At 38.3% G+C, this 125,022-nt stretch overlaps 11 protein-coding genes and 4 pseudogenes across 27 annotated transcripts; 12 read left to right on the forward strand and 3 right to left on the reverse strand.

The window, feature by feature from the left end:
* The first annotated feature begins 5,330 nt into the window (after positions 1-5,330).
* On the forward strand, positions 5,331-7,498 carry LOC121792537 (annotated as a pseudogene).
* A 1,897-nt stretch (positions 7,499-9,395) lies between these two features.
* On the forward strand, positions 9,396-13,286 carry LOC121754671 (probable beta-D-xylosidase 7). Its single transcript, XM_042149993.1, has 6 exons — positions 9,396-9,913; positions 10,898-11,200; positions 11,284-11,453; positions 11,536-11,633; positions 11,714-12,475; positions 12,593-13,286. Exons 1-6 carry the CDS (start codon positions 9,488-9,490, stop codon positions 13,162-13,164), a joined length of 2,331 nt encoding a protein of 776 aa, XP_042005927.1. The 5' UTR covers positions 9,396-9,487; the 3' UTR covers positions 13,165-13,286.
* Positions 13,287-13,393: 107 nt separating this feature from the next.
* Positions 13,394-18,859, forward strand: LOC121754658 (probable beta-D-xylosidase 7). 2 transcript variants are annotated; one of them, XM_042149985.1, is made up of 5 exons: positions 13,394-13,937; positions 14,681-14,986; positions 15,074-15,341; positions 16,595-17,353; positions 18,129-18,859. In XM_042149985.1, the coding sequence occupies exons 1-5, from the start codon at positions 13,512-13,514 to the stop codon at positions 18,719-18,721; spliced, it is 2,352 nt and encodes a 783-aa protein (XP_042005919.1). In that variant the 5' UTR covers positions 13,394-13,511; the 3' UTR covers positions 18,722-18,859. The 2 variants fall into 2 exon arrangements, with proteins under 2 accessions (XP_042005919.1, XP_042005921.1); XM_042149987.1 differs by lacking the exon at positions 13,394-13,937 and adding an exon at positions 14,256-14,341.
* Positions 18,860-19,554: 695 nt separating this feature from the next.
* LOC121754678 (probable beta-D-xylosidase 7) lies at positions 19,555-24,679 on the forward strand. Its single transcript, XM_042149999.1, has 6 exons — positions 19,555-19,974; positions 20,394-20,690; positions 22,071-22,240; positions 22,422-22,519; positions 23,062-23,826; positions 24,018-24,679. Exons 1-6 carry the CDS (start codon positions 19,579-19,581, stop codon positions 24,623-24,625), a joined length of 2,334 nt encoding a protein of 777 aa, XP_042005933.1. The 5' UTR covers positions 19,555-19,578; the 3' UTR covers positions 24,626-24,679.
* A 4,154-nt stretch (positions 24,680-28,833) lies between these two features.
* On the forward strand, positions 28,834-37,287 carry LOC121754686 (helicase sen1-like). Its single transcript, XM_042150005.1, has 8 exons — positions 28,834-28,993; positions 30,353-31,829; positions 32,658-32,840; positions 33,377-33,472; positions 33,592-33,757; positions 33,896-34,028; positions 34,112-35,878; positions 36,046-37,287. Exons 2-8 carry the CDS (start codon positions 30,509-30,511, stop codon positions 36,256-36,258), a joined length of 3,879 nt encoding a protein of 1,292 aa, XP_042005939.1. The 5' UTR covers positions 28,834-28,993; positions 30,353-30,508; the 3' UTR covers positions 36,259-37,287.
* Positions 37,288-37,696: 409 nt separating this feature from the next.
* LOC121754692 (phosphatidylinositol transfer protein 3-like) lies at positions 37,697-40,565 on the reverse strand. Of its 2 annotated transcripts, none has more exons than XM_042150011.1 (6): positions 40,423-40,565; positions 39,654-39,720; positions 39,398-39,574; positions 39,099-39,197; positions 38,420-38,662; positions 37,697-38,226 (listed from the first exon to the last, which is right to left on the reverse strand). In XM_042150011.1, the coding sequence occupies exons 2-6, from the start codon at positions 39,702-39,704 to the stop codon at positions 37,903-37,905; spliced, it is 894 nt and encodes a 297-aa protein (XP_042005945.1). In that variant the 5' UTR covers positions 39,705-39,720; positions 40,423-40,565; the 3' UTR covers positions 37,697-37,902. The 2 variants fall into 2 exon arrangements, with proteins under 2 accessions (XP_042005945.1, XP_042005950.1); XM_042150016.1 differs by having other exon boundaries at positions 39,654-39,708; positions 40,423-40,560.
* A 2,593-nt stretch (positions 40,566-43,158) lies between these two features.
* Positions 43,159-44,569, forward strand: LOC121801506 (FCS-Like Zinc finger 5-like). 3 transcript variants are annotated; one of them, XM_042201012.1, is made up of 3 exons: positions 43,159-43,639; positions 44,003-44,074; positions 44,182-44,569. In XM_042201012.1, the coding sequence occupies exons 1-3, from the start codon at positions 43,386-43,388 to the stop codon at positions 44,336-44,338; spliced, it is 483 nt and encodes a 160-aa protein (XP_042056946.1). In that variant the 5' UTR covers positions 43,159-43,385; the 3' UTR covers positions 44,339-44,569. The 3 variants fall into 3 exon arrangements, with proteins under 3 accessions (XP_042056946.1, XP_042056962.1, XP_042056954.1); XM_042201028.1 differs by having other exon boundaries at positions 44,003-44,070; XM_042201020.1 differs by lacking the exon at positions 44,003-44,074 and having other exon boundaries at positions 43,169-43,639.
* A 17,679-nt stretch (positions 44,570-62,248) lies between these two features.
* LOC121754703 (acetyl-CoA carboxylase 1-like) lies at positions 62,249-73,570 on the forward strand. Of its 2 annotated transcripts, none has more exons than XM_042150020.1 (32): positions 62,249-62,503; positions 63,178-63,562; positions 63,741-63,947; positions 64,044-64,202; positions 64,319-64,411; positions 64,495-64,590; positions 64,678-64,851; positions 65,043-65,136; positions 65,229-65,416; positions 65,496-65,546; positions 65,627-65,666; positions 65,801-65,925; positions 66,017-66,133; positions 66,225-66,299; positions 66,392-66,448; positions 66,546-66,650; positions 66,809-66,895; positions 66,976-67,167; positions 67,242-67,430; positions 67,688-67,798; positions 67,886-67,972; positions 68,069-68,245; positions 68,325-68,402; positions 68,498-68,620; positions 68,778-69,047; positions 69,132-69,457; positions 69,575-69,812; positions 69,899-70,242; positions 70,326-70,539; positions 70,625-70,801; positions 70,880-73,027; positions 73,112-73,570. In XM_042150020.1, exons 2-32 carry the CDS (start codon positions 63,188-63,190, stop codon positions 73,166-73,168), a joined length of 6,774 nt encoding a protein of 2,257 aa, XP_042005954.1. In that variant the 5' UTR covers positions 62,249-62,503; positions 63,178-63,187; the 3' UTR covers positions 73,169-73,570. The 2 variants fall into 2 exon arrangements, with proteins under 2 accessions (XP_042005954.1, XP_042005961.1); XM_042150027.1 differs by lacking the exon at positions 62,249-62,503 and adding an exon at positions 62,519-62,643.
* A 1,118-nt stretch (positions 73,571-74,688) lies between these two features.
* LOC121801539 lies at positions 74,689-76,974 on the forward strand. 2 transcript variants are annotated; one of them, XM_042201056.1, is made up of 5 exons: positions 74,689-74,865; positions 75,218-75,391; positions 75,516-75,566; positions 75,960-76,011; positions 76,586-76,974. In XM_042201056.1, the coding sequence occupies exons 2-5, from the start codon at positions 75,266-75,268 to the stop codon at positions 76,708-76,710; spliced, it is 354 nt and encodes a 117-aa protein (XP_042056990.1). In that variant the 5' UTR covers positions 74,689-74,865; positions 75,218-75,265; the 3' UTR covers positions 76,711-76,974. The 2 variants fall into 2 exon arrangements, with proteins under 2 accessions (XP_042056990.1, XP_042056982.1); XM_042201048.1 differs by having other exon boundaries at positions 74,709-74,865; positions 75,261-75,391.
* Positions 76,975-77,335: 361 nt separating this feature from the next.
* On the forward strand, positions 77,336-88,837 carry LOC121754720. 3 transcript variants are annotated; one of them, XM_042150036.1, is made up of 7 exons: positions 77,336-77,571; positions 77,916-78,048; positions 78,166-78,269; positions 86,402-86,573; positions 86,657-86,797; positions 86,879-87,882; positions 88,182-88,837. In XM_042150036.1, the coding sequence occupies exons 1-7, from the start codon at positions 77,522-77,524 to the stop codon at positions 88,273-88,275; spliced, it is 1,698 nt and encodes a 565-aa protein (XP_042005970.1). In that variant the 5' UTR covers positions 77,336-77,521; the 3' UTR covers positions 88,276-88,837. The 3 variants fall into 3 exon arrangements, with proteins under 3 accessions (XP_042005970.1, XP_042005972.1, XP_042005977.1); XM_042150038.1 differs by having other exon boundaries at positions 77,337-77,571; positions 88,300-88,836; XM_042150043.1 differs by lacking the exon at positions 88,182-88,837 and adding an exon at positions 88,123-88,159 and having other exon boundaries at positions 77,337-77,571.
* Positions 88,838-93,804: 4,967 nt separating this feature from the next.
* LOC121792544 lies at positions 93,805-94,514 on the forward strand (annotated as a pseudogene).
* Positions 94,515-95,273: 759 nt separating this feature from the next.
* LOC121754773 lies at positions 95,274-97,872 on the forward strand (annotated as a pseudogene).
* A 52-nt stretch (positions 97,873-97,924) lies between these two features.
* Positions 97,925-100,188, reverse strand: LOC121754732 (transcription factor TGA7-like). 9 transcript variants are annotated; one of them, XM_042150063.1, is made up of 7 exons: positions 100,062-100,188; positions 99,418-99,595; positions 99,283-99,342; positions 99,100-99,177; positions 98,687-99,016; positions 98,375-98,602; positions 97,925-98,276 (listed from the first exon to the last, which is right to left on the reverse strand). In XM_042150063.1, the coding sequence occupies exons 2-7, from the start codon at positions 99,574-99,576 to the stop codon at positions 98,121-98,123; spliced, it is 1,011 nt and encodes a 336-aa protein (XP_042005997.1). In that variant the 5' UTR covers positions 99,577-99,595; positions 100,062-100,188; the 3' UTR covers positions 97,925-98,120. The 9 variants fall into 9 exon arrangements, with proteins under 9 accessions (XP_042005997.1, XP_042006009.1, XP_042005981.1 ...); XM_042150075.1 differs by having other exon boundaries at positions 100,131-100,172; XM_042150047.1 differs by having other exon boundaries at positions 99,418-99,650; positions 100,062-100,161.
* Positions 100,189-112,103: 11,915 nt separating this feature from the next.
* Positions 112,104-113,708, forward strand: LOC121754783 (glutamic acid-rich protein-like). The gene is made up of 3 exons (XM_042150092.1): positions 112,104-112,451; positions 112,594-112,717; positions 113,123-113,708. The coding sequence occupies exons 2-3, from the start codon at positions 112,625-112,627 to the stop codon at positions 113,540-113,542; spliced, it is 513 nt and encodes a 170-aa protein (XP_042006026.1). The 5' UTR covers positions 112,104-112,451; positions 112,594-112,624; the 3' UTR covers positions 113,543-113,708.
* Positions 113,709-113,799: 91 nt separating this feature from the next.
* On the reverse strand, positions 113,800-117,835 carry LOC121754794 (annotated as a pseudogene).
* Between the last annotated feature and the right edge of the window lie 7,187 nt (positions 117,836-125,022).

Genomic DNA, 125,022 nt, shown 5'->3' on the forward strand with positions numbered 1-125,022 from the left:
AAAACCATACTAAGACTAAAATTAGAGTTTTAAAGTATATATTCAAGCCGAATACTGCACTAAATTATATTGGACATTATCAACATTTTTAAGGCCAATCCTTCTATGGAGTAGCATATAGTGATAGGATATATTATTATTATTATCATCATCAGCATCATCATCAATCATCATTATTATTTTATTTTATTTTATTTTTGGTAATCATGGTAAAATAGAATGATCCAAATACAATGCTACAAAATATAGAGTATATGTTTCACGTGCAAGAAAAAAAACATAGTAGTATTAAATAATTGTTATGTCCATTGGGATATGCATTATATATACATTCTTTTTATTTTTTTAAAAAAGGTAATTATTAATATTAGGACCTACAACAATAACATATCGAAAGGAAGATGCCAAGTGTATGTTACAATAAATCCGAAAAAAGTGGGCTACTAGTGCTAGTTGATGAGCCCTATGGACCAACATGGATTGTCGAATATCCCAAGCATGGTTACCAACATAATATAATATATGTTTCCCTATTTTGAAATATCTCATAAAAATGGTCTCAATAGATATAATCATCACCACTATAAAAAATGGTGAGATAGGAGAATTCATAACTATGAAGTTCTTTTTATGTATGTGTTTGATATACCATGTAATTTGGGGGTTGGATTTGTAAATAGAAACTTTAATTCAAATTGGTTTTTTTATAAGTAAAATATCTGAATTCAGAATCGGATTCCAAATCTATACTTTCCCAATTCCATACGAAAAGCAAATATATAGAAATCTAAATAGCCATAAAATTAAAAATGTCTAGGGAATCGAGCAGCTTTAAATCATTGGATCAGCTGTCCCACTTATCGAAGTGCCCGCAAAATTGCAATAAAGTTGCAATTATTACACATTATAAAAACATACTTTAAGTGCCTAAACTTATAGGATAAATGATGAGAATAAATAAGTTATTATTGTTGAAAAGTAAAATGTGGAAATAAAAGATTATTGCAGAAAGTAAAAGATGTGGAGAACTTTAAAGACTACATTGTGAATGACTTGAATTGAATTCTCTCAATGATTACACGACCTTTTATAAGCTCTAATTCTAGCTATACATAGAAAATATATTCTAATTATACCAATATCCTTTTATTTGATTTTCCATAATCTTTAATTGATTTCCTTCAATATTCATGCCATAATTTCATCAATTGTCTTCTTGTTCTCCAATCAATTAATTTTCTCATTCCAACACTCCCCCTCAAGTTGAGTATCGAGTTTTTCGACACTTAACTTGCACGATCTTTAGTTTGATAAATAGTTTATACTCGTATTTAAGAGTTCTTCAATTTCCATTGATAGTTTATGCTCGTATCATAGAGCTTATTCAATTCATCATTGATAATTTATACTCGTATCAAAGAGTTATTGAAAGTTTAGACTCGTTTCAAGGAGCTCTTCAATTTTTCTTCATTGAAAGTTTAGGCTCTTATCAAGGAACTATTCAATTTTTGTTGACGGTTTTAACTCGTGTCAAGGAGTCAATCTAGATAGTTTTAACTCGTGTCCGGGAGCTTGTCTAAACAGTTTTTACTCGTATTTAGGAGCTATCTTAGATAGTTTTAGCTCGTATCCAGGAGCCATCTTAGATAGTTTTAACTCATATCTAGGAGCCATTTTAGACAGTTTTGACTATTGTCGATGAGCTAATTATGACAGTTTTGACTCTTGTCGATGAGCTAATCTGACAGTTTTGACTATTGTCGAGGAGCTTATCTAGACAGTTTTTGCTCGTATCTAGGAGTCATCTTTACTCTTCTTCATTGATCTGGTTCTTCTTCATATTTTTGCAAAAGACATTTAGTCTTATTGCAATTCTTCAAGCATTTTGGAATATTATTCAATCTTCTTCAAATAAGAACTGATTTGCAATTCCTTAGAACTTGAGGAACGACACTCAGTCCGTTGAGCTTCTCCTAGGTTGTCCAAACCTTCCGAATTGCTCCAAATATTTTACTGATTAATTCCCCATCTTCATTGGTTGCTGCATCCCCCATAGTAATAACAAACGCAGCCACACCAATAGCCGCTAGGGTGTTGAGCTTCTCCTTCCACACCAATAGCCGCTAGGGTGTTGAGCTTCTCCTTTCACGGTTGTTCTCTTCCCCATCCAACTGATTATCCACCATCGTTGGTCCTCTTTTCGATAGCTATTTCCATAGTCTCAGCTTTCCGGTGACAGTCTCTCCCCCTGTGACGGATTCTACTTGAAGCGGACACATGCATGCTGTCAACGGATATTTGGTCTCTCAAAAGAGATTTGAGTTTCCCTTTTCCATAAATTTGGAGAGAGATTGTTCGGTCGGATACTTCCTCTCCCCCTCGACCGTACAAACCAGGGACTCCTCTATTTTCGGTTATGCGTCGCTGCTCCATTAGTGACCACCTGACCGCACAGTTTGTGGACAACTATTCTTGGCGGCGACATCTCTAGCCCAACTCAGCCTACTCGGCATTCTCAACGTCTTCGAGCGTGAGGTTTCACCCACAGACTCTTTCATCAAAGCGGGCATCTCTCTGGCCAACTCTTGGTCATTAGACTCCTTTTGGTTTCTGCTTGATCATTGCCTAGCTCTTCTAGGGAACTAATACTCTACAGTGACGGGCTGCTTTCTCTTTTCTTTTCATCAATCTTCTAGGCGCCCTTAAGCCAATTCCTCCGTCATTTGCTCCAAGGGTGTTTCTATTACGAGCTGTCTGGTTGGTCAGGTTCTCGCCCTCTTAGCCGGATGATTCCTCACTCTTTCTCGAGGATCAACGTTGGATTTTCCTGTGGTTGTTCTTCCAGCATCCTCATTCTCTTCATTCTCTCCTCCTCGTAGCGCCATCTTCTTTGTTTGTAGGTTTCTTGGCCGGATATTTGGATGGTTTTAACTATATATAACTGGACAAATTTTCGGGGCTGATTATGGCTGTGGTTGAAAGGGTTTTGGCTTGTTTTGGCTGGTTTTCGGAAAGGGACGATGATGAAGGCTTGTTTAGGGTTTTTTGGATTTTTTTTGTTTTTTTATATAGAGACAGTGATCGATCCATATGATCGAACCTGCTCTGATACCATGTTGAAAAGTAAAATGTGGAAATAAAAGATTATTACAGAAAGTATAAGACGGGGAGAACTTTAAAGACTACATTGTGAATGACTTGAATTGAATTCTCTCAATGATTACACTACCTTTTATAAGCTCTAATTCTAGCTATACATAAAAAATATATTTTAATTATACTAATATCCTTTTATTTAATTTTCCATAATCTTTAATTGATTTCCTTCAATATTCGTGCCCTAATTTCATCAATTGCCTTCTTGTTCTCCAATCAATTAATTTTCTCGTTCCAACAATTATCCTATTGTTGTAAATGATTGAGATTGAACACCTCTCTATATCTCAACTCACACAATCGAATACCACGTGTATTTTCCTTCAAGTGTCATAAATGTGTAGACATTTTCAATTAAAGGGTAGTCACATGGGGTGGTTGATTTGATGTATGATATATAGAATCCAAAATTAACACTTGTATCAATTTGAAATAAATACCAACTGAATTTCTTGACTCAACCGAAATTAGCTCTCATCGAATATTCCTATGAGGCTTCAGTCTAAATGATGAGTCACCTTTCGGATCCAACGAATTTATATTCTATATTTGAATCTAAATTATTGACTCGAACACATTTCTAAAGTTTGAATTTAACATATCCAATGTCTTTTCAAGAATATTTAATCGGTTAAATCTTCTTTGTGTAATTAAAGATTGAGCCAATTCACGGTTAATTTTGACAAAAACAAATGCTCGAGATAAGATGACGAGCAAAAGTTCAGCACAAAGAAAATAAAAATCACTCAGTTTCACCAACAGATTACAACAAATTAATAGAGAAAATAAGAACACAAAAAAAATAATTTGTTGTTAAATAATGACCCAATTATTTGATACTACTTTAAAATGAAGATGGAAAAAATCAATATTAATCATGAATTATAGTTTCATACTTGCATTGATTTGGGCCTCAGTTATCAGCATAAAGTATTTTGGCCCGACAAAATACCCACAAAAAAGTAAATTTTATATTAAGGTAAAAAAAGAATTTAAATTTAATTTTCTTTTCTACTTAATCAAACCAGACCAAACATAGTTAAATCAATGACAAAATCAGATATTTTATTTAATGCACGTGGGTTAAGAAAACATTTCAAATTTAACACTCAAATTTACCTCAGATTTGACAATCCTCGAAATGTTCTGTAGTACTCATGATACAAATTTTGGATATAATTACGTAGGCAATTATAATCCCTTGTCCACATTATCCCGTTATTAATAATCTCATGTTCACATTATTCGAAACTTGAACATCCACGTTGGTTGTGATCAATTGAGATTTTTTAGCCTAATTGAGAATTTGAGATACATTATCAGCCACTCATTTATTCACTCATTTTTAATAAATAAGTGGTCCAAAATTTGCCACATGGAAAATATTTTTAGATTAATTAATTATGAAATGGCAGAATGATAATTTCATGGTACATTTTATTCAGTAAATACTTTTTTTAATTTTTAATTTTTTTTAATTTTTTTTATTATTTTTTTGTCAACTACACACATATAATGTAACTATGTGTACAATCCATGTCAACTACATATACAATTCATGTCAACTACGCACATATAATGTCAAGTACATATACAATTCATGTCAACTATACACATATAATGTCAACTATAAGTTGTTGACATTTGATGTGCAGGCTATTGACGATAATACACCCGAGTTGACATAATCTACTTGCAGTTGACATTTCAAAAATGTTGTGAATGAGTGACTGAAAATGCATCTCAATTCTCAATGAAGCTAAAAAATCTCAACCTAACAGGACCCGATGTTTGAAATTTAATGCCCATCCAAAAACGCTTACTGATACAAATCATACTTTAATTAACTTCCCAAAACTCACAATTTAATGTGGATATTAACGTTTGAAATTTAATGCTAAGGTCAAGAAAACAAAATTTAAACGTGGTTTACACAAACATAGATATTCATTGATCCTCCAATAATTTTGGTATCAAATTTTTGTGTATAACAAATAGAAATCCGAAGAAAGCAATGCATCACCTCAAATCACAATATAAATATTCATTTCTCATCCAATAATATTCATCAAACCATACAAATATATTTTTAAAAATAAAATAAAATGAGACACATTATCCTCCATATGTTAGGTCTCCTAATTTGTACTATCACATGTTCAACCAGTTTATCGATGAATAAAGTCCCGCCATTTTCATGCGGGAGTGGGTCCTGCCCGTTCTGCGATGAGGGCTTGCCAGTGAGGGAGCGGGCCCGCGACTTGATCTCGCGGCTGACGTTGCACGAGAAACTCACGCAGCTCATCAACAAGGCCCCGGCCATCTCCCGCCTCGGCGTCCCCTACTACCAGCGGTGGTTGTGGGGTGTGGCCGTTGCCGAACCATGGGGTCGTCAAGAACGCTACCAGCTTCCCTCAGGTCATACTCACCGACTCCTCATTCGACGCCCATCTCTGGTATCGGATTGCAAAGGTTAGCTGCATTTCAAGATTTTTAATGTGACTTGGGACAAATTTATAAACAAATTTGAAGGTGATCGGAACAGAGGCAAGAGCCATGTACAACGAGGGGCCTAACGTTCTGGGCCCCAACCGTCAACATCTTCAGGGATCCGCGTTGGGGGAGGGGGGCTGGAGACCCCTTGCTCACTGAAAGACGACCACCTCCTAGTGTCCGCGTGTTGCAAGCACTTCACTGCTTATGATCTCGAAAGCTGGAAGGGATATGAACGCTTCACCTTCAATGCAAATGTGATAGTACTAATCATGTCATGTTCTTGATGTGTTTTGTGGGATTTATGGAGAGTTTTGGCGTTTTTTTAGGTGACGAAGCAGGATATGGCGGATACATACCGGCCCCCGTTTAAGGGCTGCATCAAGGAGGGGAAGGCGAGTGGGTTAATGTGCGCATATAATCTTGTGAATGGGGTCCCTAACTGCGTGGATTATGATCTGCTCACCAAGACTGCCCGCGGAGAGTGGGGATTTGACGGGTTGGTTGCGTTTTTGTTTTTGTTTTTGAAGTGGCTAACGTTGTTTGGGGGGTTCGGGTTTTTAGGTACATAACCTCGGATTGTGATGCGGTTTTGCTTCACTTTGATAAGCAACATTATGCTAAATCAGATGAAGAGGCTGTTGCTGATGCGCTCAAAGCTGGTTTGTGATGTAATGTGTGTTTTGATGTATTAAAAACACTAGTATACATTAATGTGATGTGTGTATGTGTTTGGGATGAATGTAGGATTGGATGTGAGTTGTGGTACATATTTGAGGAACCACATAAAATCTGCTATTTTGAAAGGGATAGTGTCTGAATCTGACATAGACATAGACATAGACATAGACAATGTGGTTTTGGTGAAGGGACTTAACCAAAAACACGAAACAGAGTATAAAGATCGCGAGGATTTGGTGCTTCCGGGGGAGCAGGAAAGCTTAATCATGAGCGTTGCCAAGGTGGCTAAGAAGCCCGTCGTGTTGGTGCTGCTATGTGGAGGGCCTGTTGATGTTTCGTTTGCGAAAAATGAGCCGAAAATAGGGAGCATTTTGTGGGCTGGGTATCCTGGTCAGGCTGGAGGGAGAGCAATTGCAGAGATCATATTTGGTGACTATAATCCAGGTAAGAAAAGAAGGAAGAATAAATACTTGACAATCAAATATGGCAGGCTAACATTATCCATTTCTAGATATTCGCAACGTTTAATAGTTAATTCATTTTTCTTGTTTAAGGAGGTAGGTTGACTATGACTTGGTATCCTCAAGAATTCGTGAAGATACCGATGATCGATATGAGAATGAGGGCCGATACCTATAGATTGTACAGGGGCAAAAAGGTGTTTGAATTCGGGCACGGCTTGAGCTACGTACACCACTTATTCTTACAAGATCGTTTTCGTGACCCAAAGAAAGTTTGATCTCAAGGCATCATCATCCGCTTCCAACTTAGGGTACGTATCGGTCCAAGAGCTGGGATCGAGGTGGTGTAAGAAGGCTAAGTTTTTGGTTATAGTTCGTGTTAAGAATAAAGGGAAGATGGCGGGTAAGCACCCGGCGTACTCAATATGGTGGTGGTGGTGGTGGTGGTGTTGGTAGCCCGATGAAACAATTGGTCGGGTTTCAGACGGTTAAGACCGATGTTAAGGAGAAAGTGTTGGTCAAGTTTTCGGTGAATCCGTGTGAGCATTTTAGTAGTGCTAATGAAGATGGGGAGATGGTGATTGAATCAGGAGATGCGAGTTTAGTCGTAGGAGATGAGGAGGAGCATCCAATTAGAATTAATATGTGACAAATTATAGATTGTCAATTCAATTGTGTTCAAGAGTTTTATGAAAATTGATGATGACTTTGGGAATAAAATGTATTAATGTGGATTGTATTTAAAATTGTGTAGAAATGGTTTAGTTGATATTTAAGTACCACATTTTGATATTTTTTCTATTAACTCCCACATTGGGCTGAGCCGGGTTGAATTTTTTACAAGCTTATTTCAAGGTGGGTTTGATCGGATGTGGGCTCCACTGAGTTGACTAGACTTATTTAGTATATAGTACACTTTTTTGTTCAAAAAATAATCTCATTTCCTTAATAAAGGAGAGAAGGACTATAATTAATTATAGGGTTAATAGCTATTTAAATTATGAGGTTTGTTCAAATTCCGGTTAATCTTATAATTTTTGCTAATTGAGACATTTCTTTATTTACAATAATAACTCTCTTCTCTTTTCTACTATATCCTCTTTCGTAATTTATTATCTACAATTTAACCCACTACATATATACCACACCTATGCCAAAATAGAAATTTCTCATTTGAACCGGCACAAATGGAGTAAAATTTTCTTTTAATCCTAACCTAAAGGACACATAATCTATTTAAAATTTTTATCTAATAAAGACACGTGACATAAAAAATATTAGTACTTCATTTCTTCTCATCTGTTTTTGCAATATAGGCTGATCGGCCCATATTATGCTATCTCGTTTTAAAAATAGTGTTGTTAAACTCCTAAGCCAATTGGGCCAAAGGGAAATTGAAGGCGGCCCACACGAGACCAAAATTTTTACACACAAAATAAAAGTGAATAAATGTTATAGAAAATTGAAATTATTACAATAGAACGATACGAAAACGACCTAAAGCTAATTTTCCATTTCACGTTAAGAAGTGAAAATAAAATAAAATTGAGTAACCTAAAATTAATAATGCGAAAATGACTTTTAAGCTAATGTTGAAATATACATAACGGAAAAGAATGTGCGCATAGACCTCTTACCTCTTTTTTCTTTCCTATAGTGTGACCACATTTTAGAAAAAATGCAATGAAAATTAGCAAAGAGAAGAAAATAAAACTAGCTTCATTTAATAGTAAAATGTACTGATAAATTAAGATTTTTACAAATGATATTGTAAATTTATAATCACTAAAGGAAGCTTTCGAAACTCTCACCACACACCCAGTCACCCACCCCCACCACCAAACAAAAGTAATAAATAGTTTAAAACAGATTTTTATTAGTGAAGTATATGAAAATCAATAATAAGAAAATATCTAAATTCAATCTTAAATAGGGGTGACCAACAACCACTTAGTATACATTTTTAATCTCTGGATATTACACTAATATGTGATCCGATCCATATTATTTAAAATATCATCAGACGTCCATGGATATTGATATAATATCATTAGCAGAACTTTTCCATTTCTAAGATTTTTTTAACAATACCCCGGACTATATGAGTTATTTATTTATAACCGTCACTTCGATTGCACTTGGTTCATTGATGTTTATTGTATTTTCTCAACGGAAGTCGTTAAAGTATATGATAAATAATTGCTTGTCACATCATATACTTAAACTTGAATATAAATGAATGAACCAAATTGACAATTTTCTCTCATGTTTAAAGAAAATGCAAAAGTTCTATCACCGATATTAAATCAATGTTCACAAACTTCTAGTTATATTTTTAAAGAACAAAAATCACAAATAATATTAATATAATATCCATGAACCAAAAACGCACTCTATGTTTTTAACCCCTCACACCTAACTAACCTCCTATTTTTCTTTAAATATAACAAAATACAAATACCAAGAAAGCAATACAGCACCTCAAATCACTACATAGATATTCATTTTTTAATTATAACCTATACAATAATAATTAGTGGGAGAGATACTTCAACCCAACGGTCCCAACTAGTTCAATTTTGTCCCAATATAAAGATAGTGCCCCTACCATCACATGTTACTATGTTACTACTATATGGCCTCATTTCTCCTCCAATAATTTTCATCAAAACCATACAAAAATTTTGAAAAAAAAAATGAGGCACATTATCCACATCTTAGTTCTTGTAATTTCTATCACATGTTCCACCACTTTGTCGATCGATGCTACACATCGATCCAAACTCCCGCCATTTTCATGCGGGATTTCGTCCACTCCACCATCTAGACCATACCCGTTCTGTGACGCGGCCTTGCCGGTCAGAGAGCGGGCCCGTGACCTGATCTCGCGGCTCACGTTGGACGAGAAGATCTCGCAACTTGTCAACAAGGCCGCGGCCATCCCCCGCCTCGGCGTCCCCTACTACCAGTGGTGGTCGGAGGCGCTGCATGGGGTGGCCGTCGCCACGGGAGTTGAGAACGGGGTCAAGTTCGACGGGATCATCGAGGCCGCCACCAGCTTCCCTCAGGTCATTCTCACGGCCTCCACCTTCGATGCCGATCTCTGGTATCGGATTGCAAAGGTTAGCTACATTTTCAAGATTTTTTTATTATTAATTTTTTTAAAAAAATGAGATGCGGGATCTTGGAAAGATTGAATTTTTAGATTAGTTTAAAGCTTGGGATAAGGATTTTTCAAATCATTGTACAAATCGATGAAGTTTTTTTTTTAATTTTAGCAAGATGGGATTCTTGATTTTTGCAGAAGTTGTTTGGGAATATTTTAAGTGCAGAAATAGAGGATTGGATGGATTTAGATTCGTTTTTTCTCATGTAATGCCAAATTAATCAGTGGGGGCATTAATTATTTGATTAAAGAATAGTCAAAGATTGGATTTTTGTGTGTGCACTACTGTTAGTCTGTTACCTTCCATCACTCCCTGCTTTAAGACTTTAATTAAAAAATAAGTGTTTTTTGGTGTGTGAGTGTGTGTGTTTTACATTTTAAACTTAGCACTAATTTATACAGGTTTTATGTAGAAGCGTCTAAATATAATGGTATAGTAATAGAGTTAAAATGGGAAATATTTCTGTAACAGAAATAGAAAGTGAAGGCCAAATCATACTAATAAAAATGATTTTTAGTTCAAACGAGTAATTATGTGTGTGTTTGCAGTATTCTTCAAATCTACGTTAATAAAGTCTTTCATTTAAACAGATGCAACAACCATGAAAAGACTAGTTGAACATACTGATGCAACAGATTTGGAACTAAAAAAAACGAAATATTAATTAGGTTAAATGAAAAATGCATTCTTGGTCCAGAAATCTAAGGCCAAATAAAAGTTGTAACAATGCTGATGATGATCTATTTTGAGCTAAAAAATAACACATTATGATTCTCAATTGAAATGTGGTATGTGTGTGTGTTTGCAGCAGTTTTAGTTCTATGCTAGTATTAAGGTTTTAATGTAAAAATTTTGCTAGTTTGATCAAGAAAACAAAGAAACAATTACAAACAAATGGTGTTGATAATAGAGTTAATGTTAGTGATAACAAATATGAAGGTGATCGGAACAGAGGCAAGAGCCATCTACAACGAGGGGCAGGCGATTGGCCTAACGTTCTGGTCGCCAAACATCAACATCTTCAGGGATCCACGATGGGGGAGGGGGCAGGAGACCCCCGGGGAGGACCCCTTGCTCACGGCCAAGTATGCCACGTCGTTTGTTAGAGGCCTCCAAGGCGACTCCTTTGAGGGCGGAGCCCTCAAAGACGGCCACCTCCAAGTCTCCGCGTGTTGCAAGCACTTCACTGCCTATGATCTCGACCGATGGGAGGGATATAATCGATTCACCTTCAATGCTCAAGTAATAGCACTATTTAATCTTGTTTGATCGTGTCATGTTCTTGATGTGTTTTTGGTATTTATTGGAAGTTTGGGTTTTTTTAGGTGACGAAACAGGATTTGGCGGATACGTACCAGCCCCCGTTCAAGGGCTGCATCGAGGAGGGGAAGGCGAGTGGGATAATGTGCGCGTATAATCTTGTGAACGGGGTCCCTAACTGCGCGGATTATAATCTGCTCACCAAGACTGCCCGCGGAGAGTGGGGATTTGAAGGGTTGGTTGTGTGTTTTTGTTTTTATTTTTGTTTTCGTGTGTTTTTGAACCGGCTAACGTTGTTTGGGGGTTTCGGTTTTTAGGTACATAACCTCGGATTGTGATGCGGTTTCGCTTCTCTTTCATCAACAACATTATGCAAAATCGGATGAAGAGGCGGTTGCTGATGTGCTCAAAGCTGGTTTGTGATGTGTATGTGTGTTTTGATCACTTGAAAAAGGCATACATTAATGTGATGTGTGTGTGTGTGTTTGGATGTAGGAATGGATGTGAATTGTGGTTCGTACTTGGGGAATTACACAAAATCTGCTGTTTTGAAGGGGACAGTGTCTGTATCTGACATAGATAGAGCTCTTGAGAATCTTTTCTCTGTGAGGATGAGGTTGGGTCTCTTCAACGGTCCCCCAAGCGGGACCTACGGTAAACTCGGGCACGCAGATGTCTGCTCGCCCGAGCACCAGGAGCTGGCACTTGAGGTAGCCAGGCAGGGGATAGTCCTTCTGAAGAACGAAGGAAACCTGTTGCCGCTACCCAAGGCCAAGAAGGGGTCTCTTGCGGTGATAGGCCCGAATGCGAATGTTTCCAAGGTACTTCTTGGGAACTACCATGGGCCGCCTTGCATGACCATCACTCCACTACAAGGGCTAATGAGTTATGTTGAGGATGTCAAGTTTGAACAAGGGTGTGACACCGTCAATTGTAGCTCTGTCGATGTGAAGAGGGCGGTCGAGCTTGCAAAATCAGTGGATCACGTGGTTTTGGTGATGGGACTTAACCAAGAACGCGAGAAGGAGGATCTTGATCGCGATGATTTGGTGCTTCCGGGGAAGCAGCAGAGCTTGATCATGAGCGTTGCCAAGGCGGCTAAGAAGCCTGTTGTGTTGGTGTTGTTATGTGGAGGGCCAGTTGATGTTTCGTTCGCGAAAAATGAGCCAAAAATAGGAAGCATTTTGTGGGCGGGCTATCCTGGTCAGTCTGGAGGGAGAGCAGTTGCAGAGATCATATTTGGTGACTATAATCCAGGTAACAAAAGACAAAAATAAAACTTGAAGCGTCAAATGCGACTAACGTTATCAATGTTGAGATATTCATATGTGAGTTATCTCGTATGTAAAAGTTAATTTATGTTTCTTGTTTTAGGAGGAAGGTTGACTATGACCTGGTATCCACAAGATTTCATCAAGATACCGATGACCGATATGAGAATGAGGGCTGACCCGTCGTCTGGCTACCCAGGGCGCACGTACAGATTCTACAAAGGTGAAAAGGTGTTTGAATTCGGGTACGGGCTGAGCTACACCACCTATTCTTACAAGTTCGTGTCCGTGAGCCAAAGCAAGTTAGATCTCAAGACATCATCATCCGCTTCCAACCTAGGGTATGTCGCAGTCCAAGAGTTGGGATCGGGGTCATGCGACATGGCTAGGGTTTCGGTTATCGTTAGTGTTGAGAATGAAGGGGAGATAGCGGGTAAGCACCCGGTCCTTTTGTTTCTGAGGAGTGCTCAAAGTGGCAGTGGTGGTCCGATGAAACAACTGGTCGGGTTTCAGACGGTTAGGACCGATGCTAAAGAGAAGGTGAGTGTCGAGTTTTCGGTGAGTCCGTGCGAGCATTTTAGTAGAGCCAATGAAGATGGGGAGATGGTGATTGAATCAGGAGATGGGAGTTTAGTTGTAGGAGATGAGGAATATCCCATTAACATAAGTATTTGACAAATTAAAGACTTGTCAATTGTGTTCAAGAGTTTTATGCGGCTTGATGATGAGTACTATCGGAATAAAATGTAATGTGTGGATGTTATTTTTAGTGTGAAATGCTCTACTTGATTTTTAAATACCACATTTTGAAATTTTTCAACAATGACCTCATACCATTTGATTTAAGTGCCCAATAATGCAATGATGTTAATTTCAAAAAATCAATCAAATAAGTACCAAAATCCCTTTCTCACTCACACACACACACACACACACACGCACACTTACTTTACTAATCTTCACAAACTTAGCCTCTCCTCAAAATTCACATTTCTCCCCAAAAAAAAAATCACAATCAAAACATGAGACATCTCATCCACTACATCATTCCTCTCACACTAGCAATCACAATCTCTCTCATACTAACATTCAACAATATCTCTCCCAAACCCCTCCCACCATTCTCATGCAGCCCCACCACCCCATCCACCGCCTCCCTCCCCTTCTGTGACGCCCGTCTCCCCGTCGAGAGGCGCGCCCGAGACCTAGTCGGGCGCCTCACCCTCGACGAGAAGATCGGCCAGCTCGTGAACAAGGCCGCGGCCATACCCCGGCTCGGCATCCCCTACTACGAGTGGTGGTCGGAGGCGCTGCATGGCGTCGCCATGGCGGCCGGAGTCGAGAACGGCTTCTCGTTCAACGGGACGATCCGGGCAGCCACCAGTTTCCCTCAAGTCATACTCACTTCAGCTACCTTTGATGCTCAACTTTGGTACAAAATAGCTAAGGTTAGTAATTTTTTGTTTTATTTTTTAATCTAAGGCTTGATTAATTAACATTAAATTTCTGGTTTGATTATATATATATGTAACGACAATGATCATGTGATGTGGAATCTTTTCTCTGAATATTTTGTCTAGTGGTAAGGCAATTATTTAGCTTATCTCGACATGATATATTTTGTACTGTAATAAAGGTATTTGTTTGTATATATAGTTTAGTCCAAAAGCAGGTGGTTGATTAGTCACTATCTGCATACTATAATGCGTAACTCTTAATTTGTTCAAATGACTTAAACATGATTGAAAAAGCAATTAATATGCTTTTCATAATCTCTATAGAAACAAACTAAAATCCTGCATACTAAATTTTCATATTCAATTTTATTCTTGCATCCACTACAAAAAACCAGGTGATGCAACTAAGTATGCTGATTTGTGTTCTATAACTTCTAAGTATACCACCAATGCTCACAATCATCTTATTCTTAGTGTTCCAACTAAAATTAGGAGACACAAATGGAAGCATCATAATAAAGCAAAAGATTTAGATAATTTGTCATCAACTAGGGATGCTTTCTTTTGCGTTCTAATGTGGTTATTTTTCAAAATTCTCTAACGCAAGTAATTGCGTCTCTATTTTTGTGTAATTAAAAAATAGGTGTTTTATTATAGTGATTAGTGTTAAATACTTAAATGTTCTTTTTTTTTAATAATCTTGACTATATAGAATTTTATGATGCAATTTGAAGGCAACCGGAGAAGAGGGCAGAGCAATATACAATGCAGGGGAGGCCACAGGCATGACAATGTGGTCACCAAACATCAACATCTTCCGCGACCCGAGGTGGGGCCGTGGCCAGGAGACCCCCGGAGAGGACCCCTTGGTCGCGAGCAGGTACGCTGTGGCGTTTGTCCGAGGGCTCCAAGGTGACGCCTTTGAAGGCGGCCGTCTCTCAAATGACGGCCGCCTTCTGCTCTCTGCTTGCTGCAAGCATCTCACTGCCTATGATTTGGATCATTGGAAGGGAATTCACCGTTTCACCTTCAATGCTCAAGTAATTAACTCTCTTTCACTACTTTTCAATTTAGGGTCAAATTTGTTTTCAACTTATAAATAAATTAATTTTTTTTGGTTTATGAAGGTTACAAAGCAAGATATGGCAGATACATTCCAGCCACCTTTCAAAAGCTGCATCCAAGAGGGGAAAGCCAGTGGGATAATGTGTGCTTACAATCTCGTCAATGGCGTCCCGAGCTGCGCTGATCGACATCTTCTGACCGAGACAGCTCGCAAAGAATGGGGTTTCGATGGCTATATAGTCTCAGATTGTGACGCGGTTTCGCTCATTCATGAGAAGCAGAACTATACAGACTCACATGAAGACGCCGTCGCCGCAGTTCTCAAAGCAGGTGAGTAGTTTATATATATCCCCTTTTTCATTGATATTTTCAGGTAATGTCCTTTTTGAAGAAAAATGTAAGTATTCTCTAGATTAGAAGGACAAAAAATGAAAAAATAAATTCTGGCAACTTATTTTAACCGTCTTTTTTCTTGATAATATTAGAAGCCAAAATTATAAGTTGCCTCTACTAGTAATTTAAAATATGAAAACTAATACAAGTAGAAGATTCATGCGGAAATTATAAGTTTAAGTGATTGGCAACTTTTTCAAACTTAAGTAGTCATTCAGTTCGCGCGATTTCATGAACCTTTGATTTTCGCATGAAAACTATTCTTTTTACAATTTAAGAGATACATTTACACAAATATTGACTCAAATCTCTATCTTTTTAAAATTAGTTAGCTATTTTTTATATATTTCATATGTTGAACTTAATTTGTCATTTTGATCCATCCCAATTTAGTAGTCTCAACTTTAATGATTGGGAAATGAGTTTTATGCTAATTCATTTCTCTCACATTCCAATACTATCAAACTAAAATGTTAGATTACAATTTCACCACTTTTTACACTCACACATGGAGTATAGTTATTATACTCACTCATTACACATTCCTTATACTTGTACCAATGGACTCCTAAGTTGAATCTACGAGAGTATTAAATAAGAAAAACAATCATTTATTAGTACCATTTAATTTCCATATATTATCATCCATTATTTATTGTGATCAACTTTTATTTTCCATCCTAACACATAATAGTAATACTAGTACTATAACTCAAAAAATTAGCATTTTTTTATATATTTTATATGTTCGACTTAAAAGTTTTAATTGTCATTTTGATCTATCTCAATTTAGTAGTCTCAACTTTAATGACTGGGAAATGAATTTTATATATGCTAATTTAGTAGTCTCAACTTTAATGATTGGGAAATGAATTTTATATATGCTAACTCATTTCTCTCACACTCCACTACTATCAAACTAAAATATACTCCTACTAAGTTAGATTACAATTTCACCACTTTTTTTCACTCACACACAATCCTTAAACTTGTACCAATGGACTCCTAAATGGACTCCTAATTGAGTTAAGCAAAACAATCATTTATCGCCATTTAATTTCCATATATTATCATGCATTATTTGTTGTGATAAACTTTTATTTTCCATCCTAACACATAGTACTATAACTTAAAAAAATAAAAAAATGATGATCACTTCACATGGTTTCTTCTTCCTTCAAAAAACACAGGAATGGATCTCAACTGCGGCTCCTACTTGTCCGACCACGCAAAATCAGCCGTCGAAAAGGGCAAGCTATCGGAATCCGACATCGACAGAGCCCTCCACAACCTCTTCTCCGTCCGAATGAGGCTCGGCCTCTTCGACGGAAACTCTAAAACCCAAGCCCACAGCAACCTCCGCCACAACGACGTCGTATGCACCTCCGACCACCAACAACTCGCTCTCACCGCCGCACGCGACGGCATCGTACTCCTCAAAAACTCCCAAAACCTCCTCCCCCTATCCACCTCTTCCACCAAAACCCTCGCCGTCATCGGCCCCAACGCAGACAACACCGAAACCCTAGTCGGAAACTACGCCGGCCCGCCCTGCAGCCCCATCACCCTACTCCAGGGCCTTAAAAGATACGCAAAGAAGACGGTGTTTCATCGCGGCTGTGATCCGGCCGGGTGCGACTACGATGGGGCGGAGGGAGTGGCGGGGTCGGCGGACTATGTGGTTGTGGTGGTGGGGCTGAGTCAGGGGGATGAGAGCGAGGAAATGGACCGGGAGGGTTTGGAGCTGCCGAGGGAGCAGGCGGTGCTGGTGGAGAGGGTGGCGGCGGTGGCGAGGAGTCCGGTTGTGGTGGTGGTGATGTGTGGTGGAGGGGTGGATGTTTCGTTTGCGAGAGATGATGAGAGGATTGGGGGGATTTTGTGGGCTGGGTATCCCGGTGAAGGAGGAGGGAGAGCGGTGGCAGAGATTATCTTTGGTCATCATAATCCGGGTATGTTTTCGTTTACCGACAGATTTGGGCCGTCGATGCTCCTAATTAACGATAGATTTTTAGGGTTTATCGAAGAAAAATTAGTGACGCAGTTACTTGTGTTGATTTTTTTTTTTAAATTAAGGCCGGAAAGAAAAGTGCCCTTAACGGCATCCACAATGCTGAACATGAAAACCCCCCAAAATCCACTAGAACCCAGTTTTCCACTATCACGTCAGCCTTTTAAATTCCAGCTCTAACCTGCAATAGTACTGGCACCAAAATCTGCCCCAAAATTTGCCATAACTTATTTCACTGTTTTTCATATTTTATAATTTTAATTATTGATTTAGAAAACAAAATTAAAATACTACAATGATAGAAGAAGAATACGATATTTAAAGATAGAATAATGTATTAAATTTATCATGTATAAAAAAAATCTGTCCGGCGTACTGCACTCTGAGAGGGCACATGCGCCCGGCGTCTCCCCTGCTCAACACATGCAATCGAGCGCAAAAATCAACCGGATTTGGGGCTCTATTACTAATGGCTTAAGTTGAGGACACAATTGTGCATTACACCTTAATCTTTTGTTTTTCTAGGACGCTTTTCCCTTAAATTTAGTTGGGAAAATAAGATTGAAAACATTTTTTAAGTATAGGTGACGTATTTAATTAGAAAGCCCTGATGGTATTGGGAAAATGAATATGTGATTTTGAGGGGGCTTCAGCCCACCCTTGTCCTTGATCCATGCTCCTCAACCTCCTATGTCACATGTCATGTTTCACTGCAGGAGGACGGCTCCCCATGACGTGGTATCCACAAGATTTTACTAAAATACCCATGTCTAATATGAGGATGAGGCCCGACCTCGAATCAGGCTACCCGGGGCGCACCTATAGATTCTACCAAGGTGAGAAAGTGTTTGAGTTCGGATATGGTCTTAGCTACTCGAACTATACATACAAGTTCGTCTCGGTTAGCCAAAGCAAGCTCAATTTGAAGACATCATCACCCACTGAGAATAATAGCAAGCTTGAGAAAAAACTAGGGTTTGTTAGGGTTTCGGATATCGGATTGGATTCTTGCCATAAGGCGGGGTTTTCGGCTCTAGTTAGTGTCGTAAATGAAGGGAGCATGGTCGGGAAGCATCCGGTGCTGCTTTTTTTTAGGCGGGATCAAGGTCGGTTTGATGCTCCGATCAAACAGTTGGTCGGGTTTCGGACAGTGAGGTTGGAGGGGAATGAGAGGGAAGATGTTGAGTTTGAAGTGGATCCATGTCAACATTTTGCTAGTGCTGATGAAGATGGAGTGATGGTGATTGAATTAGGGCTGCATTTCTTGGTTGTGGGAGATCAAGAGTTTTCTATTACTATAAATGTGTGATCAATTATCATGTGTTTGGATGTGAGATTGTTGAATAATTAATTGTAGTTTGAACGATAATTAATGGTGGTGATTAATGTAACTTGTTTGATTGCCATATTTGAAATATTAAATATGATGAAATTAGAAATGACTAAATTTTGTCAGTGACTTCATTTCAATTTAATTAATCAAAGATATGCGTTCAATTCATATTAAAAACTCATTTAATTGTAGTATTTTAGTGTTATTTTTGTGAGATAACTCTGTATATATTATAATGATCTTGTATTTTATACGTCACAGAATTAGATTTTGAAATTTGATATCAAAACTACTATTTACATATGGTTATCATTATTGTACGGCATACGGCATACCCCATTCATAAATACGTGAATTAATATTGGTATTGGAATTTAAATATTAGCACATGTGATGTTTTAATAATTAGTACGTATTTTTATCCTGACAAGTTAGAGATTCTAATTATATGGCCATCATATAATTTTATAAAGATTTTTTCAAATATTTAATTATATATTTTAAAGAAATCCTAGTCCACAAATAAACGAAATTGCCACATTTGACTATTAGTCACTTATTAATAATTAGTAATAAATAAAGTAATAAAATGATTTATGCTGGATACGTGACTTATAAAAATTTCTGTTTACTTATCATTGTTGTAACCTGAAAGCATAAGAAACTCTATCCATCGATAAAACTTTTTCCAAATATAAATAATTAAAGAACTTTTCATAATGCATAAATAAAATCATTTTCATTAGATTTAAAATTAAATATTTTCACTCAATAACTTTACTCCTTTAAATACCGACTTTATCTTCTTTCCCTCGAATCAATACTCACTCACAATGAAGCTCCATTTCTATTTCCTCGCCGCATTCCTCCTCCTCAGCCTCCCGCGCGGCGGCGATTCAGCTCCGCCGCCGTTCTCGTGCGATTCAGCCGATCCTAAAACCAAATCGTTCAAGTTCTGCCAGAAATCTCTTCCGATTGCGCAGCGAGCTCGCGACCTAGTTTCGCGGCTAACATTAGACGAGAAGATTTCGCAGCTGGTTGATTCGTCCGCCGCCATTCCGCGGCTCGGCATCCCCGCATACCAGTGGTGGTCCGAGGCGCTGCACGGCGTCTCCGGCTACGGCCGCGGCGTCACTTACGGCGGCGCAATCAGCGGGGCTACCAGCTTCCCCCAAGTTATCCTCGCCGCATCCACCTTCGATTCACGCCTTTGGTACCGCATTGGTCAGGTACGGTCAAAATTCATTAATCGAGTGTATAATAATTTTTTTTTGCGGATTATGTGGATAATATTAATTAATTTATATCTAATCCATTTATTTTGTTTTCCGAATTTAATATTTGTATGTAACTTTTTCGCCATTGCTCTCTGTTTTCTGTTGTCGGTAGTCGGTAGATAATCGCATTATACTATATTCCGTAATATTTTAATTCATTCAAATCATCGAAAACAATGACATTATAATAACGAGTAAATATATTACTCATAAATGTTAATCATTGCAAAAGCAATTACTCTTATGTTATAATGTCTCCCAAATTTAGTCAAATCAATCATAATATGAGATTTTGATGATTATGGTAGTATTATTATCTTAATTAACAAAATACGAGTAAATAAGATTAAATTATTGATTATATGGTGTAGGCAATTGGGAGAGAGGCGAGAGGAATGTACAATGAAGGGCAAGTGCAAGGGATGACATTCTGGACGCCAAACATAAACATATTTAGGGATCCACGGTGGGGGAGAGGCCAGGAGACACCTGGTGAAGATCCAACGGTCGTTGCAAAATACGCTGTGGCGCACGTTAGAGGTTTTCAGGGTGATAAATACGAAGGGGGGCAAAATGGTCATCTTCTGGCATCCGCTTGCTGTAAACACTTCACTGCCTATGATTTGGACAATTGGAAGAGTGTTGATCGCATGGAATTTGATGCCAAGGTAATTTCTCAATTCCAATTTTGTTTTATTTTGTATATATAATGTGCCAAACAAAAAATACACTACTTAGACAATGACTACATGTATCCATTTAGTACATTTAGTTAGTCACATTTTTTATTTTACATATGCATGTGCTATATTAAAATTCAAACACTTAGTATGCCGGAAATATTCGTTATGAGACCATTAGAAAAATGTCAAGTTATAATATGATTAGTTATTTTTTAAAGTTGTGAGATTAACCAAAATTTCATCATGATATTTTTATTGGCAATTTGGCCTTTCAAATTTAATAAAAAATGTGTATGGATATGATAATTTAACCCCAATTTTGACTCTAGTGTTTTTTGGACTCTGTAGTAACGTATCAATTCATCTACCTAGTCAGCATTTGTAGTACGCAAATTATGTTATTAAGAGATTATATATTACAAAAAATGTGACTATGTGAATGTGAGCATCTGTCAGATTATGCTTGTGAATGTATCGAATTCTTGATTTATTTTAAGTGAAGTTCTTCCTCTAGGAATTTTCTATTTAGATGCATTCCCAATAGGAGAATTAGAAAATAATGGGTGGTACATATGTCATAGGCCCTTTATTGAAGCTGTCTTCTTGTTTGGTTAATAAAGTTGTATGCTTTTGTTAGGAAGCGTGCTTGTCTTGATACATCAATAAAGTAAGAATATTAGTAGTAGTATGAAACACAGGTCTTAAGTCTCGGTTTTTCCAAGAAAATTTATTTCAATTTCTAATCAACATAATTTAATTTGGTGAACCATAGTCCACTAATCACGGTCTATGTTGATCATGTGACAAATCTTTTCTTACTAAAATTTTCTATGACCCACTATTCAAGATTAGTTAATGCGCTCGATGACGTAGGAGATGTGTCGCATAAATCGTGGAGTAAAATTTTGTTCTATCAAAATTGTAGGAAAAACTATAATTGCATATTTATAAGTATTTTATTGGTTTTTAGTAATAAAAAATGAATTTGAATTTAATTTTTTCCTGTTTTATTGTGAAACTATACAATTTGAAATATGTTGGATACGTGTCATGTTTAATTGTTTAGCTAGACTTAGATTTTGTTGGTTACATTTGCACAAAACCATCAAATATCTTTCTCAGTCAAGGAAAAATTTAAAGAATTGATTTGATCAGTATTCTTTTCATAAGAAACATACTATATTGATGGCCGTGACTTAGTTGATAGAATAAATCCACTATCATGAAAACTTGTTTTATTTTGTGTATATTGTGCTATTGTTTCTGTATTTTAAACCTCACAAATTTATCTAATTTGCTTGAATCCACTTATATTTTGCCATTGTGAATGAAATCAAGATTCATCAAATCAATATACCAATATAGGTGACACAACAAGATTTGGCAGACACGTATCAGCCACCTTTCAAAAGTTGTGTGCAAGAAGCCAAGGCCAGTGGAATAATGTGTGCTTACAACAGTGTCAATGGAGTTCCAAACTGTGCTGACCGTAACCTCCTCACCGAAACTGCCCGCGGGCAGTGGGGTTTCCATGGGTAAATTCGTCAATTCACAACCTTTATTTTACTTCATCTATTCTTAGTGTCGTTTGAGGGCTTGGTCCAAAGCGTCTAATATCATACTAATGTTGAGTTCAGATGTGTATCGACTTACAATTATTACTGAACTTTATTTATTTCGTGTCTTTAATTATATGCATACTTGGGTTTTTATCAGGTACATTGTGTCTGATTGTGATGCGGTTTCTACTATCTATGAAAAACACAAGTATGTACGTACACCTGAAGATGCTGTGGCACTTGCACTCAAAGCTGGTACGGTTGTACCCTTTTCCTTCATTTACTGTAGTTTTGATTCAAATTTAATCATATTAAATCGATTTAAGCTACTGAGAATTGCATATTTAATTTAGGTATGTATACTACATTGAACTTATATAGTTATATGGTTTGTGGGCCTTCTGTTTTTCACTTTTAACTTCAGTGAATGTTCATACCAGCTGTAACATTTCAAATAGAAATTTCACCTACTTGTGATTGTGACCATAATTACCAGAATCTTGCTTGGTGGCCCCCAAAAAAACATCCTATACAAAAAGTAAAAAACTGTCCATGTTACTCCATTTTTAGGGTAATGGTGAAATAGATGTGAGGGAATTTAATTGGTGGAATAGATATATCAAAACTTTACCCATAAATAGAGCTAGTATGATTATAATTTATAAACCATAATGCATTACTGATGCCTGATGATGTTCTGATCTTGATTCTAATAATGTGCTCTTGTTGTAAATTCCATTACACATTTTGTTTCCATTAATAATACTGAAATATGAGATCTAACTAAAAAACTGCAGGCATGGATGTGAACTGTGGCTTATACTTGAAGAAATACACCAAATCAGCAATTCAGCAGAAAAAAGTGGTTGAATCCCAAGTAAACCGAGCCCTCAACAACCTCTTCGAGATCCGGATGCGGCTAGGGTTGTTCGAGGGCACCCCGAGCCGCAGCCTGTACGGAAACATTGGCCGAGCCGATGTATGCAGCCAGGCTCACCAAGACCTAGCCCTTGAGGCCGCAAGAAACGGCATTGTTCTGTTGAAGAACAATGCCAACCTGCTGCCTCTGTCCAAGTTGAAAACAGGGTCCTTGGCTGTCGTGGGCCACAATGCGGCCAATGCCTACGTGTTGCGCGGGGACTACGACGGACCTCCCTGTCAGAATGTGGATGTTGTTACAGCCCTGAAAGGTTATGTACACAACACCCTGTTTGTACAGGGCTGCAGTAACGCCGAATGCGCCTCGGCCTCGACTAGCAGCGCAGTGGCTGCAGCCAAGGAGATGGACTACGTCGTTTTAGTGATGGGGTTGGACCAGAATCAGGAGAAGGAGGATCATGATCGCGTCGAGTTAGGCCTCCCGGGACAGCAGCAGAGCCTCATCACAGCTGTTGCTGCCGCTGCCAAGAAGCCCGTCGTCCTGGTGCTGATCTGTGGTGGACCTGTCGACGTTGGTTTTGCGAAAAACGACCCGAAAATCGGCAGCATTCTTTGGGCTGGCTATCCAGGAGAAGCTGGAGGGGTTGCATTGTCTCAGATCATATTTGGGGAGCACAATCCTGGTTAGAAATTATGCCTTTCTTGTCTCTAAGTTTTGTGATGCACTTAACTTGATCCCTTTTTCTGCACGAGATTTTATGCAATATTTCCGTTTATTGGAAATGTTTCAAGATATGTGTGTTTCCATGTACTTGGACACTCATCGAGAGGACTGATAAAATTTCTGGCTTCGTCTCTGACTTTGACTTTGCAGGTGGGAAGTTACCTATGACTTGGTACCCCAAGAATTTCGTTAACATACCAATGACGGACATGAGGATGAGGTCGGATCTAAAGTCGGGCTATCCAGGGCGCACTTACCGATTCTACAAAGGGCCAAAGGTGTTTGAGTTCGGGTACGGGCTAAGCTACACTACCTACTCCTACGAATTCAAGCAGTCGACTCCCAACACCATCAAGTTGAACCATCTCACGGGCGCTTTCCACGCCATGGATGAAAGTTTGAGTTCAAATTCAAGTTCGATCAGAGCCTTGTCCGTTTCCAAAATTGGAGCGGACAACTGTGAAATGCTCAAGTTCTCGGCTCGTGTAGGAGTCGAGAACATTGGGTCCATGGCAGGGAGGCACGCGGTTCTTCTCTTCGCTAGGCACGAAAGGACAGGCGAGGGAAGGCCTATCAAGCAGTTGGTGGGATTCGAGAGCGTGAGCTTAAATCCGAGACAGAGAGATGAAATCGAGTTCGTGTTGAATCCATGTGAGCATCTGACCACAGCCAAAATAGATGGTTCAATGGTGATAGAAGAAGGGTATAGGTATTTGGTGGTAGAAGATAAAGAATTCTCTATTAACATTGTGCTTTGAACAATAACTACATTATTATTTGTGTTATCAAATTTTGTTTTACTGATTTAAAAATTCTAATATTTTATAAAGAATATATATATATATATATATATATATATATATATATTAAATTGATGACTTAAGAACATGTGATTATTTTTTTGATCGAGAATCGACCTAACGTTCCAAAAATAAGAAATTAAAATTGAAATTATTAAAATCATAACTGTAAACTGAATTAGTATCAATATATCATGTATCAAAATTTAATAAGAATAGCGGGGAAATTTATTTGGGTAGAATTTCAAAATTATATTACTAGTATTTAACGTTATATAGTAATGTTAGTGAATTATGGAGTATTTAGCTTAATTACTGGACAAAGCTAATTTGATTTTATAATATATGGCACACTTAAATTTGCATTCATAATTTAAGGGCAAAATACATTCTTAGGTCCTTATACTTTAGTCAAAATGTTCATTAGGTCCTTATACAATTTTTTCATTTTAATAGGTCCTTATACTTTTCACAATATTTTTATCAGGCCCTCGTACAATTTTTCATTTTAGTAGGTCATTATACTTTATCATAACTTTCATTAGGTCCTTGTACAATCTTTTATTTTAGGGACTTTTTTACATTTATCTTGGATAATAATCTAAATTTAATTAAACTTAAAAAACTTTTCATATTCCATTATTTAACTTAGCATAGTCTATAAAGATAATATCATCTTGTTATCCAATAATCTCAATAAGTTGTAGAGAATAATAAAAAGGTTAACCTTGATGATTGAAGATTAAAATCAAAGTTTTTTTTAGAATAACTATCCGAATTTTCAATTGATTATTTATATTTATATTGAAAGATACGTTTCCCTGAATATTTATAATCATAAGATAAGTTAAATAATAAAACTAAAAGGTTCATTAAATTTAATTGAATATAAATTATTATCTAAGATAAAATTAAACGAATATCTTAAAATAAAAAAATTGTATAAGGACCTAATAAAAGTTATAATCAAAGTATAAGGACCTACAAAAACGACAAAATTGTACGAGGATGTGATGGAATTTATGAGAAAGGTATAAGGACCTATTAAAACGAAAAAATTGTAGGAGGACCCAATGAACATTTTGATTAAAGTATAAGGATCTAAGAATGTGTTTTGCCTAATTTAAGCGTTTACAACTTTTAACACATGCATATCTAGCAATTAATGGATAGCATGAATGAAGATTAAAGTATTATTAGGTAAAAAGAATATATATTATATGTACGGCAAATTTTTGCCGAAATTCCAAATAGTGACTGCACTCCATAAGCTTATAAATTTTGCAACCAAATTTTAAATTCGTAAGAAATATCAAATTTCGGTTAATGTTTATAATTTTAGGTACCAATAGCTATATAGGAGTACTACCATAATTCTTCTATTCATGATTGTTAATCATGATAATATTTTATTAATGAATATATTGATAATTATAAGTTGTCTAATTGGCTTATTCGTAACTGTTAATGCAGGCAAATGCACATAATGATAACATGTTTCCTAAATAAAAGAACCAATCCGCCAAACATTTGATAAAAAGAGTGAACTGCACCAAATATTCATAACTTTTTGAATAACTTTTTGACTCCTTATACCAGTGATCTCTAACAAAAATAAAATAGCTCCAGAAGACTCTAATGTTAAATATAATCACGAATCATATTTTTTCGAACCAAAACACCCCCAGGCCCTAAAAGGGCATTTTTGTCATTCCATTATATTTTTATTTTGAAAACTTTATTACCACTTTTTCTCAATGAATTTGTCACTCAATGAATTTCCTACATGATATAAGAATTTTTTTGTACAAATATTGACAAAACTTTAATCACGTATAAAGTACCAGAAATTATTAAGAAATCCATAAGAAGTTGCTAACAGAAATGTGATAGAATTCATAAGTCAGCGAATTTAGGGATTGCCAAAAATGCCCTTCAAGCTATTTGGGCATTTTCGTCCAAAAAGTGACTAAAAAACTTCATTCGTGATTATATTTAACGTTAGGGTCTTTCGGCGCTATATTTTTTGTTAAGGATCATTAGTGCAAGAAGTCAAAAAATTAGGAATATTTGGAGCAGTTCACTCTTAATACTAAATCTACTTTTTAGCACTGCTTTGTCATATTATGAATCTTGTAACATTTCATATATACCCATATAATACAGGATATTTCAAAAAGTTACTAGTATATAATTTCGATGCTATGCGATACAGGCATACAGCGATACCATGACGTATTAATGGAGTTCAAACCGTCTAGAAAATATTGCAAATGTGCTTATTATTTTGCTTTACTTAATCATGTTACAATCTTATTAATTATTTCAATGATATAGTTTAAATTCTAATCAAATTTAGTCGATTATATTTAAATAAGTTCTAATATAATTCACACATTTAAGAAATATTAAAATATTATTCATTTTGTGTTCAAAAAAACTGTCTCATTTTTCCTTTTTGGTTGGAGCCACCAAACTAGTCTTATTATTTTATTTTTTAATCGAAAACGCCCTTTGTGGACGGGAGGTTTAAGCAGACCTTCAACCCGTAAATAATATCAAAATAAAATGTTCTACCCACATGATTTTAGCCCAAAAGTGACTATGATCTAAACAATAACATGAAAAAGCCAAATAGAGGTCCCACAGGTCGAGATCCTCCATACTAGTCTTATTTATATTCGATGTATTTGCTTGTAAATTCTTAAACTTTAAGCAATTTTAGGTTTTCTATACCACTTTTAATATCCATTTGTAAATTATCAAATCATTGATCTGTTCCAATTTTGCAGTAAACAAGATTTTGGTGCTAACATGATTTAATATAAATTATAATTAAATAATTGAAATAATTTACTTTAGTATAATACAATAGTATTTTATTGCCTAAAATGTGATGTGATCTTAGTTAGAGCATCCGCAGCGGTGCTCTTCTGCAAGGACGGCGTCCGTGCCGCTGGCACGGCACACCCATGTCCGCCGTTGTGCTCTTGCCAACAGTACGGCTTTGCTCGATTCATCGAGCACGTCCGTGCCGCTGAGCAGGGCGACGTGGCGCGTTTCTATTGGTTGTTGGCATTTTTCATTTTTTTTAAATAAAAAATAATACCAAAAATTAAAAAAAATATTTTCGGATTCCCAAAAATATAGACCTTTTATTACCATTTTTTGTAAATTAAAAAAAATCCCAAAATCATCTATAAATACACACATTCATCATCCATTTGGGTGAAATTCGGCCACGAATAGTGGGTTCTTATAATTTTATGAATTTAATTATGTAATTTTTAATTTTTAGGATTTTAATTATATAATTTTTAATTTTTTGTAATTTGTAATAATATTCCGGGTATTTTTAATGCATTTTAATGTTGTGGAAATGTTTTTAGTAATTGAAGTATTTAAATTAAACAATGGAATGATGAGACCCTTGAGCATGTCCTTGCGGAAGAGCATGAATGTGAATGTTGTGCTATTGGGGAAGAGAGGGGGTAAAAAAGTAATAAAAGTCGGGCCCACATCCGTGCTCTTGCCAAAGAGCACGGATAAGAATACTCTTAATATCTGATAATATCATATAAATAAGTCATAAAATATGACAACGATGCTTAAATCTTGATTAGTTGCAAACTCGAAAATAAATCAATAATATAATAGTAGTAATTTGCAAGCTAATGTTAAAACTGATATTCAAAATAAAATTTTAACAAAATTTTAAAATTTAAAGACAAATTATCCTTTTTATTTTTTTGAAAACTTTATTACCACAGTTTCTCATTTTTTCACTCATATTTCTAGTATAATTTTTTTAACCAATCTCTTTATACTTGCATTAAAATATATGCCATCAACGTATAAAATTAATTTTCTTGGTCGGAATTAATCATCTTACTATAATTAATTTTTCAGAATGATTTGATATTACAAAACAAATAAATTATCCTCGGCAAAAAAAAGAAAATCCACCGAAATTCATGATTGACCCCGCTCTAGCAAAAAGCATGGAACATTACAATGTGAAATTACCGAAACACCCCTCCGCTTAATTCTCGATGAGCAATTGAATATCTGGCCACCGGCTTCACCTGTAGCCGGTAACTTCACCCTCATTGTTACCTATAAATAACCCTTGAAACCTTCTCTTTTTTTGCATTCTCTCACTGCAACCCCCTCTCTCTCTCTCGCCGCCTATAGATACAATTATACGTACAGAACCACTAATATATGTGTCACACATAAAAATCAGCAATTACAGTATTCAATCTTTGGTTATTATTATATCTATATTCTTCCCCTTTCTCTCTCTAGATTTGGTATCCTTGTGAGGTAAAATCTCCTCTCTCTGACTTTTTTTCCTCTCCCTCTTCCCTCAGCTGTTGAATTTTATGTTTGCGAGGAAAAATGATTATTAATTCGATTCAGAAGATTAGATTAATTAATTTGATTGGGAAATAGATCGCTGAATAATTTCATGAGTAATTTAATTCGTTTTTACTGTTGAGATTGGCTAATCCTGAGCTGTTTTCGATCTGGACAAGAGAGTTTTATTTTTAGTTGTGTGTGTGAATTAGGTGTTGTTTATTATTCAATTGCTGGTAAATTAGTTCTTAATCTGTTGTTTGTTTGTATTGGTGATTTGTGTTATGTTTAATTATCGCTATTCGCTTTTTTTAGTGCTTAGTTAGTTGGGAGGAGTGTGAATTTGAATGTTGAATGTCGGTTTGTGATTTGTTGTTGTTATAATGGGGAGGCTGGTACTGAATATTCTATGCATCAGTGGAACTGAAAGTAATTTAGGATTGTGCCGATAATTTTTGTTCTCCCCAATGTTTTGCCCTGTGTGTTTATGGAGGTGATAAATGGTTGTTAAATGTAAGAATGTGATTTGGTGGAGGTTATTTAATGTATAACGGGCTTAATAGAGACAGATTGTAACTAAATAATGTAGGATCTACTTTTTATTGTCAACTCTGGTTATTAGGTATCAATGTATGTAGTCTTGATTCCAGGGTGTTCATATTCTTGTTTAATCGCTTAATTTTAATTGCCTCAATCAGACGACAATCTGGCTGTTTTTATTTGATAATGATTGTGAAGAATCGGTTCCTAGGGGTGGTGGCCGTATCTCTATTGTTTCTCACTTTCTGTATCTAAACAGATCCCTTGTTTCTCTAGGTAAACTTGTTGTTTGATTCATGTTTTTTGTGTTCATATATTGTGGTATACTATGTACATTTACTGATTGATTCAAACACATTATTAACATTGGAATATGAGATGACTATGGGGAATATTTTATAAATATATTATGATCACCTTCCACTGTCCTTGCAAGTGCGCATGCACATATGCTTTAGGTGGCTGTTGGAAATCTCCTTCTTGACTGTATTATAGATAGTGATGCAATTAGGCTTTAACTTCTCTGTGGCCATGTGCCTGTCTTTCTGTATTATGTTTTTTAGTCTTGCTTCGTGCCAAGTTCTGCCTTTCTTTTTATTTTGTAAGTAAAACTAGCACAGTAACTGATGCAGCATTGTCTTGTGGGTTAGAAAACATTGTTTTAAATATGAATATTTCACACACCTTTTTTGTGTGTTCCCTATGATTCCTGTGCCCCTCATTTGTGGTATCAATGTGCATGGATGCACCTGTTCTTATACATTTTCTCTTCCATCTTTGGTGCAGAAGGTGCTTTTGTTGTTTATGTGGCCATTCACAAGGTCTGAATATATCTGCTGATTGCCACTTTATGAGCTTGCAGTGCTTGCTTTTGACTAGAAATAAAATTGCTAGTAGACATATTTGGACATATTTGTTTGGTTGTATGCAACTGCTTGCGAAATGGGCTCCAAAGGAAGGCTGCTATTTGATCTTAATGAACCACCTGCTGAAAATGAAGATGATAACAATAGTGTTGTTTGCTTCCAGCCTCAGAGGGCTATTCCTTCAATCACTGCACCAACTGACTTGTTTGTGGCATCTGCTGGTCTCCAAGGGATAGTAAATAACAATGCTTTCTCCCATGCTTCGTCTGTATCTGGTTTCCAGCCATTCGTCAGGTCCAAAGTTGTTAAGGGACCTGATGTTTTGGATGAAAAAAAGAGTTTCATGGACGTGCCTAGCAATATTGCATCTTCATCCAAATCGAGCAATGGCCAGGATACGAAGGATTCACCAATCATACGATCAGGTTTATTAGATGTTCAGGATGCAGAGAAGGAAGAAGGGGAATGGTCTGATGCAGAGGGCTCTGGCGATGCTTACAAAAGAAGTGTTCTTCGTGAAGACTCAACTGGTGCTGATGATAAACAGGCTTTGGACAAAAACACAGTCGAGATGATTGAGAACAATGTCCACGTTGCAGGTGCTGATAATTTATCTCCTAATCATGGTAATGTAAAAAATGAAAATGGTGGCCTATTGGAGAAGAATCCTGAAACAAATGATAAGAAAGGCCATGCATCCATGGAGGGTTCGGAAGAATCTGCTCCAGTGCCAAAACAAAGAGAAGTTAAAGGAATTGAAGCTAATCATGCATTGAAGTATGGAAATAGTATTGGAAAGCGTCCTAAGCTGGACCAGCAAAAAGAAGCAATGTTAGGGAAGAAGCGCAGCAGGCAGACCATGTTTCTCAATTTAGAAGATATTAAGCAAGCTGGTGTTTTGAAGTCCTCGACTCCTAGAAGGCAGATTCCTGCGCCAACTATAACTCGGACAATGAAAGAAACCCGTCCTACTTCGGGATCTGCTGAACGTGGGGATAAGCAAAGTCAGCTTGTAGTTAGAGATGCAAAACAATCTGAGTTGTTGAGCAATGAAGGAAATTCTTTTGTGGAGTCAAATGAGTGTAAATCTGAGAGTAATGGTGACCATAGTTCTGGCTCTAATGGTGTTCCTAGGAAATTCAACACTGCGACTGATGTTTCTTCAGAAGGACAAACACCAGTGCTTCGGAAGCTGCCTCCTGACACAAGGCAACATAAGAATTCACAGTTCACTGGTAGGAAACCAGCTATTAGCAGCCAGACTTCTGTTGATCCTAAATTAGCTGCGAAAAAGCTACCTAACAAGAAACAAACTACAACAAGCAACCAATATCAAGATTCCTCTGTGGAGCGCCTTCTGCGTGAGGTGACAAATGAATCATTTTGGCATCATCCAGGTATCTAAGTATAAACTTGTTATTGCACTACTTTTGCCTGATGTTAGTCATCTTTGTTTTGATGACCTACCCCTTATGTTAAGTATACTTTCTTCCATCATGTACAATTTAATTCATTCTAGTTGCTCTGATTGAGTTCGTAGTTAAGAGGATGGTATGTTTTAATTCATGATAGCTGTTCTGATTGAGTTCATAGTTAGCCTACCTTGTGCTACATTATTCCAGTATGATTATACATGTCGGTGATGAGAAATAACACGTTTTCTTGTTATGTGCACAATAAATCTGATTAAACATCCTGTGATTTTCTTGATGCTAATGGTGAAAACTTGGAAGCAACAACCTTGCTGCCTCCCTTCTTTGTGGCATGTAATATGTATACAACTGCAGTGATGCATTTGGTTGTCAATTAATGATTTATTCAGTGAGCCTCTTGACTGGCATTTGTTGATTTCTTTCAGCTTTTACTTCCTTCCATATTTTGACACCTTCTATTGAATTAGAAGTGTAATCTTTTGGATACTTTACTGTAAAATGTGACATAGGTCCTATAAACTGTGTACTTATTTGCTTTGTGACCATGGTGCAGTGTTAAAAGATTTCTTTTTTGTTTTCCATAGTTAGAGTGCCTAAAACTCTGCAAATTAGAAATTGGAACCAAAACTGGAACTGAAACCAAATAACTCCTTCGCTTTAGCCAGCAGTTTTGTGATTCTGGATCTCATGGCATCCGCTGCCCAGAATTATTGTTTTCTTATTACTGAATATAACATTATCTATGACATGTCATTTTTAGTTCACTTATACCTACATGTTTCTTTGAAACAGAGGAAGAGGAGCTGAAGCGTGTTCCTGGTAGCTTTGATTCAGTTGAAGACTATATCAGTGTATTTGAGCCCCTGCTTTTTGAAGAATGTCGAGCGCAACTTTATAGTACTTGGGAAGAGTCATTAGAAACAGTTTCAAATCATGTTAGGGTATGCATAAAAAGCATTGAACGGCGGGAAAGGGGTACTGTTCTAATACTTCGACTTTATCTCATACTTAATCTTAGTATAACATCTTGTTCTTCAATATTTAAGCTGCATGCAGAAGTTCTACATGCCCAGTATAAACCAGCAAGATGTTCTCTGTAGCTGTTGAAATCTAATTTGATATTGTTGTTGTCTGTTATGTTGCTTCGTGAAAACGACGTATGAGGAATCCAGAAAATGATGATTCTCAGTTAGTTATCTTCATGTGTTATAATGATTGAAGTTAATTCCTGCCAACCAGTAGATCCTTTTAATAGTTATAATACAACTTTACTGATGCACTTTAGTCATCCTGCTCTCTCTCTCTCTCTCTCTCTCTCCCCCCCTTTACTTTTTAAGTAATGTTTTTGGTTTCTCTTAATCTTTACTATGAAGCAAAGAGCAACTAATTTTCATATTTTTTACTTGTTTTAAATCACTGAACTCCTCTTGGCAGATCTTTAATACTAGCTCTATGAAATTTTGTTCCCTCCGGCTGCTGAAGTGTGTTCTTTTCTGTTTTTGGATTTCCAGGATGGTTTGATGTGATTTTGACTCCACCGCATGAATACAAATGGTCATTCAAGGAGGGAGAAGTTGCAGTTCTTTCATCCCCCAAGCCTGGAGCAGGTGAATATATGATGTTAATTTCTCATGTTTAATTCTCCCCTTCGTTTCAGATAAACATTAATTTTATGTCATTTATAAACTGAGCTATATCTCTAACATGCTCTCTGTGGGTGATCCAGTGCATATTAGGAGAAATAGTAGTTCCTTGGCCCTGGAAGACGAGGAGAAGCCAGAAGTTAGCGGCCGTGTGGCTGGGACAGTCAGGAGATATATACCTATCGATACCAGAGAGTATACTGGGGCAATTCTTCACTTCTATGTTGGAGATTTGTATGATTCTAACAGGTGGAACATCCCTGTCAACTTGTTCCATTTGTCTTTCGTTTTGGTTTGGCTAGGTTAGAGCAATTAGTGCATCTAGGCTTTATAATTTCTGGCTCATGAACTTAGTACTTACGAAATATTTTATTGTTTATATTTTAGCAAGATTGATGATGACCATATTCTGCGGAAGCTCCATCCCGGGGGTGTATGGTACCTGACTCTGCTTGGAACTCTCGCAACCACACAACGGGAATATGTTGCTCTGCATGCATTCCGTCGTCTTAATATGCAGGTCTTGTTCGAAACTAGTTTGTGCAGAGAATGGCATGCATGATTTAAACTGTTTAGCTTGATTATTGCTGATACCTCTTGCAGATGCAAAATGCTATTCTTCAGCCTAGTCCAGACCAGTTCCCAAAATATGAAGAACAGCCACCAGCTATGCCTGATTGCTTCACTCCAAACTTTGTTGAACACCTTCGCAGAACCTTTAATGGACCCCAGTTAGCTGCGATTCAATGGGCTGCAACGCATACAGCGGCTGGTACATCAAATGGCGTGATGAAGAAATCAGAACCATGGCCCTTTACTTTGGTCCAGGGTCCTCCTGGCACAGGTAAAACACATACTGTCTGGGGAATGCTTAATGTGATCCACCTTGTCCAGTACCAGCACTACTATATGGCATTGCTAAAGAAACTGGCGCCTGAAAGCTATAAGCAGGTTAATGAGAGCAACTCAGACAGTGTGGCCTCTGGTTCCATTGATGAAGTTCTGCAGAGCATGGACCAGAATCTATTTCGGACTCTTCCAAAACTTTGCCCAAAGCCAAGAATGCTCGTGTGTGCTCCCTCAAATGCAGCAACTGATGAGTTGCTTTCACGTGTGCTTGACCGTGGATTTATTGATGGCGAAATGAAGGTTTATCGCCCTGATGTTGCTCGAGTTGGTGTGGATTCTCAGACTAAAGCTGCTCAGGCAGTTTCTGTGGAACGAAGGACAGAACAACTTTTATCGAAAAGTCGTGACGAGGTCCATGGATGGATGCACAGTTTGAGGATTCGCGAAAACCAGTTAGCTCAGCAAATTGCTTACCTTCAAAGAGAACTTAATGTTGCTGCAATCACTGGACGTGCACAGGGATCTGTTGGTGTTGATCCTGATGTTCTTCTGGCAAGAGACCAAAACCGAGATGCATTACTTCAAAACCTTGCGGCAGCTGTAGAAAATAGAGATAAAACTCTGGTTGAGATGTCCCGACTTCTCATTGTGGAAGGTAGGTTTCGAGCTGGTAGCAACTTTAATTTGGAGGAAGCTCGAGCAAATCTGGAGGCAAGTTTTGCCAATGAAGCTGAAATTGTTTTCACTACTGTCTCGAGTAGTGGGCGCAAGTTGTTCTCTCGTCTAACTCATGGCTTCGACATGGTTGTTATTGATGAAGCAGCACAGGCTAGTGAAGTGGCAATCCTACCTCCACTTTCTCTTGGTGCAGCTCGGTGTGTTCTTGTGGGGGATCCACAGCAGCTTCCTGCCACTGTTATCAGTAAGGCTGCGGGAACCTTGTTGTACAGTAGAAGCCTGTTTGAGAGGTTTCAGCAAGCAGGCTGCCCAACAATGCTTTTATCTGTGCAATATAGAATGCATCCTCACATTAGGGATTTCCCTTCAAGACACTTTTACCAAGGACGTCTTACAGATAGTGAGAGTGTTATTAATTTGCCGGATGAAAAATATTACAAAGATCCGCTACTGAGGCCTTATGTCTTTTTTGATATCAGTTATGGGCGCGAATCTCATCGGGGGAGTTCCGTGTCTTATCAGAATACACAAGAAGCACAGTTTTGTGTTCGCTTATATGAGCACCTTCAGAAGGCTATAAAATCATTGGGAATTGGGAAAGTTTCTGTTGGTATAATTACTCCTTATAAGCTGCAGTTGAAATGCCTTCAAAGGGAGTTCAAGGATGTTTTGAATTCAGATGATGGGAAAGACATCTATATTAATACAGTGGATGCGTTCCAAGGCCAAGAACGTGATGTCATAATCATGTCTTGTGTGCGCGCATCAAGTCATGGAGTTGGGTTCGTTGCGGACATTCGTAGGATGAATGTTGCACTTACTCGAGCAAGAAGAGCTCTCTGGGTAAAATTCTTCTTTCTTTCCTTGTTTCGTCTTTTCTATTCTTCTTCATTCTTATAAGAGTTTCTACTCTAAAATTTATAAAAAAAAATAATAAAAAACCACCTCATGGCTAGTAGGGGGTTATGAAGACACCTATGTGAGTTTTAACATTGTTCCCATGCTCACAGGTAATGGGAAATGCAAATGCGCTGGTGCAGTCTGATGATTGGGCTGCACTAATTGATGATTCCAAAGCACGAAGCTGTTACTTAGACATGGATTCTCTGCCTAAAGAGTTTATCCCTGAGAATCCTACCTATGGCGCTTTTTCCTCCAAGCTCTCTGGTGGAAGGGGCTTGAGATCTGGGCCAAGATACAGATCATATGATTCACAAGTATAGTCCAGATCTGGCACACCATCGAAAGAAGATGAATTGTATTTAAAATTCCAAGGAATGGAGCCGAAGGGCGGGAGCAGATTTGTTGGATGACTGTGATTATTAACCTATTGACAAATCTCGAGATGCCTAACAACATGGCATACAAAAGAAGCAGAAAACTGCTGCTGTTATTGGAAAACATGATGTGAATATGGGTATGATCTTGAAAGTACCATTCAATAACCAACCCATCCTTGGCCTTGTGATTGCTTGGACTGTGGAAGATGATAAAAGCGGCAAGTTCCCTGGAGAGGAGCCCCAACTTGGGGGCACTGCAGGAAGATGGGCTTCAACGTCAAAAGCATATTTATGAAAACATGGCTACTTGTTGAAGGATCTTTGCATTTCGGTTAAATAACTTTGAGGTTGCAGTTTGCTTGGTCACCTCAAGATGTTTGCTTATGTGGGGGTGAGTGAAATCCCTTCCTCAGGTACTGATAAGATTTCATTATACCGAGGTGCAACATTTAGAATCGGAAATGCAATAATCTTCAATGATTTACTGAATTATTTGGATAGATTAGGATGGATGGGACATCATGTCTTACTATGAAACAGTTTCTCAAGGAGGATTCCTTATGGAGATTCTTGATTTTCTTCTCCGACAAGTTTTCCTTATCTAATGCGTTACACAGCTCAACATGTATTTAAGATGAAGGATCTCACGATTTCTTATGGCTGTACGACTATGGTTACCTTGAACAGAGCTGTCAGTAACTGACTACTCTTTGATGCACACTTCAGAAACTCTAGACATGGAAATGGAATATTATTTCCGGGATGGCTGGTGGCCGAATTTCGAGCGTTCGCTGAAGATATGAACCAGCTTAGTTTGCCACACTGCAAAAGGTGTTGTACAGAATGTAGATGCGCTAGAAAATTCTTTTAAAGATGAAAAAAGGATGTTAGTATATTATATATGCCTCCATTACTTCAGCAAAGCTTAACATTTCAAAAATTGAATTAATCCAAATGATTGATTTCTTTTTAGTTCACATTCTCTGTTTCCTTATAACATTTATTCTTGTCTTGTACATATAATATGTTATATACCATCTGTTGCTATTATGGAGTTGCTTCAGCATATCCGTCCATGGTCGACTTGGATGGCGCATCTCATCAGTACAGGTACCGGGTATTCTTTTTGTCATCAATTAAATTTCATATTCTGATTATGCAAAAACTGTCCACAATCTCTTGTCAGCTCTGAGCGAAGCTGCCCTCTCTGGCGTGATTATATCTGCAACGTCTTTGCTTCCAGGTACTCCCATGATTCGTTTATGAAGTGATTTAATGCTTGTTACGAGGGCGGTTTCTGGCTACATGTGCTCTACAGAATGGTTGTGTTTGTTGTTGATTAATCATTTTATGTAGCAAGAAAACTTGCAGGAATCTCATATTTTACAGCTCTCATATTTGCTAACATTAATTCAAGGTCAGATGCTGTTTATGATTGTACTATGTTATATAGTATCTTACATCATACATTCAAATTTTGTAGTGAGAAAAGTTGGTTGAATAGTTATAAACCCAAATTTGTATTGAGTTTTTAAAGGAAAAATATCCATTGTAGCTCAGCAATATTTGGCGCCCCTATCTTCATCGCTAGAAATCACGGCATTCTCTTTCTTTCATATCAAAGGCTTCGGGGTCCGAGTCTGAACTCGTAGAGCTCACCGCTGTAGAAACAGGTGGTGGTGATATCAAACTATGATGTGCTCCCCACACGAAGGGAAGCTTCTCGTCGTCCTTCCTCATCCTTGCTGCGTACTTGTTGATGTCAAAATCCTCCACGTCTCTCCCACCAAATGCGGACTCTACCATCCCCATGTCAAACAACTCGTCCATGACCTTGTTCGTGTTAGGATCATCGGAGTAAACGAACTTGACTTTGTTGGCCGTTTTAGGCTCTAGAAAGGGCTTTGCCATCTGAATGGTTGAAGCCACAAATTTGTTGATCTCAGTGTGTGCAGTAAAAACTTGAGAAAGTAATGGAAAATAGTAGAAGTACAAAAATAAGGTGAATTTGACATCATTTTTTACTTGTTTGTTCATGTTATATCTACCAAAGTAAGAAGAGCCATTTGTTAAGATTAGGCAGTTCTTAAATGTAGAGTCATACCTTCCAAAATGGCTCGAAAATCTTGGGGGCGTCGCATAAAATGGCAACGCCAAGCCTCTCGGGGTAATGGTTTTGCAATACATGCGCCGTATCCTTGGTAACTTTGAGTGATACATTGGACAAGCTGAAACCATGGAAATCAATCAACCACACCATCTGCTCTTGTTCCTCACCAAGATTCAGAATTGCATTCTCCATGCAATATACCAAGTACTTGATTTGTCCCTTTATTGAGTTCGTGTTCTGCACAAAAAAAACGAGAAATTTTAATCGTAATAGTAAATTTAAAGAACACGCCACAATGAACTTGAATTTGAGACTTTTGCCTACGTTAACCACTTTATTGTTAGGCCAACATTTGAGATCATTTCTCATACATTTTGAACTATCTAAACATATATAAGTAGACGACTATATGTAATACTCTATTATGGTCTTGTTCCAAACACAAATTATGAATCTTGAAAATATCTCTGTATGAGAAATGAAAGCAAAACAATTGAAAGTGGATGATGAGAATTTTCAATGATCCAGATTGGTTCTTAGTTCCTACACGGCATATGATCCGATACTTGTATATGTTTCACGGGTTTGGCCTCGCTTCGTTACACATCTCAACAACACAAAAGACGAGCTTGATGCATAATCGAACAGCCAGAAAGTGAGTTGAAGTTATAACCTTACAACGAGGCCTCATGACAAGAACCGGCCTCCCGTGTTTATCTTTGTAAGACGATCTGTAAATCTTTCCCGTCTCTGCTTCCACTGCAACGTCATCCTAATCAGACAACAACAGTATGAGACAAGCATAGATCCAAAATCTCAAACCAAACAGGTTAAATTTGAATGTATTCCATTTCTTCACAAAGGAGTTGAGACATCATTAGTAAACTCAAGATATACAGAGGAAAAACACTTAAAATCGATTGATGAATTATTTTCGTAGAACTATAAGTTCTTCGGTTGCAAAACAATTACCCAACGTATCTCTTCTGGCATGTATTCCAATCTCCACTTTAGAGATGCTTTGAGCATTTTGATGGCCTTTTTGGTATTCCAATTTCGTGCCCTCAGGTATCTTGCGATACATCCATCCGAGCAGTAGATGACTAGCTTCCCCGACAATGGCCCGATTGACTTCCTTACCTCGTTGATCTGGATGTAAACACAGTGTTAACCAATAACACTACACAGAAACACGACACGAATGTATATAGGCCGTATCAAGAAATACCTTCGCCTGCTGCGTTTCTCGAGATAAGGATTCATCTTCGCCAGCACTCATTATGCTTTCAAAGATGCTGAAAGGTTAGAATCAACAAAAACATGTAAAAGAAAGCTATGCGAAGTCTTAAATAGCAACTTCGTGTCGTGTGGCTATCCTATCGATAATCTTACGGTGCATAGACGAGCGCCCTGGCTAGGCCGGTAGGCCCCTACATGTTAAGCTTCTGAGTTAGTTAGATTAGGGGTTGGGGATCCTTACTACTCTAGGGCTCACCTACTAACATTTGCAATAAAATTGAATACACAAAGCAAATTCTTCTAACTCCCATTAATGGTTCAACCAATTTCATCCCATATCTATTATACTACATTTCTTAAGTCAAACTTCTTTTAGGGGAAATGCAAATTCTTTAAACTCATTAATAGCTCCAACAATTATCTTTCCCTGTCTATATTACTTGATCCATTTTATTCAAAGGGGGGATATTTGATCTTCCACTACATTTATGCATATTTTGGGGGCATTATGAACAAGAAACAAACATATCCCATCAAAAAATTGAATCCAAAAGTACCTATCATTCAGCTCAAGAAATTCCAAGAAATGTCTCAAACACAATCACAAAATCAAAGCAAGCCAAACCATGTAATCAAAGTTTAAGAAAGTCAAAGAGTCCAACAGGCAGAAGAAACACACACACACACAAACCCACATTCAAAGTTGAGCAAAAGTTGAAATTTATGAAAAATAAAAAGAGAGAGATAGAAGGAGGAACCTGTAAACTGGGTATAAAGAATGGAATTTTATGGTAAATGATTAAGATTTAGAAGGTGGGAATTTGCAGGATAAATGAAAAAATGTGAGGATTTGTTGTTCACAATTGATTATTAATGAAATTATGTGTAATAAACGCTAAGGGACGAGAATTCCAACTTATTGACCAGTTTGAATGTGTTAAACGATAACGAAGAATTCTAGTAGAAAATGTCAAAGAATCATACTACCTCCTGTCCCTGAAAATTGTCCCAGTTTTCCATTTTCGTCCGTCCCCCAAAATTTGTCTCATTTCACTTTTACCATTTTCGTAGTGGACCTCATATTCCACTAACTCATTCATACTCACATTTTTTTATAAAACTAATATATAAAAGTAGGTCTCACAATCCACTAACTTTTTCAACTCACTTTCCATTACATTTCTTAAAACTCGTGCCGGGTCATAGTGGGACAAATTTTTGGGGACGGAGGTAGTAATATTTTAAATTTTTAATACTCCGTCTGTTATAGTTGTAGTACTATCAGTTTTCATTTTCTATTTTATGAAATTGTATATATTCATTAGTTAATTATGTTAAGTGTTAACACAATAATAACAAAATGAAGAATAATAAAATAAACTATGTAAAAGTTTAGGAAAATTGAGACATTATCAAAGACAAATATAACACCATTTATCATCAACTGAAAAATTATATATATTGAGAAATTTTTGTTGGGAGAAAAAGTAAACTTATTTTTATGATTATAATTTGTAATAGAACTGTCTATAATTATATAATAGAAGTATATATTAATAGTAGAACTTTTCGGATTTTGTGATTAAAAGGTGAAAGTGTGAAACTATTCTAGAGAAAATTATAGAGATATAGAACATTATAGAATAGGAAAAGAAGGTCTATATACTCTGTATCATATATGTGTTTGTAAATATATCATAAGGGCATTAACAATGGTGTCCCCTCTCTATCTGGAGCTCGCTCCAGGGTCTATCTTCATTTTCTCTTGCCATGTCAGTAGGCCTATCTCCCTATAATAAAAAAACAAATTTCATGAAAAAGAAAACTTCCTACATTTAAAATATATATATATATATATATATATATATAGGAAAATGATCAATACAAAACTTGATCTTAATACAAAATCCAGACCAAATCCTGACCATGAGATTTGACCATCCAATGGTCAATAATTAAACAAAAACACGGAGGGTCATTGTAAAGCAGTTTTAGGTCATATTATAAACTTTGGGTTTGAGGTCATGTTAAGATCATTTCATGTCATCCTTACTAAAATGACGTAAAAATAAGCTTACAATGACCTAAAAATGACTTTTGTATGCTTGGTTCTGCATTTTTGTATTAAGAATGGTTTTGCATGGATCAAAACCCTATATATATATATATATATATATATATATATATATATATATATATATATATATATATATATAAACTAACTAAAAACATTGAAAGCAATATAGAGTGAGATAAAAATAAAGTTAGATGAATGTGAATAATTGTTGGAGAATGAGATATATACCGCGGATAAAAAAAAAGAGATCCTGTGAGGAGCCAAGTGGCCATTGGCCTTGCTCTACAATGAAGGCATTTCAGAGCCATTGCTAATGCTCTAAGGGTTTGTGGTTTATTAGGTATAAAGGTCTCTTGAAGAAAAAATATTCATACACTAAAATAAAATTCAACAAACAACATATTACTCTCCGATTAAAAAATGTGAAATCAGATTCATTCTCCAATCAAAAACCCCAAGTCCTAAAGAAACTATCATACACGAAAATAAACTAAATTATTCATTTGGATAAGAAAAAATAAGACGATTGAGATCAACGCAGCAGTTTAGATAAGGGAGAAAGGAGCAGAATTCAGTTCTTCTATGGCTACATCATTATCGCCTAATTCATCGAACTAACCTGATCCTACTAGATTGTGCTTTCTTCAAGTCGCAGTTGTGTTGAAGACGTCCATACTAAGAAAAATCCAAAGAGGCGATTACATTTTCATGGTCGTATATCGATGCATTTATTGCTTATCTTGTTGTCATGGTTCAACAATATAAAAAAATTGGTTTAATTGAATTTCAAAAGGTAAAATATTGAGAATTGAATAGGATGGAGAAACCTCCCTTGAAGTAGGATGAAGATTTTACATAAATCCTAAATGTGAGAGGGAAGAGAAAAGAGAGAGAAATCTTTAATTACTACATTTTTTTTAATTGGTAACTACAAAATACAATGAGATGGTTATATAAGCTGAAAACTAAATGGTAAACAAACTAATTAATCCTATACTATATATTTTAATTTTCCAATTCTAATTCTAATACATAATAATTGCAAACTTTTGAAGCGAAATATTTAGAGCTTTCAACTTACTACAGGTTTTGATTTAAATAAAAGTAACGATGGAGCGAGGATTTTATTGAAACCGAAAATTGTGACGTCAACCAACATGCCAAACACCTGAATTTCAATTAGTTGCAAAGTCACATTAAATCGATAATTCGGCAATTCGAAAATCAGATGCAACTAATTTTTCCAAGTTTATTATATTCAGAATTACGATAAAATCCTAATAAATGGAGTAAAATAAACAAAATGATTCTTTCCAGATATAACTGCTGACGTCGGCTTCCCAAACAATAATGCAATCATTTTGCTTTAATCTCATAAACAATTAAATTATTATTTAATGAAAAAAAAAGAAAACAAACGGCTCACAATTTCCCTTCACCAAGCTTATATTCCCCAGCTCTCACTCTTCCCACCCCCACCACCGCTCTCCTCTCTCTCTAGAATTTCTCCATCTCCATATGATAGGAATCCAGATATGAACACACTCGAATTTCTACGGAGAGAGACGCTCTGCGAGTAGAGAGAGAGAGAGAGAGAGAGAGAGAGAGAGAGAGAGAGAGAGAGAGAGAGAGAGAGAGAGAGAGATGTCGCTGGGAAAGAGGGGGCGTCCACCGATGAAGAGGAATTTGAGCATGACGGAATTCACGCTGGATCTGATCAACGGCGGCGAAGACGACCGCGTATTTCCGCAGCTGAGTCCTAATTTCAGCGGCGCTTTCTCCGCCGCCGCCTCTCACCGCCGCAGCTCGTCGGATTTCGTCGAAACCGCTAATTTCCTCAGAGATTGCTCCCTCTGCAAGCGCCGCCTCATCTCCGGCCAGGACATCTACATGTATAGGTATTTTTATTCACATACTGAAAATCAAGGCGTGTTCTGTTTTTTTTTTCAATTTTGTGTCTCTCAGATCAGAATCACGCCTCCTTCACTGCTTCAATTGCTTGATTCGCCGCGAGTTGATTTTATTTTTGAAGTAAATAATTGATTTAATTTTTGAAGTAATTAATTGATTTAATTTTTCAAGTAATCAATTGTACTCCTAGTTTATTAATGAGTTTTGATGCAGATAAATTATGGATACAGCATATGAATATTTTTTAGAAGAGAAATCAAGTACTCTTATTAAATTTGATGTGGTTGGACAATATTGGAATTATTGAGCTTCGACAACTCAATTATTTCCATTATTTTTCTATGCACCAGATTTTCATCATGTGCTGTCGCCTGTCTCTCTTGTTTGGGAAATCTACAGCAAAGAGTCAGGGAGAATAGTTTGTAAACTATACTGTAGTTTTTTAATTTTCAATTTCCTGTAGAAATTATAAGGAAAATAAATTACTACAAAAAAAATTGAATCAAGTTGTAATTTGATTTCTGTGCAGAGGTGATACTGCTTTTTGCAGCACAGAGTGCAGGCAGCATCAGATGACAAAAGACGAGTGGAGAGAGAAGAAGTGTTCAATTTCTAAGAAGGAGGTTGCAACCGCCGCCGTGAATCACCTCTCCAGCGGCGGCGAATCAGTGGCCGCTGCCGTGTAAGTTTGGCCGTTGATGTCTCTCCGTTCATCTTATTGAACGGCTGAGATTTGATCATAGCATGATATAAGAAAAAAATGAAGAAGAATAGTTCGATCTTCTATTATTATATTTACGTTAATTGCGCTGTTTAGGAATTGAATTGGGATTGGATATGTTAAGTAAAATGAATTATTGTATCGATTTGAGTTTGAGCTCACTATTTTGTTTTATTGAAATTTGAAAATTTTGTAACTTCCATCTCTAAATTTTTATTATTAAGTATATTTTTTTTTGGTAACTAACGCTTTGCTTGAAAATCAAACAAAACTTCCAAATATAAGAAACGCATATTCTATTATGCAACGGCTAACTACGGAGCTCCATAGGGACTGTTCCTAATAAATGCATTCCTCTATAAAACCTATAAGCATATTGTGACATAAAGTCAGCAACAAAATTCTCTTCTCTGTGCACATGTTGTACCACCGCTGAATCAAAATCCTTTAATAACTCTTGCACCTTGTGCACAATTGCCCGACAATAGATGGATACCTCGACGAGCCCCATAATCATAGAAACTCCAACAAAACTATCACTCTCTACCTCCAACTTCCGAAAACCCAAAGTTTTAGCGATGTGTAACCCATAATACATACATCAAATTTGTGTGGTCAAAATGGAGTATATTGAAGTATATTGATTGTATCACTATCGCCTCATTTATTTTTGTTGATTTTTTTACACTGATATATTTGAGAAAATGATGTTTAAATAAACAGAGCATTAGAAAATTTTAGAAGAGAACAATAAAGAAAGATATTAAATGTATGATTTTATGTCATATAGAGAAATGCAATTAATCTACTAAATAGTAAGTAGAGTATATTAGTTTCTTTTAATCTACTTTACCTTCTAAGCCACACTATAAATTAAGATATGTACTATTATGTATATATCGTGCTAATAATTTAAGATACGTAGGCGGTAGGCTATTGAAATAATACATGCGAAAAAAATCCCAAAATGATTGTATTAGAAATTAATTTTTAAACTTCTTATAATTAATACAAGATGCATATGCCCACTTTTATGTAAAATTGGTCGACATTATGTTTGTTAAAGAGCTTTGTATTCTCTACTAATTTCAAATAAAAATTAACTAGGTTAGGTTTATTGTTAATCGAATAATCTTCATATAATCAATACAACATACATTATGCCCACTTTTATTTAAAGTTCCACGACTTTATATATGTTTGTAAAGATCTTTGTCTTCTCTACGAATTTCTATTTGTTTTTTTCTTAGAGATATGCTTATTTCTTATTCTTTTTTCTTTAAATATCTTGTAAATATCAAATTAAAAATTATTTTGATTTATTGACTCTATTATTCACCTAGAAATTTTGTTGGAGTGGAGTGAAAAAGTGTGCCTATGAGAGAGAAAATATGGTCCCTTGAAAATGAACCAATGAGGGAGATGGGACCATTGAGCTCGCCACTTTTGGCTCAGTGGGTGCACCACATATTTTTTAAATTTTTAATCAATGGATTTTATTCGATATTTATATCAGATCATAAGAAAATTATAATTGTATTGTTGATATTTCATGTAACAAAAATGTCTCAACCAAATATTTTAAGCATCTCAAGTTATACTTTGTTCGTCCCAATATATAGACTGGCTAGAACTCAGTGGCGGAGCCACATTGGAACAAAGGGGTACAGCTGTACCCCCAAATATTATCGTTATATTGTATGTATATCTGCACAAATTCACAATATTATTGTTGGTCCAGTGGTTGTGTCTCTAAATTTCATCTAGAAGACCATGGTTCAAAGCTTATTAGTGACGCCTTCTCATCTTTTATGTTCTTCACTTCTTTCTACTTTTATTATTTTTCTGTTTTTCGAACTTATGTATTTTATACATATATTTTTTTTCTTTATAGTTTTTCTATTGCATTTAAAACCAATCATTTCCTATTTCTAAAAATAAATTGACCCATTTTCTTATATCTTTATCATTATATATATTTTTTAAATATTCAAAAGGATTTTAATTCTCTTTGTTTTTATCTTTTCGATTTTCTTCTGATGCACATCTTCGCGTTTTTAATAATTAAAAAATCATAATTATTTGTCGCACCCCCAAACGAAAATTCCTGGATCCGCCACTGCTAGAACTTTCATAAGAGTTCAGAAAATCATTAAGAAATTAAATTATTCAATAAACTTTCTAATTTACCTATATTTATTTGTGATGATCAATTTAATGCACAATAGTTAATCAAAAACTAAATAAATGTATATTAGTAAATGAGTTAAAAACCAATACTCTATGTTGAAAAAGTCCATAGATTTGGGATATGAAAAAAAGAAAACAAACTTATACTACCACTAATATTATACATGTACATATATTAATATTATGTGAGAGGCAAGGAAGATGCAAGAATTAATGAGCTCTCAAAGACTCAAATGGTCCACTTATTTCGCCAATTGTGGTAGAGAAAAAATGTTGGAGGAAAGAATTCTTGGATCTCAATGAAAGGTGGATGCTTTCTCCAACATTTTTACTTTATTCCTCCATTTTATTCTCCCATTTTTATTATTAAAATAAAAATAAATTAACCTAGCTACTGTTTAATTAAATTATAATGTAACTGTCAATTCTTAGTAAAGTACCAGTAGATGGAGTAGGTTCTTCTTAATTAGCCCTTGAAAATTAAATAACTATGGAGTACTATTTGTTTTTTTTTATTTTTATATTTTGTTATTATTCCTTGGGAGACAAATTGCACACATATTCTGCCACATAATAGGAAACATCAACTTGGACAATAAACTTATTAAAAATAGAAATGAGCTCTAGTACTAATTGATTCACTCAAGGCACAGAATATAAGTAAGAATATAAAATTCATGGAATTTACTTTCTTTCCTCAATCATATTTCTAAAAGATACATTTAAATCATTTAATAACCCAAGTTTCAAATTGGTAATTAATTGTATACAAAACTGTCTATCTCAGACTCTTAGGTGAGGTGAGGAGTGCCATGCAGTGATTGACAGCAAAGATTCTTAAATTATTAGTATTATTACTATTATTATTGTTACAAAATTTATACCTGTAAAAATTTAATAGTGACAATTGCGACAATATACTTCTAACATTAGTACTATATTATTTAAAACAATTTAGGCCCACTAAACAGTTGAGTCATGTGCACATTGACAACTTGCTCAATGCAAATTACTCCTACAAAACTAATTGATTAGTTAAGACCATACATAAGATATGCCATTGTTGTTAGGAAAGTTAAATGTATTTGATTGAAAAAAAAAATCAATTATAATATCACATGGATTGTTGACATGAAAGTAAATGGAAAAAACTATTGATCTTAGATTTTTACGTAATCTACTGATTTGATGATCTTAATTCTTAACAATAACTTTAGATGTACAAAATAAAAAAACAAGTATAGATTAACGTTAGAATTAGAGATGCGTCCAAAGCAAAGTAAACCATGAAATATTGATATTTTGGGAAGTGCAATTTTTTTCTTTATTGGCTCTCCAAATTATTTAGACGTGTATAATATAGTATTAATGTAGCTATCTTCTCATAAATTGTTATTTTCGATAAGGAAAAAAAATGACAATTTACAAGTCTATCTGTACTTGCTATTTTCAAATAAAACATTTTTCTTAAATTCCAACTACTACATTTAATTTTGTAGAGAAATATATACTACTACTAAATACACGTATAGCTCCTTCATTATCGGACGTGGCCCATCACATTTTGTTATGACAATTTTTCAATTTATTAAAGAGGTCACTTCGTTGATTTTATCACATCACAAAACATTTAATTAGCCAATATCTCTCTCTCTCTCTTTTTTTAATTTGGTTCCTCCAATATCTCATTCAATTCATTAGCCAATATCTCAATGTATAAATTTATAATTAGATTCTACACATGGTAATCAATAGAGTAATAATAGTACTCCAATTTTGTGTTTTCGTGTTTTTATTTTCCATTTTTTCTGAATTTCATTTATATTAAAAAGTAAATATAAATATAAATATTATCTTTAATTTATTGATTTAGGGGCAACCATAAGTGCATGCATAGTGAGGAATAGGATTTCCAATGTTATGGATACAATAGATTTCTTTGGAATTTGGCTTGACACCATTGCAATCACCATCAATATTGCCCACACATTTTAATAGTATCACATGAATTGTTGACATGAAAGTAATGGAAAAAACAATTGAATTTTGATTTTTACGTATTTTTACCGATTTGATGATTTTAATTAGTATATAACTTTTTATGTGCTCCTATAAAATAAAAAAAACTAAGTATAGATTATACGTTAGGTTTGAAGATGCGTCCAAAGCAAAGTAAACCATGAAATATTGATATTTTGGGAAGTGCAATTTTTTTTTCTTTATTGGCTCTCCAAATCATTTAGACGTGTATATATATGTTAATGTAGCTATTTTCTCATAAATTATTACTCTCCTCCGTCGAATAGAAGTCTCAGTTCACTTTTATCATAAATAGTAATAATTTCCCATATTGATCTACTAACTCATTTCACTCACATTTCATTTAAAACTAATACATACAAGTGAGCCTCATATTCCACTAAATTTTTTCCATTCACTTTTCATAACATTTATTAAAATTCGTGCTGCTAAAAAATGAGACTCCTAATAACGGACGGATGGAGTACTATATTTTCGAGAAGGAAAAAAATGATAATTTACAAGTCTCTCTATACTTTAAAGCAATTTTCAATTGAAACATTTATCATAAATTCCAACTACAGCATTTAATTTTGTGCAGAAATACAGTGGAGCACTAAATATTATTGTACGTATAGTTCCTTCATTATCGGACGTGGTCCATCACATTTTGTTGTGACATGCTTTCATTTTATTAAAGAGATCTCATCTTTGATTTCTCACATCACAGAAACATTTAGTTAAACCAAATATCTCATTTTTTAAAAAAAATTGGTTCCTCTAATTTCGCCCTCAATATAAAAAATTTAATTATAATAAGACCCAAAATGGGAGTTCGAAATAGTCTCGAGAGAGAGATTCAATTTGTACATCAAGTCATCAACCATCATAAAACGACAGCGCATTACATTATATTAGAGCAGCTTTCTTCTATTTATTTTGCTACTAAAACTTGGAATTTTATTGATAAGAATGGGTTTATTTTAATAAAAAAAGAATAAAATGATCCCAAATTATACTTACTTCCTACTCCAACATTTATAATTTAAAATCATTTAGGCACATGAAATAGTTGAGTGGACACATCGATTAATTGACAACTCGCAATAGTAATACACTGAGGGCCCGTTTGGTAGCTATGTCATGTTTCGACTAGGCTCATACAATTCATGATACTTATCATAGTTTCAATTAGTTAAGAAATATATATTGGGTGTTTGGTAGATTAAGATAATTGTGAGTTATCTTATTTAAGTGTTTGGTTCAACAAGTCACAAATAAGGATTAAAATTGTAATTGTCAAAATTATCCTCATTAATTTTATTTAATTACTAAATTATCCTTATGTAGATCTCCTCTACAGCTCGAAACCACTCTGTCAATTCCCTCCATGCTCCATCTGTAAGAATCTAACTCATTTCTCACTACCACCTCCAAACTTATTTGCCAACGCGTTTTCAATTCCCTCCATCAAAATTCCTTTAGCTACTCATATAAATAAATACCTCAACCTCTGTTAATTCCAATTTTCTAAAACGCTTTGGTTATTGTTTTTCTACAATAACACAATTAGATGGATAACACTTGAAAACATGTGATGGTAGGCTTCAAGGGCATGGGGTGGCTGCCGGAGCCGAAGAAAGAGGGGAAGAATCTCGGAATTCTCGCATTCGAGACGGCAAAAACGATGTCGAGATTGATCTCTCTCTACAAATCTGTATCCGACGAAGAGATCTCGCGCCTGAGAAACGACGTGATCCGATCTAAGGGAGTCGCGTTTCTGAACACCGGCGATGAGAAGTTCCTCCTAAGCTTAGCCAGCGCGGAGCGCCTCAAGGATCTGGATCACGCCGCTGCGGCGGTGGCGCGGCAGGGGAAGAAATGCACCGATTTTGGTCTGGAGCGGTTCGATCTGGTTTAAGGAAGGGCGGGGGTTTGAACTCCGGGAAGATGAGGTACGGATGTTTGAGTATGGGTTATGTTGCCCTAATAATTTCTGTAAGTATGGGTTATGTTGCCCTAATAACAGCCACAGTCGCCGGATGTTTGAGTCGCCAGAAAGAATGGAGGGAGGGAGGGAGGCAGGCAGAATGAGAGAATTGTGGAAGAACTTCTTGTTGCAATTTTTATGAAGTGAGCCGTATTTTTTGTGAAGTGAGGAAGAAGCTAGAAATTTTTAAATTATGGGTAAAAATGTATTTTGCAAAATTAACTAGGCATCCTTGATATGTAACATGCCAAAATGGGTGGTTACATATGTGACTGAAACATAGATTTTTAATGGGCTTTGTGCGGGCCGGATACAGAACACGGGCTATTAAGTTTATTAACATAGCTACCAAATGCACAAATAAACCCGGATTAATCCTCTTATCTAATCGTAACATAGCTACCAAACGGGGCCTGAAATTACTTAATAGGAGTACTACTTATTGATTAGTTTAGACCATACGTGGTACATGTCATTGTTGTTAGAATTTTTTTTGCTTTATTGCAAAAATCAGTTGTTATAATTAGCCAAATATCTCATAGTATTAAGTAATTTGGTTCCTCCAACACGAACCTAATTAGGTTCCTTAGAGCATCTGCAACAGTGAGCACAAGCTCATCGTCCGTCCTTGCCGCTGGCAAGGACACGCTTGTCTTCCGCTGAGCCTTGCCGCTGGCACGGACGTGCTCTATGCATAGAGCACGTCCGTGCCAGTGAGCAAGGCGACGTGACATGTTTCTATTGGCAGTTGGCATTTTCTTTTTTCTTTTTTTTAAAAAATCAAAAATAATACCAAAAATTAAAAAAAATTATTTTTCGGATTCCCAAAAATATAGCCATTTTATCACCATTTTTTTGAATTTTTTTTGAATTTTTTTTAAAAAAAATTAATCTCAAAACCATCTATAAATACACACATTCATCGTCCATTTGGACGAAATTCGGTAACTTATGAATTTAATTATGTAATTTTTAATTTTTAGGATTTTAATTATGTAATTTTTTATTTTTAAGATTTTAATTATGTAATTTTTATTTTTTAGGATTTTAATTATGTAATTTTTTTTATTTGTAATTTTTAATATTATTTCAGTTTTTTTTAATGAATTTTAATATTATGGAAATGTTTTTATTTAAATTGAATAATATAATGATGGAACCCTTGTGCTCGTCCTTGCGGAAGAGCACGGCTGTGGGTGTTATGCTCTTGCCTAAGAGCAGGCAGAAAAAGTGGGACTGGGCCAACAACCGTGCTCGTTGGCAAGAGCACGGTTGTGGGTGCTCTTACATTCAAGTTGATTCCTTTCCATTATTAGTTGTTGAGATTCATCATATTTTCTGTTTCTTGAGTTGAGTTGTTAAAGATCAATAAATATAGACTTTTTGCAGCAAAATTCTTGAGAAACTCCAATTTTCTTTCATAAATCAAATTCCAAACACCAGGAATTCAAAATTACTACAAAATAACAATGAAAAATGGAGATAAATGTAGCACGTTGAGCAGATAGATGACGCAAGAAGAATAATATAGAGACTCTAGAAAGATAATGTAGATACAAAAAGAATATCCAAGGTTTTAGTAGCACATAAATAAAATTAGAATGCAGTCTAATACTATGATACAGTGTGAACTAGTATAAAATTAAATTGGATTTGGACAATGAGTTTTGCCTATTATCAGTATTTAAACTAATGGAGTACTATTATCAGATGTCAGGACAAAGGTTTAATCAAATTAGATGTACTTTTGCATTATTTTTAAATAATTTACTCCTTTTATCTCTCTCTTTTATAATTATTTTATGGATATATTAGTCTTTACATTTTATTACTTTCTCTTCCCTTTCTCTTTTTCCCTACTTTTTTTCTCTCATCTATTAAATTTATCTTCCGTCTTTTTATCCTCCATTTTTTTTCTCAATTTCATTTATATTAAAAAATAAACAATCAATACAAGACAACATAAAAGATAGTACTAGTACTATTATTGAGCACATCTATTTTCCCAATTTTTTTCATTCCTAATTTATCTTTCTATTCTCTCTTCCTTTTTTTCTTTTTCCCTATTTTTTTCGCACATCTATTTAATTTATCTTTCGTCTTTCTATCCTCCATTTTTTTTCTCAATTTCATTTATATATTAGAATTAAACAACCAAATGACCAATCCTTACATGATGCCATTGACACACAAACCATTGCAATCACCATCAATATTGCCCACACCTTTCCCATTTCTCTCTATTCAATACTCTATTATTATTGTGTTCACTTCATTATTTTTCTCATTCCTACATCACTCTTTTATACCACCCATATTGATATGCCTTTTTCAACTATGTAGATAACACTGGCCGGTGACATGTTTGAGTTTGACTCATCCCTATTAATTAATGCTGGATTTCTATAATTTTAATTTGCCTCATCCCTATTAATGCTCAATTTCTACGATTTAAATGTTTTTTTCTTCTTATGTATGACAATTTTCAACACATGAAATCAATAGATGTGGATCAAACTTTATTGGGTTTGTTATTTGTGTTGTTATCGACTTATCGGGCTGACTCGTTAGAAATCCGTCAATTTCAAGTAATTCATTAAAAGATATCGTACTATTTTTTTAAAAAAATTTACTTTACTTTTATTCTTTAAGTTTGTGTAAATCAGATCTAAATTATGTAAATCTATTTTTATCTTGGAAATCAGATTTAAAAAGTAGGCTTAATTAAAGCATGTAATATCTGTAAATCAGGTTTCATCGTGTAATATCAAATTTTAATCATGTAATACCAAATTAGTTTTAATTGTTAGACAAATAACTTACTCAAAATATCAAAATAGAATGTGACATTTAATTGTGGATACATCTTTTCACAATTCAGGACATTTTCAATTATGATGAGTGAAACAACTTCTGCTAAATTGGGCCATATTGTTGGGGAAATACCAATAAATGACATATAATTAGTAGCATCAAATATATCTGCTGCAATTGGGATTAAATACATAATAAGCCATACAATGATAGTACTATATTAATAAAAATTGCCAAAAAGGAAAAAAAAAATTGTCCCATATTTTACTTCCTATATTCTAACAATTATTATTTAAAATAATTTGGGCCCATAAAACAGTTGAGTGCACACAGCGATTAATTGACAACTTTCAATATAGTAATTCACTATATTACTAAAATAGGAGTACGTCATAATTTTCTACCAATTTGCTATTTTCCTTGTACCTCCAATTAAACGCACCCATATTGTTAGCGATGATTATTGATTTACATTTTTTAAGGGATTTAAATATTTTTTTGCAGGTGCCCTCCAATTAAACTTGGGCCCAGCCCATATTCATTTTGGGCTAAAGTATGACTCCATTATTATTAAAACAAAAAAATCAGATTAAATCTTTTGGCTTATTATTGTCGTGGTTGTTTTGGAGTAAAAATTTAGTGCTTCAGACATATTGAGACATATTGTTACGTTGTGTGTTCAATTGATCATAATTGTAGAAATATTTTATCTCTCTTTCTGCAATTGTGATTGACTAGACATACCACATGACAATTAATTCGGACCTCTAAATTTTTCTCGGTTGGTCTCATGCACACAAATACACGTTCAACGTGTGTATTTTTTTGACAAGTCGATATGTCATATTAATTCCAAATTTATTCTATAATTTAACATAGCCTAAATTTCGACAGCTAGAATGACGGATCTCACCCAAATTAAAATCCGTAGAAAATTTGAAAAAAAATGTTAAAATTCGTATTTTTCACTACCAATTTTGAAGTGGTGAGACTAATCATTAATCGATTAAAATTACTCCTCCCGCCCACCAATAAATATTCTATTTTGTCATTTTCGTCTGTCCACTAATAAATGTCACATTTGCTTTTTTACTACTTTTGGTATGGATCTCAAATTCCACTAACTTTATTTCATTCACATTTCATTATAAAACTAGTATATAAAAGTAAGACACACCTCCTACTAACCTTTTTTTCACTAATTTTCTACTATAAGGGCTCGTTCGCTTCATCTCAATTGGAAAATGCAGAAATATTTGTTGACTTAATTGTATCAGGGCCGTCCCACCAAGTTGTAAATATATGTGTGTGTTTGGTGATCCATATTTGGCTGACAAGAAGCACTGGTCTTCAACGCATGGAGACTTTTTTAACCCTATTATTTATCATTAATTCTTGTATTACCCCTCCCCATCAATAATGCGGTAATATGAACACCAGACCGTGACTCGAACCTAGAGGTGCCCACGGTTTCCGGTTTCGTCGGTTAACCACCGAACCGGAACCCTGACAATTTTTACGAACCGAAATCATGGGCCGGTTCCGGTTCAAGATTTTACGAACAGAAACTGTCACCGAACCCCCGGTTCTGGACAGTTCTGAACTGCCGATTAACCGGCGGTTTCACATTTCCGGTGAGGTATCCGAGGCGTCAGCCGTTGGCAGCTTTTTCAGGCGGTTTTTTGACCGGAACCGGCGGTTAACCGTGAAACCGGCGGTTTTCCAGTGGTTCCGCCAGTTTTACCCCAAAACCGCCGGTTTCGGCCGATTTTCAATTTTTTTTAATTCTGATTTTGAATTCAAATTGATCCATTTTCCCCCCATTTTTGAGATCTCCGGCGATCGAATCTACTAGCTTTTCGAATTGAGTGTCGCCTTTGGGTGGTGGCGCCGCCCGCAGCTTCTTACATTTTCTCTTTTCACTTCCTACACTGGATATAGCTACGATTGAGCAAATAAAAGAAGGATTGTGAAGGGAATGGTGGTTTGAAAAAGTGAAGAAGGTGAGTGTAGTTCAGAATCGGTTGAATTTAAGTAATGAAACGACTGTATTTATGGTGAGAGAGATGAGAGGGGAATCGGTAATGTACATTTTTAAAATGACCGTTGATAAAAAAAAATCAATTTAACCTGCAGTTATAACCGGAACCGGCGGTTTGGATTTGACTATTTGATTTGGATTTATGAGACAAGACAACACTGGTAAAACATAAAAGCAACCTTACGTATCTATTCTTGGGAACTGATCGGCTATCGAGAGTTTCTGATACTCTCGATAATGGCTAAGGAAATTTTCACCGTTCCCGCTTCCACCGTCGTCGTTGAGCAAGCTTTTAGTGTCGGCGGTTGTGTCCTAGACGACAAAAGGGGCAATCTCTCCGCCAAAAATATGGAAGCCACTATGTTACTTGATGATTGGGCAAAGGCGGGCATGAGAGCACAAGAACTGGATTTCGACTTCCGTGTAGAGAGTGATGGTGAAGACTTTTCCACCGATGACGAGGTCGGAAGCGAGGGCGCTCAACAATATCAATGACGGGGGGGTGAATGGCGAGCACGGCCGACCAAAAAGGTAAGCAAGGTAAGAGAACTACGTGGGCTTTGATTACTCAATAAAATTGTGGATACGTAGGTAACTCAACTTAAATTTGAAAAGTTTAACTTTGAAAGTTTAAGTTGAGCTCAAGCCCTTTTCAATTTTTTTCTTTCCCACTCTATGAACCGTGGGCACCTCTACTCGAACCCAACGACATTCTGAAACGCAAGTTGTTCACAAATGCATTTTCCTTTTTTGTGTTTTAAAGATTCCACATTAGTTATCCCCTTATGTTGGGTAATCACTCATGCTTTGAACATTGAAGAAAATTTGATAGTATAAGATTTAGGGATTTAGAAATTGGGGGAATTCGGATTTGACCTTAATTCGAACAAACAAAGGGCAACGGCGGCTCGGTGGCTGTCAACGATGAGCGATGGAGACTGCTGAGGCAACGCGACTGCTCAAGAGATGGACTTTTTAAGACGAAGGGACGTAATTGTGATGGCGCTGGCGCGTGGCTGTTGGTTGCGGTCGGCGGCGGCAAGCACGGCGAGAACAATGGAAGGTGCAGTAGACCCGAGTGAGTGAGTGAGAGACATAGTTTAATATTATTAATTGTTTGTAGATTTATTTATTTTCTGGTAAAAATATTGGAGGCGTAGTACGCGGTGTCGCAATGCCGGAAAAGGTTTGGATCTTTGAAGCAGTTTCTTCAGCACCGTTTGGGGAGAAGAGGATAGTGAGAGAAAGTAGCCACACAATTTTGAACCCTCAAATGCACCATACTATGTAAATGGTGGGAATCCTTGAAAGTTGAGGGATGATATAGTCATTTCACCACCAATTCTGGTGAAGTGTAGCGGACAAGATTTCCAAAATCAAGTGTCCCGCTTGAATTATTTTAGCCCAAAGTCAAGGTGTACAGTGCGGGTCGCAGCTACAAACTATGGCCATGCATAGATAGTTAGTGAACGCCGAACCGACGACTTTCTCATGATTTGACCCCATTTATGCTAAATTAATGAACACCGAACGGGCCCTAACTTTTAAAACTTGTGTCCAGTCAAATTATTCTTGGATTGATGAACGGTGGGAGTAATAGTTTTGCTGACAATTTACCCTTTTGAATTCGAACCGAAGAATACTTTATACCGAGAAAGTTATGAGTTCCCTGTGTATTGTGTGACATACTTAAATTTTGTATAACCAATTTAAATATTCCTGTGACGTATATAGGATAGTGTGTATGTAATAAAATAAAATTAGGTAGAACGTGAGGCCGCAGATTAGCCATATCGTTCGCCCAATCAACGGCCGTCATTTTTCGTTGCATCAATTTCTATTTCTTGCGCAAATTACATGAAAATGTAATCAATTTGCTTTTTTAGCTGCTGGAGTACTATTTCTTATATTCTTTGATGTCAATGCACAAGTGTTTATATCTTTAGAGCAAAATTGATGCTTTTCTAGATTTAAAATGTACTTCATTCTACTTAAAAATAGTGTAATGGCGTCTCAAGAATTTTAATAAGAATTGTTATTTCTTTCGTTTCAGCTAGACGTTGCGTCTAATTTGGCACAAGGTTAAGAAAAATGTTTTATTAAGTTAAATGAGAAGATAATGTAGTAGATATAGTAAAGTACAACTGTACAAGAGATAAAATAAGAATAAAGTAGGAAAAGATAATTACAATATTAAAGATAAAAAAGAGAAAAAGTCAGAAATTAATAATATTACTAATAGTTTTTGCTAAAGTAAGAAATTGGTCAATTAACTTGAGACATCCCGATAAATTTAATACAAATCAATTTAGTTAGGATGGAGGGAATGTCGCTATAAAGATAATATTAGTTTGTAATTGTTAAAATTTATTTTATTCGCCTATTAATTAATATAGAAGCTTGCAAATAATTAAGTTAATTAATTGAAGCATATTATGTCATAATATTTCTCAAAATGAGAATGTAACGTACTAAAAAGAAAATATGTCATGTTAATTGGAAGAGAGAAAATAATATTATTTTTTTTAAAAAATGAGTTTTTCATCATGAAATTAATAGCATATGAAAATACGAGACTTACATTCTATTACTAACTTTTTTTTACATTTTATAGAATCGAAGCCGAGTCAAAAGTGAGACAATATATGGTGGATAGGGATTGTAAGTAAAAAAATCGGTGGAATGGAATCAATGAATCATATTGTAGAAAAAACAAACAAATTGATCTATTTAAAGTAATTAATATAGTACATATTATAGAGTAATGGAGTATGATTTTGATTGTTAATCGTTATAAGATATTGTTTTATTTCTCAGTTTACGTTATACTCCCTATATTACAATACAATCCATCCGTCCCACAAAATACTTTTCTTTTTCCGTTTAGGTCCGTCTTACAAAAGTAGTCAATTTCTATTTTTAGCAAGTTTTTTTGGTATAATGAGATTGACTCATTCTCCATTATCAATACTTGAAACACTTTTATTTCTACTTCTTTCCTATTTTATCAATTTTGCATTAAAACTCGTACCATTTCAATTATGTCTCTATTTTTATAGGACGAATGAGGTACTTACTGTAGTTTGTAAATACTATATACTCCCTCCGTCTCAAGATAAGCGACTCACATTCCTTTTTGGGACGTCCCAAGATAAGTGAGTCATTTCATTTTTTTGCATGCTCTCTCTTACTTTATTCACTTTTCACTTTACTAACAAAACCCAATTTTTTAAATCTCGTGCCGAAAAGTTTTGGCTCACTTATCTTGGGACGGAGGGAGTATAATATACATTGATAATTTCAAGTGACGAACAATTAATTTATCTGTCAATACAAAAGTTATTCTACTAAATTCGCACATAGAGATGAGGTAATATAGTTCCATAGTCATGAATTGTTTTTTAAGTTTACTTACTTCTAAAAACTAAAACTTAAAGCACGATCAATAATATAAAATATACGTATATGGTCAACAAATTCCCAATTAAATGTAGCAAATAATTTAAAAAATTAGGAAGAAAAGTTGACGAATAATGAAATACACCTAACTTCCAACCATAATTGAACACCAATACAACATTAATAGTGCCCACCAATATAATCATACATATTCCTTACAGATAGTCACCTATCTATACCCCAAATTTATTTTCACAATACTATGATTATTTAATTTCTTTGTTTAAATTTTCCACAAAAACTTATGTTAACGGTTCCATTAGTCAAGATATGCAAAGCAATATTTATAGTATCTTATTAATATTCACTTCAATCTCAGATATTGCTCATTTGATCACTCAGCAATTATGTTGTGGGAAAAATTTGAATATCAGCTTATTAATCCACAGCACCAAATAACAAGACAATATTTATATTCAATGGAATATATATAATTGTATTAATGTTCTGATTATATATAGATTTAAATTTAGACCCATTTGGTAATATTTTAATTTATTTATTTCATTCATCTCAATTCACTCATTAATCTGTAAATATATACTTATAATTATAAGCAATAGTGATAACTAGGATCAAGTTACATTGATACCTATATCTGTGACCAAATTTAGAGATAGAATTATAGTCTAACAAAATATATTACTGCACTATTTTATATGATTATGACATATTTTTTTGTGTGAGTTTTTATAAATGAAAAATCTTGCTAAAAGCAAAATTTTGATGAACAACCTTTCATTGCCTAAATAATTTGGATTCATTTGGTCAAAATAAGAGGAGGTTTGGTGGACTACGCCACCAACCTCACAGTCAACACACACAAAACTTTCCAAATTCTTGTGAAATGTATTTAACTTAAAAAAAAAAATCATCTTCAATATGTCATTAAACAAGAATTAGTGTCTTGCACTTTTAGTAATTGTAGATGGTATATTCATCTTATTTGAGAAAGGAATTTACATTTCCATTACATGAAAAACCCTCAAACAAGAGTAGACATATTAATTAATCATTTTTATACTATAGATTATATTACTACTCCATATACCTAATATATTACTATTCCAATATTTTCTTGTGAAATTCAAATACGTGGTGTTTGACTGAATACTAAGAAAAAGCTAGCAGATCATGTTTGTTATTGGTTTATTATTATCTATGAAGCTAATTATTTTGAAATGTAGTTTTTGCAGATAATATTAATATCATGGCTAATGGCTAAATGTGAAGTTACTTTTTGGTGTTAGCAACTCGATTTAAAAATTATAAATATGTTCGATAAATTATGATGTTCAAATTTGTGTTATTTCTACTACATCAACAATAACAATGGATCTAATGGCGTTGCAGAGTCAACTGATCCCACAACCAGCAAAATTGATTATGAATTTACTTCCGTCCATTTTATTTAGGTAATATTTTACTATTTGTTTTTTCTCAATCTAGCTTGTATATAACTATAATGAAAACTACCTCCAAAATAATCATCTAATTTTTGACAAGATCACTCGTTGAACATTAGTAATGAATGTGTAGGAACATTGCACATACATTTCTTGTTGGTATAATTGACACTTTTTTCATCCAACATATTGTTGCTTATTAAGTGCAAATAATTGCACTCACTATTAAAGCTTACAATAACATCATCAAAAGTGAAATAAGTGCTTGAGATTTCCATAATTGTCACTAAAATCAGGGGAGATTGCACACTAGGTTCAATCATAGGCAAAACTTAACACAATAAAACAATTCATAGTATTAAAAGATAATAGTGACATAGTCACTTTTAAACTTAACCAGAAAAAATAAACGTATTGACAGTTTTTTAGAAATCAAAAGAGTAGGTTCATGCTAATATTTCCAAGTTGTGTAAAATCTATTCCTTTCTAAAAATATTTATGATAGTAACTATAAATACAATAAATAAACATTTAATGAACTCTAATTTCACTTTATTTAATTTAATTAGGGAGTGAATATATAATTGAGGGAACTACAAAAATGGTCCATGGACTATGGGTTTATCTCGTCCATAGTCCCTGGGCTTTAAAAATATCGCCAGACATCCCTGGACTAAGGGTTTATCTCGAAATTGGTTCTTTTTCTATTTTCGGTCAAAAATACCCTTTTGGGGGGTTTTGGGGGTGATTTTGGGCAATTTGGTCTTTTTACACTTTTAATATTTTAAATATGATATTATTTCAGTTATGTATTAAATCTGATATTATTTCAAAATTATCATTCTTCTTCCCTTTTGTCATCCTTCACTTTGTTTCTTTATTTCAATATTAGATTTAATTTTACAAAATTAAATTTTAAATTTCAATTTTTAAATATCAATAAATTTTTTTAATTATAAAAATTATTAAATAACAAAAATTAATAGTCATAATCAATATTTGATAGTGTCTAATATTTAATCAATAAGGTATGACAACGCCTTAGTTTTAATCAATATTTAATAGCTTTAATCATAAATAGATCATGTAACACGATTTATTCTGAAATAAATATGCATATAATGTAAGACTAATACAATTTTCGTTTAATAATTTGAAAACAATCAAAATTTACTAGAAAATTTCAACAAAAATACTCCTATATAAATTTTTTAGTTGGATCAAATATTTAGTCAACTTCATAATATTCAATCACAAGCAATGATAACAACCGAACGAAGGCTAATAGAATAGCTCTTATTTTTTCATCATGATTAATATTATTTTTCTGTACTTCTTCAATTCAGCTAAATATTATATTAAATAACAAAAATTAATAGTTTTAATCAATATTTATAGTGTCCATGAATTACTAGTTTTAATTAATTTTTTTTTGATATTTAAAAATCGAAATTTAAAATTTAATTTTATAATTAAATCTAATAATGAAATAAAGAAACAAAAGTGAAGTATGATACAAATGGAAGAAGAATGATAATTTTGAAATAATATCCGATTTAGTACATAACTGAAATAATATCAAATTTAAAATGTTAAAAGTGTAAAAAGATCAAATTGCCCAAACCCTCCAAACCCCTCCCAAAAGGGTATTTTCGACCGAAAACAGTGAAAAATGACCATTTTCAAGATAAATTTTTAATCCAGAGATGTCTGGAGAAATTTTTAAAATCTAGGGACTATGAGCAAAATAAACTCAGTCTAGGAACCATTTTTTTTAGTTCACTCTATATAATTTTATGAAAATGATGAATGAAATTTGCTTACAACGAAAAATCGGCGGTTAACCACGTGCGCGCCCTAAATGAGAGGCCCCTCATAATGATGGTATTTATTATTTGGTCCCCCAACCATCCCCAACCAAACCCCAAACTGCAAAACCAAAGTTATAAAATCAAATTCAATTAAGATAATTATTGTGTGCCACCCCCTCTCATCTACTTCGCTTCTGCAACTAATTTTTTCTTTTAAAAATTCACTCTGCATATAGATTTGCATGTTCTCACTCTGCTGAATTTATTCTCCCCCTTTTCTCTTAAATGCCATTTGCTGCGGAATAAAATTTTCTTCAAATTTATATGACGCAAGAAAGCCACTTGTGCTAGTAAAAGATTGTATTTTGCATCATTTCCCCTCCTGGGCTTGTTTGATTAGGTACTGCTTCTCTCCAATTGGTGTTGCTCTTGTTTGGTGGAAAAGGGGTTTGTTTGTTGTTTCTTTCGGTGCTGGAATTTGAGCTGAAGATTGAGTTATTGTTTATTTGATTTTGGCGGAAAATTCAACTAAAAACGGTGGTGAGAAGCTTAGAGTGTGTGGTGATGAATCTATTGAGTTGATTGAGTTTAATTTGGTGGGGGATGATTTGTTTTTGATGTGTTGCTTTGGTGGCTGATCGTTTTCAGCATCATCATTGACTATGATCCTGTTTTTATGTGTGCGTTTGTGTGTGTATGTGTTTATAGGTTTGGGGTTAATTTAAAGATCTCAATTTTAGCTTTGAGCCAATTTGGGAATTGAATCACTTGAATTTTATTGTTGTGGTTTATGAGCTAATTGGTGGTTTTTCATACAATGTCAAGTTTTGGCTGGATTGCTTTTCAGGATGTAGCTTGGATTTGATTGGTTTGATAATCATGATTTTTGTTTGAATTTCTTGAAAGAAGGGTTTCGAAATGATAAGAATTTTGCTTCTGTAGGGCCCACTGAGTGATTTGATGATTTCCTTTTGTTGTAGTGAATTAGCTACTTTTGTTTTTACACTATGTGAGATGAATGTGTGAAAGAATGATACAAGATCTCTTGACTTGTAACTGGTTTGTTATTTTCAGAGGCCACAAGATGTCAGAAGCGCAGAGGCGGCCAATCGCGGTCAGTGTCTGGCCGACTAACGGGTATGTAAATGGAGCCATTCCATCGAGGTCTCCCACCGTGATACCTGAAGTGGACGAGTTCTGTCAAGCCCTCGGAGGAAGGAGGGCGATTCATAGTATCTTGATTGCCAACAATGGGATGGCGGCTGTCAAGTTTATACGTAGTATTAGGACGTGGGCGTATGAGACGTTTGGCACTGACAAGGCGATCTTGTTGGTGGCAATGGCTACTCCCGAGGACATGAGGATCAATGCAGAGCATATTAGGATAGCCGATCAGTTTGTAGAAGTTCCTGGTGGGACTAACAATAACAATTATGCTAACGTGCAGCTCATAGTCGAGGTTTGTGAGTTTACACATCTTTGTTAACAGCATTTTGTGTGACGGGAATGTGTGGGGTGTGGTGGATTTCATTAGTAATGTCGAGGAAACTGATTTGGAAGAATGGCAAAGAAAAATAGAGATGAATGTAGCACATTGAGCATAAAGATGACGAAAGCTACACTTTTGTGTTGTGCAGATGGCAGAGATGACACACGTTGATGCCGTGTGGCCTGGTTGGGGCCATGCATCCGAGAATCCAGAGCTACCCGATGCTTTGGGTGCAAAAGGCATCATATTTCTCGGGCCACCAGCTGCATCCATGGCTGCGTTGGGAGATAAAATAGGGTCATCTTTGATTGCACAAGCTGCAACTGTGCCGACTCTTCCATGGAGTGGCTCTCATGTAAAGTGCACTCTGTCATGAAGCTCTTGCTCTTCTTTAAGTTTTCTCTCTCATATATATACACATATATATTTATATGTAAGTGTTCCATTGTAGGTAAAAATTCCTCAAGAGAGCTGCATCACGATTCCAGATGAGATTTATCAAGAAGCATGTGTTCATTCAACTGAAGAAGCCATTGCTAGCTGTCAAGTTGTGGGTTACCCCGCAATGATCAAGGCATCTTGGGGTGGAGGCGGCAAAGGCATAAGAAAGGTTTAATTTCCGACTATATTTTTGTAACAGAACTAAGCCCTTCATTTCAAGTAAGCAGGCAACTTGATCTTGATTAAGTTTCTGCTGGTGGTTTGACTACTCATGCGACATTTCAGGTCCACAACGATGACGAGGTCAAGGCTTTGTTCAAGCAAGTCCAGGGCGAAGTTCCCGGCTCCCCCATATTTATAATGAAAGTTGCCTCACAGGTTAGAGCATTCGCATTTTTTATGTTAATGGAGAGACAAACCACTGAGTCTCTATTCTTATACCAGCCTGTTTTGTTGCTTAGAGCCGACATCTCGAAGTCCAACTGCTCTGTGATCAACATGGAAATGTTGTAGCTTTGCATAGCAGGGATTGCAGTGTCCAAAGACGACACCAGAAAGTCGGTTAGCTTCCATTTTGTGGTTCATCCCTTGCCCTTCGTTGAGCTGACTCGTTGCTCACTTCTTTGTCTGGTGATGTTAAATAGATCATCGAAGAGGGCCCAATCACTGTGGCTCCCATTGAAACAGTAAAGAAACTAGAGCAGGCTGCTAGAAGGTTGGCCAAAAGTGTAAATTATGTTGGTGCCGCAACTGTGGAGTATCTGTACAGTATGGAAACAGGGGAATATTACTTTTTGGAGCTAAACCCGCGGCTACAGGTTTTTATCCCAACATCGACGATGATGAATCTGATGCTTATTGTTTTGTATTAATGTTTAAGAACATTGGATTTGTAAAGTTGTGAGGATTCTAAGGCTAGATTTTTTTATTCTAAACAAAAAACCTATGCTTCGACAATTTGGGAACCATTTTTTGTTACTTGAGACTGAGCTCTGATCTACAAACATAGGTGGAGCACCCCGTCACAGAGTGGATAGCTGAGATAAATCTTCCTGCTGCACAAGTCGTGGTTGGGATGGGTATCCCTCTTTGGCAAATTCCAGGTTTGGGTTCGGAACTGTATTATCTCATTCACAACTTTTGTTGCGTATCGTAATTGCTTATTAGCTTATATTCTCATGCTGGGTAATATCAGAGATACGGAGATTCTATGGGATGGAACGTGGTGGAGGATATGATTCTTGGAGGAAAACGTCTCTCTCTGCCACTCCGTTTGATTTCGACAAGGCTGAGTCGATGAGACATAAAGGTCACTGTGTGGCAGTTCGTGTGACCAGTGAAGATCCTGATGATGGTTTCAAGCCAACGAGCGGAAGAGTACAGGTGAGAAATCTCACCGATAAGTCTCCATTTACAAATCGCCTTCTGAAGATCATTCTTTGACACAAGTAACTCTGAACAGGAGTTGAGCTTCAAAAGTAAGCCGAACGTGTGGGCGTACTTTTCTGTCAAGGTACATATACTAGATATCTTTTGCTATAAGTTTCGGCGTAAGTAAAATTCCGTGCCTAATTAATTTGTTAATGATCACAGTCTGGAGGCGGCATTCATGAATTTTCAGACTCCCAATTTGGTATGTTTTGTAGCATAGTTCTAACTTCTAACTGTCTGAGGAACCTCTTTGAAGTCACATATATACTCGATTCTTAAGAAGAAATCATGTTTGTTTTGTGTAGCTTCTGTAATCATTATTTTCTCTCCTCTTAGGACATGTATTTGCTTTTGGAGAGTCTCGAGCTCTGGCCATCTCAAATATGGTTCTTGGGCTTAAAGAAATTCAGATTAGAGGAGAAATTCGAACGAATGTGGATTACTCTATCGATCTGTTAAATGTAAGAATCTTGAATATCAAATCTCATTCGAGTCCCTTAGTAACGTAGTTTCTAGTTGTAGAGGTGAAGACTCTTACATTAACCTCCACAGGCCGTAGATTACAAGGAAAACAAAATCCATACAGGGTGGCTCGATAGCAGAATCGCAATGAGGGTCCGAGCAGAACGACCCCCTTGGTATCTTTCAGTTGTCGGTGGAGCTCTTTACGTAAGTGCATATACATACATTTAATAAAATCATGTAAGTGTAAATTTGTAATATTTCCTTATTAATACTTTAACCCTTATCTGCAAACCAGAAAGCTTCTGCTAGTAGTGCAGCCACAGTTTCGGAATATGTTGGTTATCTTGAAAAAGGACAGATTCCTCCAAAGGTAAGTGTCAGTGTGCATGAAATGATGAAATTTAAGATCTAGTTCTCGATTTTTTTCACGTTGCACACGATTGACTTGGTTTCCTCTTGCAGCATATTTCGCTGGTCAATTCTCAAGTTTCACTAAATATTGAAGGAAGCAAATATACAGTAAGTTTAGAACATGTAGAATTGTGGGACTGATTTTGTCGTATCGCCTGACATTGCTTTGATTTTAAATTATTTTTGTTTATTTTTTTCTATTTAGATTAATATGGTTAGAGGAGGACCTGGAAGCTATAGATTAATGATGAACAGCTCCGAGATCGAAGCTGAAATACATACACTACAAGATGGAGGTCTATTAATGCAGGCAAGCAGAAAATTCTCTAATGGTTGCTTTTGCTTTTAAAATTGTGTATTATTAATTGTTTTGTTATTACTTATTCGAAGAGTTTATTTATAGTTATGATTCTTGAATATATCTCTACTTTTAGATTGTAACCTAAATACCTAATGTGATTGTTGCAGCTTGATGGAAACAGTCACGTGATATATGCTGAAGAGGAAGCAGCGGGCACCCGTCTTCTCATTGATGGAAGGACTTGTTTGCTTCAGGTGTGACATTTTACCACCTATTCATTGATTAGCTAATCATGTTGTGTCGATAGAGATTTAACGATCGACTGCTAATCCAGAACGATCACGACCCGTCCAAGTTGATTGCGGAGACACCGTGCAAGCTACTCCGGTATCTTGTCACGGATGGCAGCCACGTCGATGCCGACACACCTTATGCGGAAGTTGAGGTCATGAAGATGTGCATGCCCCTTCTCTCGCCTGCTTCCGGAAAGATCCAGTTCAAGATCTCCGAAGGTCAAGCGATGCAGGTAAGCTAGTTTTGAGAACCCCATTCTGCGTTCTGCTATGTTGTCTCTCGAGAACTAAGGCTGATTGTTTCCAGGCCGGGGAGCTTATAGCAAGACTCGACTTGGATGACCCTTCGGCTGTGAGGAAAGCAGAACCCTTCCATGGTAGCTTTCCTGTTCTCGGACCTCCAACGGCCATATCCGGTAAAGTTCACCAACGGTGTGCTGCAAGCTTGAATGCAGCTCGGATGGTTCTTGCTGGATACGAGCATAAGATTGACGAAGTAAGGGTTCTCCATATTTGAATTCTAATTGTGATGAATAAACCATAACTTCTCCATATTTGAATTCTAATTGTGATGAATAAACCATAATTATGGAATAATGAGTCCTAATTGGGGATTGATGAACCCTAATTGAGGTGAATGTACCGTATAGATCGGATATACACAATTTTAGCAATTTTTTACGTTGCATATACAATGTGCCTTTAGTCTATACTTCACGTGTTTGTGAACCACGTTTTGATTTTCCATTACAGGTAGTTCAAAATTTGCTTAGTTGCTTGGACAATCCTGAGCTCCCGTTCTTGCAGTGGCAAGAATGCTTTGCTGTCCTAGCAAACAGACTACCTAAAGAGCTTAGATACGAGGTTTATAGCAGAAGCTCATTTCAAATTATTACTGGTTTTATGCTAAGTCGACAAACGGGTTTACTTTTTTGCTTTGCAAACTCACAGTTAGAAACGAGCTATAGGGAGTTTGAGGGAATCGCCAATATGCAAAATGCCGATTTCCCTGCAAGAGTCTTACGTGGAATTCTTGAGGTTGGTTATTGATCACTTCGTCCCATTAATTCAAAGTTGAAGCTTAGCCAATTTTTCACTAAGCTTGTCAACATACTGTTTCCTATAACTCTTCAGGCCCATTTGAGCTACTGTCCCGAGAAAGAGAAAGTAGCCCAAGAACGGTTGGTCGAGCCTCTGATGAGTCTTGTCAAATCTTACGAGCGAGGCCGAGAAGGCCATGCCCGCATCATAGTCCAGGGCCTTTTCGAAAACTATTTATCCGTTGAAGAATTATTCAATGATAATATTCAGGTAAACTATTTATTCGAAAAAAACATGTAAGGTTTCGCCTCCGTCTGGAATTCGTGTTGAGCTATCATATGCTTTTCAGGCTGATGTGATCGAACGTTTAAGACTCCAATACAAGAAAGATCTCCTCAAAATCGTGGACATTGTACTTTCTCATCAGGTATATTTCCGATTTAATCACGTGCCCGTGGACTTGTCTTATAGTTGATTGTTCTATCGAGAAAGCTTATTTGACATATTGTACTAATATTCTAGGGCATCAGGAGCAAAAATAAGCTGATACTACGTCTTATGGAACAACTTGTGTACCCAAACCCCGCTGCATATCGTGATCAACTAATCCGCTTCTCGTCACTCAACCATACAAACTACTCCGAGGTTCGCAATTCCTTTCATTTTCTTCTACTTATGTTTCTATAGGATTTTTGTCTTTAATGTTGCGTCGTTGAGAAGTTTTGACAAATTTTTAAAAATTTTGAAGTCGTCTCATTTCACTTGATTCCTTTAATCTGATCCGCACTCTATATTCATACAGTTAGCACTGAAGGCTAGTCAACTGCTCGAGCAGACTAAACTTAGTGAGCTTCGTTCAAATATTGCCAGAAGTCTCTCGGAGTTAGAAATGTTCACAGAAGAAGGCGAGAACATGGATACTCCGAAGAGGAAAAGTGCAATAAACGAACGGATGGAAGCTCTTGTCTATGCCCCTTTGGCTGTTGAAGATGCTCTTGTCGGTCTTTTCGATCACAGTGATCATACGCTTCAACGCAGGGTCGTCGAGACTTATGTTCGCAGATTGTATCAGGTACTAACTAACTCTTGACGGACCTGAATGCCATCACCAGCTCACTTGTGGACTTTTCTAACTGACGTCGATACGTATTTTCAGCCATATCTCGTAAAGGGAAGTGTTAGGATGCAGTGGCACAGAGCCGGACTTATTGCATCATGGCAGTTCTTGGACGAGCATGTAGAGCAGAAGAATGTGTATGAAGACGAGATTTCGGATGAGCCATCGAACATTAGGAAGTGGGGAGCGATGGTTGTCATCAAATCTCTTCAGCTCTTGCCTATGATTATAACCGCAGCACTGAGGGAAGCAACACATAATTCACAAGCTGAAAGTACTAACGACTCAATTCATCTGGGAAACGGTAATATGATGCACATTGCGTTGGCCGGCATCAGCAACCCAATGAGTCTACTTCAGGATAGGTAAAATATGCAAAATAATCACTGTGCTCGTTTTTAGCTCAATTATTTGAAAATCAGTCGTAGGAGCGACGCTTTTCTTCCTCGTTTGTTTGCCTAATCATTTATGCCTCTCGACAGTGGTGATGAGGATCAGGCTCAGGAGAGAGTCAACAAGCTAGCGAAAATTCTCAAGGAGAAAGAAGTGAGCTTGAGCCTGAGAAAAGCTGGGGTTGGCGTTGTCAGCTGTATTATACAGAGAGACGAAGGGAGGGGACCAATGAGGCACTCATTCCATTGGTCCGACGAAAAACTCTACTACGAGGAGGAGCCTCTATTGCGTCACTTGGAGCCACCTCTATCCATTTACCTCGAGCTGGTCTGTCTTATCGTATATACTTCTTTTTTCGCATCTTGACTTGTTCTAAATCGAACCTATATTGATTTTTTCCCCACTATGAACAGGATAAATTGAAAGATTATGAAAACATACGGTACACTCCTTCTCGGGATCGTCAGTGGCACCTCTATACTGTTACAGACAAGCCGCGTCCAATCCAAAGAATGTTCCTGCGAACATTCGTGAGGCAGCCCATATCGAACGAAGGTCTGACGGTACTGGATCAGGTCACGACTCAGTCTCTGTGGACTCTATCCTTCACGTCGAGGAGCATTTTAAGATCCATAATATCTGCAATGGAGGAGCTTGAACTCAACTCCCATAACTCCACTCTCAAGCCCGATCACGCACATATGTACCTCTATATTTTGCGAGAGCAACAGATCGGCGATCTTTTACCTTACCAGAAGTAAGACAAAAATGCCTGTTTTTTTTGTGAGAATGTGCTCGTTAGCTCGAGGTTTGACCTCGTTTTTAAAATCTATTTTGCAGAAGGGCTGACATAGCCGCCGACCAAGAAGAAGCTGCTGTTGAGAAAATCCTGGATGAGCTAGCGAAGGAAATTAATGTGTCGGTTGGCGTCAAAATGCATCGTTTAGGTGTGTGTGAGTGGGAAGTGAAGCTTTGGATATCGTCGAATGGAGAAGCGAACGGAGCTTGGAGAGTCGTTGTCACAAATGTGACTGGTCACACCTGCATTGTCAATGTAAGTCCGTGCTACACGATTATTTGATTTAGACTTCTCATAGCCGAAGTTATACAAATTTAATGAGTTGTGTTTCAACTATCAGACCTATAGAGAAGTCGAGGATTCCACCACGGACAGAGCAGTCTACACTTCCATCTCAGGACAAGGTCCATTGCACGGGCTGCCTGTGAATGCACCGTACAAACCGTTGGGAGTTCTCGACCAGAAGCGTCTCCTAGCCCGGAAGAGTAACACAACTTATTGCTATGATTTCCCACTGGTACAGTTTTTACCTTTTCGTGCTTCACATATTCTAGATCGATGCTTGTACATGTCTCAACAATTTCTCTCTTCGCAGGCGTTTGAGGCGGCTTTGAACAAATCATGGTCCGAGCATCCGAGGATTAGCAAGCCTATCGATAAACCATTAATTAAGGTAACGGAGTTGACGTTCTCTGATAAGCAGGGTACTTGGGGTACTCCTCTCATTCCGGAAGAGCGGCCGCCTGGGCTTAACGAGGTTGGGATGGTAGCTTGGCGCATGGAAATGTCGACTCCTGAGTTCCCTTCCGGAAGGACAATTTTCATTGTATCGAATGACGTTACCTTTAAAAATGGTTCGTTTGGTCCAAGAGAAGATGCTTTTTTCAAGGCAGTGACTGACGTTGCGTGCGCTCAGAGACTGCCTCTTATTTATCTCGCAGCCAATTCAGGGGCTCGTATCGGTGTAGCCGAGGAAGTAAAGTCTTGCTTTAAAGTCGGTTGGTCCGATGAAACCAACCCGGAGCGTGGTTTCCAATATGTTTATCTGACCCCTGAGGATTATGCTCGTATCAATGCATCTGTGATAGCGCACGAGGTGAAGCTTCAGAGTGGAGAAACTCGATGGGTGATTGATACGATTGTAGGGAAGGAGGATGGTCTAGGAGTCGAGAATTTGACGGGAAGTGGTGCTATCGCGAGTGCGTATTCGAAGGCCTATCATGAAACATTTACGGTGACATATGTGACCGGAAGAACCGTTGGTATCGGTGCTTATCTTGCCCGTCTTGGCATGCGTTGCATACAAAGACTCGATCAGCCGATCATCCTGACCGGTTTCTCAGCGCTAAACAAGCTTCTCGGTCGGGAGGTGTATAGCTCCCACATGCAACTCGGCGGACCTAAAATTATGGCGACAAACGGAGTAGTTCATCTCACAGTCTCGGACGATCTCGAGGGCGTTTCAGCGATTTTAAAGTGGTTAAGCTTCGTCCCACCATATTCTGGCGGTCCGCTTCCGATTTTGAGCCTGTCGGATCCCCCCGAGAGGCTAGTCGAATATCTACCAGAGACGTCATGTGATCCCCGTGCTGCTATTTGTGGTGCCATGGATGGTGCCGGGAAATGGCTGGGAGGTATGTTCGATCGGGATAGCTTCATCGAGACGTTGGAAGGCTGGGCGAGGACGGTCGTGACGGGACGCGCGAAGCTTGGAGGAATACCAGTAGGGATCGTCGCTGTCGAGACTCAAACGATGATGCAAGTCATCCCTGCTGACCCGGGGCAGCTCGATTCTCACGAGAGGGTCGTTCCGCAAGCCGGGCAGGTATGGTTTCCCGATTCCGCGACGAAGACTGCTCAAGCGTTGATGGATTTTAACAAGGAAGAGCTTCCGCTCTTCATTCTTGCCAACTGGAGAGGCTTTTCTGGCGGACAACGGGATCTCTTCGAAGGTATCCTACAAGCGGGGTCCACTATCGTCGAGAACCTTAGAACATACGGACAGCCCGTCTTCATCTACATACCTATGATGGGCGAGCTCCGCGGTGGAGCATGGGTGGTCGTGGACAGTAAGATCAACCCCGATCACATCGAGATGTATGCTGAACGAACCGCTAGAGGGAACGTGCTCGAGCCAGAAGGTCTGATCGAGATCAAGTTTAGATCGAGGGAACTGCTCGAGTGTATGGGCCGGCTCGACCCGGAGCTCATCAATCTCAAGTCTCGACTCCAGGAGGTTAGGAACTCTGGGACATCCGCGACGGAAGAGTTACAGAGTCAGATCAAAGCCCGAGAAAAGAAGCTTCTACCGATATACACTCAGATAGCCACAAAATTCGCTGAACTCCACGACACTTCGCTTCGAATGGCTGCGAAAGGGGTGATCAATCAAGTGGTCGACTGGCCAAAATCGCGCTCCTTCTTCTACCAGAGACTGCACAGGCGAGTAGGCGAGGATGAGCTAGTCAAGACTCTGAGAGACGCAGCTGGCCATCGTCTTGAATATGGGTCTGCTAGGGACATGATCAAGGATTGGTTCGTGAGCTCGGAGATTGCTGGAGGCAAGGAGAGTGCGTGGGCAGACGACAAGGCTTTCTTCTCATGGAAGGACGACACAAGAAGCTACAACGAGAAGCTGCATAATCTGCGCGTGCAGAAGATGCTGCAGCAGCTGTCCACGCTCGAAAACTCTACTGAGGATCTACGAGCACTGCCTCAAGCCCTCGCCGCACTGCTAGCAAAGGTAAAAAATGCGACGAACTCAAAACTCGATATCATTGTTAACATCATAGTAACTGAGAAAAAAAATCGTGGTGGACCATTGCAGATGGATATTTCAATGAGGGGCGAGCTGAGAGACGAACTCAGGAAGGCGCTCGACTGATTCAGACGTAGCGACTGCAGCGGGCCCTCGACCTCGACTTGACAGGACATGGCTTCTCTTGCAAGATTAGATGAGCAGGAGGGTAGATCTTGGCATGTAATATGCTATTTATATGAGATCTTGAAGTAAATCAAGGCTCCATTGCTTGAGCGCACTCCATTTGTAAAATGAAATTATTATTTTTTGGTTAAGTTTGTCACTATAAACAAAAAGTTTCCCTCTAAAATATATGAATAAGATTGAGTAGGGTGAGGGTATAAAGAGAGAATTTATGGAAAGCTTGAGTTGTAATTCTTCCTCCTAATGCAATGGCTTGTCGCTGATAGAGTGATAGTGCAGTGATGATGTTATAATTGAAATATACTATCCCATTAAAAATGGAATGTTTTCTTTTTTAAGTTATCTCATTTTGTTTTCTAAAATTGAAATAACTTTATCTCTATTTTTCTCTCTTACTTTACTCTCTCTTCTTTAACTCACAAAACAACACTGCATAAAATCTCGTGCCGAAAAGTAAACGTTTCATATTTATTGGGTCGGAGGGAGTACGAGTTTTTATTTTAAAATAATTTATATGATTAATACTTTAATAATGTATTTTGATGTATTAGAATTTAAATAAATATCTAAAACTAAAAATAAGAATTAGGCGAATTAAATGAAAGTAGTGCTCACGATTGATGCTTATATAAATTATAACGTAATTGGTTTTTTATATATACTCCTATAAAATCGGACAATGGATTGAAGCTAGTACTCCTTTTTAATTCCAGGTTCTATGTGGTACCTTCCATTCTCATTTATTTAAATTCTTCATCTGTGCTTTCTCAATTTCATATTTTATTTTATTTTTAATAATAATACTTTAATACCAAAATGATTTATTATAAAAATTATTCTAATAATTTTTTAAAGAAAAGGACATAATTAACTAAGGTCAAATTAAATATAATTGGATCGCTAGTGCTCGAGATCAAACTATTTGTGTGTGAGACTATCATTCGAGACTATCAAATTATTATTATTATTATTATTATTATTATTATTATTATTATTATTATTATTATTATTATTATTATTATTATTATTATTATTATTATTATTATTATTATTATTATTATTATTATTATTATTATTATTATTATTATCTATTTCAGTTTGTGGTAAATATTAATTATCTTGTCTAATCTACTTTAATAAATATATTAATCCATATTTCTAAAATAAATAAATAATTAATTAATAAAATCCATTTCTACTATAACAATTTCATAAGAAAAGTCCATTACTACTATAGTTAATTTTAAAAATTAATTAATATACTAAAACATGCATATATATATGTATCCAATAATCAATGTTTTTTTCTTGCAGTATTATTTATAAAAAGTAAAGGGAGCTAACATTTAAAAATTATTCTTGAGTTTTGAATGCATACATAGGAAGAAATAAAAGCTTATAAAAATATATAATAGGACTATTAAATTTATAGGCTCGCAAATCACAATCTTACTATTTTAATAAGGCAAGCCCATAATTTTACCCCTAATTTATGATTAAAAAAATTTGCAACAATTTTCCGGTTCAGTTAACCCGGGCGACCCGCTTTCGCTTCATAACTTCATTAGTCCGTTTTGAGAGTTTTCCTTTGCCGCCATCGCCGCCGAAGCTGAGCTCCTTCCACTTCATTCTGTAAGGTATAAATCTCGTCAAATCCGTATTCTTGAATCCAAGGAATCTTAGATCTAAGGGTTTGAATCTGTAAAAGAATATGGCTCTATTAAAATGTTGAACCCGAATTTTGGCACATAACTTGTTTGATGAAATTTCTCAGTGAAATTGCAAAGTGCAGTATGAAGAAATTATGTTCCCTGTAGCCCCTTCCACCTCATATTTCTTATAATTCTGTTATATCATCGCCGAAACGATGATATGAGTTCGTATTTTTTTTGGTTTTTTTGTAAAAGCTTCATGAAAATTAGATTTCAGTTTTCTCTATGCTGTGAACTTTACTATGCTGGTTTTGACAATTTTTTTGTGTGATCAAAGTTAAATTAATCAAAAAAAGAAGTGAAAAAGCTGCTATTTTTAGATAAAATGGGGGGATCAGCCAAGGAGCAACAACAGGAGGTAGAAGAAGATGAGGAAGAATATGTCCTACTCGATTTGGATAGCGTAGCTCCCCACATTCGTATTCCAGCGAACGCACCATACGTGCTCACTGTAAGTTGTTTTTGTCATAGGTGGAAAGATATGATCAGACTGACTCGCTTTGTGTTTTGAAAATCATAATTAGGTGCTTATCTTTTGCTACTACTTGAATTTGTGTCTTTAACGACTAATGCAGGGTCTGGACACGCTAAACCCGATTCTCGTGATAGATAACAATATCAAGCTGGTATGTATTGAATTTGTGTGGTCTCCTTGGCCAACAAAATGCATTTCTTTGAAGTTTCTTTCTCTATTTTAGTTGTTTTTTTTCTCGTGATTTTTCTTTCTTAAGGTCAGTGATAAACTAAGTGTCGAATACCTTCTCTTCTTTTCAGCTACTATCAACTGTTTCTGCACGTTTCTTGGAAATGGCCGTGTGATTTTTTGGACATTCTAGATTTCAAGATTAACTTTCTTAGAGTAGTTGCAATATGAAGGGTTTGATTTTCTTTGTTGACAGATAGTAAAACTTATTCCATGAATTGAGGTTTTGATAGAGTTCTTTATACTGTATATGATTTTTACATTGTTCAGCTGATTGAGCAAATGACTCTTTTTTCTTTGAAAAAAAAAATCCCAGATTGGAGAATACACTGAAACAATTGGGACTGGCCTTATTTTTGGTGAAAGTGGTGAGTACTCATGACTTCTTTTTAATGGTGACAAAATGACTTGACTATTAGATTTTCACTATATTTTAGCTGTATTTTACTTTATAAGATGCTACTATTGTAGAAGCCTTTTGCTGTTTTTCTCTTTATTGGAGGTTCAAGTTGATGCCATTCTAAATAATCTATGTTCAAGAAAATTTTTGCCTATTAAAATTTTTTGCTGTCCTCTATCTTTTTCCCATAAGAAATGGAGTACATCAAATTTATGAAACTACATTTTCATTTTTGACCTATGCTTTTCAATGTTGTTCCCATCCTTTTTCAAACATGTTTTGCCTGAAAGGCTTGTGACAGACAGGCTCTGAATGTCTCTATTTTTTATTTATTTCCTTGGAATTAATACAATGTTCACTCGAATTTCCAATTTCCCCGTGACTTTTACTACCCCACCATAGAATCCAAGGCACTCTGTGAATGTTGTATTTACAAATTTAGAAGGCGATGGTGCTGTGTAATTCCTAAACTGATCTATTTGCTCACCACCATAAATGTTGTGTAATTCCCGATCTGATCTGTTTTTCATTTCTTTTTATAGACGCGGGGCGTGAACAAGAGGCTGGTCCATCTGAGGCCAAGAAAACCCAAGCTAAGCAGGTTAATCCATTGGGACAGCTCACTAAGGTTCTTAAATTCAAATTATGCTTGGAACCTACGAGTTAAGATCTTCTGACCCACAATTGGTGTCGTGATTGATCCCTCTCGTTCTGTGGTACAAGACTTCCGATCATCCAGGGAACCTCACCTCGTCTTATACAACAAAAAGATTGTCAACTTTGTTCTTTTTTTTCCCTCTCAGCTATCTGTATGCTTTCAGCGCCATGTACATTCTATCTCTCCGTCCTTCGTTGTTGAAGCCTAATTACTTAATTAGTAACATATGTATTGAAAAGAATACTTTTATAACAAAGTTTTGGTTGATTTAAATATTTACTAAATTTTGATAAGCTGTTACCTCGTTGTTAATATATAACTGCTCAACTTTTGCAAGCCACATTTCAACTCACCTCGATATTATGCTTACTTTGGATGTTTATATGTCTAAGTTGAAAGTGTTTTCTAACTATAAAATATACTCCAAGCATGATTTGAGTTGGACTTTTTCCTTCTTTTATTTCTACTCTAATTTTATTCTTATAAGAGCTTATATAATGTTGGAAATAAAATTTGATTAGACATATTTTCCAGCTCACAAACTGCGTGTGATATATCAACAATATAACAGTCCATAGTTATAAAATGTAATTGTATTTAATTTAGAAAATACATGTAAAATGATGTTATCTGCATGACAGAATTATAGTCCAATTAATTAATTTTGAAAATATCCTTACCTGGTAAGCAAACGACTTCTTTCAATTTGGTTTCTGGTGGAGCAGTTGCACATTTCATTGGCATATATAGCCATCGACTCTTCATCATCATCAAATCCCGCAAAATTACCGTTTCCAGCTGAGAATCTAGCTCCGCCTCCATGTCGATGACGGATTCCTTCTTCAAACAGCGATTCAACGCCGCCAAATGGTGATCTCCAACTGTTTTTATTTTTTTACTTGCAAGTTTCTAATATCTTTTGAATTATGGTTTCATTTATTACTGCTTCACAAACTGTTGATAATTGATCTCGATCGTGTTCTGATGATGTTGTTGAATTGATTTTATTTAATTCGGAAATTTCTGTTTCTGGAGGTTTTACTTTGCAGTGATTTTAGTGGATTTTGATTTTGATTTTACTCCGATCACATGATTTATGCTAATCCGTGTGGATGCAATGGTTAAATCGTGTTTAGCTGGTTTAGGGAATGGAGGATTAATGGATTATAGTGGTAATATGCGGCCTGATTGTAGCTATTATGGCATTTTTACAGTAAAACTTTGCTGAAACTCACGATTCCTCGGATTAAATTACTGAGGAATCGGAGAGAGGCTCAGCTGAAGCAGATGAGGAAGGAAATTGCCAATCTGCTTGAAACTGGTCAAGAGGCCACTGCTCGAATTCGGGTATGGATGTGTTTCGTTTTTCTCAATCGGGTGTTTTCTTGTAGTTGTGTAGATCTTTGATTGTTTTATTTTCATCTATATAAGGCAAGAATGGGCTTATAAGTTTTTGGTGTTCAGGTAGAGCATATCATAAGAGAAGAGAAGATGATGGCTGCACAAGAAATAGTTGACCTCTTTTGTGAGCTCATTGCTGTTCGTCTTCCAATCATTGAAGCACAGAGGTACTTGTCCTCTAATGCTCATCTGTGATGGCCTTTAGCAGTAATTTCCGGTGATAGTAATGGTTCTCATATTGTTCATGCTGGCTTAGCGATATAAATCAATGAGGTTTATTGGCTTAGTATTATGAATCTATAAAGAGAATGCTTGGACCCTTCTGAAAGCACTCAATGGTTCTTTTGTTTTAGTGCTATTACAGATAAGAGCTCTTGATTTCTTGATGTCTTTGTTTGTTTTTCTTTTTGGTTCTCTGGATGTAAAATTGATGACTTTGGTTCTCATTCCCATCTTGCAACTGTATGTAAACATGTTCACTTTCGATTAAAGGGTGATTTTAGGGAGTGAAGATTGGTGACATAATTAGTTATAGTCTCTTATTCCTGTCTCTCCTCAAATCATATAGGTTGTCATAGTCAGAGGGACACTGTATTAGGTTTCTTGGAAAATTCAGAAAGTATTCTTGATTGTCTGAGAGCCTTGGTTCTGTCCTAGAGATTCGATCATTTCTCCTAAAAAAGTTTGTATGTTCGTTTTGTGATGGAGTACGTACTAAACAAGCCCAACAGCAGTAAAGCCCATCAGCCTAAAGCCCAAGAAAGAGTATCAGTCCGGCATGACTAAAGAGTTCAGTTCGGCACAACCAAAGAGTTCGGCCCCAGCCTACAGCTCGGTAAAAGCCAACCAATCAAACTCTGCTCTCAGGTCGGCATCAAGCTCTACTCTCAGATCGGCAAAAGCTGCTCGGCAATAATTCAGCAGTTCGGTCTCAGTATTCGACCGAACTAGGAGATAGTGGACTCATGCAGGATTTCCACCTCCACTACACCCACGATCTATTTAGTGGTGTCAAGCAGTCATTAACTCATGCAGGATAGTGGACCCATGCAAGATCGCCACGATCTCCACGACATCCACTGCCTAGTAAATGGTGCTGCATGCCACGATCTTGGTTCAATGTATAAATAGAACTTAGATCAGATAGAAAAGGGTTAAGTTCTGTTAAGCTCTCTAGAGATAAAAGATCAAATAGCAAGTCTGTATTGTAAGCTGTAGAAAACAGATCAAGCAATACAACTATGCCCTCTTTTCTTCCCGTGGACGTAGATTTACCTCAGTAAATCGAACCACGTAAATCTCTGTGTCGTAGTCTTTATTCTCTACTAGCATTTACTAACATCAGAAATTCGCGGATTCATCACTGGCGCCGTCTGTGGGAAACAGAGAACCAAATTTGTGATAAAGCGAATTTTTGACCCTTTTTCCACCCCAAAAAAATGCATACCAGATCACATACTACCCGTAATACCGTTCGTGATAACCGTGAGGAAGCTAGTCCAGCTCGCAGGTCTGAAAAACGGCCTCGGGAGACATCTACCTCCGGTTCTCACGAAGAAGGAACAAGCCACTCCAGGAGTCATCGCACCGAGTCTTCCCAGCAGCCCGATTTAAATGAAGCTGTCAAGCTGTTCTTGGCCGAGAAGCAGGAGGAGTTCTTAACCTTCCTGCAGAAGAGCCAACAGCCGGAGAAGACAACGGCGGATTCTCCCTCCTCATCCAGACATGAAAGTCACTACCGCAGTAGTGACGTGTCTTCCAGGAGAAAGAATCCTCAACCCCGACATGTTCCTGTTCCTCCTCGGTACCGGAACCACAGGAGAACTCCATCTCCTCCGTACCGAAGAGATGTCGGGTTCGCCATGTACGGAGCATTAAAGACTCCGTTCTCGGACGATATCACCCGAACTCCTTTGCCGCGGAACTACCGGACACCGTCAATGACTTATGACGGGCTAGTGGATCCTCATGACTTCTTGGGACGCTATCAGTATAATATGGCGAACCAGGGTCTCAATGAGGTCCATATGTGCAAGCTGTTCCCCGAGCTTCTTACCGGGAACGCGAGAAGGTGGTTCGATAGCCTCCCCCAAGGCAGCATTAGATCCTACCGAGATCTAATGGATGCTTTCCACAGGAGGTTCTTTCAGAAAGCGGAAGCCCGGATCACTTCGGCTCAGCTGCTTTCTATACGTCAAGGTCGCGACGAAAAGATCAGCGACTTCATGACGAGATTCCACAAGGAATGCCTACAAGTAGATGATCTCAACGATCTACTTGTCATTTCGGCATTCCAAAATGGAATCCTGCCCGGAGCTCTCTACAGAAAGCTCGTGGAGTGCGGTCCGCAAACAGCTCAAGAAATGTGGGACATTGCGGACCAGTTTTCCCGTGCGGATGAGGCAGACCGTCGAAAACGGTCTTTAGACAGCTCATCCCGAGAAGAGAAAAAGAAGCCTGATCAAAGCGGCCAGGTGCTTCCTCGCCGAACTCCTTTTGAAAGAATTCAAAGGGCACCGGTACAAGGCAGATTGGGGCCACGTCTCAATCCTGAAAGCCGCCCGCTCAGTTCGTACCATTAAACAAGTCAAGAGCGGAAATTTTCGAACTACATTCCGATATGTTCGAAAAACCAAGGCGGATGACGAAATCGGCCGCGCGCCGACCTCAGGATCAATATTGCTCCTTCCATCAAGCCCACGGTCACGATACCGAGGAGTGCCGAAATTTGGCTGCAGGTATTGATGTTCTTGTGAAAACAGGAACGTTAAAAGAATACCAAAACAAGCAGCCGAAAAAGAACAAAAGGCAGAGAGGTGCGAACTGCAATACTCAGGATCCGAAAAGGCATGAGGATCCCGAAGACGACGACGAGCCGCAATATGATGGAGTAATCCAGACTATTGATGCTCTCCCTGCCGGGAAGACTAAGTCGTCCCTAAAAGCAGAACGCAGAGGTTCCAATCAAGAGGAGCCAACACATAAAAGGCTGAAGAAAGACGAAGTGATTACATTTTCAGATGCCGATCCCGTCCCAGCCATCTCTCCTCACCAAGACGCTATTGTCATTCAAGCCGGAGTGGCAAACAAACTGATCCACAGAGTATTTGTGGATACAGGAGCGTCAGTCAGCATTCTTTTTAAAGAATGTTTCGATAAAATGGAAGTGGATCCAGCTCGGCTCAGTCCGGCTCCACTTCCTCTGAAAAGTTTCGCCCAGGAGGACACCCGCCCTGAAGGTATTATCAGCCTTCCGATCACGGTGGGAAAAGCGCCTACAAGCTCCAATACGATGATCGAGTTCTTTGTGGTGAAAGCTCGGTCCCCGTACAACATCATCCTGGGGAGAGACTGGCTCAACACAGTTCGGGCCGTTTGCTCTACTTATCACCTCACCATCAAGATCCCCACTAAAGGTGGGATAGCGGTCATCCGAGGTGATCAAAAGAGAGCAAAAGAATGTCTGCAGATTGCGCTTAAAAGTGCCGAGCAATCAGTTCGGCACCATCAAGCATAGCAATCACAGCAACCGGAGTCAGAGGCAAGCGAGATGACCGAAGTCACTTCAGAGCCGAACTCAATGACCGTTCAGTTATACGAAGATGATCCATCCAGAACGGTCAAGATCGGCTTCGCAGGAACGCCTCTACTCCGGGAAAAGACCATTCAGCTCCTCAAGGAGTACAAAGATGTCTTTGCATGGTCTCCGTTGGACATGACCGGAGTGCCCCCCGAGGTAATCACTCATCGGTTAAATATTGATCCTTCAATCCGGCCAGTAAAACAGAAGCAAAGACTCTTTGCGGCAGAAAGAAGCCAAGTCATCCATGACGAAGTCCGCCAATTACTAAAAGCGGATGTACTATTCGAGGTGAAATATCCTTCTTGGGTGGCCAATCCTGTGATGATCAAGAAAAAAGAAGGAGGATGGCGGATGTGCATAGATTTTACCGATCTAAACAAGCACTGTCCTAAAGATTGCTATCCCCTTCCGAATATAGATAAAAAAGTAGAAGCTTTGATCGGCTTCGAAATTTTCTGTTTTCTTGATTTATACAAAGGATATCACCAAGTGTTGATGGATGAGAGTGACGCTCCGAAAACAGCTTTCATTACCGATTTCGGCATTTTCGCTTATAAAAAGATGCCATTCGGTTTAAAGAATGCCGGAGCCACTTATCAAAGGATGGTAGACAAGCTTTTTCGGCACCTAATCGGAGAACAGGTTGAAGTGTATGTTGACGATATAGTCGTCAAAAGCAAAAGCACTTCGGAGTACGAGCACAACCTCAAGTCCACTCTCAACGTGCTCAAGAAAGCCAACCTCAAACTTAATCCCCAAAAGTGTACCTTTTTGGTAGATTCGGGAAAGTTTCTGGGTTGTTGGGTTTCAAAGGACGGACTCAAGGCAAACCCCTCAAAAGTTCAAGTCGTTCAGAACATGGCAATGCCGAAGTCCATACATGACGTGCAAAGGCTAACCGGATGTCTAGCCGCACTGAATCGATTCCTTTCCCAAGCAGCCGAAAAGCAACTGCCGTTCTTCAAGGTGTTGAAAAAGGCACCAAAGTTCGAGTGGGGAGCCGAGCAGAAAAAGGCCTTTGACGAGCTCAAAAGTTATCTAGCCGAGCTTCCTATTCTCTCTGCTCCAACCGAAGCCGAAGTAATATTCTTATACTTAGCGGCATCGGATCAAACCATCAGCGCGGTGCTTGTACGAGAAGAAGGCCTAAAGCAGCTTCCCATCTATTTTACAAGCCGAGCATTAAGAGGTCCAGAAACCAGGTATCAACCTCTGGAAAAGATTGCTCTGGCATTAGTAAATGCAGCAAGGAGACTGCGGCCATACTTCTATGCTCACAAGGTATGCGTCTTAACTGATCTGCCACTTCGGCAAGTGTTGACCAAACCAGAAGCATCAGGCAGAATCGCCAAGTGGGCTATAGAGTTGGGAGAGCACACAATTGAATATCTACCTCGGAAAGCCATCAAGGGACAAGCCTTGGCAGATTTTCTTGCAGAAGCAAAGTTCGATCAAGCAATTCCTGTTATTGCCGAACAGAAGAATTCTGCCAATGCCGAACTAGCACAGCCCTTGGAATCCGAAGTAGAGCCGCCGGACTGCTGGAGCGGATTCGTAGATGGAGCTTCAAACAAGATGGGAAGTGGAGCTGGTATTTTACTTGTCGCTCCCGACGGACACGAGGTAACCTACTCACTTCGGTTCCTATTCCCCACTACTAATAATGAAGCCGAGTACGAAGCCCTCCTGGCCGGACTCCAGTTAGCGCAAAGTCTGCTCGTCAAATCTCTCAAAGTCCATTGTGATTCACAAGTCATAGTAAATCACATGTTGGGTACAAGTGAAGCTCGTGACGAGAGAATGAAGAAGTATTTGGACAAAGCGCAAAGCATCAGCCGAAGTTTCTCCTATTTTCGGATAATCCGCATTCCCAGAGCGGAAAATAGCCGAGCAGATACCTTAAGTAAGTTGGCCTCAGATCCAAGCTCAAAGGCGGAAGAATTAATGCATCGAAGCATTGATGAAGCCGAGGTACATTCAGTATCCAGCTCGCCGAACTGGATGACGCCGATCTTGCAGTATCTGGATCAAGGACAATTGCCCGAGGATAAGAGAGAAGCTCGGAAGATCACGTGCCGAGCACTTCGGTACGAACTTCATGAAGGAGTCCTCTTTAGAAAGTCTTACCTCCAGCCGTTATTGCGGTGCGTAGGGCCAGAAGAGACGGACTACATCCTCAGAGAAGTTCATGAAGGATCGTGCGGTAGCCACATCGGAGCCAGAGCTTTAGCTAAAAAAGTTCTGAGATGGGGATATTATTGGCCAACCATGGTACAAGAGGCAGTGCAGCTCGTCAAGAAGTGTACGAAGTGCCAAATTCATGCAAATGTCCCAAGGATGCCGCAGACCGATCTATACACTATGCAAAGCCCTTGGCCTTTCATGCAATGGGGCATAGACATAGTAGGACCACTACCACAAGCTCCTCGGCAAATAAAATTCCTAATCGTTGCCGTGGACTACTTTACGAAGTGGGTGGAAGCTGAACCATTAGCTACGATAACGAGCTCAAAGGCATTGGATTTCGTCTGGAAGAACATAGTGTGCCGATTTGGCATACCCCACATCCTCATCTCGGATAACGGGACTCAGTTCACCGACAAGACGTTCAAGAATTGGTGCCAAGAGCTGAATATTCAACAGCGGTTCACTTCGGTCTCTCATCCACAAGCAAACGGACAAACGGAGGTAACAAATCGTATCCTGGTGAAAGGGTTAAAAGCTCGGTTAGAACAAGCCAAAGGACAATGGGTAGAAAATCTCCCTCAAGTCCTATGGTCCTACCGAACTACACCCACAACCTCCAACGGTGAAACTCCGTACAGTCTTGTGTACGGCACTGAAGCCGTGATTCCGGTGGAGATCGGCATACCCAGTCCCCGAACTCTAAATTTCTCAGCAGAAATGAATGACGACGGACTGAGGGCCGAGCTAGATCTTGCCGAAGAAAGAAGAGAATTGGCATGCATAAAAGCAGCCAAGTACAAGGAGCAAGTAGCCCGGTATTATAACCAAAGGGTGAAGAAGCTGCAATTTCAAGTGGGAGATCTCGTCTTGAGAAACAATGAAGTAAGACGAGCAGAAAAGCTGGGCAAGCTCGAACCCACATGGGAAGGTCCGTATCGGGTGTCAGAAGTCCTCGGCAAAGGGTCTTACAAATTGGCTCACATGTCAGGAGAACAGGTACCCCGAACATGGCACATTTCCAACCTCAAGAAGTTCCATTTGTAAGAGACAGTCCGGTCAGTCAGTCTTGAGTCCTGTTCGGTCAATGTGCTTTCTTTGGTTTGCTTGGTCTTTGTTTGTCTCTGTGCGTTTTTGTCTCTATGTGCTTTTTGTTTGTCTCTGTGCGTTTTGTCTGTGTGTTTTGTCTGTCTCTGTGCGTGTCGTCTCTTACAAATGTTACTGAGGTATCTTGTTCTTCGAAGGCTGATCCCCTTCTTAGAACATATACAAGCCAACGATTGTGAGTCAAAGCTTCTAAAGAGGATACAAGACCACAATTCAGCTTAAACAAGCAGTTCGTCTAAAACGAGCTGCAATAAGCCAACGATTGTAAGTCAAAGCTTCTAAAGAGGATACAAGACCACAATTCAGCTTAAACAAGCAGTTCGTCTGAAACGAACTGCAATAAGCCAACGATTGTGAAGTCCAAGCTTCTAAAGAGGATACAAGACCACAATTCGGCTTAAAAATCAAGCACTTCGTCTGAAACGAACTGCAACAAAAGTCCGATTCACGCGATAAAACTTGCCTGAATTAGGACAAGGGAAAGTCCGATCCACGCGATAAAACTCGCCGAATTAGGACAAGGGAAAGTCCGATCCCCAAATTAGGACAACGGAAAGTCCGATCCGAGCGATAAAACTCGCCAAATTAGGACACAAACCAAGTCCGGTCAAAGAAGAGTTCACTTCATCAGACCGAGGACAAACATCAACTTACCCCGTACCTTTATCCAGAATGCCGAAGTGATTCACTTCGCTTTTCGGGGGGGGTAGTGATGGAGTACGTACTAAACAAGCCCAACAGCAGTAAAGCCCATCAGCCTAAAGCCCAAGAAAGAGTATCAGTCCGGCATGACTAAAGAGTTCAGTTCGGCACAACCAAAGAGTTCGGCCCCAGCCTACAGCTCGGTAAAAGCCAACCAATCAAACTCTGCTCTCAGGTCGGCATCAAGCTCTACTCTCAGATCGGCAAAAGCTGCTCGGCAATAATTCAGCAGTTCGGTCTCAGTATTCGACCGAACTAGGAGATAGTGGACTCATGCAGGATTTCCACCTCCACTACACCCACGATCTATTTAGTGGTGTCAAGCAGTCATTAACTCATGCAGGATAGTGGACCCATGCAAGATCGCCACGATCTCCACGACATCCACTGCCTAGTAAATGGTGCTGCATGCCACGATCTTGGTTCAATGTATAAATAGAACTTAGATCAGATAGAAAAGGGTTAAGTTCTGTTAAGCTCTCTAGAGATAAAAGATCAAATAGCAAGTCTGTATTGTAAGCTGTAGAAAACAGATCAAGCAATACAACTATGCCCTCTTTTCTTCCCGTGGACGTAGATTTACCTCAGTAAATCGAACCACGTAAATCTCTGTGTCGTAGTCTTTATTCTCTACTAGCATTTACTAACATCAGAAATTCGCGGATTCATCATTTTGGGACTTAGATTTCTTATAACAATCATGTTCTTGTTGGGTATGTGTAGGGAATGCCCTCTAGACTTGAAGGAGGCGATTTCTAGTGTATGCTTTGCAGCACCAAGGTGTGCCGATCTACCGGAGTTGCTACAGGCACAACAATTGTTTACAGGAAAATATGGCAAAGAATTCGTAATTGCTGCCACTGAGCTTATGCCCGAATGTGGTGTCAATCGCCAGGTTAGACAAATTGTGACCGATTTTCTTTAACCATTTGAGTCCAGTCCTCATTCAGTTCCTCAAACATTATTCTTTAATTGCAGTTGGTGGAGCTTTTATCAATTCAAGCTCCTGCACCTGATGTAAAACTTAACCTTTTAAAGGAAATTGCCAAAGAGCATCAGCTCGATTGGGATCCTAGCGCTACCAAAAATGAACTGTTAAAGCCACATGAAGATTTACTGGTAAGTTTTACAGCTGCTGCTCAATTGCAGTTCTATGTCCTCTCCTCACCGATGGTTTTGTGTCGTCCTTTGTCTTTCCAGAATGGGCCATCGCAGTTCGTCAGTGCTTCAAAAATGCCCCTTCCAAAAGAGAAGCACGACGAGACAACATACACTGTACCAGAACCTGCCACCCACGAACAATCTGACTCGGATTCAGATTTTGACATAGTAGATTTTCCAGAAGTTCCTGTGCAACCGTTACAGCCTAAAAAGGCCGTTGTCTCAATACCAGTCATGCTGCATTTCCCGGAATCTGCACTATCAGACGATTATCAAGAAGAAGCAGACAAACTGGAGTCTGGCAATGTGAGTCGGGAGAAATCAGTTGCAAAGGAAGATGCATCACTGAATATCCAAACAGGTGCTACAGAAGCTAAGCAGTTCGTGCCATTCATATCCCCTCCAACTCAATCATCAGAAACTGTTGCTGCAACCGTGAGAGAGAGCAGTCCACCTCCAGCTATAAAGATGTACGATGATCACGTGGATTTTCAAGTTGTACGTGCTGCTGCTAGGGACGCTGCTGAATCAGCCAAGCGTGCTGCAGCATCTGCACGCTCAGCTGCTGAATCAGCCGAGACATCTGCACGTTCAGCTGCTGAATTAGCCGAGCGTGCTGCAGCATTTGCACGTTCAGCTACTGAATCAGCCAAGCGTGCTGCAGCATTTGCACGTTCAGCTGCTGAATCAGCCGAGCGTGCTGCAGCATCTGACATTGCTAAGATCCTAATAAGCGAGCTTACCAAGAGAAGGAGCAACGAGTTCTCAGCTCCTCAACATCATAACGACACCAACAACTCAAATGGTGGTGATTCTGGCTGTCCTTCAACATCCCCAAACCAAACTGATGCCTGTCAAAACACCGCGACTCAGCAGCTAACGCCTGTTTCGTCGTTTAATTCCTCTTCACCATGCGACAATGCTCTTCACCTACCTCAGAGACTGCCATCGATGGATGATGAACCATATTTTTCCTACCCAAACTTGTTCACGTCTCAAGGCTCGAACGTCAGTGCTAATTCGCAGTCGCCTAGAGAGTCCAAGTGAGTAACCTTTGCTTAACATTGATGTGTATTCATATGGACATAGCTTCTTAAACATCTATATCTCTTATTTGGGATCGAAAGATCAAGTGTTGTTTCTACATGTTACGAACACGGAACAACCTATATTGTAAATTTGAGTTTTTTCTTTTAGTTCATGATGTTTATGCTATTATATCTCGTATTTCTTGTGGTTTTATGCATTATTATGATTACATCACTAATTGTTATCCTCACTAGGAATGTCATTCATCTGGAACAACACACTTAATTTAAGGTCATTTTTTTTTTTATCCCAGCTATTTTTGGTTTGGGTCTTTCATGCACCCACTCGGGTTTTGCCTCTGGTGGGCCAGGGAGATCACCTATAACATCTCCTGCCATGATAAGTGATGGTGGGTCCATTATTCATTGCAGCAAAAGGCGATTCCGTCGCCTTGGCGGCCCCTGCACTCCGGCCTGAAATCATGTGAGGAGGTTCAATCAGGGTACGCAGTAGCCCGTTAAGGGTCGTCTTGGCGGCCCCCGCACTCCGACCCGACATCATGTGAGGGGGTTCAATCAGGGTACGCAATAGCGCGTTAATGGGGAGGCCTTAACTCACTGACTACTAGAAGCCATCTCCCAAGGCCTCACACTTGTGCCTGAGAGATGAAAGCAATTACACGACAATAATGGAATTCGAACCCAGGCTCATTGCAGCAAGATCTGCCCCTCCGTTGCCAACTGTGTTACGCCCCTGCGGGCAGTGGGTCCATCATTCATATTTGTGGGTATTGTAGAAGATGTAGTGGGAGATGTTATATGTGATATGTGATCATCATTCTGGGCTTTTTGAGCTAGCTTGTCGAACTAGAATATTCTACGAATTTAAAAGTAGGGTGCATTCGAAAAATAATCATAAACTCTTCGATACACTTCGATACAGGTGTATACAGTATTTATAGTTATTTGTTCTGCATATACTCCTGTCCCTTAGTACTCTTTCTTGATAATTATTTTCTTGTAACAAAGATTAAGCGTGTTTTTCTACATTGGAAATTAGACTGGTAGTGAATTTTTTTAGTTGAGTGATAAAATTTAAATATGAGCCAATTCTTCCAATCAAATTTATCCTCTAATGATAGATAGACACGTGTCAACCATGTATCTATATAGATAAGACAATATTCTTCCGGCTCCGTTGATGAAGTCTCTATTCTATACCGTTCATCGCATCAATTCTTTAAATCATAACTGTCCATTCTCTTCCAAAACCCTTTAGCCAAATTTCACAAAGCTCACTAGTCGTCACTCCCCAGCACCACCTGCCGCCGCCGTCAACAATGGCCGCCGCCGCAGCCTCCTTGCAGCAGACTCCTGTAACCTTCTAGCACCGCTCGTCGTCCGAATTCCACTTCAAACCGCCAACGCGCCTCGCCCTAACCTCAACCCTTAAAACCCCCAAACTCACAATCAAACCCCTCCGCCGCCGCGGCGGCGGTGCCACGATGTCGAACACCACCTCCGGAAGCTGTTACGACCTTACCCCGTGATTTCCCAATTGTAGATCGCAACGTAAATCAACAAACCACAATTGATGAAATTAACGCAGCAAGGAACAATCGAAGAGGAATTATATTAATGCAAACATAAACGATCAACAGATACAATGCAACGTAAGGAAATAGAGGATATAGCTTTAGATCCACTATCTAAGCTCATGAACAAACACACATCATAACATGACATGAAGATGGTGTTGTGGTCCCTTTTATATGCATCCGATCACACGCCCCACTCCTTCTTTGCCACCTCACTCCGCCACCTCAGCCTGCCAGCTCGGAGTTCCTAGACCTCGTGATCTAGCGGATTCTCTGAGTTTGCGAAGCTTGACCTAGCACAAGAGCACACACAGCTTCCTCCAAACTTTCAGTTGGCATTCCATGAAGTTTAAAAACCGAATCCATAAACACTTCAGCTACTTTTTTTGCTGTAAAGGGATGTGATAATGCCATGAAATGGGCATACTTACTCAATCTATCCACCACCGCCATAATTGTATCTTTTCCTTGTGAATCTGGAAGAGTTTCAATGAAATCCATAATCAAGTCTGTAAATATTGTAGCAGGCATAGGCAGAGGCTGCAATAAACCAGCTGGGGAGGAGTTCCCTGGTTTGTATCTCTGACAAGTAACACACACCCTCACAAACTCCCTTCCTTCCTTCCTCATCTTAGGCCAGTACAACAGGGCAGAAATTCGCTTGTAAGTGCCCAATACTCCAGAATGTCCAGCCAAGGCAGATTCATGAAAGATAGATAGGATTTGAGCCTTCAATTGTAAGTCATTCACTACTATCAGTTTACCCTTTCTTCTCAGTTCCTCATTGCACCAAGTATACTGAGGGTGTGAATCTTTATCTTGTTGTTTTTCCTTCAATATTTTCTGAAGTTGTGAATCAACCTCTCATGTTGCTTTGATCTTTGCAATCAACTCCAATGGAATAATGAAAGAAGTTAAAGCATAAGTCAAGGCCTCAGGTACTCGAGATAAGACATCTACTACTGCATTCTCACTGCCCTTCTTGTATCTGATCTCATAATCAAAATGCATAAGCTTAGACATCCAAGCTTGCTGAGTAGGAATACTCAATTTCTGCTCTATCAAGTACTTCAGACTTTGGTGATCAGTTAAAATAAAAAACTTCTTACGCTGAAGATAATGGTACAATTTTTTAACTGCCATAAGAATTGCCAACAACTCCTTCTCATATACTGACAGAGACTGATATTTTGGAGATAAGGACTTACTGATAAAGGCTATTGGGTGCTTCTCTTACATCAGAACTACTCTTATTCCCATTCCAGAGGCATTTGTTTCAACCACAAAGTCTTTAGAAAAATCTGGCAAAGCAAGCACCGGAGCTGTTGTCATGGCAAACTTTAATTTATCAAAGGCTTCTTGAGCTGCAAGTGGCCAGCTGAACACTGCACCCTTAATTACCTCCACCAGAGGTCTAGCTATCACCCCATAATAGTGCACAAACCTCCTATAATAACCAGTTAATCCCAGAAAGCTTCTGACCTGCTTGAGAGTTCTAGGCTGAGGCCAATTTTTAACAGCCTCTATTTTACCTTCATCTGGAGCTACTCCGTCTTCATAGATCACATGCCCAAAATATTCAACCTTCCTGCACCCAAAATTGCATTTGGATCTCTTGGCCAGGAGGCAATGCTTCTTCATCAGTTTCACCACTATAGTTAAGTGTTGTTCATGCTCTCCTTTACTCTTGCTATATATGAAAATATCATAAAAAAAGACCAGTATAAATTTCATCAAATGCTCTCTGAAAATAGTATTCATCAGATTTTGAAATATAGCCGGGGCATTGGTAAAGCCAAATAGCATCACTAAGAACTCATAGTGACCAGAGTGTGTTTTGAAGGCAATCTTGTATACATCCTCGGGCTTCATTCTCACCTGCTAGTATCCAGACCTTAAGTCTATCTTTGAAAACCAAGCAGCATTTCCCAACTCATCAAGAAACTCTTCAATCACGGGAATGGGGTATTTGTCCTTCAATATGATAGCATTTAATGCCCTATAGTCCACACACATTCTCCAGGAAGAGTCCTTCTTTACCAATACTATGGGGCTAGCAAAGGGCTCTCACTGTGCCTTATCACTCCAGCTTCAAGCATTTCAGCAACCATGGGTTCAATTACATCCTTTTGTCGAGCTGCATATTTATAAGGCCTTATGTTGACTGCTTCTGCCCCTTCCTTAAGAACGATTTGGTGATCTTGCTGCCTTTGTGGAGGTAGCTTCTTGGGCTCCTCAAACAGCTCCGCATAAGCCTCCAAGACTTGCTTAAGAGCAGGCCATAACTCTTCTACACTGATCTCCAAACAACTATCAAAATTTCCTTCCACTGAGGGCATTATCTGACTGAGTTTCCTCTCATTTTCATCCTCTTCTTGCTGGTTCAGGATATGTAAGCAATGAAGTTGCTCAGTTTTTGGTGACCATAAATCTTCTTGTAACTTCACCTCCACTCCTTCTACTTCAAAGATCATACTAGCTTATTAAAGTTCCACTTGATTTCACCCAAGGTAGACATCCATTCTCCTCCCAATATCAAATCATATGTCTCCAGATTAATAATGTAAACCTCAGCTTTGAACATTGAGCCCTGCATCTCCCATTCTAAGCTATTATACTTCTGTTTACACTGCAAAATCTGTCCATTGGCTACCTTTACAACCTTAGAATGTATTGGAGTTAAGTCACAATTGATCTTCCCAGCTGTTTTAGCACTCAAGAAATTATGAGTACTGCCTGTGTCTATCAGTATTTTGAGAGCTCTCTTCTGACATATTCCCTTGATTCTCATTACTTGAGGCCCATCTTTCCCCCACACTGTGTGCAGTGATAGTTGTAGGTCAGTTTCCTCTCCCTCTACCTCCTCTCCATTTTCTTCCGGCTCATCATTCTCCACTACCTCCTCCCTCTATATCAGTTGTATGACATATGATTTCCTATTCGAACATTGGTGATTTGGGGTGAATTTCACGGGACACCAAAATCACTCATTCTTTGCCCTTTTTCATCCATCTCCTTAGGTGATAAATTTGTACTTGCCCTGATTCCCCCAAAACGGCCATTATCTTTGTTATTCCCATTCCAATTGCTCACATTTCCTACTGGCTTGCTTGTGGCTGTGACTGTTAAGGGTTTGCTATTCGAATAGTAGCTGCTACCCGTAGGCACACCACTCTAAACTCCCCTCGATGTACCCCCTAAAGCTCTCACAGTCAACTCCTGCAGCTTGGCTAATGAATACGCCTCTGCTAAGCCTTTAGGCCTAAACATTCGCACTGTCATTTGCAACTCATCAATAAGCCCGGATAAGAAGAAACTCAGCGCCTGATCCTCTCTAATACCCGCTCTCAGGTACAGCTCATCAAATGAATCCATATACGCCTGTAGCCTGCCCTTTTGCTTAAGATTCCTAAGATCTGCCAACAGATCTTCATATGCATGATCTCCAAAACGAGCTGCTAAGGCCGAAGCATAGCAAGGCCAACTCGCAAAATCCATGTCTCCATGCAAACTCTCGAATCCACGGTGCCATTGTAGAGCCTCCCCTTCGAAGTGGATCGCTGCAACGCGCACTCGTTCTTCCTCCGGCACCTTCGCCACCTGAAAAAAATACTCAGCTCTCATCACCCACCCTTCAAATCCATATCCGTCGAATTTAGGAAATTCGTAGCGTGTGGATCTGCCCCATTCACTTCTCCCTTCACCCCAATTACCGCCACTACTACCTTCGCCATCCATCACCGATTTATTTTTCTGGTTCTGCAAATTAATCGCTGCGATTGCCTGCTCTAACTCCTTAATTCCTCCCTCATTGAGCTTGCATCTCCTGCTCAACGATCTCGCCCACTCTCTGCTCCATCGCTTCCATCACCTTCTTCTCGATTTCTGCCCCCCGCGTCACCGTTCCAACGTCCGGAGATCGAATGCTATGAATACCACTTGTTACGACCTTACCCCATGATTTCCCAATTATAGATCACAACGTAAATCAACAAACCACAATCGATGAAATTAACGCAGCAAGGAACAATCGAAGAGGAATTATATTAATGCAAATGTAAACGATCAACCGATACAATGCAACGTAAGGAAACAAGGGATATAGCTTCAGATCCACGATCTAAGCTCATGAACAAACGCACAACATAACATGGCATGAAGATGGTGTTGTGGTCCCTTTTATATGCATTCGATCTCATGCCCCACTCCTTCTTTGCCACCTTACTCCACCACCTCAGCTTGTCAGCTCGGTTGAACCATGTGCTACTTATTGATCCACATAATCTTATTCATATCTAGTAATTAACTACGTTGCGTGCACCGCACCACGCAGCTAGCTATGTTGCATGCATATACAAATATTGCTCGAGATAATTGTGCATGCAATAGAAGCTACGCGAACGCGCTCGCCGACGTGGAGAAGATCGCCTCTATCTTCTCCGACGACTCCTGATAGAAATTCATGGGTTCCATCCTAAAACCAATTGGTGATAGGAGGAGTGGCTCATGAGATTTATATACTAGTTTCAGTTTTCTTTTAACACCGATATGGGACAGTTATATGTTATTTTTCTAGTTTCAATTGCCAACAACTCCGTCCTCCAATTCTTAACTAATCCTACGATCGGCGACGCGTCCTGGAGAAGATCGCGAGGTCATCGGCGCTGCAGCCGCACGTGTCGAATTTCCTCGACATCCTGGTGGAGATGAGGCGGATGGATCTGGTGAGGGAGATCGCGAAGGAGTTCGAGACGGTGTACAATGATCTGATGAAGACGGAGGTGGCGGTTGTGACGTCGGTGGTGAAGCTGGAGTCGCAGCACCTGGCGCAGATCGCGAGGGGGGTGCAGAAGCTGACCGGGGCGAGGAATGTCCGGATCCGGACGGCGATCGATCCGGGCCTGGTGGCCGGGTTCACGATCCGGTACGGGAATTCCGGGTCGAAGCTGATTGATATGAGCGTGAAGAAGCAGCTCGATGAGATCGCGGCGCAACTGGAGCTCGGTGATATCCAGTTAGCTGTTTAATTTGTTTTTGGTTTAATTTTAATTTGGGGGAAGAAATTAATTGCGATATTTTGATCCTTTGTAAATGTGAAAAGAGTGTTCATTTGAATGCTTTCTTTGTTAAATTCTTTTCAGTATGAATTAGTATCATTTTGTAAGGTCAGATCTGTATAATCGAACCTCTTTGTTACTCTGATTTTTGGTTAATTATTTTAATAGGGTTAAATACTTTGAATCAAATTAATTAATCTAGAGTGCTAGGTGAAGCTTTCATTTCCCTATAGAGTAATTATTTTAATTTTATTGCCTTTAAAGCAGAGTAAATAAATAAATAAAATGAATAGTGAATCGTTCAAGTTGGGAAGCTTTCATGCTAATAATTGAGGAAATAAGTAAAGCTTCTATGAGTAGCACAAAATGAATTATTGCTTCCAAGGATTCATTTATTATGTTTGGCTTTGTAAACATTTATTATTGCGTTACCCAACTTATGGAGCTATTCAGTCTAATTATTTTAATTTTGTTGTATTTTATGCTTTTATTTATAAGAAAAAGTGTGAACTGTAGTATGAAAATGGCGGATTCTTGCTTAACGGAATGAAGGCTATTAAAAGCCACGTGGCAGCACAATCCCAACTACCTCAACTGCTTCTCCTTCAAAATCACTTCCGCCACTGTGCATGTTTTACCAAATTACGTCTATGCCCTTATATATTTTTATTTAATGGACGGTTAATGCTCTCTAACGAGAGGGGTGTTAACGGGAAAACAACTGGTCTGGTAAAATCATTTTTTCAAAGCACTCATTTTCAGCTACCTCAGCTTTTCTCACCGCTTTTTCCTAATTATATCGGTATTGTTTCTCAAGCATTTCAGCTCAACCCATCTGCAGGCACAGTACAATTTTGTAAGGTAAAAATATAGTAGTAATCCTTTTTTTTTTTAACTCAGAGATAATCGGAAGCTTCGCTGATTGATTTCTGAATTTGTTGAAAATTTCTGTTGAAAATGCAATTTTGAATTCGTTGCACATTACTAGTTTGACGAAAACCCCCTGAGAATCTTGTTTTTGTTGGTTGTTTTGTTTGTTATTTAGCTAGCAAGCTTTTCCAATGGATGCTTTGAACGGTTTGGGGGATTTTGAAAAGACATCTAATGATGATACCAAATCTTTCTTCGACTCATCCCCTCTGAAGAATGCTGCAGAAATCAAAAGAAAAACTGATGAATTCATTCAAAAGAATTCGAATTCAGGCAAGTTATTTAGTTTAATCACGAATTTTATTTTACATTTTCCTTCTTGTTTGAGCTGCAAGGTTTCATATTGATTTGTTATCAGAAAACCCTAGGAGGATAGTGTTGGTGACCTCTGGAGGGACAACTGTTCCTTTGGAGCAACGGTGTGTTCGTTACATTGATAATTTCAGCTCAGGCCATCGAGGAGCGACTTCGGCAGAGTAAGCTTGCCATTGTTGTTTAGTTTCTATTGAAATATTCTGTGTTTTTTGTTTATGTTTTGGATTATGAAACCACAGATATTTTTTGAGAGCTGGATATGCAGTGGTGTTCCTTTATCGCGAGTGAGTAATGCTTTCTTCTTCTTTGAGAAGGTCGTTGTGTTCTGTGATGATGAAACCAACTTATTTGGCAATGACAGCATTGTTTGAAATGTGTATTGTGCAGAGGAACCTACCAACCATTTTGCACATCTCTTCCAAACAATCCATTGCTCGAATGTTTACAAGTTACTAAGGAATCAAATATTGCAGGTTCGGTAGCCTCTCTTGATGTTGTTAATGGACAACTTGCTCGATTTCATTTGATTGTAAAAACTCAATTTGCTCAATTTCACTGATTGTAAAATCTATCTTTTCTCAACTGTTGTTTCACATTTCAGCATGTCCACAATATGAGAAAACGGTCAAGGAAGCTATTATTAACAGTCATGCGGTATGACCATGACCTGCTTTCGTGAAGTTTTTGCTCGTTATGTGACTTGATTGATCAACATTGAGACTCTTTCGTAGGCAACTATCTGTGGCACCTTGTTGAAACTTCCCTTCACTACAATCTTTGAGTATCTTCAGGTTGTTACTCTCACAATCTTTTCCAGAAATTATTATTGGGAATCATGTTTTTACTCTAAGAGAATGTTTACCTAGACGGGTTGAAACGTTAGGATATCTCGTGGCCCTTGATAGTTTCTAACATTTGATCCCATTGAAGGAGGGTAGGATTGGAGAAATTCTAATAAGAAAGATAAAAATAATCAATCAACACCCCTTAACAGGGGAAGGGGAGAACATATTTTCCAATTAGATTTAACAAATCACTTAGTTCCACCTAGTCTCTCTCTTCCTCCATTGGTCTTTTCTTTGGGTGAAAAATTGATTCAATTACTTATGATACTTTCTTGTATGCTATGCAGAATTTTCAGTTGATTGCATCATCAATGAGTAGCATTGGCTCACGGGCCTTGTTTTATCTCGCTGCAGCAGTGTCTGATTGTTATGTTCCTTGGGAAAGCATGGTACTGTATCTATCAGTATCTACTCAAAACGGCATCTCAAGATATAATAATTGAAAATAATAAGTTGATCGGACAAATATATTTCATCTGGAAATGAACAGTAGATGGATGCAAACTAATTTAAGCAATGCATGATGGACTGTTTGAGTAAGGGTGTGTGTTTGTATTATCCTTGACCTTCATTATGTTTTGTTGACAATAGCATTCTCTGTTCGTTCACAATATGTTCGACGTGTTGCAGGCAGTGCATAAGATTTAATCCAGCTCAGGTCCTCTGGACATGCGACTCGTCCAGTTCTGAAGATGCTGTTGGTGCTGAGGAGAGACTGGGCTCCCAAGGCCTTTTGTATATCATTCAAGGTAATTGTTTCAGCAGTTTTCGTCGATTTCTGGTGCCGGAAATTCCAATAGCTAGGCGGATCATTTCACCAACAGACTCAAATTGTTGTTGAGTTGATTTATAAGGAGGCTTCAGTAATGGTTTAAAAAAAGTTTGGGCTAACACTATACTTCTCTCTTTTCCTCCGTAGCTAGAGACTGATAAGAATATTCTTCTGAAGAAGGTCGGTACGGCTCTTGAGAAATACAGCATGGACATGGTGGTGGCTAACGAGCTCCTAACGCGTAAAGAGGAGGTCATCGTCGTCACCAAGGGTGGAAACATCGTCGTTAAACGAGACACAACTCGGGCCGATGCTGACATGGAGGAGCCGCTAATCAAACTCATTGTGGATCAGCATTCTGCATCTGTAAGCTCTGTCTCATAACTTCACATTCAATTGTGAGATACAAAAATCAGCTGCCAGCAGCAAATAATCAACCCTTTTTCTCTCCAGCATTGGCTCAATGAGATGAATAAAATTTTTGCTAACTTTTGCTATAGAAAAAAAGAAATATACTATTACTTAAAAAAACACAAAGCATAAATATCAATGCCACAGTCATATATAAGTAAGTCTTTAACCAATATGTACACAGCCACATAACTAGAAGCAGCACAATAAATCGATACCCATCTAAGCAAAAACTAGTAGATTTATCTCATTCACAGAACTTCTACAATATATTTATATATCTGTGGCTGAACTTGTATCTAATGCTGCTCCATCGACCCCGACATCATGCTGGTTCGCCTGGGCTACGGGCGGACCAGAGTGAGCTAAGCGTCCGCAAACGCTGAAAATACTCCCCGAATGCAACCAATCCATTAGCTGCTTGTCGTGTAGTCAATATGCACGCCATATGTTTCAGAGTTTGCTGTCGCAAATGATCAGCCTATACGCCCAACATCGAGCACATTAGTATCAAGGGAGTGTGTGGACAGTTCCGAACCTACAAAATCACAGTCCGGGCTATTTTATTTTATTTTTTACCTGGTTTATGAAACCCTCTAGTGACTCCAAGTTCTCGAGGGCAAAGGCGGTCTGGGAGCAGTAGTTTCCCATTCCCGGGCCCGGTATGGTGACGCTCTGCGCGAGGGTCTGTTGGAGCTTCTCCATCCCTTGCGACAGAGCGTCCTCGGCCTGCATACACAAGTGTTTCAAGGTATTAATGTTCGCTGTTTGCTCCTCGGTGAGAGGCTGCAGCCGCGGCATAACCACCTACCACCAAAAATATAAAAAACACACTCATCAAAAAAGTTCTTCTGCAACAGCATGCAAACCAAACACCAAAAACACTCTTACGTTGATGAGGTCCGAGGGCTTGAAGCCCCCGATCCACAGGAAGAACCTCTCGACTGAGGTCTTCCACATGCCTGAGACCAAGTAGAAGGCGTCGGCCCTCGCGGCATCCCTCTTCATGCGGAAGAGGCTGCAGTAATGGCTGAGAACGCTCTCAACCATTACACTTAGCTCCTGATCGCCTAAGGGCGTTCGAAGCACGTTTTTTAGCTCAGCGATCTTCCTCTCCTGCTGGTCTAGCCAGTGGCTATACTCCACCTCGAAAATGGCAATTCCCGAGCTCACGCTCCCACACAAGCCCATATGCGCCGTTGCACCCGCGATAATCATCCCCTATGAATCAAGATTCAGACTCCAAACACACACACACACACACACAAAAGTTTGAATTATGATTTATTGTGTCATTTCTTCACCTGCTGTCTAGCTCTCTCGAGCTCGAGCTCGAGTTGAGCTAGCTTCAATCTGCTCGTTTCCAACTGTTGAACATAAACCTACAAATAAATGCAAATTCACTCAATAATGATTTCACATGAACTAAAGTTTCTACAAAGTTCATGTATTTAGATGCAATCACCGGAGGAAAAATTTCCACACACCTTCTTTCTTTGACGGCTCTTCCTTGCAGCTTCGCGGTTTTGAGCCAAGCGCCGCTGTGTCTGTCACAAAAATCAGCCAGCATTGAATTTGGATGTTTCATAACTACAAAAGCAGAGTCATGTAAAGTGTAGAACCTTGTCGGAGATGGCTCTTGAAGGTTGAGAATCCTCAGCTGATTTATCTGAAGTGTAGTCAATCTTGTCGTCAGCGTCGTTGATGATGCAAACAGCAGCAGCGTGGGGGCTGATGTTGCCATCAAATGTGTCTTCTTCCCACATACTCATTTGGTGCATCGGTTCGTACGACCCCAACCTGCTTGAAGGCGCGAACTGGGTTGTCAGAGTAGTCATTTCAACAACCTTAGTAGCTTAAGATAAGAGAGAGTTTGTGTAAGAAAAAGGATCCAAAAGAGGAAAAATAACAAACACATAGTTTCATTAATCATGTTTTCTTAGTGTAAAAATTAAAAATTTCTATATACAGAGAAAGCCTAGAACTAATAAATGAAGGAGAATGAGCTTTCACATCTTTTTTCTCTGAATTCTTGAAAATATTTTCTTGTTTAGTCACAGAGAATTATGAGACTACAAAGGAATCTAGATCATAATATCTCACAAGCTCACTTCAACAACTGTTTTATTCCAGACAACAAAATAAAACTGAGAATTTAGTACTCTAAAATAGATTCAGCCAAAAGTAAGACAGCTAAGTACAAGAGTCAAACCAAAAAAATAAAAACTCACAACTTTTGAATATAATACATAATGTAACAACTAACAAGAGATTCTCTTCTTTTTTCTTCTCTATTTGATTTCTGATCACACCACTCTCTCCTAGTGAAACTCACTGGATAAACTTGAATTCACTTTGCAACAAAGCAGCAGCTTTACAAACCCAAAAATTTCATCATACATTTATATAATTAAGGTGTGAACGTGACAACCATTTTCTTCTATCGCTATGTTACAGTCGCTGATGGTTTTCGGGGCAGCTAATCAGCTCGTGCCACATCAGCAAGAAATTTTAAAAATAAAGATTGATAAAGTAATGTGATGTGTTTAAGCTAAAATGGTGAATTAATGTGATGCTCCTTGATTAGTTAGTTGCTTACTCATCACTCTCTTTTTTCCTTTTACTTGTTTTTTAAACAGTTAATCTGCTTCAATTTGGGTGAAGTTTTGCTTAATTGTTTGCTAAATGATTGTAAATCTTGTTTTTCATTTTGGCTAAAATTGATTGGTAAAGATAAGGATGCATTTTTTTTGGTTTACACTTATTTTGGACTACTTTTTTGTGTGTGGTTAACATAATGCAGTTAGTCTTGAATAGTGAAATGCATAAGAGAAAAAGGGGTTCATTTTTACTGACAAAAATTTCAAAAATGATCTGTTGAAAATTAAATTGGACTAAAAGTTGTGCAACTTTTATACCACTTAAGAATTTCACAATCTTTACAACTTTTAAGGCGATAATTTTGTTTAGATCTCAAATATAAAAAACTTTGTTCAAGAACAAATCGTTTATTTTCGTCACCAAATTTAGAAAAGTGGTGTTTAGTGAATTAATAAGTTATCAGAGATGATAAAGTAGATAAATGGAGAGAAGATAAATTAACCAAAAATGGATTGATTTTTGCGGACAAAGGAAATGACTTGTTTAGCTAGGCACGTCCCTTTAAGAATACGAATCAATTAAGTTGGAATGGAGGGAATATTTAATAATTTGAATCTTAACAAAGATTCTTACATAATTAAGAATATACTGCTACTTGTTAGTCCCTATGCTTTGCTTTTGTGCTGTTTTGTTTTCTCCCATAGGATATATATTATGATAAATTAAAAAAATCAACAAGTTTCTTGGATTGCTGCCACTTGGGACTATGATAAAAAGAATTCTGAATCAGATTAGCACAAATTGATGTAAGAAAGAATGAAGATGACAAAAAAACACCAAACCCTAAAAAAGGAAAGCTTTGTTTAGGTGTCATTTCAATAGAATAGGCACACGGTTCGAAAACCGCCGGTTCCGGTAGAATAGGCACACGGTTCGAAAACCGCCGGTTCCGGTGGTAGAATAGGCACACGGTTCGAAAACCACCGGTTCCGAACCGGAACCGGCGGTTCACGGTTTAAGATTTCCTTGAACCTGAACCGGCCCGTCAAGGTCCCCGGCGGTTCCGGTTCAAAAAACCGGCGGTTCCGGCGGCGGTTCAAAATCGCTGGTTTTTTGCCGAAACCGTCGGTTCGTAATTTTTTTTTTTGCATTTTTTATTTATTTATCTATGAAATGTGATTAAATAAAATTCAAAAAATCACGATGAAAATTGCAATTTTATTGAGATTACAAGTTACAACAATTACAAATCACAAAAAATTTGAAGTCTTAAACAAAAAATTTAAATACAACGTGCCTACTAGTCTACAACGAAGCTAATTACAAATTACAAAAAAGACTTGAAGTTTTGAACAATAAATTTATAAGTATAAATACTCTTAGTCGGCGAAGGAGATGTTTCTACATAACTAAATTGAGGACACCTTTAGCAATTCAACCTTAAATGTTGAGTTTAGTCTAACAATCAACAATTATAGTAGAATTGTCAAAAGTTTTCCGGATTTAGCCTTATAGAGAAATCTATTTCACCGACTAGAGTATATACAAATACAATTATTTAATTGTATTTGCATATTTTTAAAGTAGAAACAAATGGGAAAAAAAAGAAATAAAGAAAAAATGACTTGAGTTCAACTTAAATTTAAAATTTATGTTGAGGTGCCTACGTATCCCCAATGCTCATTTGCATTAGGGAATCAAAGCCCATGTAGTTCTCTTACCTTACTTACCTATTTGGGTTGGCCGGCGGTTGACGGTTGGCCTACGATTCATCCCCTGTGAATTCTTCTTGTGATTCCTCCTGACGATCATCCCAATCATTTTCTTGTTCTCTGACGCCAGCTTTGGCCCAATCATCAAGTAACATCACGGCTTCCTTATTTTTCGCGGAGAGCTTACTTCTTGATTCATCCAACACACGTGATCCAACACTGAAAGCGGACGCGACGGCGAAAGTGGAAGCCGGAACTGAAAAAATTTCCTTGGCCATTGACGCAAGTATGGGAAAATCTTTCTCGTGTGTTCCCCACCAATCGAGGACGTCGATTTGGGCGGGAGGAGTAGGACCTTCATCACCAAAGGAAAATAGTGAATCGAAATATAAATCTAATGCACTTACCATACATGAGGACGACCTCCCGCCGGTGTTGTAGCTGTATAGGTCGGCTAATTGAGATTGCGCATCGGGGTCATCATAATCGGTTTGAAATGCGAAGCCAAAGTTATGTTGTTGAGAAGGGGTAGGTCTTCTGACTTGGTGTGTACTGTTATACTTGGTTTCATATTCGGTGTAGAGAGCACGCAAGTTAAACTCGAAGGTTTGTTCGATAATTGACCGGTCCGGGAGGTTTATTTGAAATGTTTCGGTTAGGTTTACTCTTCATTGGTCATTGGTATCCGCTTGCAATGCTTGAAGTGGAACAAGATCAATATAACTCAAATTGTTATGATAAAAATCTAAAATCTTGAAGGTACCGGCTAATTTCCATTTTGGATCCAAGACCTTTGCAATCAAAAACACCGTTGTAATCTCACTGAAATACTACAGCAATTTTTCAATCATATAATATAAAACACACATCAATTCAGGAGAAGAGGAAGCATTTTTCATCGCAGTTTTAAAACCAAGTGATATATACATGCAATGCTCTAAAACATGAACAACAGTGCAATAATAAACACCCGATAAATCAACAATCGCATTTTTGAAATATTTGAACAATTTAAATAAAGCCACGCTATGATCCCAACAACTATGCAACAGATATAAATCAGAAACGGGATAGGTTCTAAAAAATCACACAAAGAATCTTTATGCGTCAAAGTAGAATTCAGACAATCATATGTCGAATTCCATCTATGATACACATCTATGGTAAAATTCGTATATCTTACCTTCTTTTGATGGCAATACTTATTCCAAGCTTTGCCAATAGACGCCTTTTGATGGATTAATCTAATTGTAGTTCTAATATGACTAACATGTTTTTGCCATAATTCAAGAGCATCTTGTACACATAAATTCAAAATATGACATATGCATCTTTGATGAAAATACTTATCACCAATAACCGGAGCACAAGCCGCAACCAAGTCATTAATACTTGCTGTGTTAGCAGTTGCATTATCAAAACCAACAGAAAATATCTTATTGCATATTTGAAATTCATTCAAAACTTGAATAATTAAAGAAGCAATTTCGGGTGCAGTGTGTGGTGTCTCAAATTCTCTAAAACCAATCAAAAGCTTGTTTAAAGTCTAACTATTGTCCACAAAGTGAACCGTAATGCCCATGTATGAATGTCTATTAAAACAATCAGTCCATACATCTGAGCAAATGCTCACTTTGTGTCCCAAGTTGAGTAAATAACGTGATAATTCAACTTTTTTCTCCAAACATTGTCGAACGATAGATCATTGAACGGTCATTCGACCTACTCTTTTAACAACTACGTTCAAACCACTTTGCATAGTAGCCTCAAATTTTTTGTCATCGTAAACATTAAAAGGAAAATGTTTTATTGCAGCACATCTAGTCATAACGTCACCAAAATTTTTAGGATCATATTTAAAAAGAGGCGTACCTAACGAACCTGAGCCACCGGGTTTGAAGTTTAGTTGGGTTTGGGTAGAGGCAGTGTCACATTCTACCGGATACTTTGTCACCAAATGACGACGGAGGGTGCCATATCCCCCACCACTCGCAAATTTATAGACTTTATCACAATAGTTACAATATGCATGAAACGCTGATGTCTCTTCTTGAGAGGGTGCCATATCCCCCACCACTCGCAAATTTATAGACTTTATCACAATAGTTACAATATGCATGAAACGCTGATGTCTCTTCTTGAGAGAGCGGATCATTAGGACTTGGAATTACCACAAGGACCTTCTTGTAATGTTTAACAAAAATATCATATTTCAATGTTTTTTTAGTGGGTGGAGGGGGAGGCATGTCCTTATTTCCGTCGGTGCTAGACGGAATATGAGAATGAGATCTATCATCATTGTTGTCCGAGTCCGACGATATAGACACGTCGTATTCGTCATCTTGTTGTTGGGAACTACCACCGCCCTCCCCCACCTTGATGCATTTTAGCGAGTAGCATGGTCATCCTATGATCTTCTTCTATCTATAAATATTATATAAGTTGAAGTTTTAATTAGGAATACAAAAAAAAAATTTAAAAAACTCAATCTTATGAAATTATGAATTGTAAAAATAATTTTATTTTTTCAGCCACCACTCGGGAAACCTCTTCCATAACTTCTCGACGACTAGATCGCTTTGATCTTTGGGGACGACTACTTTGATCTTGGGCAATTCATTTGCCCCGATCACCACGTCCCGGTCCACCACGAGAAGAAGACATAATGCAAAATGAAAGTAGTATGGAATATGGAGTATTGAATAAATGGTAAATTACAAACACAACAACAAATATAGTAGTAAATAACTTGCGCAATTAGAGAGAATGAGGATAGAGAATAGAGAAATTGAGATTGAGAAGGAAATCCTTGTTAACACAAGAATGTGGTGAGTAAAAATGATGGGGAAAGTGGGGTATTTATAGGAGTAAAATTGGAAGAAATAAAAAAAAATTCGAATTTCAAATTTCGGCCGGTTTACCGCCTGAACCGGCGGTTCAGTCCACGGTTTCTGACGGAAACCGCTGGTTTCTGGCCGAAAACCGGCAGTTTCTGACCGGTTTTCAGGCCTATACACTGCCACCTGAAAAAGGTGTTGAACCGTCGGGAACCGGCGGTGTAGGTTTCTGACGTAAACCGCTGGTTTTTCTGCACACCTAGCCTGAAAACCTACGCTCTAGCCGGAATCCTACCGTTGGAACCGCTGAACCGCCGGTTCAAACCTGCGAACCGGTGGTTTTGAACCGCCGGTTACGGTTCACTCTTTTTTTGAACCTGAACCGGCCCACTTGAACCGCCGAACGGCCATCCGGTTGGAACCGCCGGCGCTGGTTCCGGTTCTGGTTTGTGAACCGACGGTTAACCGGCGGTCCGATTCTGTTTGTGCATGTCTAGTGGTAGCAGCCACACTTTATTTTTCTTACTTCTTTTACTTAATTAATTTATTATTATCATTATACTTTATTTTTCTTACTTCTTTTACTTAATTAATTTATTATTATCATTATTTGTTTTCTTGCATTATCTCCATGGAAGTTGCAGCCAATAATGTGGGACATTATGCGAATAATTTTGATTAATGAAATGGACAGTTTGGTTAAATATCTTGAAATGCAAATTCTTGCATCATTGCATAATTTGAGTAAGCATTCCTTTATTTTTATTTTTTTATCTTTCAAGTTGATGATTTGTAGATATAAAGAAACCCACTATGACATGTAAAGGCTTAATCTTGGTGTTTTTGCTTTTTTGCTTTAATGCTTTAAGAGATGTGATGTTTTTGTTATATTTAGTTGCTGATTTTAACACAATCTTCGCTAAAATTGCAAACAATAGCACTACCACGTGTCAATCAATTTATGATACAAAATTATAATTACAACATTTGAAAAGTCGTGTACAACGATCGTTAAATCATCCACATCGATCGAAGTTTTGGCCGGAGTCACACCAAAATTACCTGTTGCTTTTTTCACCTTTCAATCTTTCATACATGAGATCAACACAATTTAAATCTATCTGTCCACGAACAGACACGAATTTGAAAAATTGTGAATTGAAAAAAGTTAATAGACTGAAAGTTAGGGATTTGAATGACTCGAACTCGATAAAAACCCTATAAAAATGATTATCAATTTACTTAATCATAAGTTAAGAAATGTCTTAAAATTTTATAAGGATTTTGATTCGATTCATCTGTAACCAGACTAGTATATAGTAGTATCCATCAATTTTTGCATCAAATTTAGGGCAATTTTCTTGCCACGTCTTTTTCTTTTTATTCAGCTTTTAATTTTTTTTTCTTTCTTATTTGATTTGTATTTCTTAAAGTTGTTTGAAAACTTTTTATATGATTAATACAAGCTTTCGACGATAGACGATAGCAAATCCGATGTCACATTTTTTGGACACATGTGCATATCATGATAGGTCATTTTCGAATGTAATTTCTTCTAGATTAGAATTAGGCTAATTCAATTAGGAGCAAAACTGAAAGTTGGTGGTCCTGTTTGATGTATTATTTTGTGATTTATGTTATTGTAAATATTAATTAATTCACATCAAACTATTATTTTAAGACGAAGGTATATGTATATCCATCGGTGGTTATAAAGACTACTAATTAATTTGCGGGCATTTGAATCCAATAAACTCCTAAACCCTAAATAGAATTAAAAAAAAGTAAATATTGGGTCATGAATATTACTCCCTCCATCCCACAAGAATATGCAATTTTTCCTTTTTAGTCCGGTTCCATAAGAATACGCACTTTCCAATTTTGAAAACTCTCTTCTCTCTAATGAGGTGGGATCCATTTCTCACTAACAATACTTTAATTACTCATTTTTTACCTCCATCTTATTTTAATAATTTTGCATTAAAATCCGAGCAGAACCCAAAGTGCATATTCTTTGGGAACGTGGAGTATAAATTTGATCAAATTTTATAATCTTCTAACCGGTGTTTGTTACATGTAAATAGTATAGTAGTACTCCCCCGTCCCTAAAAATTTGTCACTTATTTTCATTTTCGACCGTCCCTAAAAATTTGTCACATTTAATTTTTACTACCATTTTTGGAAGTAGACGTCACATTCCACTGACTCATTCTCACTCAAATTTTAATATAAAACTAGTATATAAAAGTAGGACTAATATGACACTAACTTTTCAACATACTTTCTATTACATTTATTAAAATCGTGTCTGGTCAAATACTTATAAATTATAAGGGACGGAGGGAGTATAAGTTTGACCGGTATTTTGTTGCTTGTGAACAAGTATATAACATTTGTTAATTTTATGCAAATGATTTTACATTTGAAATATTGGGTCCCCTGAAAAAATCGTACAATATGAAAGACCTAAGAGCATCATTAACGGTAGGGGCCGGGCCGCAAAACGCGAGTCCGCCCGTCCTAAGCGTTGGAGGGGAGGATGTTCCAGCCCAGGCCGGTCCCGGGGCCGCAGTTGCTGCCCGGTGACGGTCCCGCGGTCCGGCCTGGCCGGCGTTAAACGGGCACGGGCCGCAAAACGCGAGTCTAGGCCCGGCGTTGCATGCTCTCCGGGTCGGGCCGCAAGTCCCCAAAATTTTATTTATTTATTTATTTTTCGATTTTGTGTCTATAAATACAGAACTATTTAGCACCATTCTTACGTACATTATCCATTTCAATCCTCGTTTATTCTCTTTCTTTCGGCGTCAATGGATTGGTTTAACAGCGATGAACGTCAGATGGACAAGTTCGTCAACGCGAACAATTGGTACATGCCGGCATCACCACCATCGCAGCCGACGCCTAGTCCGGGAGTCGGTAGCAACATCGACGTAACATCGCCGGTCAGCACCGATGAGTTCGAGATCAGTGAGATGGAGCCCGCTCAAGGGCGGGGCAAGGGCAAGGTCGGCGCGGATGAGGGGCTGAAGAAGTACAGTCCGCAAGAGACAATGTGGCTTGCCAGGAACTACGTCGACGTTGCCAAGGATCCTATCATCGGCAACCAACAGCCCGACAAGGTGTTCTGGAAGCGGATTGCTGAGAAGTATAACGTTGGGCGTCCTAAAGGGTCGTTCGAACGTAGCTACATGAAGCTGCGCAAGCATCGGGGTCGGGTCCAGGCGGATATGAGCAAGTGGAATGGAAAGTGGGCCAACGTAGTCCGGATGTGGCCGAGCGGGCACAGCGAGGCGGACCTCGTCGAGAAGGCGAATGAGGCGTTCTTCGCTGACGGGAAGAAGCACTTCAAGTACTTCGACGTTTGGAAGCTCGTCGAGAAGAGCCCGAAGTACACCAGTGGTGCCGAACCGACGGCAACCAGGGCGGCGAAGAGAAACAAAGTTTCCGCCTCTGGAAACTACTCTTCGAGCGAAGGAGGTCCGGCTGACGGAGTTGACATCGAGGGATACCTCGACCATGTCGGAGTTAGATCTCGAGTTGCACCGTGAGATGATCGCCTACCTTCGCGCACAAATGAAGAAGTAGTAGTTGTGGCCCGGGTTTCTAGGACTTGTATTTTTAATTTGCCTTGTCTAGGATTTGTAATGTTAATTTCTACTGAACAATGCATTTTCCCGGTTTCAATTGTTCAACGTATTGCGTTTACGAGTCAAATATGTTGAAGTTGTGAATAGTGTCATTTATTAGTTGCGGCCCGAGTTGCGGCCTGCAGGGTTAGAGCAGTTGGGGCCTGGGCCGCAACTGTAGAGGAATGATGACGTGGAGGGGACTTGGGGCCGGAAATGGGGACGGGGTTATTGATGCCCTTAGAGCAGTTGGAGCCTGGGCCGCAACTGTAGGGGAATGATGACGTGGAGGGGACTTGGGGCCTGAAATGGGGATGGGGTTAATGATGCCCTAAAGGGTTTATCTCTTTGAGGGGACATAAAATTTTACTCCCTTCACCCCTGAAAATTTATCATTTATTTCTTTTTTCGTCCGTCTCTAAAAATTTGTCACATTTTACTTTTACTATTTTTGGTAATAGACCCCACATTCCACTAACTTATTATCACTCACGTTTTATTTTAAAACTAATATATAAATGTAAGACCCATGTGCCACTAACTTTTTCAACTCACTTTCTATTACATTTCTTAAAACTCGTACCGAATCAAATTGTGCCAAATTTTAAGGGATGAATGGAGGGAGTACTGCTCCACCTCGGAATAATTAGCAGTGAATGTGATGATAGTCAATAGTTGCAATTTGATTGGACATCTGATATTTTACACGAATGTTGATTAGGCAAAAGATCAATGTGAATTTCTTTTAAGGTTTAGATGGAAAATGGAGCTTTTTATTTAGATAGGTGGAATTGAAACGACGTAGATGGGCCTTCGAGTTTGGAACTCCATAAACTACCAATTAGGCCCAAGTACAAAAACCATTATTTATTTTCACACATTTTTTTTATCGAGTTTCAATTATTTCGAAATTTATTGGAGTACTTTTAAAATGTACTATGAGTCTATGAGGAGGGCGAGTATATAATGAAGGAGGGGACCTATAGTTCTCACTTATTAATTAATTATTGAATTACCATAGAAAAAAAAATCAATAAGCAAAAAAACATTGAATGCTAATTATGAAGTTGCTCAAGAATGATATCCATTGAAGTTGATTCTTGTAAGTAGGCTTCACATAAATGCTTACTTTCTTGCCAAAGTATGCTGTAAAGCTCCAATTACCTTATTTTTTATGTTCATAAAGTCAAAATATACAATGACTAAAAGTAGAGTTGAATTTGAAGAAAGAGTCATCGCAACCAACCTATCTCTTGATCTAATATTGGATTCCTTTTTTTTATCCTCTCACTAAACTATAGTTCAGTCATTATACTTATATAACAAAAATCAATATTATTTTCTTATATTTTATTCTCCATTAACTTATTTACTTTATACCCTCTAATTAACTCACTAAATACTCATTTCTTAATTTCCGCACAAAAAATACACATTAAATGCGATGGGAATAAGGCCACGCGCAACGCGTCCCGCGGGTGGCTCGTATCTCGTCCCGTCGAGACGAGACGGCGGCGAGACGCATTGCAGCGTCTCGTCTCGTCCCAGTCTCGCCGAGACACCCATCTCACCTAGACGGATCGCGGGCTGTCTCGCCACGCGCTCGCGCGACGTGGCGCGCTCCGGCGCCATGCGTGACGCCCACTCGCTGGCCCGCGAGTGGGCTTCGTCACGCTGAATAAATAAATAAAAATAAAAAACGGTAATATTACCGTTTTTTTACCGTTTTCCTTTTTTTTACTCTATAAATATTCTTATTTCATCTTCATTTCACACACAAATACACATCTATTCTTTCCAAATCATATACATTTCCTCTCCAATTTCCATCTAACCTCTCCAATTGTCATTTCAAAATGTCCGGCGACGGCAACTATGGCGGTGGCGGCTTCGGCGGGTTTGACATCAACGCGTTTGGCGACTGGGGGGGCATGTACAATGTCTTGGGTGGTTCTGGCTCCGGTTCGTCGACGCGGGCACCCAGGGCTCGTCGACGCCGGTGGGGTACCAACCACCCCATTTTGATGTTAATGCATACGCTCGTCCCTCCACCCCGAGGAGTTCGCAGGGATTATCCCAAATTCGGGAGGATTATCCGGATGAACCCACTCCGGAAGGAGGACGAGGCGGTGGAAGCTCCAGGGGGTGGAGGAAGAGGCGGAGGCAGCCGAGGAGGAGGAGGATGTAGGCCGGCATCCGTACAGCCACAAGGACACGATGGTTGTGTACAACGCCTGGATCAGCGTCTCGTACGATCCCATCGTCGGGAATCAACAAACCCGGAAGTGCTTCTGGGAAAAGGTCATCGATGCCTACAACGAGATTAAGCCGAAGGGGTCCCGCCACCGCACATCGAAGATGCTCCGCGCTCACTTTGACCGAGTCGACAGAGAGGTCAAAAAATTCTGCGGCATCTACAAGAACAAAACGACTCATTACCAAAGCGGAGCCACATGAGCCGACATTCTGAGATCAGCTTTGCAAGTATATTTCGAAGACACCGGCAAAGAATTTAGACATGTCGATGTTTGGGAGGCCGTCAAAGACGAGGAAAGGTAGGCTGACGGTGTCCGGTTCAGCTCGGGCTCGACCTCGAAGCGCACGAAGCACACGGCGAGTGGCCAATACTCGTCTAGTGGGGGCGGTTCGGGCAGCGCCGCACAAGAGGTTGCCTCGCAGGAGGTTGAGGGCACGGCAGACGATGCCCGGGGGTCCTCGCGTGGGCGCCGTCGGCTGCAAGGGACCAAGGCGGCGAAGGCGGCTAGAGGGAGGAGGGGCCGAGGCAAATCAAGCCAGGCGGGCATGGGCTCGGTCTCGGGCTCGAACACCCTATTGTTCATGTACTTGACCGCCACGATGGCGGTCACTTCCCGCATGACGCCTCCACAATATCAAGCCCATCTAGCCAGAGTTGAGTATATGGCAAGACAAATTGGTATTCCTCCTCCAGGTAGCTTGAGTGCACCGCCACCGCCTTCGGGGGATGATTCGCCGGCGGAGTAGTTTTTTTTATTTTCTATAAAATTGTATTTTAAATTATGTAATTTATATTTTTTTAGGATTTTAATTATGTATTTTTATATTTTTTTGAATTTTAAGTTGTATTTTTATTTTATGTTGTAATTTTATTTTATTTAATGAAATGTATTTTTATTAATTGAATTTGTTGGAAATAAAAATAAAAAATGAAATTGAATGAATAGTAAGTTAAGAGATGATTAAGAAACGGATAAGAGATGGAGGGTTCAGATTCTGTCTCTTACTCAAGAGATGGAGTGAAAAGTACAGTGGAGCCCATGAATAATTAAGGGATGAGACGGTTAAGAGACGGCGTTGCAGATGGCCTAAGGGGATAATAACAATATTGGTAAATGGTAAAAACTACCTACTACAAATGTCATGAAAAAAAAAGAATTTGATTCTTAAAGAGTGTCCCAAATAGCTTTACTCCTATTCCATGGAACAAAGCATTACATTCTATTCCCCAATTCTTTTAACTTTACATGGTATACATACAATTCATTCAATCAATTCACTAACAAACCCTTTCAAGTTTAACACTAGAATAAATAGTTCTCCATTTACTTCGTGAAATACTCGAATTCTCAATTTATCAGATATATTAGCGTATATTACCAACTATTTAAGTTGTTAATACACAAACACACATCCTTCACTTTCAAGTTTCAACCAACACACAACACGTAGTCTCTTTCTCTTTCACGCTCGCACGCTCGCACAAAGGTTGAGAGGCTCATTTTATCTTCACCTACATCTCTCTCTCACACACACTACATATGAAAAGAGCCTCTGGAACAAGGTTTCTGTGGTTAATTCTAAGCCATTTTTCTTCTGCGTCTTAATTTATCGATTTCTCGAGGTGAGCTCATCTTCGTCTTCCTTAATTCTCGCTTCGTCGCAAAAGTTCTTTTTCTTCACTTCTCCAATTTTCTACCTCTCTCTTTTTCTAGTTGATTTACTTTTTCTATTCAGTAATTTTCAGTTAATTTCTTTCTGTGCAGTTAGAAGTTGTTCGGCGCAGGTTTTCGCAAGATGGAGGTGACAGCTGAAGTGGCTTCGCTAACGTGCGCGGCGGGGCCGCTGTCCTTCCTTTTCCTCATAGTCAAAGCTCACTACACAGCTCAGGTTCTGTTTCGTTATTTAGTCAAAATTATTTTTGAGCTGTTTCTTACACAATTTTTTTTATTTATATTGTTTAATGCTCTCACGAAAATGGAAAATCTTATAATTAATCAAACGTTTTCATTCTACCAATTAAAATTAAATTTAATACGGAGTATTAGTCAGTTTTCATGGTCGCTAACGTGCGCCGAGAGAGAGTGAGTACAAGGATTCCAATTTTCGTCGTCACGGAATCCAAAGGGAAAATAGAATTCAAGTTTTGTGCTAATTTGAGTTCCGGGTTGTTGAGGCTGGGCCCATCCTCCACAATTATAGTTACCCTTTATTTTATTGTTATTATTTACTCTTTATTATTGGTTATTACAACTACTTGACAAATTTACACAATATTGCAACTAAATATAACAGTTGGAGAATTTTGCAAAACTACTGATGCTGACTACAATGAAAGGCCAATCGGAAGCTGTTGATGCCGAGGGAGGAGCTGGTGAGGAGAGCGACGGCGAAGCTGCTGCCGCTGGTGCTTCGGGAGAGGATGATGGCGAAGGGGAGTATTCTGAGGAAGGCGAACAGGAGAACGAGGCCAACAGCAACAGCAAGGCCAAGGGGGGAGCAGGGGCCGGTGAAGAGGATGATGACGAGGAAAATGATGCTGCCAACGAGCACGATGATGAGGACGATGAAGATGACGAAGACGATGAGAATGAGGACGGGGACGACCCGGATGTAGCTGAGGACGAGGATGAGGAGCCAGAGGATGACGATGAGGAGGAAGAAGAAGACGAAGAAGAAGAGGAACTTCAGCCTCCGAAGAAGAGAAAGAAGTGAAGCAGCGTTGGTTAATTTTACAAGACCTAATCTAATCTTCCTCCTATTTCACTAGACTGACTCAGTTGCTTAATTTTACTGCAGTTTTTTTTTTTGCATGTTTTGAATTCATATCCTAGGGAAACTTATTTAAATTTAGCATCAAGCAATTAATATTTTTGAATTATGTTTTTGAAATTTTTATTCTATTGTTCTTTTACTATTTATATCAAGCAATGAATATTTTTAGAAGGGGAAGTGTCTCTTAATTCTTCATATAATAAACCAAAAGCGATTTATATACTATAATACTCATGTGATTATCACATCTGTACAGAGCTAGAAATATACAGATTAGCCACATATGTACAAAACACACTGGAGTTAGAAAGTTTACCTCAAATCTCCGCACCTACTCGAAATCGTATATTTACACAAAAAATGTCGAATCAATCGAGTAGCTTTTCGTGCTGATGCTTCGTTACCTTGTCTGTGAACAATGATAGTTTGGCAGTTGGTAATGCTACAGGCAGAAACAAGAAAAAATATGAGCTAAGGTTATTACTACAATCCAAACCAACAGAGTTTGTGACCTTTGTCAGTAAAGATGTTTGTTACCAAATTGGAAGGCAGTTTTAATCATTTCTTTGTTGCATCAATAAACATTGCTCGACTCCAATGCTCCACATCTTCAGTTTGTGACGGAGGAGGAGGAGGAGGAGGAGGAGGAAATTTAGGATGCTTCACCAGATTCCATCCTTCAGTTAAGTTCTCATTCTTCCAAGAATCGGGAAACTCACTGGCATAGACAGAGTTGCCATCAAAGCTCGGGAGATAACTATCAAAGGCGTTCGTCTGCAAATAAGAAAACTTATCAGTGAGAGAATGGCATATCTGACTGCAATGTGCTTTTAAATATGCGCAATGCACAACGATTAAGAAGACCACCAATAAAACAAAGTCTAAAAATATTTAATGATTACAAGATGGATGAATAGTTTTTTACTATTTCTGAATATCCAATTTAGGCAACGTCAAAACAAAATAGGCTTTATTTCATATCGAATCCAGCAAGAGAATAATGAAATAAACTAGAACGGAAAAACCATAACATAAATGGCTTATAAAGAACAAAAAATAACTACTAGGAAACATTTTCTATGCATGATTCCTCATAATAGGAGAGCTGAAACAAAAACTAACACCCGAAAACTCATACAATACTATCGGCTTGTTGCACAAACAGAAGATTGCATAGTAATTAAAATTTATACCATTGCAGGCAGTGCATGTGCTTTCTCCATCAATGTGCTTGACGAGACAGTAGATTCAACCTTCCAAATGGATGTGTTCAGTTGTTGGCAAGGCTTGGACCTGCATTAATATCCAATTCAAAAAGTAAAGCGTTCATATAATTTTCTGCAAGTAAACAGTCCTCCGGAGTAATTGAGAAAAATGGATTTTGAGTTGGAGTTTACATGAAGTTGCGTGTATTAAGTGCATAGTAAAAAAATAAGATGAATGGAGGATGCTTGTACCTTGATGATGCCATTCTTAGAGATAAAATACTTCGAACTTCCTTTGAAGAAGATAGTGTCGTCAACAGTTTCGCCAATGCCTCAAATGTAGAGGTTTCTGAGGGAACCTCCAGACACAAAGAGTTACAGCAATACGAAGTTATGCATGCAACACTTCTCTTGAGGAGTGATATGCCCTTCTGCAAATCCTTGTGTAACTCAACCGAGCGTGCAGAAGCAAAAGAATATTTTAAGCTAGCACTGGAAGAATCTAACCGAGGCCTCCTCTTGGACTCCATTGATGCTACACCGAAATTGCTTGAGCTTTTCTCAGTCCATGACGTTTCGCCACCAGTTGTGCAAGAGACTTGGCGAGGAATAAAAAGTGGATAATCACTGTTTAACAGCAGAAATTAAGTTTAGTGGAATGGGCAGATATCTGCATCATCAAGTTGAGACAAGGATAGGGGTGGAGCACTAGTTTAGTATACATTAAATTCTTTTGCGAGGAGGCAGAGTCATCAGTGTGAGAATTTGTACAGAATTTTCAGTTAACTGAACTTTCTCATTGGCATAGTAAAATTAAGCCAAATGCCTACCACTACAGCTTGATCCAGTATATTACCTTCTGGATGATGGACGAGCATCCCAATATGACTCCCGCTGCCATATCCGAGAACAGGAACCCTGATATACACGAACAAATTATTAGTTTGTGATGAATGAAAAAGCATTTATTACTCAAAGAAAGATATATCTACAACTTTCGGTACGATTTGAGCACCTCACTAATATCTAAACCATCAGTAGTGATTGATGTGATTCAAATTTAGGGCTGTTATCTCAAAGCAATTACAAAGCAACAGATCTATTCACCATTTTATCACACCTTTCCACATGTTATTGATCTATGATTACTTAAGTAAGATGTTAGCTGCCTAGTAAGAGGCTGAAAATTCATGGATATCTTGAGAGGCAGAAGGAAAATCGACACATACCGCAAACCCAGATTTATACAGAGCAGGAGCGCATACAGCATGCAGAACTAGATTTAGAAGTTGCACCGAGAATTACCAACAAACAAACAGTAGATGCAGCTACCTAATACTCTTCATATGTTTTCACCATAAAACATACCCTAATGAGGAGCCAAGTTCTTCGGTGGAACTGAGTGAGGATCTAACCCTCTTGGCAAGCGTGCATTGCATATTGTAGCATATGGACCACCATATCCATCTTTCCTCTCTCCATCAATATGCACCTGCAATTAATTGGTAATTGTGAACTTTTACGAGCGCCACCTCTACCAAGAAATTAGCGATTTAATTGTTTGAGAAAATCATCGAGAGCATGTCAACAAGCACTGAGATATCAACAACAGCAGCGCTTCAGTAAGAGGTCCAAAATAAACTTCTAAATATTATCTTTGGAAAGAGAACAGAGAGAACTGACAACATGAAATGTAGATGCATGTGCAAGCAAGATTGAAGTTTAACCTTAAGAAAAGAAGCCCCCCCCCCACCAAATTGTTTGCAGTAATTTCAGTGTCGTATCAACAGCATAGACAATGTGATATTTAATTAGAAAGTAAAAGGTTCCGTGAAGTACCCGCCGCTGGGGAAATAACTTGAATATCTGCTTTATAATGACAGATTGTTTATGAAGGCGTTTGGAAGTAATTGCCATCTGAAATCAAATTTACAGAGCATGAATCTTAGCACAGAAATGCAAGTAGCATTAAATAAGTAGCAATAAGAGGTTTTAAAATAAACACTTAATAACATTTCTCCTTACAAGTCCCAAACTCTGTGTACAGATAAGATTAGGATAATACTTCTCAATTTGTTGAGTACGAATCTTTTCCACCTGCAGTTTCATATCAAACAAAAAAAAAACTCACTGATTGGTCAAAGGAAACCTACTTATAACTTTAGGAGAGCTGTAAGTGTTTTCCATCATTAAAAAAAGTTACTCTAAATTGATTGGTATACCAAATTCATTGCTGACTCGAGCAATTCGTATTTGACCTTTTGATCATGAGACTTGTTCTCAATCTTAGCCTTTCCTGAAAAAAAAAATCATGTATTCAAAAAATAAATAGAGGATCATGTGTAAGCAAAATGGCAACCATCAAAACCTAAACCCAAACCTTGTGAAACCTGCTGCTTTCGAAGTCTGAGCTTACCCCTCAACCTAGCTAATTTCTCATTTTGAAGATCCCTCCAGTTATGTTGATCATCAGCCTTACCCTAAAACAGTGAAGATAAATAATCGAGAATTTCAATGAGTTACCAAATTATGAAGCTCTGTATGAGTGTATAATACAAGTTTCGCGGAGATTACAATAAAATGGCAAAATCAATTGAAAAAATATACCTTCGCAACCAGAGCTTGAGCCAGTCTAGAATACAGAGCATCTCTCTTACTCTTCAATAGCCTCAAATCACTGTTGTAATCATCCAGTCTGATCAAACTCCGCACCAAACACACGTCAGTTTCTGCGATTAAACAACATACTCTGTTTCGAAAACAATTGTGATGAACAATGCAGTGACGATCACTCAAACTCAAAACAAGAAAATTTACCTGTAATTGACACAGACTTGACAAAATGAAGCGAGATTAGAGTTCTCGCAAATGGCGTAATAGCTCGGTTTTGTCGTCGTCGCCGTTGTCATCAGAGAATTACACCGTATTGTTTCTCTTCCTTTCCCGAGCTGAAAAATTGATTGCGTGAACAGAAATTAGGGTTATGGCCAAGGTTTGAGATTTAATCAAGTAATTAAATTAAGCCTGCGCAATATTAGTTTCAGATATGTTTGAAAATATTTTGAATAAATGGTTTTTATAAACATAATTGCTAATGTCATTTTGATAAAGTAATTTAATTAAATTACTATATCATTTACCTGATTCAGATTATCATGTGGAGTATAATTCAGCTCACACACTAATCATCCAATTGAATAGTAGGAGTAAATACTTGTAACGAGGCCGAATTAGGAGTGAGTCGATACGATATACCGTATTGAAACTGTCATATTGTATCCTAATAATACATTTATGTTGTCGGCAATTTACCGTTTTTTATCATACAGAAATTCAATTTATCGGATTTTTACGACATACGGGATCTTAATTAGTAGGATATGGAGTACCACAATATTGTTATACCATTACAAATTAATCCTTATATTATTAATATATTCGGTATATCACTTGATGTCGAAATGTTACCATGGTAGGTGATTTATTTATATTTTTTGCAACAAAATCTAAATATTAAAGTATGATTGCAACATTTATAAAATATACTAGTATCTTAAATTAAAATCTAATACAAAATAAAATAAAAAAAGGATATATATTATTTTTGCAATTAATTCATGCATATAATTGCACATCCATATATGTAACGGATAATAAAGTAGGGTTTAGATTGAGATTTTTTTAGCTTAATTGAGAATTGAGATGCATTTTCAACCACTCACCACAACATTTTCGAAATGTCAACTGCAAGTAGATTATGTCAACTCGTGGGTATTATCGTCAAGAGCCTGCACATCAAATGTTAACAGCTTATAGTTGACATTATATGTGTATAGTTGACATGAATTATATATGTAGTTGACATTATATGTGTGTAGTTGACATGAATTGTATATGTAGTTGACAAAAAAAATTAATTTTTTTAAAAAAGTTTTTAAAAAAATTAAAAAATATATTTAAAAAATTAAAATTTAAAAAAAATTATTGAATAAAATGTACCACAACTGACCATTCTGCCCTTTCATAATTAATTAATCTAAAAATATTTTCTATGTGGCAATTCTGGACCACTCGTTTAATAAAAATGAGTAACTAATAATGCTATCTCAATTCTCAATTATGCTAAAAAATCTCAATTGATCACAACCCTAATAAAGTATGTATATAAATCATTAAATAATTAAAGTAGCGTCAATAATAAGATTTGCCAAACCTCCACAAATTTCATAAAAAAATCACATCAAAAAAACTAACAAAACTACACAAAAATAAAATACAACATCACTTCTCCCAGCATCCAAAACATCCGACAACACGAGAACAAACTCCTTCTCAACAAAATCATCCTCCTCCTTCGCCAGTAGCCGCCGGTGCTCCGCCACCACTGCCTCCGGCACCACCTCAGCCCGGCAGAGCGGGCACGTCGAGACGTGCCCCTCCAGCCACCTCTCCACGCACCGCCGGTGGAACTTGTGGCCGCACGCCGCCAGCTCGCAGCACTCCTCGGCCGCCAATTCCGACAAGCAAATAACGCACTCGTCGGAGTCCGGCAGCGGCCGCGGCAGGCTCCTCTTGCTGCTCTTCACGGCGGCAGCGTATCTGCGCCGCGCCGTGAAAATTTCAAAGTGTTTGACAAAAATGCATATGGCTAATATGCCTAAATGGATTAATTTCACCATAATTATGATGAAGAAACACGAAATACATATGCCACGATAAGTAAAAGGTTTCGCTATAGCTTCCATAACTCGACGATCGATTTTAGAACTATGTGTGTAAAAATAATTTGGTGGTATCTATATTTATTGAGGTTTTTAATCCAAGTTCTAATCTAGTTCGAATTAAAACGCGATTAATTAATTTAAACAAGTCAAGTCTTATGCTACTAACCGCCTCCAAAAAAAAACGTAGAAAAGGCGATAATCACATTACAATTTAAATAAAAATAATTATAAATTAAAGTAATAATAATAATAATAATAATAATAATAATAATAATAATAATAATAATAATAATAATAATAATAATAATAATAATAATAATAATAATAATAATAATAATAATAATAATAATAATAATAATAATAATAATAATAATAATAATAAGCTTTCTCAACAATATTGGTTTATCTCAATTCCCAAGTCCAAACTGGCCCCTACAAATTTTTAGTGCAATTTATATTAAAATAGAGTTATTTCCCTATAAATATACAAACTTTCAACTATTCTTGGTTTTTCCCCAAACTTTTATTTTTGAATATTGAATTTTGAGTTTTTCTTATTTTTTCCTCCAAAATATTTTCGTGTTCATTAGAAGAACCAACAAGGAAAAAAGTGGCAAGCATTAAAACGGCATTGTTTTAATAGAAAAAGGATTATTTGCCTCAAACTACATGAACTTTTGAGGTTTTCTATAATCTCCCCCAAATTTTTAGAACTTTTTGATTTTTTCCCAGAATATTTTTTTTCTAAATAATTTAATATCCAACACTTATTTTAAATTTAGACATGAGTATTAACTTATATACTAGTACTAGCACTTTTTAGAGTTGTTAGAAACACATTATTTAAAAAAAGAAAATTATATAATCAATACTCCAACATTCATGTGTATCAAGAGGGTAATGATGATTAAATTTGCTAATTCCAGTCTGCACATACCAATTTCAATTTATTGAACAAAAAATCACCTTCAAAAATAAGCAATGTTACATCTCCCAACATTCAATGCATTCAACAAAACGAGAGCAAACTCCTTCTCAACAAAATCATCCTCCTCTTTCGCCACCAGCCGCCGGTACTCCGCCGCCACCGCCTCCGGCACCACCTCCGCCCGGCAGAGCGGGCACGTCGAGACGTAGCCCTTCAGCCACCTCTCCACGCACCCCCGGTGGAACGTGTGGCCGCACGCCGCCAGCTCGCAGCACTCCTCGGTCGCCAATTCCGACAAGCAGACGCTGCACTCGTTAGAATCCGGCGGCCGGATGCTCTTCACCGCGGCGGTGTAGCTACGCCGCGTGGAGAAAATTTGGTAGTATTTGACAAAAATGCATAGGGCTAATATGCCTAAATGGATTAATTCCGGCATAATTTTGAATACGAAAATCGATATTAATTTTTCGGGATAAGAAACAAGTTTTGCTATAGCTCCCATTGCCTTACTAACTACTGTGAGTGTCTCTCTAAAAATGATACCTATATATGTTTGATGATGTTTGATGAATCCGCGAATTTCCGATGTTAGTAAATGCTGGTAGAGAATAAAGACTACGACACAATGAATTTACGTGGTTCGATTTACTGAAGTAAATCTACGTCCACGGGAAGAAGGGAGGGCAAGATTGTATTGCTTGATCTGGGATTACAGCTTACAACACAGACTTGCTATATGATATTTTATCTCTAGAGAGCTTAACCTTTTTCTATCTGATCTAAGTTCTATTTATACATTGAACTAAGATCGTGGCTTGCATCACCACTAATGATGGTTGTGGATGTCGTGGAGGTCATGGCCTAAGATCGTGGATGTAGCGTAGGTCATGGCCTACGATCGTGGCCTGAGTTGACACCACGTGGTAGTGGGTGTGTTGGAAGTTGTGGAAATCCTGTATGGGTCCACTAACTCCTTGTTCGGTCGAATACTGAGACCGAACTGCTTTGGTTGCCGATCTGAGAGTAGAGCTTGATGCCGACCTGAGAGCAGAGCTTGATTAGTTGGCTTTTACCGAGCTGTAGGCTGAGGCCGAACTCTTTGTTCGGTCGAATACTGAGACCGAACTGCTTTGGTTGCCGATCTGAGAGTAGAGCTTGATGCCGACCTGAGAGCAGAGCTTGATTGGTTGGCTTTTACCGAGCTGTAGGCTGAGGCCGAACTCTTTGGTAATGCCGAACTCATACTCTTCCTTGGGCTTTGGGCTGATGGGCCGTCATTGCTGTTGGGCTTGTTTAGTACGCACCCCATCACTACCCCCCCCGAAGGGCGAAGTGAATCATTTCGGCGAAGTGAGTCACTTCGGCATTCTGGATAAAGGCAAGGGGGAGGCTGACGTCAGGGGACGTGCCTTGCATTAAATGCGACAGTAAAATCCGGCCGTTGAATCCTTAAAAGGTGGGATTCGAAACGGTGCGACGATTTTGAAATCTTCGCCGAATCTGATAAATACCTCATTTCTTCATCATTGAAGCACTTTTGCGACTGCTTCTTCTGCACTCTCTCTTTTTTGCGAAAATTCTCTCTCCGCTTTCAAGAATTTCTTCAGACTTTCTTCACCTTCAAAAAGTAAGAAAAATGTCTTCTTCTTCTTCTTCGGAGTCGGGTAGCGGTAGGAGAGGCGGTAAGGGGTCTTCTGGCCGGAAAGAGTCCGGGGAGAAGACCGTAGAGTATTTCCATAGTATTTTGAGTAAGGATACTGTGATATCCCTACCCGAAAAATACTTTTTTCCTGGGGGGAAGGCGGTGGTACCTGACGGTGATCATAGGGCTGACTCCCCGCCGGAGGGTTACGCCACCGTGTACGAGGCCTGCTTAGAATGCGGGCTTCGTTTCCCCCTCCCTTCTGCCTTTATAGATTTACTAGATTTTTTTCAGCTTCCTTTAGGCCAGGTGACTCCGAACTCTTGGAGGCACTTGTCGGCCTTTGCTGCCGAACTCCGTAAGTTAGGAAGGGATTTGTCTTTGAAGGCGATCCTTAAATTCTTTCAATTTAAGAGGAAGGGGTCTTGGTTTTACTTGATCCCTGTACAGCCCTTTAGGGCCTTTTGTAAAACGAAGTGGCCGAAGTGGCAAAACCGCTTCTTCTACTATGATAGGACCGCGGCTCCTAGTTTTCCCTGGAGAGGGCCGAAGTCCGTTATCCGTCATCCTCGGCCTGAACCGTTGGACGAGCTCGATGGCGAGCTCAACAAGATTCCCATAGTTAGGAAACAATACACGGAGTCTGAGCTCGTCAAGGGCGACGTCGTGTTCGACATCTCGTCTTCGGACGAAGAGGCCGAGGGTGAGGATTTCTCTTTATCTTTATGCTCTACTGCTTTAACGAAGAAAACTAACCTGGCTTTCTTGCTTTTTGGCAGTGTACATGTTGAATAAGGCTATCCGAAAGTCCTCCGAGCTTGTGGAGCCGGAGAGGCAGAGAGCCCCTCGCTCGGCGTCTGAAGCCGAGAAGAATCCGAAGAGGCAAAAAACCTCTTCTTCGGATCCGAAAGAGCCGGAGCCGTGTTCGGCTAAAGGGAAGGGGAAATTTCATGAGTCCCCAAGAGTGCCGGGGAAAGACCTGGTCATCTCCGAGGTGGTTGCAGACATCCCGGAACACGTCCCTGAGCCTTTTCAATGGCCGACGAATTTTGTGGAGGTAAGCTTTCTGACTTGGCTTCTTTTCCACATTTTTTGATGGCCATTCTGTTGAGTTTTTTCCTTGTTCATCTTCAGAGAGCCAAGCTCGTCTCCGTGGAGCTCTCCAAAGCATCCCACGACTACGAGGAGATGCAGAAGAAGTTGCATCTTGCTCGTAGTCTGGCCGAACAGGCTGAGGCCAAATTTGAGAGGGCCCGAGCTGCTAGGATCTCGGCTCAGGATGAAGCCCGGTCAGCCAAAAACCAGCTCATCATCCTGCAAGAGCAGACGAAGCACCGGGAGGCTCAGAAGGAGGCTGCCGCCGTGGCTGCCCAGGGGGAGGCTCTCCGTGTTTACACGGAGAAACTCTTTTTGAGCGGCCAGTTCTCGGCCTTTGTCGGTAGTCTGGTAAGGCTAATTACCGATAAGGGCGAGCAGGGGGCCGACGTCGTGCTGCCTCTGTACAGCCGAGAGATAGCAGCTCGGCTTCAGAATCTGCCGCTCCTTGAGGAGCTCGCTTCATCCTCGGTCCTGCTTTCTGCAGACCGAGTCCGGAGTTGTCGAGCTGATCGGGACGAGAACCTGGAGGCTATCTTTGCCTCCGTGGGACCCGTTTCACCCGCTTCGACTTACAACGGAGAGGGTGAGGCCGAGCCGCTGGAGCAGGAGGCCGAAGTCGAGCGGGCCGGGCATCCGGAGAAGGAAGCCGATCAGGAGGCGGAGGCGAGGCCGGCAGGATGCGAGGCCGAGGCTGAGGTAGCTCAGGAGAAAGAAGCTGGACCAGACCGAGGAGCCGGAGACGAAGCTGGCGGAGTATGATTTCGTCTCCCTTCTCTTAGTCTAGTTTCTTCCTTGTAAAAGGGCCTTGAAGCCCTCCTAGTGTAAAAAATTTTCCTTGTGAATGAAAAATTCTCTACACTTGTCTTCGTATAGCTTTTCGTACTCGCCTTTATTCCTGTTGTATTTTACTATCCGCTCGGTACAGCTGCCGAACTAATATAGCTGCTTTGTACTCAAGGAGATGGAGATACTTCACTGGAAACGGCTGTACTCTTCGGCTTTAGACGAAGCTGAGAAAAGAGCTATAGCCGATCAGACGAAGAATGACGAGCTTCTGGCTCGTTTAGTGAAGCTGGAGGCCGATAATAAGGACTTAGAGTCCGATAAGAAGGATCTGGAGGCCGAGCTGAATACGACCATTGCTGAGAGGACTGCGTACGAGGATTACATCCGTGTGCGCGGGGGAGTGACCATATCAGATGTTCAGAGTCGAGTTGACGAACTGTGGGAGGAATATCATGTACTCCGGAGGAACAATGCGCTGGAGAGCTCGGCTTGCCAACAAGTTGTGAAATCATTACGGCGCTGGGCTTCTCGGTACGACATCATTCTTTCCCGGCGTCCCTCAATCGAGAGATTCCTTAGGCATTTCCCGCCAACAGATGCTCGCACTCCAGATCAAGCCTCTGGTTCCCTTGTTCAAAATCCTACTCCAAGTCAACAACGAACTCCGGAACAGCCGGAAACGTCAAGACGAGAACGGGCTCAGGAGCAACCGGAATCGTCAAGACAGGGACGGACTGAAATTCGCCGAGGAGTTGTGACTATGAGCGAGCAAGATCAGCAGATGCTTATTGCAGAGACTCTTCATCGCCGAGGGGTTAGAGCTTCTGGGGCTCGCGGAAGAGGTGTTGGGTCGAGGATAGCATCTCGTCGACCTGCTTATTCTTCATCTGCTCGGAACAACCGAACTCGGCTTCCAGAGGATTTTGCAGATAGGTGGCTTAACTTTAGCAACCGAGGACAGTAGAATAGTCCTTTGTAATGGCGTAATGCCTTCTCGTAGGGGAGCTGAATTGTCTGCCGAACGAGATTTAATAAAT

This window comes from Salvia splendens, chromosome 1, assembly GCF_004379255.2.
Source record: "Salvia splendens isolate huo1 chromosome 1, SspV2, whole genome shotgun sequence".
NCBI classification, from domain to species: Eukaryota; Viridiplantae; Streptophyta; class Magnoliopsida; order Lamiales; family Lamiaceae; genus Salvia; species Salvia splendens.

What these genes read in the sequence shown, in the direction of transcription:
- LOC121754671 (XM_042149993.1), top strand. Translation starts at nt 9,488, where the DNA reads ATGAGGCACATTATCCACATCTTAGTTCTTGTAATTTCTATCACATGT. An exon ending in GATTCACCTTCAATGCTCAA is followed by an intron (nt 11,201 to 11,283) that starts GTAATAGCACTA and finishes GGGTTTTTTTAG; the next exon opens with GTGACGAAACAGGATTTGGC. An exon ending in ATTTGGTGACTATAATCCAG is followed by an intron (nt 12,476 to 12,592) that starts GTAACAAAAGAC and finishes TTCTTGTTTTAG; the next exon opens with GAGGAAGGTTGACTATGACC.
- LOC121754658 (XM_042149985.1), top strand. Translation starts at nt 13,512, where the DNA reads ATGAGACATCTCATCCACTACATCATTCCTCTCACACTAGCAATCACA. An exon ending in TTTGGTACAAAATAGCTAAG is followed by an intron (nt 13,938 to 14,680) that starts GTTAGTAATTTT and finishes TGCAATTTGAAG; the next exon opens with GCAACCGGAGAAGAGGGCAG. An exon ending in GTTTCACCTTCAATGCTCAA is followed by an intron (nt 14,987 to 15,073) that starts GTAATTAACTCT and finishes TGGTTTATGAAG; the next exon opens with GTTACAAAGCAAGATATGGC.
- LOC121754678 (XM_042149999.1), top strand. Translation starts at nt 19,579, where the DNA reads ATGAAGCTCCATTTCTATTTCCTCGCCGCATTCCTCCTCCTCAGCCTC. An exon ending in GGGCAGTGGGGTTTCCATGG is followed by an intron (nt 22,241 to 22,421) that starts GTAAATTCGTCA and finishes GGTTTTTATCAG; the next exon opens with GTACATTGTGTCTGATTGTG. An exon ending in ATTTGGGGAGCACAATCCTG is followed by an intron (nt 23,827 to 24,017) that starts GTTAGAAATTAT and finishes TTGACTTTGCAG; the next exon opens with GTGGGAAGTTACCTATGACT.
- LOC121754686 (XM_042150005.1), top strand. Translation starts at nt 30,509, where the DNA reads ATGGGCTCCAAAGGAAGGCTGCTATTTGATCTTAATGAACCACCTGCT. An exon ending in CATTGAACGGCGGGAAAGGG is followed by an intron (nt 32,841 to 33,376) that starts GTACTGTTCTAA and finishes TTGGATTTCCAG; the next exon opens with GATGGTTTGATGTGATTTTG. An exon ending in GATTTGTATGATTCTAACAG is followed by an intron (nt 33,758 to 33,895) that starts GTGGAACATCCC and finishes TTTATATTTTAG; the next exon opens with CAAGATTGATGATGACCATA.
- LOC121754692 (XM_042150011.1), bottom strand. Translation starts at nt 39,704, where the DNA reads ATGAGTGCTGGCGAAGATGAATCCTTATCTCGAGAAACGCAGCAGGCG. An exon ending in TGCCAGAAGAGATACGTTGG is followed by an intron (nt 39,198 to 39,397) that starts GTAATTGTTTTG and finishes TTGTCTGATTAG; the next exon opens with GATGACGTTGCAGTGGAAGC. An exon ending in TCATGAGGCCTCGTTGTAAG is followed by an intron (nt 38,663 to 39,098) that starts GTTATAACTTCA and finishes TTTTTTGTGCAG; the next exon opens with AACACGAACTCAATAAAGGG.
- LOC121801506 (XM_042201012.1), top strand. Translation starts at nt 43,386, where the DNA reads ATGTCGCTGGGAAAGAGGGGGCGTCCACCGATGAAGAGGAATTTGAGC. An exon ending in CAGGACATCTACATGTATAG is followed by an intron (nt 43,640 to 44,002) that starts GTATTTTTATTC and finishes TCTATGCACCAG; the next exon opens with ATTTTCATCATGTGCTGTCG. An exon ending in AGAGTCAGGGAGAATAGTTT is followed by an intron (nt 44,075 to 44,181) that starts GTAAACTATACT and finishes ATTTCTGTGCAG; the next exon opens with AGGTGATACTGCTTTTTGCA.
- LOC121754703 (XM_042150020.1), top strand. Translation starts at nt 63,188, where the DNA reads ATGTCAGAAGCGCAGAGGCGGCCAATCGCGGTCAGTGTCTGGCCGACT. An exon ending in ACTCTATCGATCTGTTAAAT is followed by an intron (nt 65,926 to 66,016) that starts GTAAGAATCTTG and finishes TAACCTCCACAG; the next exon opens with GCCGTAGATTACAAGGAAAA. An exon ending in GTCACACCTGCATTGTCAAT is followed by an intron (nt 70,540 to 70,624) that starts GTAAGTCCGTGC and finishes TTCAACTATCAG; the next exon opens with ACCTATAGAGAAGTCGAGGA.
- LOC121801539 (XM_042201056.1), top strand. Translation starts at nt 75,266, where the DNA reads ATGGGGGGATCAGCCAAGGAGCAACAACAGGAGGTAGAAGAAGATGAG. An exon ending in ACGCACCATACGTGCTCACT is followed by an intron (nt 75,392 to 75,515) that starts GTAAGTTGTTTT and finishes CGACTAATGCAG; the next exon opens with GGTCTGGACACGCTAAACCC. An exon ending in TAGATAACAATATCAAGCTG is followed by an intron (nt 75,567 to 75,959) that starts GTATGTATTGAA and finishes AAAAAATCCCAG; the next exon opens with ATTGGAGAATACACTGAAAC.
- LOC121754720 (XM_042150036.1), top strand. Translation starts at nt 77,522, where the DNA reads ATGTCGATGACGGATTCCTTCTTCAAACAGCGATTCAACGCCGCCAAA. An exon ending in CGATTCAACGCCGCCAAATG is followed by an intron (nt 77,572 to 77,915) that starts GTGATCTCCAAC and finishes GCATTTTTACAG; the next exon opens with TAAAACTTTGCTGAAACTCA. An exon ending in CAGTCGCCTAGAGAGTCCAA is followed by an intron (nt 87,883 to 88,181) that starts GTGAGTAACCTT and finishes TTTTTATCCCAG; the next exon opens with CTATTTTTGGTTTGGGTCTT.
- LOC121754732 (XM_042150047.1), bottom strand. Translation starts at nt 99,633, where the DNA reads ATGACTACTCTGACAACCCAGTTCGCGCCTTCAAGCAGGTTGGGGTCG. An exon ending in CAAGAGCCATCTCCGACAAG is followed by an intron (nt 99,343 to 99,417) that starts GTTCTACACTTT and finishes TTTTTGTGACAG; the next exon opens with ACACAGCGGCGCTTGGCTCA. An exon ending in TCGAGAGAGCTAGACAGCAG is followed by an intron (nt 99,017 to 99,099) that starts GTGAAGAAATGA and finishes CTTGATTCATAG; the next exon opens with GGGATGATTATCGCGGGTGC.
- LOC121754783 (XM_042150092.1), top strand. Translation starts at nt 112,625, where the DNA reads ATGGAGGTGACAGCTGAAGTGGCTTCGCTAACGTGCGCGGCGGGGCCG. An exon ending in AAGCTCACTACACAGCTCAG is followed by an intron (nt 112,718 to 113,122) that starts GTTCTGTTTCGT and finishes TAAATATAACAG; the next exon opens with TTGGAGAATTTTGCAAAACT.